The 144,179-nt window shown below is 41.8% G+C and overlaps 2 protein-coding genes across 3 annotated transcripts; one reads left to right on the top strand and one right to left on the bottom strand.

The window, feature by feature from the left end:
* Positions 1–33,966: 33,966 nt before the first annotated feature.
* On the bottom strand, positions 33,967–56,170 carry LOC311492720 (olfactomedin-like protein 2A). The gene is made up of 8 exons (XM_084551087.1): positions 55,920–56,170; positions 49,091–49,354; positions 46,555–46,662; positions 46,271–46,447; positions 45,947–46,193; positions 41,317–41,619; positions 40,949–41,134; positions 33,967–38,353 (listed from the first exon to the last, which is right to left on the bottom strand). Exons 1-8 carry the CDS (start codon positions 55,986–55,988, stop codon positions 37,749–37,751), a joined length of 1,959 nt encoding a protein of 652 aa, XP_084407213.1. The 5' UTR covers positions 55,989–56,170; the 3' UTR covers positions 33,967–37,748.
* A 3,648-nt stretch (positions 56,171–59,818) lies between these two features.
* Positions 59,819–138,454, top strand: nr6a1a (nuclear receptor subfamily 6, group A, member 1a). 2 transcript variants are annotated; one of them, XM_084550663.1, is made up of 11 exons: positions 59,819–59,988; positions 77,379–77,426; positions 105,014–105,037; positions 130,878–131,108; positions 132,277–132,332; positions 133,207–133,367; positions 133,987–134,217; positions 134,355–134,609; positions 135,918–136,039; positions 136,132–136,284; positions 136,642–138,454. In XM_084550663.1, exons 1-11 carry the CDS (start codon positions 59,922–59,924, stop codon positions 136,770–136,772), a joined length of 1,479 nt encoding a protein of 492 aa, XP_084406789.1. In that variant the 5' UTR covers positions 59,819–59,921; the 3' UTR covers positions 136,773–138,454. The 2 variants fall into 2 exon arrangements, with proteins under 2 accessions (XP_084406789.1, XP_084406790.1); XM_084550664.1 differs by lacking the exon at positions 105,014–105,037.
* Positions 138,455–144,179: the final 5,725 nt, after the last annotated feature.

The raw sequence follows: 144,179 nt of genomic DNA, 5'->3' as shown, positions 1-144,179 counted from the left end.
GAACCCTGGGGGACACAGAGGGCCACAGCCTCAATGCCCCCCTCAGAAATAGGGACACCAACCGCTGGCTCCCTACGGTAGCATTGTCTATCAGGTTATGCTGCCAAGAAATCGCTGCCACGTACACCTTCAAAGTGGAAGGTGCTCGGCCGTCGTCCAGGAGAGACTGAAGAAAGTCCAGAACGGTGGCCACTGGACAAGAAGTGGGGTCCTCCCCCCTGTCAGCGCACCAGGCAGAGAATCTCCTCCACTTGCTCTCATACTGGAGACGGGTGGACGATGCACGAGCATGCGAGATGGTTCGTCGAACAGGCTCAGTGCAAGCGCTCAGCAGCGTGTCGGGCCCTGCAACAGCCAGGCCCACAACTGGAGACGGCAGGGGTCGGGGTGCCAAACCCGGCCCTCCAGCTGTGATAGGAGATCTTTCCTCCCTGGGAGACGCCATGGCGAGCTGCAGCAAAGCTCCCGCAGCAGTGGAAACCAAAGCCTCCCTGGCCAGAACGGGGCCACCAGGAGGAGGCGGTGGCCCCGATGAAGGACCCGCTGCAGCGTCGGGAGGATCAGAGGCAGCGGTGGAAAGGCGTACAGGAACACGCTGGGCCACTCGTGTCCCAAGGCATCTTGTCCCAGAGGACTGTCCTCCTCCATCCAGGAAAACCACAGGGGACAATGGGTTGACTCCCTCGAGGCAAAAAGATCCACCTCTGCCCTGCCGAAAACGCCCCAGATCAGCTCGACCACCTCTGGGTGTAGTCTCCACTCCCCCGGCGGAAGCTTGTGTCGAGAAAGGAAATCTGCCACCTGATTCCGCTCCCCCGGAAGCCCCCGCAAACTCAACAGACGGGGCGTGGCCCATGTCAGCAGGCGCTGGGACACCTGCAACAGTTGTGCCGACTTGGTGCTCCCCTGATGGTTGATCTGGGAGACCACTGCCTTGTTGTCTGACTGAACCAGCACATGTTTCCCCTGCAGGTGCTGTAGAAAGTGCCGGAGTGCCAGGTGGACAGCCCGCAGCTCCAGCACATTGATGTGCCGTGTGCAGTCCCGACGAGACCAACGTCCCTGGGCGGATCTGCCGCGCCAAACTGCACCCCATCCTATCTGGGACGCATCTGTTGCAACCGTCTCTCGGAATGAAGGAAGGACCCCCAGAGGCGCACCCCCCAGTAGGAACGCCCTGTCCTGCCATGGCTCCAGGGCGCGGACACACACCCGAGACACTCTGATGAGCTTGTGCTTGTGAAGCCTCTGGTCCAGACGGAAGCTGTTCAGCCATATTTGAAGCGGGCGGAGCAGCAACAGGCCGGAAGGTATGGCAGTCGATGCGGCCGTCAGTTTGCCCAGAAGCTGCAGGAACTGAATGTAAGGCAGCCGCCTGCCCCTCTTGAAGGAAGGAAGGAGCTGGAGGATGTCGTTCACGCGCTTCTCTGACAGGTAGGCCTTCATGGCAACTGAATCCAGAACCAGACCCAAATAGGCAGCCCGCTGAGTGGGAACCAGGCAACTTTTCGCAATGTTGACCCTGAGGCCCAGTCGGGACACATGCGACAGAAGACGGTTGGTGTCCCGAATCACCTGGGCCCGGGAAGGCGCACACACCAACCAATCGTCGAGGTAAGGCAAGATCTTCATGCCCCCCGCCTGCAGAGGTGCCAAGGCCGCTGCAACACAGCGGGTAAACACCCTTGGAGACAGGGAGAGCCCAAAGGGGAGCACCCTGAACTGGTAATGGTGACCCTGGAAGGCAAACCTCAGAAAGGCCTGATGACGAGCAGCGATTGGGACATGGAAGTATGCATCCTTCAGATCTATGGAAGTGAACCACTCGTTGGGGCTGACTACACGCTGAACAGCTGCTACAGTCAGCATGTGGAACGGCAGAACTTTTAAGTACCTGTTCAGGCCTCGCAGGTCCAGGATGGGTCGAAGTCCGCCGTCCTTCTTGCCGACCAGGAAGTACGTCGAGTAGAACCCCCCGGGATGAAGGAGGGGGTCCACCGGTACGATGGCACCCTTGTCCAGGAGGGACGACAGCTCCTGGGTTAAGGTCTGGGCCTTGGCAGGGTCGCCGATAGAGGTCATCCTCACCCGGCCAAAGGCAGGGGGCTGGTGTCGGAATTGCAATTCGTAGCCCCGGGTCAAGGTGGAAACTACCCAGGGATCTGAACAGCAGGCAGCCCAGTGGCTGAGCTGCTGCTGGGAAAAGCATCCGACGACCGGCCCCGTGGCCCTAGCGCCGCTGCCCCCGGGCCCCGAAGGAACCGGAAGAACGGCGGTCGGGCTTGGAGGCCTGCTGCTGACGAGGTGAGCGTCGCACGGTGGAGCGAAAGTCATCCGCTGGCTTCTTTGCACCCCGTCGCGACGGCTGCCGACCACCCCGGGGAGGCAGCTGTGGAGGACGTGGGGGAGCAGATGGAAAAGCCCTCGGCCCGCTGGAGGTAGGCGTCCAGTGCATCCAACGCTGCAGAGCCAAACAGCTCACCAGGTGTCGCCGGCACCCTGCGAAGGGCCCTACGAGTCACCTCCGTCAGGGGTGATTGGGCCAGCCAGACGTGGCGACGAGTGTGGACGAGCGTGGACATGAGTCGACCCAATTCTCTCGTCTGGCAGGCAAAAGTCTGCAGTGAGGCATCGCAGATGTCACGGACGGAGTCATCCACCTGAGCCCCCTGCAGCGAAGTCGAGAGAGCCAGAAGGAAGTGGGATAGGGTGTTCCCAAGGCGGCCGATGCGCGCTGCCGTGTTGTAAGCTTTACAGACGTAATCATCCGTAACTTTACACTGGGCAGAAGGACACCGGGGATCCGACTTCATTGCCTCATCCGGAGACACGATCAGGGCAGCAATCGCAGGCTCCACCGATGGCATGTGGAGAAGGCCTACTGCCTCAGCACCCTCCATGGCGGCTAAGGCCCGCTCGTCCGACCCCGGCCTGGTGAGGGCTGACGTGTCTCCCCAGCAGGAGTGCAGCTCCTTCAAAAAATCAGGAGAGTGTGGCACCAAAGTCTTCGCCGTTGGGGGGTTGCGCCTGTAGAAAGCGCTAGGAGCCTTTTGCTCACTCGGAGGATCAAGCTGCAGGCGCGCCAGGGCAGCTCGGATGATTGCCTCCATGGAAGAGTCCTCAGAGCCCCGCCGGGAACCCGAGGCTGAAGAATGTGAGGAGCCTGCCGCAGTCGGAGTCGCCAACTCAGCCTGGGAATCATTAAACTGGCTGGACGAAGCTGCAATGGAGATGGCATCGTCCACTGGCAGCGGTGACCCCTGAACAGCTGCACCAGCAGCATGTGGCATCCTACCAGCAGGCTGCAGGCCAAGAAGAAGTGCCTTCATCTCCTCCATATCAGCTGCCAGACGGTCAACCTTAGAGGAGAGCTGATCGTCTGTCTTCCTCCGTCGTTTTCCTGCGGGGACACTATCCACACCCCATGAGGCAGACCTCTTGTGTGCATCCCGACAAGAATCCGCCCCCCCAGACTGGAATGAAGGCAGGCAAGATAGTGGGTCCAGTTGGGCCAGCCTGGCCAGCCTTACTGATCTTGGCATGATGGCACAATTTATGCAGGCTTCATCTGTGATGGCCTCCCGCAGGTGATCCATGCCAAGACAGGACACACACCGATCATGGCCATCCTCAGGCTCCAGGGACACCATACAGTTGCTACAAGCATGCTCCATCCGGGACCGGATGGAGAGGTAGCCAAGAAAAAATCAAAAAGACACAAAAAGAGAAGACAAAGTGTCGCGTCGCCGGGACGGAAACGCCAACACCTTGAAACGCCAAGCCGAGTTGGGAGAGGGGGCGGGTGCGCAACCTTCACCAACAAGGTCAGTAGTTTAACTAGTTTTTTTTTTTTTTTTTACACCCAACTGAGCTCGAAGAGGGGCTGAACCCTACCTCAAGAACACAGTTGAATCCTTCAATAATACTGTGAACACTAAAGAGAGAACACAAAACAAGCAGAGATTAGCACAAAACAGCATCATCCTGCTAGTAAAGTTGTATGCAATGCTGGAAGGTGAGGTGCGGAAACACCACCAAACCAGCCAGCCACCTTTACAGAGCAGGTAACATACAGCGTGCAATTTGCTGGCGACAGCCTCTGGGAGGACGAGCGTCTGCCCGTTACTCCCGCTACAGAGGCACGAGACTGCACAAGCCAGCAGCACGGCAGTGATAACCATACCAGTACAATTGAATGGCTATACTCTACTTACGTACACCTCTACGCGCGGTCACGAGAAGAATGAAGGGAGCCGATCACCTGCTGACACCGGAAGATATAGCCTCCCGGGGGTCATGCAGGGGTCACAGGTGACGTTGTTGTTATTCGTACTCGACATGCGCTAGCGCGAGCGGAGTTATCCAGTGCTTAAAGCACCGCCTCTGGCGGTCAGGAGGGACGAAATAGAACTGTGGTGCATGCTGCAGATTGTAAGTGTACCGACACCTGCAGCATACTCACCTAACATTTAGAGGCTATGCTAAATGCTCATAACACTTAGTTGTTGCTTTTCTTTATTTGCATTACTGTTGGTACAGGTAATGATAGGATTGATCAGCTATGATTTTCTGGAGGTTTTGGGCAGCCAAAGTTACCATTTGGCAGCCCAAGGTAGAAATTTAATTTTAATTCCACGTTCATTTGGGCTGACCCAATACAGTATCCTGATCCTTGCACCTTCGTAGTAAACTTAGACTTGTTACCTTTATTATTAGACCAAAAAAATAAAAGTTAACCCTGTATTTGCTGAGATATGCACAATTTATTTTGGGTGTTTCATTTTCAAGCACAAGTCTGAAAATCTGAGTTTGTTTATTCGTATACATTTTGTCTATGGAAAAATTTCCCAATCAGTTTTCTTTGCTAAACTGTCAGGTGACTCAGTGATTTATATGACAGGTATCACAGGCTCAACCAATACACCAGTCACTACATCAACTATGGAAGACATGAAGGAAATGAATTCCACTATAACGACACTCTGAAGACGCTGTCTGTCTCATACTTTGGTGAGCTGAACAGAAAACATCTTATTCATGCCACTGATCATATATGTATGACCTTACAGTGAATCTCTTTCTTCTCATCCTGTCCCAGCTCAAGATGAGCAGCCGCTGACCGTAGTGCATTACCACTGTAATCCAAACCAGTCAGTGTCCATCATCCGAGAGCAGAGGTTCAAGACAGAGGAGCCCCTCCAGATCTGGGTGGAGAGCCCCTGTGCTTGTCCAAATGCCTGTGCTGTGGGGGATCTGGGTCTGGGCACCATCTTCCTCATCATCCTCTCCGTCAGTGCTGCTGCATACTTCATCCTCGGTAATGTTTTGTGTTGTACAGAACCAAGATATGACCAAGAAAACAAAGCATCAAAATGAAGGAAACAAGAATACTTTATTTTTTCTTCAGGCACCTGCGAAGAAGTTTAGTCCCAGATTCCAGGTTATTTACCGATAACTTTACATTTAAAGATAAAAGAAAGTCATTATGAAAATAATTTTGCATTTAGGTATGAGTGCAAATAAGATTATTTGGTACACAAGTGTTTACAAAAAGAGGAGTTTACAATTAGACCAAAAAAAGACAAGGACCCTCTGGACAACTTAAAAGTATCCAGTAAATTGCATGGCACTTGCTCATTACATTATGATATATTACATTCAAGTGGGAATGTTGATCTTGTAGCATCAGAGGAAACTTGCAACCTTACAGTCTTACCTTACTTTTCCATTCTGTACTGTGTTCAGGTCGGGTGCAGACTAAAAGAGGAAGGGGAAACAAATGTCTGCAGAAAATGTCTGCATCCCCGAATTACAGTTCCCCAAAGTTTATCTCATAACTCGGACTGATTCTAACATTTTGAACTTTTAGAGAAACTGGCTTACAGATATGCCTGAAAAAAAAACCTAGCACAGTGCTTTCTGCTGACAGGCTCCTGTGCGCTGAGGCCTTTTCGGAGCAGCAGTGGAGTCCAAATCTCTCCGGAGCACAGTGTGTGGTGCATGATCTGCTACCTCTGTACTGAAAGAAGGCCAGCAAGAAGACACTACACAGATGTGACCCGCTGAGCAGTGAGCTCTGGAACACTGCAAGATGTCTCAGCCTGTGAAGTTTTTTGAACTCAAGCTGTGAGGCAGTATGGAGAGCTGGGGCTCTGTTCTACAGTATGCATAATGAGAATTGAACTTTTTTCTTTAAACCAGAAAAATGACATGTTTTGGCCACTTGGAGGCAGCAGAGACAAGTAGTGAGTGCAGCAACAAGCGATCATCACCTTCTGTGAAACTGATTTTGCCACACAATCTCTAGTCAGGCTTTCAATGCATTGAGAAAGTGAACGGCGATAAGCAAGGTGGCATAAGAAGTTTAATTGTTATTATTTATCCTTAATACTAAATGTTGAAATTACTGTTTTGAAATTAACTTTCTTTTCTTGTTCTTATGGTTGCTGTGATCTATAATATTGATCATAGCAGCTTTAGATAACTTGGCATTTGTTACGTACAGTGCAACAAAGCCTTTAAAAGATCCACACATCTTTAATGAAGCAATTTCCTCATTGGCTCTTTTTATTTTTTCAGCAATTGTAACACAGATACAGATATCCATTAAAAGTAAGTAATAATAAAACAGATCATCCTGAAATGGACTGAATTAACAGAAATATTGTTGAGAACTTGTAAAAGCACCTTTGGTCTTACCACTTATTGATCCCGAAGGTCAAAAATGAATAAACGAGAAATGAGCTACAATCATAAAAATACCTTTGGGTGGTTTTATAGAGATTTTTCTTTCTTTCTTTCTTTCTTTCTTTCTTTCTTTCTTGTTACCTGTGAGTGCATGGAAGAAAGCCGATGGTAAACCATATGTCACAGATACTTATTCATTCATTTTCTGTAACCGCTTGTCCTCTGGAGGGTCGCGGGGGCGTAGGGGGGCTGGAGCCCATCCCAGCTGTCATTGGGCGAGAGGCGGGGTACATCACAGATATCAATTTCAAATATCAAAATCACACCACATGTGTTACAGATTCAAGCAAATCTAAATACTGATGTATGTCCATGGTATTGTGTGCGTGGGTGTCATGTCACGCTGGAGACATCCACTGACTCTGAACAAAAACATATTGATAGGCGTTGCGCCTCGTGTGATCCCATCGTAAGTCCTTCTCTGGTTATGTTTAGGTCTAATTAATGATTTCATAGTTCTGCAATGTTATATTTTTCTTTTCTCTCCTGTGTGGCCTCATCTTGTCTCTACAGCTGTCCTTTATCCCAGTTTTGTTTTGAAACAAATACACCTGTTCCACTAAAAGTCCTTTGTGGTGCATCAGTTACCCACTGGTATCCTGTTGCTGGACATATTATCAAGTGGCCCTGTGGTACATAAACACTTATTCTCCTGTGGTCTTTAGGTCCCTCACACCAGAGACTTGATAGATATCTCTTGGACAGTCTCTACAGCATAACATTATGTTCTTAGCATGTGTGTGTGTGTGTGTGTGTGTGTGTGTGTGAGGAAGGTCTCTGTAGACAGCTGCAGACCTGTTTGGTCATTGTTGTTTTCTGTCCTGCCCATGTGGAGGTTCTTTAGGGGTTAATCGACTCAGTCTGTTTTTTGGCTCTGAACTCTGCCGTCTCCAGTGTGATGTCATCGGAGAATGGCTGTGGTGTGCTGGTCTCCACTGCTTTGTCAAGGGTTCAAGTCGAGTCAGTTTGATCTCACGTTCCTGAGTTCTAGTCTGCTGAAATCCTGCAAGGAACACAGAAACATAATAAGCAGAGAATAGTCAAGTCACTAAACACATTCTATTGTTTGACAACAGCGACTATTTCCTCCCAGCATCCACTAGTAATGTTAACGCAGCTTTGATACGTCCATGACTTCTTCAGGAGTTGAGGTGAGTTGGTGGTGCCGAGGCAGACAGCTCACCACCAGTGACGGTATCCACCTTTCACTCAAAGCAACCTTGCCATTACAGTTTTTCCCTGTTTTATACATGGAAGAATTATCATCCTAAATCACAGTTTCCAAACACAAATTACATAATTTAGTACACCTAGAAACACTGCCCCTCAAAACACAACTCTCCGATCGCTTATGCAACGACTGTGTAGTCTCGGACATGGACAACACCATCCTAAAGTTTGAGGACGACACCATGGTGATATGATGCATCACTGGCGGGTATGTAGCAGCCAGTCTGGTTGCATGGTGTGCGGACAACAACCTCACAGTCAACAAGGACACGACCAAGGAGATGACATGAGGAAGGAGAGGAGCCCTCATCAAATACTGTTTATCCGGGAGCTTGAAGGAGAGGGGAGGAGAGGATGAGCAGCTTTAAGTACCTGGGTGCTCACATCAGTGAGGACCTCACCTGGGCACTAAACACCACACAGCTGGTTAAGAAGGCTCAACAGCAGCTGTACTTCCTGAGGAGGTTGAGGAAGTTCGGCATGTCGCAGAAGATCCTCAGCAACTTTTACAGCTGCATTGTTGAGAGCATCTTTACCAGCTGCATCGCCGTCTGGTACAGCAGCACTACAGTCATGGACCTCAAACGCCTGCAGAGAGTGGTGAAGACTCCACTGCCCTCTCTGCAGACCATCTACCTGTGTAGAGTCCACTGGAGAGCTCCCTCCATCATCAAGGACCCCACCCACCTCCAACACGGACTGTTCACACTTCTTTCCGGAGGTACAGGAGTGTGAAATGCAGGACAACAAGACTAAAGACTTTTCCTCACTGCCATGTGCATATACTCCACTGTTCACTTTTCAGTTTCTGTTCACACCTTCAGTTCATTATTGACATTTCAGTCCATTGGTCACATTTTCAATTGCAAATGTACAGTTGTACGACTTATTTTATATTTTGTAATATCTGTACATATGTTCTACTTTTAAGATTTTATATTGCTAGACATTTTAGTGGATAGCATAGAACAATTTCATTGCACAGGGAGACATGTTTCTATGCTGTGCATGGCAATAAACTCTCTGAATCTTGAATCTCATGTTGCAACTATGAACACTCAACTGAAAAAATACTTTAGTCATGTTTCAGTTCAGCAGAAAAAATTGTAGTAATGAATTAATATCAAATTTTTTTTACAGAGTTTTGCTACATGTTACTTTAAAAATTAAAATTTTCCAACAGTTTTTGGAAATGTGTAGGGAAAATTGTAATATTACATAACTTAAAGCCTTAATAAAATGTAATCCAAATCCCAGATTGTCTAATGTGGATATATGTTGCATGCATTTTAATGTGCATTCATTAAAGTTGAAACCTGTATGAACTGTATTGCATAAAATGCTTCTGTCCACCTTGAGATTACGAATAGAATATTCTCTCTTTCCTTCCAGTTCTGTCTTGGTCTCCACCATCTCCTGAGAACAAATCTTTAGCCTCTAAATGCTCTACTCTGTTCAGCAGCTAGTCACTGCTTGCCATTTAGTGGTGGGGAGGAAGTGTACAGTGGTTTTATCAGACCACAGAGTGTTAATGAGAGCAATGAGACTGAACTATAACAGTAGCTGTGGTCCTGAAAACCAATGTACTTATAGGCAAGTCTTACCACTTTGCAGCCATATTGGCAATGCTCCAGAGAAGTTATTTCAGAATCAGAAGACTGGATCCCTATCGAAATAAACAATGTATACAATCCCCAGTCAAATATGATAAAAACTGTCTAAAGGTTTTGATGACATTGTCTCTAGCTAAAGTTTAAAAAGCCTTTTTGTGTCTTTATGGTTCAATCCAGAGTGGTGTGACATGACCAACATCTCTGATGTGGCATGAGGAACATCTCTGGATCATGCCAGCAGGCCATTTGAGCAAATGCCAAAAATTTCATGTTATGGATACAGTAATGAGCACACAATGATGAGCACACATACACTTACTTAGAAGTCTGTCTGCACCTGTTTCCACCACCAGATCTTTGAAACAGTTTTAAACCTCAACCATGTGCTTGTGTCAGTGCAACAACCTGATTGGCTTGACGTTTCTAAGTTCAGCTGTTTGAATACAGATGTTTCGACTGTACAGCAACTTTGCCATAGCATTTTATTTAGGATTCTTTGAGTTCACTATATCAGAGGCCTTAAAAATCTCAAAAGACGTCAATAAAAACTGTAAAATATGTTTACTTATTGACTGTTTATTTACGTATTTTATATTTATAGTCACTTTATGATCTCCTGTTTGATTTATCGACTGAATATTTGACTTTTATTGACTGAAATACGTTTTTAATTGTAGCACTCTAAATCCAGTTATGTGTTCATGTGCAATGATAATAGAGGCATATCTATCTTATCTTAAAACACTCCATAAACTTAAAAGAAATTGCAGGGGGAGTACTCACAGTGATAAACCCCAGAGAACCCATATATTCCACATTATAGCCGTTCTTATTGAAGTGCAGCTTTAAATACCCAAAACATCCCTGTATCTCCATCTGTCATTACTCTGACGTTTCACAGATTGTATTTTTTTATTTTTTATTTTTACAGAACATAATATAACTTCATCCTCTTTGACATTTTTGCAGCACTGAATTCCTCCGTGAATATAACAGATCCTATTTAGACCCAGCGGTCATGACTTTATATGCACTGCAGTTGTTCTAATTGCTTGGGAAAATAGTTTTTGTTTCCCCACCCTGTAACTGACATTACTTCTGAGACCTATTTTGAGGCCTGCTTTAGTTTTTGGAAAGGAGGGTGAAACCCACAAATTTTATTCAAGGAATGTTTCATGAAAGTGATGCAACCTCTACAGCCACCAAGAGCTCATACCTTGTCTCCTCAGTCTCAGAGTCACGCTCCTCATCTTCACAAAGCGATGAAGGCAGATACAGATGGAGTTCTGGAACTTGCGTGGAGCCGGGCTGTCCGTGGCGAGCCTGATTCTTATTGTCACAGGAGGTTGTGGGTGTTTCTGGGAGGAGAATGTTTTTCCAAAGAGTCAATCACTCTCAAAGATGCTACTTTAAATTCAGTTACATCCACTCTGCAGATGTCATTTAGAGCTTTGCAACAATCCAAACACTATGATCTGACTGAACTGGATGATAGATCGAGCATAACTACATCTGAACAACTGTGTCTACTTATCACTAGAGGATATCCAAAAGGCAATTACCCAAACTGCAATAAAAAACACCCACCAATCCAAATAATATCGATGCCAATGTGAATTATACATAAAACAATGCGAAACAGAGCAACTTTCATGTCAATTGGCAAGAAATTGGATTACTCGTTTGAGTCACCACGAATGAGCACAGCTGTTCCTGCCCACGGCCAGGAGAAAACTTCATATATGCATGTTGTCTGGATGTGATTATAGAAATGTGCAGGCAGATGGAAGCTGTTGTGCGTGTGTGTTGATTAAAAAGGTTTTTCAAGTGGGTTCAAGTGTGAATAAACAGCAGATTTAAGAAACCCGTTAGTTAGACTTACACAGTGAGATAATCTAGTCTTTCTTTCATGTTCTTGTCAGTGGAAGACCTCCCTCAGGCTGGTTTGATGCAAAAACATTCTAATATTAAACTATCTGTTCTTCAGTGCAGCATTGTCCCCTCAATTATATATTTTACTTGTCTTGCAGTCCCATTATTATACTGATGGGCATACTTGCAAGTATCCAGGGTCAAGAAGATGTATAATAAGATTATTAGAAGGAGTTAGAAAACTAAAAATTTGTGTATAGATTTGTGAGTCTTTGTCGAGACTGAATGATGTAAACATAACCTTAATACTATGTGATTCATTCACCTGTGACTGGTTTTCTGCAGTAGCTTACAGTGGGAGCTACACCATGTGGGGTCATCTCAGATCTGCTCCCAGTCCTGGACCTTGTCCTTGATGCTGGTTTTGCCCTGTTCTCCCGCCTTACATTGAGACTGCTTAGCAGTGTCGGCCTCCCATCTCCTTCCACCTTGTTCTGCTGTGCCACCCTTTGTGTCACCCTCCCACTGCTGGGCCTCTGCTGGAGGGTGCAACAGAACCCCTGTACTATGACAGCAATTGATCATATTAATAATTTCTTCGTATAATACGAACAACAGTCATTACCACCACAATCAGATATGGCATCTTTACATTTTAAGCTTAAAATGAAATAATGAAGTTAAAACAGAATACCAGGAGAACAAAGAAATAATGATCAGCTGAAATAATGACAGAAGCTAAAGGACACAACAAGAGACGATTACATGGCAAAAAAAAGTTTAAAAGAAAGGAAGGCCATGCTATTTCTGTTTCCTCATCTTTTCCTCTTTCCAGCCTGTCAATATCACTGTGATATCTACTGAACGTCACCATTCTTGTCCAATGCTCGCCTTCTCAATTCCCTGTCCCCATGCTGTTCCACCACCATCAGCATCTAGACTCTCCTGTCGCTATCGTCTTTCATGGCCTGGGGCTCAACTCAGTCGCTCTTTGGAGTCAAAACTCTTTGATTGCTCATGTTTCCACAATAAATGTTCATTCTGCACTCCCTTTTGATCTGTTTCTATTGAAATTACCATTAGGGACTAGCGTTTCCATCGAGCAGTGTACCGGGTTGGGCTGGGCTTTAATGTAGAATCACAGTATCAGACAGATGAATGCTTCAGCCCAGGGTTTCTTAGAGACCATCACACCTCCTCCACCACCACCCTATCTTCTTTTCATTGTTCATCACAATTCCATCATTTCCCTTGGTGAAGAGCGCACATGTACCAGGCTGTCTACATAATGTTAAAGAAATAATTAACCTTCCTCCATTGCTCCAACATCCACTCCTGATAAGTGTCAGAGAAGCCCCTTTTTCAGAGGAGCCTATGGTGAGGTAAGGTTTGTCCCCTCTTGGACAAGTACTAATAGGTGCTCAGTGCTGCTGACAGGGAGCTCCCCAGCCTTGCAGCCTTGAGATTTTTTGAGATTTCTTTTTCATCTGATTGGCTGGACATCACCATTTGGCCACTGTCAAAGTCTCTCAGGTCTTTACACCTATTCATTTCTTCCACATTCAACACGTTGGCAATGAGAAGCTACTCATTGCATCAGTTGGGGTTAAATAACTTGTTGCCAGATGAAAGACAATCACCCATGCAGTAATTATCCAATAGGAGGTTCGTACCTATTTGCTTAGTTAAATCCAGGTAGTGACTTTTTTTTTTGGCCAGGCAGTGTATCTCAGACCTGGCCTTGCACAATTTAACAAGATAATTAACATAAATTGTGAGTGGTCATACATTTTTGGTTTGTAACATAAAACAACACACATTAATAAAACCTCCCTTTACATTTCACAACACAAACATAAATGACATGACCTAACCCAAGACAAAAGTAGCACAACACAACAAAAAAACATTATATAAATGAGAGGAGAGATGGTGTGACACAAAGAAAGTATGACGCAAATAACTTGATACCAAGAAATTCAGTTACACAGCACACACAAGAAAGGCAACATTAAACAAGTTTGAAATGTTCTGTCTAGTCCTGGGTTGGCGTACCATAACACTTTTCTTTTTAAGGTCCTACAGTGTTGTGGAATTAATCCGATGTTTAACTGACTGACAGCCAACATGTAGTCACCTTGTAGACCCAGACGTTCAGAGCCTGTGGAGAACAGCCTTGTGTTGCCTGAGGTCCCAGGTCTTGGTGGAAGCAGGGTGAACGGTGTGCTGTCATGAAAGTGTTTGGATGGAATGCTCCTTCCCTGATAGCTGTGGACATACATCCTTTCATCTGCACCCCACTCTCCTCGATGCTTCGTCCTGTCATTCATCACACGGCCAACATGTTTATCTGCAAATACAGATGGTGCACAGTCAGTGGAAAGCCATTGAACAACACTGTCAGAGTCACACAATGAGTTTATTTGTCTCTTAAAGTTAAAAGTCAAATTCATAGGCCTTTATATGGATTTCAAAACTTGAGATGATGACATTTTATAAATGGGCGTTCCCTGTGTTTTTGGATTTTGCAATAAGGAATGAATGTAATACATAAAGATAAAAAAAATACTTCAAAGCATGTTGTAAATCTGGACTGAATTTATTGTTACGGAGCTGAAACATTCCTAAAAAAAACTGCCACCTCTAAGTGAAACCAGGATTTACACTGGATTCATTATGTTACAACATAACGTGTCAACCACATGGTCTGGCCTGAAAATTTCTTACTCTGCAAACAGGAAGCTTTTCCTTTTTTTAATATCTCTTTATTTTGGTAGATCTACTACAGATGGATGACAAACAAAAGAACATATTGTGTCTCAGTGATGTGTTGTTCCATCATGACCGTGAGGATGAATGAATAAAGAGTGCTGCCTCACAGATACTGTAGGTCCAAAATCTCTCATAAACAAGTGTTTAATGACATTATTAGGGATGGGATGATAATTCCGAGTACTGTCGCTTTGGGTTAATTCATTTTCAGTCTCATCAAACCCCTCACTAGTGTGCCTTATCAATAGAGAGGTTGCCTACCCACCTTTCTTCCTTAGACTTTGTCTGCTATGGGAACTCCTAAAGGCATACCAATGCACTAAAACACCATTCAATTATAAATGTCAGCATAATTGTCTGTGGAAACCCACTGTGTTTTCAAAACGCATAGACCTCATCTAAAAAATTAAAACTGAACACAGATGGTTGGTTTTTCCTTGTGCAATGACAGCAAATTTGTTGTGTTTTTGCCACTCTGGCTAGCTTCGACGACTACCGCACCTTTATGGTGAATAAAGTTTACAGTGTATGTGGCTGAGGGAAGGTCATTCAGTGCTATGTAAGGAGTTTATACGATACACCGTATAGCGTAGCTGCACACTAAGAAAAAGAAAGTTACTGACGTATCTGATAAAGTTAATGCCAAACCACATAATTCGCAGGTCCGTGAAAACAATTATGATAGGAGAGAGGGGCAATTAAGGCCTTCAGACAGAGACATTTTTATAATATTTTATAAAATGTTTTTCTTTAACGCTTCTCTGTCAGCAAAAACAATGCATTCTACTGAAAAACTTTCTACTGAAAAACTGAAAAACTACTGAAAAAACACTTTTAAGTGCGTCAAAAGTACACAGCCTATCTGATGGTAATGTCAGATACAAAACATGCAGTTGTGCTGTAATGTTAACCATGTGTTTTCCTTAAAGCTAATTTTCAAAAGCCAGCACAGACACCGCTGCTGGGACTCGCTGGATTTTGTTATTTATATGCTTACTGACAAAGACACACATTATTGAAGGGGAAAAAAGCAACAAAATACTCACGAACAACTGGCACAGCAGGTCTAAGAGGGTACAGCTTTGCAGTACACACAATAGAATGCACATGACTTTTGCAATGCCATGGGAAAAATACCAATAGTTTCACAGTGACAATGCTTTTACTGGGTATTATTGTACTCACACTCCCAGTGTTGCAATAACGGACACCGAACAAAAAGTACAGAGAATGTCGACTCTGAGGATACTCATTTTGGTGGATTGATGAGATTATCAGTATGCTCACGATCATTACTGATTATTTTCATAGTTGAAATTAAATGAGGCGACTTGGATTTACTAAATAATCCATACTATAACATTTCCACCACTGTGCTTTACAAACGGTGTAAGGTTTGTTATTTCCAGAAAAGCTGCCTTTTTCCAAAATGAATGATCTTTCCATCTGTGTTATATTGGCAGTTAGCTCTAATCTGCAGTCTCTTTCTGATCTGATTGTGATTGTATAGTATACTTTAACCTTTTCACGTGACTGTATTACTGTATGTTATGTACACTTTTTTGGTGAGTATTGAATCAATGTGCAATTTAGAACTGAAGGAAAATTACTTTTGGGCAGGAAGTTTTAGCTTCATAAAAATTAAATGTGAAAATTCCAATAAAGAGATGAGCTATAAACCATAAGAATTTCAATTTGTGTAGAATACACCTGACCCTAAAAGTGAGGGTAAATTCCAAATGTTTCTTTGGTCTTCAGCATTGACTGTTTTCAGACTTCCTATATAAATCTGGTCCAGTAAGGACCTTAAAGAACAAACCCAGAGATGGACTTAACTATATATTTCTACCTATTATCGAGGGTCACACTGTCAGCACAATATTGAATTGATTTATTCTTTGGGGAATAGCTCTGTGTAAAATCTAAGAGGATCTGGCAGATGTTTCCTTCTATCCTGGGACAATTCTGCACAACAGTTCACACAGGTTTTACAAGCCCATTTTAACCGCCTGACACATTTTAAAGAAAAACAGAAGGCACACACCTCTGGAACGGATTCAGCCGTTTGGTTTCAGTGACTTGGACAAGCAGGGTTATCAACTGCATTTTAACAAGAAGCATGTGTGTGTCATTAGGGCTTGGGTTACACTTCATTACACTGCCTTTCAGCAAGACTCTTGCTCTGATAATAATTCTCTGACAGCTCTTACCTGCCCTCATTCAGGTCTTTCAGCAGTTGTCTCTGAGGAATCATATAGTGCAGAGTTGAATGAAATCCCATTCTGTAATATTCCTCTGAGTACAGATCCACACCCAAACTCTGATTTTACAAGCAGGCCTGTTACTGTAGATCCACTCCACTGTTGCTAAGGGACCGTGAGCTCACTCTCTGGGTTTGTTTGGGGTTGGTAGGGGTGTTGGGGGGAGGGAGTGTCATAGTTTTCTCCTGTCATAGTAACAAACCTGGTGTGTGTGACACAATGGCTTGCGGTTGATATTTTATCAAGGTTTTGTTGCTCTCTGGTTACCATGATGAACATCTGCAGCTCCAGTTCAACAATGTGCTAAAAACAGCTGATGGAGTTAATCAGCGTGCATTCACTGCCAGACTCGGCATTTTATTTGACCTCTGGTTTCCTCTTTCTCCTTAGGTCATTTGGTGGGAAAAGTGCCGCAGGAACATGGCAGAAACGCTGAAATGCTTGTCAGTCCTGTGCCAAGGTAGTTGTGGGAAAAGTCATTAATGAGTAAAAATGAGATCCAAACCAACTGAAGTAAACTATCCATTAAGTGCAGAGTTTATGAAGATGCTCATGCAAGCCAGACATATTAACATAAAATGTATATGGATGCTCATTTTGTGATGTTATGACATAAACAGCAGAGAAATATAGGAATGAAATCAGACTAGATCTGTCTAAAATCTGGAAATGTTACAGAAATATATTTTAAAAATGATTTCTTTGAAAAACAAAACAAAACACCAGAGCATAAAAGTTCTGTAATGCAATTAAACTCTTCATGCCTCTTAAATACCCATGTGATCCAGTTGTATTGCACCTAGTTCACTCAATGCAGGCTTTATGTGATAAACGAGTCATTTCTAATCTTAAGAAGAGGTGACCATTTTTTTTAACACACACATTTTATTTTTTTCGTTGACATGACATGACATGACATGACATGACATGTCTGTCTGTCTCTCTTTGGTTGTCTTCTCACAGTATTAGGCCACTATCCTATTTCTGAATACCAAATCTTCAGTGCACCGTCAGGCTCCACAGTGGCTCCAGCTGTTGCAAGGACATGTGTGAAGCAACTGCAAAGTCTTTAGAATGAGTGGAATCCAAATACCCATCGGTCCACATGGACTCGTTTCCACCGCAGACAGCGGGTGTTTCATGAACCCAAGCCTTCATCAGCCAGGGTAGTAATTCAAAAAGGTGAGTGACTAAATGTAAAAGGTCATGCGTGAGGAGCCAGCTTAATATTTCTCAGTGGATTTAGGGTGCTTATATCACCACATCATATTGTTATAACTTAAAAGGAGGACAGGTGCAGAAGGAATTTATACAGTCTGCACTACGCCTGTCTTCACTTTTACTTTCACTTGGGACTGAATCCAACAGAGAAGCATTTCTTGGCTTTCGGGGGCTGTTGTCTGTTTTCATTTACACATCAATTACATCAGCAGGACAGAGCTCGCTTTTTGATGACATCCAGGTGAGATCTGGCAAAGAGCACAGAAGCTGAGCTGACAGTACAGACACCAAAATCACCGGGCTGGGTTTATTCTTTGAATGCAACAATTGATGAATACAGGTCACTGAGCTGTAGTCTGCCTGTTAGACATGTGCATCTACTGTATAACCTGCTTTATGTTGGTCCCTTTCACCTCAGTTTTTGTCCCACTACAGACAAAGGGGTCGTAGATGATAATGCTGGCTTGTCTGGTCAGTCCCTCTTCAGTCTCAAACAAGATATCCGGGGCAGGCGCCCACTATTGCTGGTGGTTAGTCACGGTCCACATTCATAGCTTCAGCTACTTTCTGCTACGGCCTCACAATGTCTTGTTGTCCAAAGAAAGCTACAAAGACATTCATTCACTTATCCAGTAGCTATAGGTCTACATGGTAGATGTTGGATACAGTCTATAGTTGGAACATGCTGTCTGGCTGACTGTGTTCTTTGAATTTTCTCTGCATGTGTTGTCTTGCAAAAAACGTATGGTGGGCTTATTTATCCATCTCTTTGTGGTCTATCTAAGTGGCATAATTACAGTATAAGAGTTGTTAAATGCAAAACAAGTTGATCTCAAAACATTTAATGCATTTTTATCAATGAAACTGTACATGTGTTGACCGGGACCAGCTGCAACAATAAGGGTTTTCAACAGGAATCCTATGATAGTTCCTCATATTCAGTGCATTTGATACTCTCCTAATAATTATTCCGTTTCATTTAAAAATGCGTAAAGGAAGACTTACAGTAATCTTACATAAAACTAGTCCACGGCAAAACATTTAACATTAACAATTCCACCTTTGTACTGCCAAATGTACTATACACTGTAGCCTCATAGTGGTGATAGCACATCTCTAGACTAACCTTACCACAGAAAGAGGGCTTGCAGGTTTGGAACTGATTCAGAAGGATGTTTATGTTTAGCACATTAGAAAGTCAGCCTCATCTGCAGCATTATAGTAGAAACCATGTGTGTCTGCCTTCCACAAGCCTTTGGGGATAATACTTCACACAACCTTTCACCACTGCTGCCGCAAGCACAAAGCTCCGAAATGTTTCTCACCTGCTATTAACTAGCCCGGACAGTTGAATATTGAGCAGAGTCTACTGTGCTGAAGGACAGCTCAATAACATTTATTCAGGGAAAAAATGTCATCAGTCTTCTGCTCCTTTCTGGAACTGCAGTTTTTATGTATTGTTGGAAGAAGAAACTAATTATCCCTGTGGGGAAATCGGGTTTCAGCAATAATAAACAGTAACAATAAATACTATAGTTTTCCCTCATTATTCTCTCTCCCTCCAGACTCTTTGACCCATTATACCTCAAACAGCCACAATTCGCTGTATTCATTTCATCATTTTTTCCACTTAAAAATGAAATACATATCATCCCTGCTCAGTTTGTCAACCTTTAAGAAACCCTATCTCCTCCTCCTGAAGCCCCTCTCAAATGCCATTAGTATAAACACAATGTATGAGCTTCATCACTGTGTATCCATTTTGAAGTGTCACTCTAAAGGTAAAGAATAGTTTATTGGCTTAGTCAAAAGTATCCCTTTACCACTGCATGCTAGAATATAGTATATATATTATATATTCTGAGGGGACATCATATCAGATTAGCCAGGGGCTTTATTACGTACCCCCATAAATTACTCAGTACCATGTCATGTTCAAAAACATCATAGCTACAGCCATGTACTCAGCTCTGAAGTGCACTGAGCCTTAATGCTCACAATGACATGCCAACATGTTCTGGTAGATTATGTGGACTATGTCAAGTTTAGTTCAGTAAAATAGAAGTTACAGCTGCGATTGATGATACTGATTTGCGGGTTGCTAATGAAATTGTGAATGAGAAGCCAGTAGATTATTTATTATGACTCAACCTGAGGTAAAACTGAATATCAGAAACAAATGTCATGTGTAGATATTTGACTAAAAAAATAAAAAAATAAAGTCAACCTGACAGTGATGCTCAAGAAAAGCCATAAGATAACTAAAGTTGTAAGGAACACTTTTTGGGGACCATGTACAAAATTTCATGGCAGTGTGTTTATTGACAAGTAACTTAAATTGTCAACTATGGAGCCATGCAAAATAAATTCAACAATTATTGATACACTTCCTACAGGAGACAGCATAAAGCATGCATGAGCATTTTGATGGAAAAGCATTAGATCAGAGATGCTTTAAAAAGAAATCTGAAACAATAAGTTACTTCATCTTGGTGTTTGTTGTTACTGTTAGCAATCAAAGAATAAATACTGTATGGAAAATGAACGTGCAGTGAATATAAATTGTATACACAGAGTAAGTAAGTAGTATTTCTTTGGCGTGAGGATTTAGATGAAATGTTACCCATGGTTACATCCAGTGACGTCCCAAAACAGCAATGTGCTGCAACACCCTGATTGTTAATATGGGTGGATACTTAATGAGGGGGATCAGTGTCCTCTGTCAACACAGAAAAATGAGGCATCAGCATTTCCATTTGTACACTGGGATGAAAGTTTGTGGTTGTATGATAGCTACTGTACTTAGCAGTACAAAACAAAATCAACACGAAACCACTGGGTTGGTTTAGTTAGTTAATGAATGACCTAAATAAAATAAATGACACTTCCTCAGCTAAATGTATATCCACGCTGCCTGCTTCAGAACACAACTTTCTGATGAAAAGACCTCCCAGTATTGCTCTCATCTTCTTGTCAATAATTCCATTCAGAGACAAAGTCTCAGCACTTTTGGTTTTATTGCTGGTGCAGCCAACTACTCAGCAACTCTTAGGCAAAGTGTTTATTAATTTAAACTGGGTGTGTAAATGGCTGCCGTCCATGGAGTGCACAGGACTGTTTCCCCTGAAAAACGGGTGTGGTAATGAGACCTACTCCGGATGACGTATTGTCGGTTTGATGTACTGTCAGTTTTCAGGGAATCCGATGGTTAATGTGAATGGAAATGCTGTGAAGCGGAAATTTATGTTGTTAAAAAAAAGGACCTCTGGTAACACCTAGCTTATTGGTGTGCTTATGTGGTATCATCAAAACACTGTGAACATGTGTGTGGCCTGAACATGAAAAGCCCTTTTAAAAAGACAAGAAAAAGCCAACAAGACTATTAATGCACACCCACACCACTGGCTCTGTCAGTATTCAGGCCCAGTGGTGCTTAGATAAGTGCTAACATCAACATGTCTTCATACTTACACTGATTTGGAAATGCATTTGACACGGCACCTTTAAATCCTGGAGTACCTGAGGATGGCATGGTAGAAACAGTCTGGCTATTTAGAGATGCCAGTGGGTAGATTACGTTCCCACGGACACAGTTAGCCAGTTGGCTTGCTGCAGGCAGTTCATAAAAATGCAGTATAGTGTGTACACTGAGAGGTCATCAATAGAAGATGATGAATGTGGACTTTCTCTGAGTGTTAGTGTAGTCTTTGGAAATGTCACCAATTTCCCACTGACACAAAGATTCTTGGCAACCAGATTTTCTCCAAAACAGATACAGTATTTGATGCTGTGAAGTCAGCTGCAATGCTGGAAAAAGACATTTCCACTCAACAACATTTTTCCCCCCAACTGTTTCAAATTTGAGTAATGTTGGACAAAGCTCATTCTGAAATCATCATCTTTCACAGCACTTTGCATGATCAGTTATGCAATTCTTGCATTTGTTGCACAAATGAAACAGTTTATGTCTGGAAAATCCAAGTGAGTCCTCAATTATCACAGTTGCAGTACAGGCCCTTTTGACTTTTTTTCTCCCAAACATCCCCTCTTCCCAAGAAATCCCCTCTGTGAAAAGAATCCCAGTGTGGGCTGAAGAGAGAAAATGTGGAAATATTTCATCACACTGTTGCACTTGTCTAAATGATCTCCATGCTTTGTCCTTCCCAATATAATTTCAGGGGGTTTCCTGGTCTGAACCATGATGTCATTGTGATTTCTCTCACTCTCAGCATGTTGGATGTGTTGTGCTCTGTGGGTGGGAGGGGGTCGAGGGTGTGTGGGGGGGTGTGTGTGTGTGTGGGGGGCTTTACTGGGTCAGGACTCCCACCCACTCCTCTTGGATCCCCACAGTACTGATGAGGTGTTTCATTACACCTTGTGTACACTTGTGTGACTTCAGCTGCGAGAAACATTATATTGTTTCACCATTTCAGTTGCCGCAGGTTTTGGGTAAAGGGAGCACTGTGAAAGGTGCTGTTAGTCTGAAGCAGTGTTTGCAATGAGAGAGTGTTTAAACAAACTGAAAGAAGTACAGGACAGATGAATATGGTCTGCTATAGGCATGGAAGATTTGTCTCTTTGGTCCAAGCACAACAAACACTAAAAGCAAAACAATCCATGATGAGGCAGGGGGGATCGGACAGTAATGAAAGTATTAAAAGAGGAGGTACAAGGTTAGGAGAGTCGGCAGTGTGCCGATACAATATGGCAATGTGAATCATACAACAACAACAAAAAGAAGAATCTCAGCATATCGGTAAAACATGATAATGATTGGGATTTTAAATTAAGTTTGTCCTTGTTATGTGTTTATTTTGGGTCAATTATACTTAAGATTTATGCAGATTAGATTATTTCATATGTCAGGTTTGGACCACTCATACATTTCAGAGAAAAATCTATATACACCAAAGTTTTGTCTTTAATTGCATGATTTTACACTGTAATACTGAAGATATATAACAGCTGGTACTTGACTGGATGACAATCAGAGAGGCCTTTGAGTTTCTTTTAAAAGTTCACTCAAGTCTGTGCAGATATACTGGCAATGGCTTTGGTTCCCGGAGCAAAATAACATAAAAGTTGTTCTCACATAAATTAAAAATGACTTCACTGCGTGAAATTATTAAAAACACTTTGCACAGGGAAAAGTCCTACTATGGAATGCAGAAGCATAATAACAGTTAATTAGATGACAATGTGTTATGTGAAAACATTTATCTACAAAATTTAATAATGCATTTCTGCAGAACCGAAAATGTCGTACGTTTGATTCATTAGCCAGACTGAAAGACGATTTCAGTGTGATAATAGTGTTGTTAGAGGAGGAAATTGTCTGCCTACTGCCAAACATATCATCTTGGGTGTTCTTGACTCAAAATTAATTTTTATTTTGAATCGTATGTTGGAAGTACAGAGGGATGAACAGCACAGTTATGATGAAGATTTTACCTGCGGCATATTTTTGTGTGCAGCACACGATCATCATGTTCTTCTAATTTTTTTGGCATTATATAAATATTATACATGTGTAAAAATCCTACTACTCTATATAAAACCTGCACTGTCTTCCCACTGGAAATACAAAACATATCATTCTGGAGTGCTCAGTAAAGTAGTAGTCGCGGCAGTAACTAGTTGCGGTAGTAGTGCTGGTCTTTCTGACCTGAGCAAAGCCGTGCCTGTTTGTGAGCCCTCGTCATGGGTTGTATTTTTCCCAGCCGATGCGGTCACTTCAGGTTATTTTTAGGATTTCATTTTCTACTAATCCGTACAGATAAAATAAACTAAAAAGCTTCTTTGCTGTCATCTTCCCATAGTCCACTCAGACTTGTAAGCCTTTGGTCTCCGAGGCTGGAGACCACCGATGAAGTTAAAGAAGTTTACTTAACCTTTAGTTAAACATCTGTTATTCAACATTTAGTGGCTCATCTCATTACATGTGTCAAAGCTCCAAGTTAGAGTTAAATGATTTCATAATCCCACGAATGTAGCTGGTTGGTACATGTTGTTACTCGTCTCCTGATCTTTACATGGAGCAGTGTAGATGCATGTGGTGTGAATGTGGGATTGTTCAAGCCTCTCTTTGCTACCTGCACTTATTGAGGACAGATTGAAGTTTTTATCGTGGAGAAAGACATTTCTCCTGGGAGGAACAGAACAGGCAAGGATTTCCACGCATTCTTGCCAGTGTGGACCGTATATCATGTCTGTTATAAAACCCCTGTGCTTCTGGTGTTGAATTGTGGTGCTTTTCAAAACGGAAGCAATGAATGCTTTTGCCCATGATTTGGGAGCTCTGAGAAAATAACCTTCAGCAGAATCCAACAGCAATCTCACAGTCTTGATTTATTTCTCATTGTGAGGTCTGGTCTTTAGGGAGAGTTGGGTCGCAATTTCTGACAATGAGCCAAGTGATTACCGCAGCAGTGTGTGTATGTGTCTGAGACTGCACTGCAATCCAAAGTAAACTTCTCCTGTCCCACTGAACCACTCCTGTGGGCTTGCACACACACATACAGTACATACATACACACTTATAAATATTATTAAATGCTAGGAAATTTTTTACATGGATCAAATTATGCATTGGTGTAATGACAGGTGTTAAGTGAAAATGATTTGCCAGCTCTACATAGGATCTTTTCATTCCTTTAGTTTCACGGCCTGCAGATTTACTGCCACAGATAAAGACTCTATGCACAGCCTACCCTAAAGAAAAGGGAATGTTGGGCTTGGATGTATTGTAAGTTTTGATTAGATGGTCAGAGTCGGATATCACGTGTTGATAGTACCACCACAACACTAATTTGATTAATTGTACGTGATCAAGTCAAATCAAATTCTGTACAATCGATTTTATAAAGGTTAAACAAGGTTAAAGTGTCGACAGTGTTGTGAGCCCAGATGGCCAAAAAGGTTGAAGGCCCACTTATGCCAGTTACCGCGACAAGTTAACAAGTAGCCATAGGGAGGAATATTAATACTATTAATATGTTAAAAAACCTCAGTTACAAGGTCTGCAGGCCAATGGGAAGAAACTAGGGTCACCTTTGTTAAAAATGGGAATGAATCACGATAGCTGCTGATCACTTTCCTCAAGTGTCCATGATTGTTTTTACTTCCTGTCTTTACCACCTTCTTGCCCCTGCCCTTCTTAGTGTTCCCTGTGTCTTGTTACCTGTCAGTTTATTGTCTATTTTTGGTCCAGGAGTTTCCCTTTCCAGCAGCTGGTCTGTCTGTGTATTTTAACCATGTGCTCCTAGTGGCATGCCTTCCTTTCTGCATTCCTCCTCGGCTAAGCGTGTTCCCTGTGCCTTTCAGTTGCTTTCCTGGATTTTTGCAAGTGTCTGCTTGTGTCTTCTAGTGTTTGTGTTTCCCCACTTGGGCTTTTGTTTTCTTGCACCAGCTATTAGTAGTATTTCAATTCAGACGTCTTGGACTTCCCTCTTTTTGAATTTTCTAAATTGTTTTTTGTGGGCATTTTTCAACTATTCAACACAATATATGTGATGCCATTGCAACATATACAGGGTGTCTTTAGCTCTGTACTTGAGAGCAATTGATTTTAATATTTTTGTTGTTACATGATTAATATATTCCTTTCAGCATAGTTTGTTTTAGCATTCAGTTTCCAAAGACTGTGTTTTTACAAGATTCATTCATTTATGTCAAGCTTTTTCTTCCTGCTCATTTCATCTTTGCCGAAACACACACTTTAAAATTCTTCATGTATCATAACAGCTTCCTTTCTGCCATGGAAATATGTCCAAATTTATACTTTTTGAGGCTTTTGTTTGGGTGTTTTATGCTTTATTAGTAGAGCAGATAAATTAAAGGATAGATTATAGATGACATGCAGCAAAGCTCCCACATCTGACCTGACCAGCTAAACATGGATGTAATTGTTTTACATTTGAATGGGTCTTGAATGGGTTTTGTTTACTTTTTAACATTGTCTCTTTACAGTCTGGTATGTTCCTGCAGAGAGGGGTAACTCAAATTAAATTTTTTTCTAGTACTAATTTCCTGCAACTGTTCTTTCTTCACTATTTATTTTCAAGGCAAACATACTCACCCACACAACTAGATCTTAATAATAATAATAACAGTTAAATCCCTTGTCATAATGATGACTTGGCGGTGAATGCAATAATTTTTTCTAGGGTCTGTTGCAAACGGAACATGAGGTGCAAAAAAAAGCTGCAAGGCCTCTGACTCCTAATGAAAACCATCCAAAATCTGAACGTTCATAATAAACCATTTAATCCAGTAATCTGGTTATTTCCCATCGTCTGATGAAAGTATGGACATCTTTGTTGCACATGTCCATAGGGTGGGTCTCATGTACAGATCTAATAGTCTTTTTTTGAAATCAAAAAGCTTATCTTGATTGTTTCAAAATGTGGTATTTCTTTGGTTCTTCTACTGATAATGATCTTTTACGTATATCGCTGAATCGTCCATCACTTGATTTACAGATCCTTTCAAATCCTGGCGATACATTAAAATACAATGTATTGTTCTAATGATATTGTTTGTAATTCCTGATGTTCCTGATAAGCTGCAATCTTAAAAAAATCATGGCTTTACCAAAAACTGTATTAGTGTGTATAGCTGCAGTATAATTCACCAAGGCAGAAGAAACCTATAGACAAAAATGTGCTAAATGTCAAGAACAGACAAAAACAGTAATGAACACAATATGAAAAAGACATCCAAAAGACATCCACTTACAATTTAACAGCTGCTTGTTATCCAAAACTATCAGGTTTGTATCATACAAAACTCTATCGGTGTTTTCAAAATTATCAGACAGTTCCACGCTACATATATGTGACATTAGAAATGTAAGCACTACTGATATTTTGTGACTTATTAAAGTTCCTTAAATGTGTATTTATCCCCATTTATTATATTACAGCTGTGTGCACGTTATGTCAATTAAATACAATTTAAAGGCACAATGTGATAGCAGCAGAAGATACAGAAGAAAATGCATTAATCTGCATATATACATGCTCAGTTATTTTATAATGATTTCAATAATGTATGTGAACACACAATACATACTGTAGATCTAATGCACATGTGCAAGCTAATTTGTTAGTGTGTCTTTCCTATATTTATTTTGTTTTGCTGACAAATGACCGAAGTAGTTCATACCTGTACGTTTAGTGTCTTCTTAAACTCCAGCCATCATCATTGTCTCTTTGCCGTAGCAAAACTCTTACATTCCCTTGTTTCCCTTCCTACAATGATGTTCCTGCAGCCATATTTCCTCATCTCTTCTGCTTTCCTGTTCTGTCAAAATGACTTTATTTTCAATTTCTACATCATCATTGTGTTCCAATGATCTATGTGCTCACCCTCTTTGGGCCAATCAATCCCAAGTCCCTGTGCTTTAAATTCACTGTATATCTGTCACTCTGCTTTCAGGTCATCTATTGTGCAACCCTCCTCCTCATCCCAGGAGTCTTAATCAAAGGTCTACTTCATCCACCTACCAACTACATCTGCGGCTCCACCGCCACCATCACTCTTTGGAGTTTAACTGCCAAAATACTTTCCTTGTCTTCATTCAGCATTCCCGCTTGATCTCTCCTCTGTGAAATGTTTACATGAGAGTTTTTTGGTCAGATTGTTTTATCATTATAAACACCAGGGAAATCAGGAAAGAGGGCGACTGTCTGTAAACATGCATGTAAATGGCCGGCTTTGGAAGTGTTTTATGAGGAAAGAAGCGCATTTATAATGTTTATATCGTGTATTTTGGTAAGTAACACTGAACTTTACTTTATGTACAAGAAAACCTCATAGGATGTTTTTACAAACGGCTTATTAGTTGTGCCAGATGTCAGTGACCCCACTGTTATCCCAATTTTCATAAACATCCTGCTTAAAAAGCAAATATTCCCCATTTGATACTTAAATAAAAGTAGCCATGCTACAATGTAGAAATACTCCTCCATCATAGCATATTATATCATTATTGGAATATAATTATAAATGTATTAGTGGATGTGTCACTTGATGTTTCAGATGACTTGATGTAGCACTGCAGTGACTATGAATGACATCCAGCATCAATGGAATTTGATCTCAATCTATGCAACACATCAAAATTTTTTGATGATTATATTTTGTTGTTTTAATCTTCAGCCTGAATCTGCAAAGTAAATAAGTTAGCAAATAAATGTATTGGAATACAAAATGGGCCTCTGGAGTAGGAGATTAAAGTAGCATATAATGAAAACAGAACTTTTTACTGCTGCACACGAGTAACGTTTAACATATTTCCAGAAGAAAAAAAAATTGGCTCTGCAAACCCAACAAAAACACATCACTTCCTGTGAACCTTCCTTCCTGTGAGCCGAAGATCAGACATACAGCATGCCGACTACAGGCTCAAGGACTGTTCTTCTTCATGTTATTTAATGTTTGGTAGGTATTGTGAAAGTCATAAAGTGATCTGAGGCTGTAGATTATTTCTTTGGTTCATTATCTCTGCAGAAGCACAAATTTTCAATTTTCTGAATCCTGCAGGGTTCTCTGTATCCTCTCCATTTCCTGCATAAGACATAACTCAGACAATTCCTCAGGAAAAAAGAAGTCGTGGAATTATTCAAGCTTTCATTCTCACCGTCTTTGTTTTGCAAGTGAAATGAAGCATGCTCTGCCAACATCTGGCAGTAAATCTGCTTTCATATTTGACTCTTTATCATTCAGCGTGCAGGGATCCGCCACATGATCCCTGCCTCTGAGGACGGCAGGATGCAGAAACTAGATTCTTCTCACTGATATGCTTGGCAGAGCCAACCTGGTGGGTGAAATCACTGCTAAGAAGGAAGTCTGAGCTTGTCTGTTCTCGTCTCCAGAGGAAGAATTACAGCACACTTTTATCCCTAGAACTGGGGCTTTGCATGTGAGACGACTTCAGAAATATCTGCTGAGATGTGTAAGCCTTTAGAAGGCTGTGAGACCTCTGCGTGTACATGACCACAGGCTGCTTTCTTTTACTCTGAATGCTTGTACTCTGAGGTCAATGCATAAGTCCACATGTTAAAGGGGAGAGATATGATTCCCTTTTGTTTTTCTTCTGTCCATATGTGTTTTCAGGGTGTCATATACTGTATATTCTCCACTAATTTAATGAATCACACATTTAACACAGATGATAACAAATGTAAGCAGTATTTCATTTTAGAACATGTTTTAGAACATGTTTTGAGATGCACTGGCTGATGCATCTCAAAACACGAGAATGGTTTTGAGATGCATCAGCCAACATGACCCATTAAGCAAGTTAAACAAAGCACAAGTCACCTTGGAGGTAATGCATCTCTTTGTAGTTCCAATCATGGTCACTTGTCCGAGCTGGTAATTTGACATCTGTTAGAGGCCCCATTAGGTGTTGAATATTTGGCAGGTCCCCATGGATCTGGAGGCATTAAGTGGATTAAAAATGCCAAACCTCGACACATCCAGTGGTGAAACTGATCTGCACCGCTGGATGGGTGTCGATGTGAACTAGCCAGAGGGGATTACACAGGGTTTCCCCACTACTGACACCAGAGCGGAATTGATTTAGGCAGCAGTTGGCCTCAATGCATCATGTCTGCTGTCAAGAGTATGCCACGTTCTTACAGAGTAGTGGCACTCTTCATAAGTGGGTCATTTACAGCCCTATAAAAGTGACCCGGCGACAAGGCAGTTACCATTAGCTGGATGGGCTCTGTCTTAAAAGCTTTTCTATCGGCATGGTTCAATTAACCTCCAAGCAAGCAAAATTAGTTGTTGGGGCTCCTGCTGGCCCCCATTATACACACTGGTTTTGTTATTTTCTCAATCTGTCAGAATCCAGTTTGCAGTCTAAAGCTGACATCACAGGAGTTGTTAGGAGACAGTCAATTGCAAGTTTTAAGATGAAACCCCCAAAACAATTATAATTTTGGAGAAAGAACAAATAATATTCTCTGCCTGCTTGTCTTGTCTGTGTTATCTTTATTCCGTTTATCAGCAGTCCAGATTCAACTCAGACTTTCCTCATTTGCCACATGGTCTAATTTCTCTCCATCTGGTTTGTGACTTTTCGATTAGATATTTGTCACTTTTTATGGTGTATGCACCACATGTTAGCTAGCATGAGATCCAGAATAGCTGCACTAATAATGCCACTATTTGAGGAGCAGTGTTTCCATATCTCTGAGAGTGTGGTCCAAATGTCTGAGCTTGAGATGTTCAGTGGAGCTGAGGTTGGGGCCAAGACAGTCAGCACTCCTTGGTCTTCTCTGGTCTTCAAATTCTTCAAGGCTTTGAGGTGTTTGGACTCATTGTGCTGCTGGTGTATGAATCATTCTCCACAAAGACGTAAACCAGAGGGTGTAGCATGTCTCTGAAGAATGGAGGGAAGAATGGAGCACCTCTTCTCCTTGGTCAGGGTGGAGTCGATTCATTGCAGATGTCCAACTCCAAAACGCCGCCAGACTTAAATGTTTCCACCGCTGTGAGTTTGATATACTGTGGCATAACTGCCTCTCCTGTTTGTCTCCATGCAAACATTTACTTCTGACACAGATGTCAAACTTGGATTCATCAGTAAATGAGTCCTTTTTCCATCATCCAATGTGAAATACTGGTATGTTTTTACAGCCCAAGTGGTTGACCTTGTTTCCCCTCCTGAAGAGTCGTCTAAGGTCGCTACTAGACAGCCTTTTTCTGTTGATTAACTTCGACAAACCCCTAAAGGGTAGATTCAATCCAACTGAGTTTGCAAGCTTATAGAACAGTATAGTGTATGTATCCGTTAGCCCACTATTTACATGCAATCATACCTCACCAAAAGGTAGCCAGAAATAGCAACACTGCTGTAACTTGGAGGATCCTGTGTTCCTACCTTATATTGCCATTTTGTGTATGCAGTGTAGTATTTTGGAGCTTTTCTTTATTATTATATTTCTTTATCATCAATTATTAGCTTCAATCTTAGACCACATTTATACCTTAGTGACCTGTGAAATTAGTAACACTGCCCTCAACAGCTGAAAATAGAATTTGACAATCCAGAGGACAAAGCAATGTTACCATTCAGTCCAGTTTCAGTCCAGCTGATGGATTCAAGCCCATTATTCACTATCCTTTTAGCTTTCATAATGCTGAACTGTTGACTAGACAGTAGCTACATTTGTCGTTGTGCTGTAAGCAGGCCATTTGCATGATTTGTAGTCGTTTGAGCCATTAAAATGTCAAGCTTTAAGTAAATGATCCAACACAACTGCGGTGGAAACTATTATTAGCTGCTCTCTGAAAGCACCATCATGGACTGAATGAGAAGACTGCAGTACAAGTTCTTGAGGACAAAAGGGAAGGAAATCTAAGATTGGTTTACAGAGCACTATTTGTCAAATGTGCTCTTGATTGGTTAAGTCATGGCACGCTTTAATTTAAAAAGTGTTTTGTTTTTGATGGGATTGACTCAGTGCTGAAGCAGACCCATGACTTTCATCCTGCTGATTCTTCTCAGACAGCAGACATGATAATAGCACCCCTTCTCTCACCCTCCACTTTGATGAGGAGTCTTTCACCCTCCAAGATTTGTCATCGTTTTTAATGATGATTCAAAAACTGCCCAGATCATTTCCAGAAGTCCCCTCCTGTACTGTCTGATTAATGCAGCCTTTGTGAGTGGGCGCACGCACACAGGAGAAATATGTGTCGTAGCCTTTAGCCTCCAGACAACAGCTGTCTGTGGTGCATGCAGTGGTGGCGCTGGACAAAAAAAGGAGTATCTGATCATCACTACAATGGTCTCATTCTTTATTAGCTTAGAATCAGGCTTCTGTGACCCAGCCAGCATTCCTCAAGGCAGAGAGACTGGCTTTGTGCTGAATGTCAAATATGTCTGGGATTGCAAAAAATAAAAATAAAAAATCAAAGCTTTGATTTTTTATTTTTTTTTATTTTGACAAAGCGAAGGTATACAAATGCATTAAAACCTTTAGAAGAACATAATTAGGAATTAAAGTGTCATATAGACAGGGGGTGGGTATGAATCTTTTTTTTTGTTTGTTTAAAAGTAGCACAGAACACATTCTCTTTTATTGATTGCTTTGTGGAGAAATTGTTTCTCTACATTTAACCCAACAATTCATTAACACAGCAGTGTGTAGCACCTGGGACTTGCTCAAGGTACCTCAGCATCATCAACCTGTGAACCTGTGTTCCCAAAGCTGCTTAACTAACTACTACTCCTGCCGAAACACACAACGTCACTTGACATTATGAGATAAACATGGCAGTGGTGGGATTGGAACACAAGCCTCCATAGAGGCTTAATCCAGCGCCTTACACCACTTGGCCACACCATCATAGAAACAGGAGGGGAGGTGTGTGTCAAGCTGTAATGTAGAGCATGTAACTACAACATACCTACACTGTAGTTTGGGCACATATGTATAGTCTGGCCTTTTGGTTTGGTCTGAAGTCGTGCAATCTTGATTCTTTTACAACAGATCCGCATTAGACTGATTGTGTTTGCTCTATCAGCCAAAAGAATTTCCTGACGTTGAGAACAAGTCAGTTTAGTGTCAGATGAGACAACACCTAAACACGTCTTCACACCCCCAACAGCTGCAAAGTCCTATTGATATCTGCCTTCACTGGAGCTGGCAACAAGTGTTGGGTGTGGCAGTGTGACGGATGGCAGGGCTGATTGAGGTTGAAGTCGCTATGGTGTTATAGCTCTGTGTACCAGCCATGGGCAGCTGTTGGGATGGACTGAGTGACTGTGTGGGTTGCATTAGTCCTCATGTTGACTGAACCCTGCAGTACATTGTTGTTGGCCTTAAACCAACTTCAGGTCACTCCTGAACCCTCCGCTACAGCCATCGTCATGTTTTCCGTCCCGACACGTTCCGGTTCTCTTTTCCATCTCATGCTGAGCCATCATAACATCAATATAGTTTTCTATATATTTGTTATTTTGGTTCTCAAAAATAAGCAGATAAGATGTTGCCAGTGTTAACGTGGTCTGGAAGTCATTTGTAGATTATTTTTTTTCAAGGGGATTTCTCTGTCAGGGTCTGGCTTGTAAAACAGTCATCAGTGTTGTTCAGAGAAGAGAAGAAACGTCCTGGTAGAGTCACATGATGTGATCCCACTGATAGATACCAATTTGTTCGCTCTGAGCACCAGTGTGTGTAAGTGTGTTTAGCACAGTAACTGAGACACTGATAAAGATAACATTTAGACTTGGAGATGACCTGGAGTTTATGATGGGGTATGTGCAATGAAACTTGAATCCTTGCTCTGGGGAGCATGGGCCACTGCGAGAGCAGAACAAAAAACAAAACATTAAGTGCAGATGGGGGTGGGATGGTGGGGGGTATTAAACATACAACAAACCGCAATTCAAACATGTAAGGGAACACACTAACTTTGCATAAGTGTACAGAAAAACATACAAAGGAGAAGTACATGAATACATACAAGTATTTTGGAAAAACATTCAAAAGTGTATGCACACTGGTGTAGGCTTTTTTCAGTTCGCCCATGGTCAAAGTGGCTCAGGTCGTTACCCCTGCCTATTTCTCCTACATCCAACACACTATCCCACTTGTCACCTTTGTAAGTATGCTGTTAATTCTGTCATTTCTGTGCTCCTTTTTTAGTATTATACTGTTGTTTTGTTTTTGCTCTTACTATTTATGGCTGGACTGACCAGTTATCTCATCCACAACACTTCATTGCACTATTAACCCTGTTAATAGTGTTAATCCTGCAATTGACAAATAAACCTGAATCTGAATCTATCCATGAGAAGGTATTGTCCACTTATCATCTGTCATCCTGATACATACCATTGTTATGAGATAATTATATCTATAATGAACTACACAAAAACAATTTTTTATCTACCAGGTATCGTTGCCATGACTAAATATATGAACAAAATAAAAACTTTGACAAAATAATCTTACTCAGACTTTATTATTAGAGTATACTTGGACTCAGTCTTGAGCTTCTGACTTCTGGAAAGCAATAAAGGAATACTGTATGTCTGACTGGAAAAATGTGGAAGACAAATGCCTTCATCTCCACCTGCAGCAGTAAATCAGGATCTGGTGCTACACTGACAGTGTATACAGCTTGGTTCGAATGCATTTGAAAGAATGCATTCTCAGTTCAGCTCAGTTTATCTTCTCATTTATGAATCTATTACTTTAATAACTTATAATGTAAATAAAGCAATACAAAGCATTCATCCAGATGCACAGTTCTATTGTTCTTGATTGTTGGCAGATGTACTTCCCTGTCACCAGAGTGGGACAGCTGGAGCTTGCTTCCTTGCCAAAACATTAAAAAGGTCTCTTTTATCTATTTTGGAAGAGTATCTTAGGTTCTTCTTGGTGTTTTATGCAAGGCTCTTTATATTTGCCAGAGTACCTCTTATAATCTAATCTGAAAGCCTCTATTGTGTTCACAACAAACTGCAGCATGGGCAAGAGTTCAACACTTTATCTCTCATGGATGTATTTGGAAGAATATTTGAATTGCAGAGATAATCCTTGTTCAGATTTGTTTATGCCCCGCAGTGTTTTGCCTCAATCACATGCCAAAATCAGTGGGTGTTTAGGGGCATAATCGTCTGCGCCTCTGCTGCAAAATGTTGATGTGAGGTCTTGCTACAACCACTCCTCCTCCATAATTTCCAAAGGCCTCCATTGTATTTCATACAATGGCCTTCTTTAGTGTATTCCTCAGTCACTAGCCTAAACTTCAGGAAAGCCCCCTCTACAAAAGAACATGGGGCCTTACTGAGTGTGTGCCAGCTTACATAGACAAGCTCAGAGAAAAGCACTTCATAATTGGATTGTTATTGAGTATTAGACCCTCGGGGGATTATTTTACACATGAGATTTCATGAAGCTTAGGAGGTTGACAGAAGGTTGACCAAGCATACATTTCTATGCAGCTTTGAAAGGGTGGCTTGCATGTTCACTGTCCTTGATCTGCTCCTACATCCTGTTCAGCCAACCCTTTGTCTTAGCTGACTGCTACAGGAAATAACCCAAAAGGCTTTTAATTAAAGTCACATTGAAGTTTAGCACAACACTAGAGCTGTCACGAGCCCCATTTCCATGTACACATACTTCATGGGGAGCACTGGTGTTTGCAATATGGTTATGCAGAGAGCTCTAAATTTAAACCTTACTGGATCTCAATAGTTTCAGTGATGTCCATGACAAAAATGTGCAGTGCTCCACAAAGTTCATGCATTTCGCACATCCTGAGTCAGGATAAAGTACCAACTTAAAACTCAAGTCCGAAACATTGTGGATGAGTCCTACGGCCTGTGCTCATCTCATCAATGTAATGCCAGGTGAGTGTTTAGATACAGAGTTTGAAAATTTACAGAATTGTCTGTTATGATTTTATCAGGTCGACTCATCAGATTCACAGTGACTCTAGTAATGTCGCACACTTCAGCATTATGGATCCTTGTTTATAATGAGATTAATACTCAGAGGCCCTGATGAATTATTGCAGGGCTGGGTGTGTGTTCGGGAATGTGGTTGGATCATGCAATGGAAGGTCCCCATAATGGGAGACCTCGGCATAGCAGAGGCCCGTGAGGGGGTGTGCGATGAGAGCAACTTCCTACGTTAGCCCATTTACTTATTAAACATAAAAAGATATGGCTCAATAGCGCAGATTCTGGCTCTGCAGTGGCACGTAAAATGGGAACAAAAGCTTTACATCGGGGGTACTGCAAGGGCATGATGGTACATGATGAGTATGTGATGGTGGTAAACAGGAGGCCCTGCTAATGTGCACAGGATTAGGCCAAGTCTTGATTAGGCCTCAGGAGAGCTTTTGTGTTGGCAATTAGGCCCTGGGACCAAAGTAGCATAGGTCATGTGAATTGTCAGTGCTCATCACCACAGCTAGCATAAACATTATTGTTCCATTACACCATGTCAACATTTTGTGACAGAGTTCAGGATTAGACACACCATTAGCGCTTCACTCATCAACATTTGCCCTACAGCTATTAATGAACTTCAGTGTCTGAGTGAAAAACTCTGAACTGAGATCTTCTTTAAATAGACTTGGGGAGTTGATTTTGTCAAATGAGGACCACATGCATGGAAGTACCACACCCACCAGTGGGCTTTTGGTTTATTTCTGTGTCTCCCTCCAGGATTGCATGACTTTGAGCTGAAGTTGAAGATTTTCATCCCAGCCAAGAATGCAGGCCTTATTACGATGACCCAGGGCGGCTCATTGTGTATTTTGGGACTGAGATCAAGCAAAGCATGGCAACCTTTACCCCAGAACTGAACACAGCTCATGAGAGTTCTGTTGCCCAGAAATCAGTCACTGGTCATCATTACTTGAACACGAGGTGGTCAAGGCGGGTCCTGCTATCCCATGGCATTTAATGGACACTGTGGACTGATTTACGAGGCTTACAACACACTTTTATAATGGAAGTTTTATTTCATGGCACAGACACACACACAACTGGTTTCAAGTGCCGTGTTGCATTTCATGACATTATTATTTCTGTACAAAGACCTGAAAAATGACTTCTGTCACAAATGAACTAAAAATAAGCCCTCCTGATAATTCAAGAATGGATTATGAATAAAGTTACCTCATGTGTCTTAAAGCTTTAAAACATTAAAGTGAGGACACTAATGGTGCGCTGCACCTTCTGGCATGATTGATCTTACTTGTTAATGTGCATTGTGGTAAAAATACTAAAATACTTAACAATTACAATAAATGTAGTGGTTATGCAAATGTTATTAAAATGGCAAAAGCTGTATACAGATATTTAACAAAATGGTTGTATGATACTGTCAAATTAATTCATGTATATATACAAACCTTTAAAAAGCTTAGAAATGTGTGTGCATTAGTTTTTGGAGTTCATAATATAATCAACACACCTCTCAAAACATTGTCAATGGTATAGAGACAGATAGCATTATTAGGCCGGAAGAATAATCAAAGCAGATTCATCAAAGTGCTTGGTGACAGGATGGAGTAGATGGGCATCAGTTAAGTTTTCCAAACATTACCAGGAAGCAGAACTGCTCAAGTGGCAGATGTAATCTCACAGGTTGACTTACATGCAATGGGATACCAGATAACACTTAGATACAACTGTAATTACTTAAGATTAGGAGGCCAAATGATGGTTGCTTAATGTAGCCACACTACGCTAGCAGGAAAGTAAGCTCCCATCACACCAACAAAGAAAGCAAGCAAAAAAGAAAACACAGCAAAACAAAGTTTATCAAAATGATACATCCAAAATGCAAACTTCAACAAGTTCAAACAGAAACAAATAGTTGGTGTCAAAAATGCTCTTTCTAGAAAAGGCCAATTCATGGTTTCGGCATGTAGACTTTGAATGCAGGCTGTGGACATTGTTATTACAATTTAGGGTTATTAATTAACATACTGGTTATTAATTGTATTATTCTGTAGGTCATTGCTACTCATATCAGAGCCTGTAACCTTTAGCTGGAGTAAGTTGCCTTCCCATCAAAAACACAACCTTGCATATTCTTGCTGCAGAATGACTTCCCACCAGGAGTTGTACGCGACTTGTGTGCCCTTGTGCAGTTTTAGTAATGAATTTTAGGTCATACTAAGCCTTCCTGACATGCAGGTGAGGAAAGCATGAATTGGTCTTAAACCAACCTGTGGACATGTCATAAATGACAGTGGAGAAATTTTGATGCTTCTAAATGCACTCAACCTGTGAGATAACATACACTGTTTCCTCTCCATTCTATCAACATATTGTACAGTCGCATCATGTGTGTCAGGTACACAGTGAGGTCAGGTGTTTGAGGAGCATGCATTGGTATTGGAAGGCTGGTATAGGTTCATCCTCTGCCCTGCTGAGTCCAATATGGCTGCTTCTAGGCTGTCAAATACTGAGATTCCTCTTTCTATTTATGTGCCAAACTGGCAGGCCTACTTTGAGCTTATCTGTAGTACAAATTTACTGAGCTCACTGGTCCAAAAAGTTTACCCGATATGTGAGCTGATGGCCATTGTCCCAGGCATACAAAACCTTTTCCTTGGGGTTGTAGTCAATCTGGGTGGTGAAGGAGTACTCATTGGTGAAGGGGAGGCGTGGAATGGCTTCAGTGTTAGTGTGGGTGTCATAAGCATAGTTCACTTCGCCGTCTTTCTGATTGTACACATTGACAGCATACAAGACGCCACAGATGATGAAGCAGTTTCCGTAAGAGTTCCTCTTAAGACCTGTCCTGTAGGTGGTTTCCTTTTTCAAGGATAGGTCTCCAGGATCCAGTTTACTGATGACAATCACCTCCTGCTGGCTGTAGTCATAGTCCATGGAAGGGTAGATCACCCACAAGCCACTTTCGTCCACTGCAAAGTCAATGTCTGAGTGGCCCCTCCACTTCCAGGGGGTGGTGTCCTCGTAAACCACGTCATGCAGCAGTGTCCAGGCTGCCACGTACCGCATCCTCAGATCATACTTGATGATGTTCTTGGTGAAGGCTCTGTTGTAGTAGAAAGCTCCGTTGTAAACCACATGGCCTGTGCCTATCCAGTTGTAAGGCAATTTGTAAAGGTTGCCCCAACGCCCTAGAAGGAAAAAGGAAATTTTGAACTTTATGTTAGCTTGCTTGTTACGTACAATGGTTGAATACACAATTCTCATTTGCCAAGAAACACATTCTGTTGCGAAATCGCATAGCATTGTGTCTCGTCTGATGCAATCTGCCTCCTTCAAGGCCAGAACCTGTCATTGTGGAAGGATCTGTTATGCCAGTTATGCCCTGAGCTCCAGACACCCTCTTTATATCAGGACATAGAGCATAAACATTAGACCAAATGTCCCTTAATAAACATTTTTAGTTGACATCACAATGTCTATTCTACAGTTCACTTCAGTCGAGAAGTGAATCTGTCTGACACTTTTTATTACTTCTTCTTTCAAAATCCGGCTTTAACTTTAAAGGATGCAATAATCATGACAATCATGGTAATTATCTAGCTTCATTTTCTAGTTGGAAGATGGAGTATTTTGATTTCTTTTGACCTGGCCATCAGTTTTGCAAAGCCATACATATATGTATTATATTTGTAATTAATTACCACTAATAATGCAACTTTGAAAAGAAAATGCTCAAACATTCAAATGCTCTGGCCTGACATACATGCATTTTGCATTTATGCTACAATGACACTTGTCTTAGACTTGACTCAGACGACAGGTCTGCAAGATGGTCAAGAGGGGCCAACATGTGCTAAACATGACTTTTGAAATAGTTAGAATGACTCGTGTGTTTGATCTACTGCCAACAGGATAGTGAGCGGGTCATTATTGCAAAGTAAAATAAACCCTTTCAGGATGTTTCGGAGCAAGGGAGATACATCATGCGTTACTTATTATGAATTGGATACATGGAGTTGTTCGTGCTAAGCTGATATTATGGCCTTCATAAATCCAATGACACTGTTTTTACAATGTCAGACTGTATACACACTGGCTTCACGTGACAATGCCACAGTTTGTTTAGGAGTTCACTCCTGAACAAACACACTCTGTACTATTGGTGTCATTTTCTAATCACATCCTATATGCTGTCCTAACTTTCTAAGCTCAGGAAGTCTGATTTAGATAATGATGATAACTGAAAGCCAGTAAAGGACAAAAACAATGTGCAGTAGAACACCCCCCATATGCTCCTTCCCACACACCAGCCCCATCCCTAAGGACAACCCACACTTTTAATCCCTCTCTGCTGTGCCTAGTTCAAAGGAAAGGCCAGAGCACATGTCAGAGAACAGCAGGCGTCACCGCCACTCACTGAGATACCTAGTCATCCGCACACAGCTGTGAGCTCACTTCACTGCAGGACACCTCACATGTAAGTGCATTAAGAAAGCCCATTGTCCAAACACATCTAGATCAACAAGCCAAGTCCTACGAGGGGAGATCATCTTAACTCTCTTAAAGAGTGTAATCCGGTTCCTGAGTTGATTTGGATTTGGACGCAGTGGATTTTCCCACCCACCAGAGCCGTGAAACAAACAAGACCTGCATTCCACAGATCTCATCAATCTCTGATAACTCATTGGATAATCAACATGAATCAATGTCACAGATGTTGTTAAAGAAAACATAGCTATGCACTAAAACAAGGTGATATGAGAGCTGGGCCAATACGTTGGGAAGATTATGAAACTTTAAGTTGCCTGTATGCAACAAAAATAGTGTGAACATATTAAAATCAATCCTACCTTACAACAACATTAAGTCACCTTAAACATTAATAAAAATGGCTGGCTTTATATATTTCAAATCTGAGAAATTAGTTGCATTATGGCATGCAAACATTTAAATGAGTGGTTTGGATGTGGTTAGACAGTGCTTTGCTGTATATTAATGTTCTCTCGGTGTTTGAGTTTTTACAGTCTTAGTTTTGGTGATCGAGCAAAACAGTCAAATTTTATTTTGTCTGACAAAGTCTCTGTAAGGTTCATGCTGATAGGAGACAGGTACCGACTGAAACTGGTAAAGAGTGTTAACATTCGGGTTGCATACCTTCGATCATCAGTTTGTGGATCAAGGAAATGTTGTACTAACAACATGTTTTTTCAGGCGTAATAAAAATATTTAAGGGTTAAGAAAACTGAAGGAAGACCATAGTCTTTTCCTTTCCAGTAAGACCAGTAACATTGTAACAACGACATCGAGTGCCAAGGTCTTTGTCTGGAAATATTAGTCGGTAAGTGAACAGTCAGTTCTTGCTGAAATTGTGTTGGATGTGGGACAAATGAGTGTGCAAAGACTTGAACAAGGGCCAGACAACAGTGTCGGACTGCCTCCAAAATGATAAGCCTTGTGGGACAAACCATAAACTTGAGACAGGGCGTTGATGGATACGTTGGAATACGTTTAAATCTATGGCAACCTCAATTTCAGCTTTCAGGACATAGTGTGTCTAATTTCTTGGTGCCAAATACTTCAGGGCACCTTCATCATGTTTTGGTCCTTCAGTATATAATTCAAACCTGATCTTTTAGGATACAGTCTGTTGATATATGTAGGAAGCTGAACTAAAAATCTGAGATTGCTAAATAATAGGTAATCCTAGTTTGTTGAGTATTTACGCTTGAGGCACAAAGTCTCAAGCTTAAACACAGCGATAGTCCAGATCTTTTGCAGCATACCTTGCTTAAAGTTGTCCAAATTGCGGAACTCCACAAGGTTGTTGCCGTAATAATAGTTGGTGACGTAGATCTTGGAGTCCTTAGCCAGGGGATCCTTCATCCAAGCTCCTTCATTGCGCCCATAACTGTGCTGCTTCTCTGGCTGCTCAATGGACGCAAGAGTCCCTTCACAGTTGAGGATCTTTCCTAGAAGTAACAAGCACAACACTCAACATGTACGCCTGGGAAAGAAGGACTTGCATTAACATGGGCTTAAATCAATTTCACACTCAAACATGTCCTGGCAGAGTGAAACGACACGCTCATTTGCCCCTAAACCACTGCAGTCACGGCCTGCAACAAAATACTGTGAGGTATTCAGCACATACCTGCTCTGTGGAGAGTGGGTCGACTGTTGTTGTTGGAGTTGTCCAGCACCAGAACAATTGTCGGAGCTGGTCTTTCAGTTGCTGGTGTACTTTGGGTGGTCGTAGTAGTAGGAGGCATTGTAGCGGTGGAGGTTGCGGCGCTAGTGGTTGTGGTGGTGGCTGTAGTTGTAGTAGTGGGAGATTCAGTGGGGTCATTGGGCTCAGGTACTGTAGCCTCCACTGCTTCCAGGACCATTTCAGCCCCTCCATCCTCAGACTGCTTTTCTGTGACGTGATGGACCGTGTACGTTTTGGCAGAGTGGTCTGAGATGGAAGAGAGGGGATAGAAGAATTAGATATCTATAACTCTTCATTACAAACACACCAGATTTCCAAACAAGATCAGGAAGCCCTGATGCTGAGTGGTGAGGTAGGAAAGTAACACTGTTAGCTTTTTATAGCTGCACACAAACAGCCTCTTGTTCTTGTTAGTGATGGGTACTGGAATGACGCAGGAATGGGTAGAGATAATTTCTCTAAAATTTAACTAGACTGCCTTTTGACTCTCTTTTGCTCCCTGTGTATTCAGTGTGCAGCTCCCCAAAGGGCAGACATTTAATAGCCTGCTGTGTTGCAGAATCTCTCATTAGCAATGCAACGCCCACATAAAACCAACTTCTCTCCTCTCCATTTCTTTCTCCTCATTCCTTCCTAATCTTCCCCGTTCAGCTGCCTAACAGCTTATTTCTTAATCAAGTTTATTCAAGCAGCACGTTGCTGTCAACAGAAATGTGTGCCAAATGCTTTTCAGAATGTTTTTACAGCTCCCACCACAGTTTTCAGCTGATAGTGTTCAAGTCTGCGTGCTTGAATTTAGAAGGCGTTCACATTGTCTAGCAGCCAGTGTACACTTGTCTCTATAAAAATATAAGCATAAATGTTCACTCATTTTTTCTTCTTCTTCTTTTTATTTATTTATTTCGCAATGAAATGTCTGTCCGGAACAACAACTATTAAAGTTTTATTTCATTAATAAAACCAAGTGGAAATGTGTTAGTGTTTAGCAATGAACTGCAACTATCTGTGGAATCACACACGGGCTGTGAAAAGCTATTCTGCTGCCCTCCTACTACTTCTTCTTTAGAAGCTGGTCAAACAGTGGCAAACAGCATCATGTCGCATTTTGTAACACTATAAATTAGTGTCAGTTTTACAAAAGGAAAGGGTAGCAGAGTGGCAACAAAACAGGACTCCTACTGAGATAGTGAGAGGCCAGTGTATTGTAAGTTCTCTGAGCTCTGAGCAGAGAGTGTTGTAAACCCCATTTGTAATATGAAGAACAAAAAAAGACAAAGAAATGTACAGCTAACTACATGATGAAATGAAATTCTACTGATGGAAAAATGTCTCTAATTTATATTGGTTTATTTCTATATTTGCATGCATCGCTTTTTAATTTGTTTTATTTCATGTTATTTTTTTCAACATTTGTTTTATTTTTATTTATATATTTATACCTTTCTTCATCAAGGCAACTGCACTGGAGGTTTCTTTAACGTTTTTTGGTTATACCAAAACCTGGATGACTGAGGACCTTAACAGACAAAAGTGATGTAGATCATTATTGTTGAAATAAATTCAAAAGATTAATTTAAGTGTCTTTGCTTTAAGAGGACAGCACATTGTACACCTAATTTCTCTGAAGTGTACTCAGGCCTTTGATTGTCTAAAATCTTGCCTGAGACGGATTGGATACATTTTACTGGATCCTTATTTTATTTTTTAATAATATGTGCTTCTTTCTTTGTAGATCCAGTGTTCTGTAGGTACTCGAGGTCCCACGGTAAAATAACTCTGTATCAGACTGTCTCAAAGGCCGTCTCCTTCTGGTCCTCATCTGTCTGGCAGCACAGATGTCAGACAGATGTGGAAGAGACTGCAGCAGTGCTACATAAGTGAGCATCTTCTTTACCCTCATACTTTAAACACATGGACCTGATATGGGCTTGTAGAAAGAAGAATAGTATGAGAAGGTTTTATACAGTTGACAGCTCTTGGTTTTTAGAAAGCCATTAATCATTTTAAGAAGTTGTTCCTGGAATTTGATGTGGCTGAAATTCCCAAACCAATCTAGAAAAACATACTGGTTCAAAACATTGTGTTGCTGAGTGGAGGGCACATGAAAGAGGACATCAGCTAATTGTCACCAGTTGGGGAACCCAACCAGGTTTTGTAAAGCAGATGGGACACAGACTGTACTACTTTTAGCCTACACAGATCAAAGACATGCTTGAAGCATTTTGATTACATGATGAAGATTTTCAAGTCATGTTAAAGGGCCTTGGCACTTTTTAGTATGTTTTAACCCATATGTCCCCTCTTTAATGCTCGATATGACTGCTGGCAGTTTTGCAGGTCAAATTTTCGATCTTCGCAAAAAGAACATTGTACTGCATTTGGTTCAGATCAGTCTGCTCTTACTGCTGTACGATAGTTCCTTCCCTGATTGTGGAATGCTCAGCTCTTTTGGGCTTTGGTTTTCTTTGTTTCATTTAAATTCTGTGACTAATTGCTAGAGACAGATTTGCATTTAAAGGTACAGTTCAGAATGCTTGTCTGCTGTATGTCTGGAGTCCCTCAGTCCCTTCACTTTTTCAGCACTCTTTAACAAGGAAAAGTCCCAGCAGTCCACCTTTGTCCTGGCTGTCAGAGGCTTTCGTGTTTAAATCACAATCATTATTGTTAATGCTGAGTTTATTTTTTTTTAATCTGGAGCACACACACGAACGAAGGTGGTCAATCAAATCGTTGGGCATGTTTTATGTTGTAATGGACAGAAGAGTTCCAGCAACATAGTCATCTGAGCATCATCTGAGTGTGATGAAATTAAAGGGAAAAGCCACCAGCTAGTCAGGTTGCAGTTCCCATTTTTGTCTGTCAAGAGTGACATGACCAACAACAAATGTCATCACATTTGATCCTATTTGCGTAGAATTTAGAAATAATTACCACATGACTTCTAGTGTTGTAGGCAAAAATTTGTTTTAAAAATTAACAGTGACCTTCCTGAAATCCAAGATAACATTTGTGCCAAATTTGAAGAAATCTACTCAAGAAGGGATTAAGATATATTGTTCACAAGGATAGGGTGAATGGACAACCACATCTGTCAGTACATGGGCACAGTTAAGATGAATTCTAAAGGAGATGGAAATGCAGGCCTCCATGTTAAATACAGTACATAAATACACTCATGTAGGGGGTGAATGGCCAAGCCCCCCCCCCCCCCCCCCCGTTTGATTTTATTCCTTTTGGAGGCTACTGTTTCTGCCTATTTTTCCAGTTCACCTAATGTTGTGCAATGTTTTTTTCCTCCACATGCTTCACAGTGGTACCTTGCACTTCACCTGGGAACACTGCATTAGCATGGTACTTGAAAGTTTTCCACTTGTTATCACTGCCTTATGGCAAAGTTACAGTTTCTGCATTTCTGAAATGGTTCAAAGAGTCTGCCCGAAGGAAATTCCATCATTTTTTGACTCTCTGCTGACGTCTGTGTGTGGCTCAAGATTTGAGAACTTCTGCACAGCAAGAGTGTCATCTGTGCATGTGCCAGTTGAATGCAATAAGAGTAAGTAGTTGCACACAAAGTTTTGCTTTGTTTTGATTGTTCATACAAGCACAGAGTTCACTGTGATGTTTTTATACCTCTGATTATAGCATGTCAGTGCAGTTTATCCATATGCGTTCTAGATTTTCGCAGCTGATCCACATTTGAGTGCCACAAAGCATGCAGGTGCACCCACCTCTCCTGGTCCCGGGATCAAATCTTTGCTAGAGATTATGGAAATGCAGCCAGACAGTTTCAGTGACTTGACAGGGGTGGCTGGGCTCTCAGATTCACATACATGGCAGAACACATGGTCTGACAGCGTTATGTGCGCGTGCCCTGTGCAAACGCAGCATACCTATTCACTCAACTAGATTTAAAGAGGATTGGAATGAGTCAGGAAATGTTTTCTCTGCATTGGTGAGGGTCCCCACTCTTTATTGTGAGGAGTGAAGCTGAGGCATGTCATGGACATGGCAGCGTTGCATTGAGACAGCATTCCATCAGCTCCATGTAATTTGTCAATAAAAGATTTGGGTTTCCTGCTCGTTGAATGCACCAGCAATCCAATTGTGTGCTCACTAGACCAGCTTTGCCAAAAACAACACCAGAATCAATCTTGTATTGTGTGCCACACAGCAATGGATTCCCTGTTTTATTGCCTTGCACTTAAGTGTAAAGTTTGCAATACAATCACAGCCTTATCTCACACTTGTGTAAAACAACGTCTCCGGAAAACTTAATAATGTCCTCTACTGGAAACTAAATCCACTTTATAAAGACTCTGCTTCCGCGCTGATGGTTGATCCTGATCCCGCAAAGAGCCATGTGGGGTCAGACTAGATTGAGGAAGAAACTAATTTGGATCATTTTCAACACCCACAATGGATGAAACACAGATGATCGCACACAGATGGGAGTGCAAACTCAGTTAAAGTGTGAGCATATTGTTTGCTTTAGGTCATGGAGAGTGGTCATCTATGAACACACCACTATGCTGGGAAAATATGCAGAATGTCCAAGCCAAGCTGAAACTCTCACCTCCTCTGTGTTCATCATCGTTGGTTTTGGAAGCCTTGTAGTATGTGATGCCCCTCACCACACCAGGCTGGTGGCCAACTACCCTGGGTCTGGCCGTAGCGTCAGGCTTGACCGGTTTACCAGGTTTAATGACCTCTTTCTTGGGCTTGACGATCTTTTCTTTGGGTGATTTAGGAGGGGGTTTGGCAGCAGGGGTCTTTTTGTTGGGTATTTTTCCAGCCTCCTTAGTTTTCTCGTCATTTGTGTCCTGTGAATGCATTCAGGTTATGTCAGGACACTTGCATTATCAGACTTGAGTTCTATATGTGCTGGTGTGCTCTTGACCTGTGCTTTGTTCTCAGATGAGTCTTTCTGTAGCAGCTGCAGACTGAGGCTGGAGATCTCCTTCTTGATGCTCATCATAATGTTGGAGTAGTTCTCATATCTCTTAAACTGGTTGGTGAGGCTCACCATGCTGTCACGGACAAACTCATTTTCCCTTGTAAGGTTTGTCTTGATTGTCTACAACAGATAAAATAACATAATCAAATAAATCTCTTCCCAGTAGCTCATCTCCTAGCAAACCTTTCTTTATAATTATATATGAGGTGAGTGTGGCTTTTTCCTACCTCCTCAAGGGTGTTCATCTGAGACACCACCTTGTTGATGTAGGAATGGACTTTCATTAGATCCATGCTGTAAAGTGTTCCCTCGAGGAGGTCCACCATAGATTGGAGCTGGTCATTCATGCCATAAAAGGAGAAAAACTAACATTATTCACCATCTCCTGAAGAGAAACCGACAGTTTTATGTGCCTCTGTTCAATTGCAGTAATACCTTGAGTGCCCTCCCCAAACATTTACTCTGATTGCCGTTATTGACATCCACACTCAGCCCAATAGACAGGCAAATGCATTGAGTTTAAGGTTCATTCTGAGAGCATCTCAGCCATTTTGGACCTTTCGTTTACAGTGTAATCACTGCCTTCAGCCTTGATTTACTGGGTTAATCTATAGGTTAAAGCGAAGTCTGATCAAACGTCTGGAACTACCTTTTGTTTCATATTGTACGTCGCATGCTCCACCCTTCTGAAAAATGTACGTGTGCTTTTAGTATGTGTGGTAGGCATGTGCATGCCAATGTGACATGTTAAAGAGAATTAAAGAATGACGAAGACCTAGAAAACGGAAAGGCCTCTTTGATCAGCTGAATGATTTTCTTGTTGTTTTGTAAGTGCCAGTACTACTTAACTCCTGCAGTATTCAGTCCATTTTATTTGATTTCAATTAAATGCCACAAAATAGTGAAAAAACTTAAAACTTAAGTAAATGTTTACAAATTGATCGTACTGTCCAACTATCAGTCCAAAACCGCAGATATTTAGTCTACTGTTTAAAAGACAGCCGAACCAGCCGTGTATTTGGAGTTGTGTTTTGGGCCAAGTGGGATAATTTACAAGTTGGCCCAAAATACAACTCCAAATACACGGCTGGTTCAGTCCGATATTCACTCTCTTTTAGCTCTGTTTTTGGTCTCTAGGCAAGGCAAGGCAAGGCATTTTTATTTATATAGCGCATTTCATACCAAGAGGCAACTCAATGTGCTTTACATAAAAACAGAACAAATTAGAACACACAGTTAAAAGCAAGAACAAAGAAAAAGAAAAAAGAAAAAAGAAAAAGAAAAGTGTATTATATTATACATATATTAAAACGATTAAGAGGACTTACAGTGTAAATCCAAGATTACGATTTAAAATGATTTAAAAGGGCTCAGCCATATGCACATGAAAAAAGAAATGTTTTTAACCTGGATTTAAAAGTGCTTACAGTTGGGGCTGATTTCAGCTCTGCTGGTAGTTTGTTCCATTTGTGTGCAGCGTAACAGCTAAATGCTGCTTCACCGTGTTTGGTTTTAACTCTGTGCTCCACTATCTGACCTGAGTCAGTCGATCTCAGAGCTCGACTGGGTTTATACATTGCTAACATGTCATTCATGTATTCTGGACCTAAACCATTCAGTGATTTGTAAACCAGTAGCAGAACTTTAAAATCTATTCTGTAGCTGACTGGGAGCCAATGTAAAGACTTAAGAACTGGGGTGATATGCTCTGATTTCTTTGTTCTGGTTAAAACTCGAGCTGCAGCGTTCTGGATGAGCTGCAGCTGTTTGATACTTTTTTGGGGGAGTCCAGTCAGAAGACCGTTACAGTAGTCAAGTCTATTGGAAATGAAAGCATGAATCAGCTTCTCCTGATCTGTTTGCGACATGAAGCCCTTAATTCTGGATATGTTCTTAAGTTGATAAAAGGCTGTTTTGGTGATTGATTTGATATGACTGTTAAAGGTCAGATCTGAGTCTATCAGCACACCAAGGTTTCGGACCTGGTCTTTAGTTTCTAGAGACAGTGACTCAAGGTGTTTACTGACAGTAACCCTCTTCTCTTTATTGCCAAAAACAATGACCTCAGTTTTTTCTTGATTTAACTGCAGGAAGTTTTGGTTCATCCAATTTTTGACTTTCTCTAAACAGTGACACAATGACTCTATTTGACTGCAGTCATCTGGAGACAATGCAAGATATATCTGTGTGTCATCTGCATAACTATGATAGTTGACATTTGAATTCTGGATAATTTGACCCAAAGGCAACATATATAGGCTGAACAGAAGGGGTCCAAGAACTGACCCCTGAGGAACTCCATATGTCATAGCCACTGGATCGGATTTATAGCTTCCAATGGTCACAAAATAACTCCGCTCCTCCAAGTAGGACCTGAACCAATCTAGTACTGTTCCGCTGAGTCCTGCCCAGGTTTCCAACCTGTTCAGCAGTATACTGTGGTCTACAGTGTCGAAAGCAGCACTGAGATCCAACAGGACCAGAACTGACACCTTGCCTGAGTCAGTGTTCAACCTTATATCATTCAACACTCTAATGAGAGCTGTTTCTGTACTGTGGTGAGGTCGAAAGCCTGATTGAAATTTATCAAAGTAGTAAAGGAAATATCTGGGTCTTTACCAGCTGAGTGCTCCACTGTGTTAACTAGCTAGTTAGTAAATGTGTCTGTCTGTTGTCTGGTGTTCAGCAAGTAGTGTACAGGATTGTTTCTTAAATGAATGACTCCTACCAGGCAAATGTGTAAAAAAGCATCCATCTCCTCACCTTTAGTAACTCAGGGGCCTGTTTCTTCAGCTTCTCCATCTTCCACTCATTCTCACAGGGGTTAAGGGAGGACGGCGGGGCCGTGCAGGAGCACTTACAGTCCGATCCAGAGCTGACCGTCTCCACTGTGTAGAAGTCCTCCACACGTACACTGCCACTCCGCAGCCGCAGGCAGGCGTCCTTGCTCAGAGGCCGCATGATGCACTTACAGCGGCAGTCAGAGCCTTCTGAAGTCATCCGGACAGGCTCAGTCTCCCCAAAGATCTGGAAGACAGAATGTGTGCCTTTTTCAAATCAAAAGAAAATGCTCCGTATAATAATTTGTTTTGGACCACTTAGAAATGGGTCTTCATTATGGTCTGATTGAAAAGCAGCAGTTAAGGGCTTCAAAAATTTAAGACATAAGACAAAAGTGAATTTCAATGACCTTATATGCACTATGTTTTTATCCCAAAACAAACAATGTTACAGTTTTTTTAGGGTGCGTGTTGAGCTCCACTGTTTCTTCCTCCACCACTAAATCCTGAGGTCTTTGCTGTCATCGATTCCATTAGTCTAATCCCTACTGGACTTCTATAAATACTGAATCCATTTTTTATTGCAATGAAACAAAAGCAAGGGAAGGAAAGCGATCTTGAAAAATAACCACATGCTTCCCTTCCTTTTGAATGTCAGTTGGTGTGACTCAGAAGAAAGCCTCAGAGACAAACATTACTCATTCAGCTGAGCAGCTGGCTTTTGGCTGCAATGTATGATGACAGGGGCTTACTTAATAAACAAGAGGCAATGCATGGCAGCTTCAGCATACATTCCTTGCTTTTCCCTTGCGACACAAGTGCAACCTGACATAAGGCGAGGATAACTTTCACACCAAAATTCAAAGATGTATGACGCATTTGATGAAATGTTCAAGAGCTTATGGTGAGTTGGCAGACTCAGCTCTGCTCCTCCATTCTATCAATTAAAGTCCAACATACCTTATCTAACAGTAAAATGTGTTCTTGTTAAAGAGAAATGACCTCTCACGCCTGCCCCATTGTTAGCCGACTGTAACAAAAGTGCGTTCAGATTGAATGCAATATTTATGAAATACGCAGTATGATGCCAAAGTCCACATACAGATGCAATTAGATGTAAAAAGCTAAAGCTCTTAAATGTAAAAGGCAAGAGGAAAAAAAAAGAGAAAGACACAGGGACATAGAGGAGAGAACTGCAGTTGTGTCTGCTAGACTTGGAGATCAGTCAGAGCTGCCACGCAAACAGCACAGGAACACCTTGCAAACAGACAGTCTATCCCAAGTGTGTTATGTTCCTAAAACAAATAAAGTGGCATCATTTGCGCAAATAACGCAGCATTAATATTAGCTCTGAGCCCAGTCTTAATAGCTCTGCATCCTGTCACCCTTAGCTACTGATGGGAACACCAAATTAATAAACAGCATGATACAAGTTTGACCATGAAGGTTAGTCCTTCATCCCCCCCTCCTTCTAATACCATGGCGATACCTTTACCTGCATGTTTTTGTCTCTTGGTGTAAACCCTGACTGTTGGATCATGGCTGTTGGATCATGTGTTAGAGGAAGTTTGGGCTGTCATCTCTCTGTGGTGAGATTTAGGGACGTCTATAAACCGCAGGACAGGCGCACATGTGGTATCACTTCACAGAGATTCTTCATTAATGAGCTGTGATCCTGTCCTCATGTGACTGAAGTTCAGAGGTAGGATTCTACGAACCAGTCTGTCTTTGCAGTTTAGTGATTTCAGACCAAACAGACATCCTGACACAGATTTACTAACTTATATGACCTCATCTGTATGAGACAGCACACGGACATACCCATTCTGATTGGCAAACCAAAATATTAGTCTTCTTACAAAATGACAATTTTTCAACTATTAATGGAGAATTCTTTACAGTATAACAATGGTTATTGCTGTGTCACTTAAATGGGCTTTAAGGTGCTTCGCATTGCATTGCCTAGCCTCAAATTTAAGGGGTCAGTTTATTAGTTATGTGGAGTACTAGTCATACAATGGCAAAAACGTTTGTATAATGTCACATGCAGCTCTGGTGTATCTTTGACGAGTCTGGTGAAATGACAGCCATATTAATTACATGTCAAGTCTTGTCCTATCCAGGTTTGGAAATGTATAACACAAGTCTTAACAAACTTGGCCCATGCAGTTACAAACATAAGGCTGTTTGAAAAGATCCTACCTCTACCTCTGCTGCTTCTGTTTTGAGCATCCCTTTTTAAATTTGCCTGCTATGACAGGTAACACTAACCTGCTCCACTATCGACTTTAAACGTGTTGAGCTAACTGGCATTCGTGATTCAGAATAGAGGGAATGCTTACATATAGAGTAACTTATAGTACATACGGCAGAGAACAAAGTACAGCAGGTACTTAGTGGCCATGTGCATGTTAGAGCTGATGTTATTGGTTTCCATAGTTATGATTTTGCCTTTGTCAGTGCAGCTGTGGGCTTAGTGAAGGTAAGGGGGCAGCATTGGTGGAGGTGGTGGTGGTGGTGGGAGCTCATTAGTGAAGGAATGCAGTCTGAGTGATGGGGAAGGCTTGGAGGTGGGGAGAGTGCTTTCCCCTCCATTACAGCAGATATACAGGGAGGGGGTCTGATACAGGGCAGGACTCCTGTGTGCGGAGCTAAGCCAATCCTGAGCGATGTCAAGTGAAAAGGCAGCAGGTTGACAAATGCTACAGCCACATGAAAACAGGGTGGATTAGCAGATTAAACTTCTTTAGCAGGGGCTATGCCTACGGGCCTGCTGAGCCTTATTGTTCAGCCCCAGTCAAACACCAACCACTGCAAAGCAAAATCAGCTTAGGCTGCTGTAAGTTGGAGAAGTCAGAGGAATTCCAGCCAGATTTACTTTGGTACTTCATATGCAGTCAAGAAGAACTACGCCGTAACAGTTCAAGGCCTTTCTGCAGGAGAAAGATTTGGCAGTAGCTTATCATGAAATATCTGAATCTTTCTGCCAGTCAGAGCAGCTGCTTCCTCCTCCTGTCAAATCCTATGTGCTGGTATGCCTAACTGACCATCCAGCATCTCATGCCAAGCTGACCTATCAGCATGATAACAGGCAACACAATTAAGACTGCAAATAATTAAGAGTACTGGGTATTTAACGCATGCTTTGAGTCTTGAGTCTTTGGCATTGACCTCTCAAGTGCAGTCAAGTTTCGGGTCAAAAAGAACACAGCTCAAATGTGAACTCATGTCTGCACAATGAAAGGAAAAGAGCCTGCACGCCGCCGAGAGCTCTATTAGATCAACTGCTGCAGTCTTTAACAGCTAACACACCCTGACAGTGATGAAGTGAAACCCTGGTTGTTAAAAACACATGATGTGCCACATTAAAGGCTGCATTCACAAGCCACAGAATTAAAGCCAGGGTTTTATTAGCACCGGCCTGTTCTATCTGCAGCTGCATCCATATAAACAAGGATATCCTCAACTTTTTCTGCTTTGCAGCTGGTAATATCTGCTTGTACTATCACAACTCTATAGTGAAGAAGGCAGGTACGGAATGCTCGGGTGCATGTCCTTACCTTCCTCAAACAAAACCTTAATTCTGACCTGCAGTTAATTTTCTTTGTTTTGAGCTGTTGACATTAAAGGCCCCATTGATTCTAATCAGTCTAAAGCCTGTGAAGCTTGTGATTTAAAGGATGGACTATCCCTTTAAAATTCACATCATCTCCTGTCGAGGGCACTCAAGACCAAAAGCGGGGCCCGCATTCCAGTCCAAAGAGTCCGCCTGATTCTTAATCTAATTAGAGGTGCTTATGATAAACAGGCTTACCGTGCCACTGTAAAGATAAGCTTGGCGGAATTTTATTAAAGCTTTTGGTCTGGAGATGAACCACAGGGTCAGCGGCTCGGACAAAACCACCGGCATTAACGCGGGGATGTTAATTAGCTGAGGACAAAGTATTATCAAGCACTCGCTGCTTTTGGGGGTACACATCGACATTCCAGCTGGGTCTGCTTATGTGTCTAGATACCCTCTGAACTTTCAGTCCTGGATGGCTCAAAAATAAGAGAAAGACTGACACATGAGAATCTTTATTTTTATACCGAGTGACTTAATGAATGAATCCTGCAAAAGATCATCCGTTGCAATAGTAAAATTAAACAGGAAAACATTTTACAGGATTTTTACACATTTCCAAACATGGTTGTTTTCCAAGTCTCCCAGTTAAATCATAAGTATGTTTAAGGGTGAAATCCCTCTGTAAACACAGATACAAATCAAGCTGTCGTTGTGGCTCCCTAATGAAACCCACACACTATAATTCATTAGCACAAAGAGATACTCCCCTAATTATTAGTGTGTGTGTTTTGTTACTTCAGCAATGACTGGAATGATCAATGTCTTGCCAATGCCTTTTCCCCAGATGATTTCTTACAACAGATGTGTAAGAGCTGATAAAAAGCTGCAGATTTTTATCACCGCTCCTTGATACAGACAGTGAACTCCATGGTGAACACATTTATTATTTAGGGCAAAGAAAAAGGGACCAAAAGAGATGACTTGGATGACTGAATTCAAGATGATACATTTATGCAGTATATATGCACAAAAATGTTAAATGTACCAAGAAAGATGATGCAGACAGAGATGACATGAGGTTTGAAACTATGTGAAGTCATGTACCATTTGCAACAGATCCTGTAGCATAGCTGATGGTTCAAGCAATGTCAGACCTTGATAAATACCCAACACTGTGCAATCCTCACCCTCACACAGTGGGCTAAGAACAGGTCTTTCCTCTGGTCAGTGCCTCGGTGTGAAATAGTTATTAGTCTTTCTAATTTCCAACAGCTTGCCACTTTGTTTTAACCACAAACACAGAGACTTGATTCTCTGCAGACCGACACTGTTGACTGTTCATCAAGCCCCATGTGACACCCCCAATTAAAGTCTTGTTGGCACAACATAACATGACAAAATGTCATTTCATGCACACTCAACTGCTATAAGGCCCCATGTAGCACCTGCAAGTCCATACATATTTAATTAGACCTAGTCTCTGCCACCACCTGAGTGCCATGCCGTCTCTCCGAGGCAGACTGAGCGTCCCAGTCGGCTGTCTCCTTCTCCCTACCCCCTAGCTGACCTTGCACTGATTGTCCTCGGGTTTGTTGACAACCAAAACATAAAGCAGGTGCACGCGCTGGTTCCCACGCCACCCTCTGGTGCCCTCTGCGCCCTCCTCTGAGCAGGCTTTGTCTTTCATTAATGCCAGTGTCACCAGTCTGGCTACAGTAACAGTAACAGGGCGTCTGTGGCCACGAGACTGACGTCGTGACATTGTTGCTGCACTGTGAGGAATGGAGACGTGAGGATAGACGTGACATAGTAACACTGATGCAGAGCCAAAAAAACAGCGGGTGGTATCTAACCCTGAGACGTTGTAACAAAGTCTATCACCTTCTTGGACTGATCTTTGGAAAATCAGTGTTTGGTCTGTCTGAATCAGTAAAGGGATATTCATATCAATTATGACTTCTGTAAAAACCCCAAGGAGACAAGACCACTATTACAATACTGGTGAATCAAGTAAGACACTGCATCTCCAAAACTAAAGCATGGTCTTGTTGCAGCTTTCTCACTCACTTGAAGAAATTAGTTGGCTTTAAGAATCACGCTTTTGATGAAATACATTTAAATATATTGCCTAAAGTCAAGTCAATCAGTGTATTCAGTCACTAGTTAGCATTTACTGACACTAGTTCATCTGGTTTTACTTTATTTTTTTTTTTATTTACAATCATATTCCACTGATGTAGTAAACACAATCACTTAGATGTTGGGCATCGAAATATATTTTTCCAAATGGCTCTCACAGCCAGCTGTTTGGTTTTCACATTTATTTACTCTTTTTTTTTCTTGAAATTACATTACATTTTTACATTATAATGTCGATATGGGTGAGAATATTGCCAAATAATAATACTAATAATAATAAAAGAAAGAAATATCCATGTCTGCCTTTTATCACATTTTTTGTGTTTTGGCATTTTGGCCTAAGTATTCAGTTTATACTACATGACAAACGTATGTAGAAACCTGATCATTCCAGCCATATGTGCTGTATAGCTCCCACTCTTCTGGTGACACAAAGTTAGTGGCACAGACTGTTGCATTAAGATTTTCACTTGTGGGATATTTTAACAGCACTACCACAGCCAATGTTTTACACTAGTGATAATACTGCCACCACTAACTGAGGGGCTTTACCTTTCACTGACCTACAGTGCAACTGATCTGGCCTCCCTGACTGTATCCAGACCAGACAGTTGTTAACAGTCACACACCATACATGGCAAAACGTTGACGCAATAGTACCTCTGGTCTTCATGTAATGTGCACCATACATGACTGAGGGAGAGTGAAGGGTTACTGTAGTCCAGCAGCTGTACAAACACGGGCAGCCAGATATTAGCGTAACCCCACTGAGTGCCATCTCTCCCACACTCTGCTGGCACCGGTCCTGCGCACACTGGAGGTGTAATTACGTGCACCTATGGTTACTCGTGTCACACACACACACAAGCCTTCATTGGGAGGATTACCTCGAATCACGAGAAATGACACATAACCCGAACCATCTGCCAATCTTAGACAGCAAATTTAAAGGTAGGGCCGGAGGGAAATGCTGGGTATTGGTCCAGTGGCTTATTTGTCTGAAGCAGAGGGACACGGTCAGGGAACATGGTGCAGGTTGTCATGAAACATTTCTGGCTCTGATCAAAAGAGCGTGCACATGTTTGCGTTTGTGCGTTTTGCGTCTTACCTTGCTGTGCGAGGACGCGTCCTTACACAAAACCAGCAGACAGGCCAACAAGTTCGTGTATCTCCACATTTTCTCCTCAAAGTGTGTCTGGGCGTGAAGTTCAGAAATCCAAAGCAACAGTCACTGCGATCGGTCCATTAAGTGAAGTGGCGCGCTTATTTAAACCCCATTAGCACTTCACACAGAGGATGATCCTACACTATGTGTCCGTCTGTACGTAGCCTATACAGTATGGATGAATGCGCTGTGTCGTTCGCCCTGTCTGCACCGCGCGCTCTGACTTTTGCCAGGCGCACATTGCGCATCATCCATCATCCGCTGTCCTCCGGATGGGAGGGGTTTGCATACAAACATCCAGTCCCCCAGCATGGACAGGGAAACCATGTTTGGCATTAAAAATATAAGATCGCTTTAATTAAAAACATTGAAGGCCGACTATAAAATTTGATTTTATTCATATAAGCGTCATTTTAATTCAGTTCAAATGATATCCCACATTAATGTCTCTTTCGGATGTGGTCAGTAATGAACAGAGCGCAGTTTCCGAAGAACACCGCACTGATTAGAAATTTGAAGGGCCTTTGGCGCCACCTTCTGGCAAAATGATAGCTTGCAACTCCTACATATTTGAGGAACTTCTGAGCGGTAATGTAAAATAAGCTACGGGAGCCCAATGTGTTTTCTAAATGCCTCTGTAGTGTGCACATATTTCCCATGCTGGAATACTTCAAAGATTTTAATTTAGTGGTCGATTTATTTTGTGCATAATTTAAGCACAATCTGAACTGATTTTGCTCTAACGTTAAATTGACACTTGACCCCCATGCAGGACCCCGAGACATAAAGCAAGTATTGCCTGTATGAAATCCTTTTGTATTCTGCTAAAACTAATTGTTTACAGTTTACAGCATAACATTCATAATGCTTAGTGCTAAGAAAACATGTTTGGTGCAGATACGTATATTGTCTGATGAAACGTGTGGAGCAGCATGAGAAGCAGAATTTGTCCAAAAGTCAATCCCTGTATGGACTACTGTGATCAGGTCACCATCAGCTGTAGAAACAGATAAGTCTGCTGGTTTGAATTAAAAACTGTGTTTGCCGTGTGCTTGAGTTTCTGGTGAGTTCTTCTTGGTGAATGTTTCTTAAGAACCTGAGCTGTGATTTAGTTGGGGAAACGTCAATGAAATTAGAACTAAACAGTTTACACGCAGTAACCCAGGGGCTTCAGGGTCCCAGGGCTGTTAGCCCACATTTCCTGGTTGGCCCTCAAACATGTGGGAAAGAGCTATGATACAGAGCAGATAGTGGAGACATCTGCAGGAGATTAAGAGACAACACTTTAAATTTAATATTCATGTCAAGATTGTAGATGGATGGATTACATGTTCCAAAATGAATGTGTTTATATGCAGACTAGTATCCTGCTTATGATATGATTTGTGAACTTTGTTGCTTTTGTGTTGCATATGCAGACATCTTATTCTGGTTTTATGAAATCCAGAAATTCTACCTGGAACACTCCAATAGAAGCCAATGGCGTGTAAACATGTTATTTAGATTTCTGAACAGTCTCTCCCTGGACTTCATTGCAATGCAAAAAGTGAGAAATTAGGCACAACTGTAGATATTTGATCAGAAAAATCAATAATGTAAGGACCAGAGGAATATAAAATATAAGGTTTCTCAAGTTCTGTGGAATCTGCAAATCCTGGAGAAGATTAAAACCAGGAAAATAAATTATTTTTTTATGACACAAAAATAAAGATAATTTCTAGACTATTCGTAGGCTACTAAGGACTTGATTGATGAGGCTGGCATCAAAGGATGGCACGCAGCCATATTCCTGATCGATGTAGACTGTCGAGGTTTCCCCGCAACATCAGTGCGCTATTTCCTAAAAAAGATCAATCCTAAACCAGTGTGGAAGGCCGCTGGGGAGATAGCCACAGTAGCCGAGACCAGCTCCAGGTGGTTGTGGCTGACAAGGAACCGCAGCTGGAACCCCTCTGCAGGTGAAGGCTAACTCAGCCTTCGCTGCCCCACTCAGGAGAGGTGTACAGGTGAAGGGGCGAAACACATGTGACCCTGAGATACCTGCTGAAGATGCAGGAGGGGTATGCTGACCGCTCTTCCAGAGTTCCATCATGGGAGAGATGTTCATTTGCCACGTCCTAAGTTGCTCCTGCAGTCTCTGCTTGTAGCAAAGCGTCTGTGATGTTTATTTCATCTCTCACTAACATAATTGTGAACTTCCTAAAAGAAGGAATTAAAGCCCCCATTCAGTCAGTCCACTAGACATTTCAATTGACTCTTATCCTAATTGTATTTCATATGTATTTAAACTAAAAAAAAAATCAGTAAACTTTTTAAAATCACATAATTTCATTTTGAAAGTTCAACTGCATAAACACCCTGCCATTAAGTACAAGCTCAGAGAAACTTATGTAACTTAAAATATATGTTATGTCAGAAGAGGCACTCTTGTACACTTAAACTGTGTTGATCTCAGATAACAACAAATCTTCCTTCAGCAGATGGTTGTGCTTTGGTCTCAACATACATTAAGCTGACCAGAAAACTGTGAAATTATATAAGGTAAACAAATGTGTGAGTGGAAGGGATACCATAGCATGCCATGTGACATTAAACACACACTTTCATTGTTCATAGAGGAAAAATAATTGTAAATCAGTTGATAAAAGTAAAAATATTTCCTTGTTCTTTTGAGTGCTAAAAAATAATAGACTAAAAGAAGACTAACGGAGCAAACTGATGGGACAAACAAACACTAATGCAAAGTATAACAACAGTGATGTAGGTATAAAGGTGAATTTCTGTCAAAAAATAACAAAACAAAAACACATCATTTTAAAAGTGATTTGGAGTTTGAGAGATTGCAGCATCAGCATTGCAACATGTTTCAGAGGGAATTCGGTGCAAATCACAAGTTGTCCACCAGATGGCGCTACGCCCTCCAAACTATTTAAGTTACTGAAAAACATTCTCACAAAAATCAAATGTCTCTTTCTGAAAACAAGTAAAACGAGTAGCTTTTCAGTTGGTTGCTAGCTTTTTGTTGACAAGTACCACAATCAATGCTGTTATTAGCGTTTGGGTACTAATAACCAGGAAACTCCATGTCCCATAATGCCCTCTGAGTGAAGTCCCTTCAAATTGCGTAATCTCTGTTGTGTGCTGGTGCTGCTTTCAATGGTGTGGGACTGACCAAAATTAACAATATTAGCTTAATTATCGCCTCTATATTATATAGATTTTTATATGTTAACGACGAAAAGCAAAATATTGTAAATACTGTTTTAAAATACATATAGATAAAGATAAAATAAATAAAGGAGACTTCTTTTTAATTCAAAAAGAGTGTGCAAATTGCCCTAAAAACGCTAGCTAAACCACACATGCGCATACGGTTGAAAATTTACTTGTGGACGTAGGCAGTAACGAAAAAAGTTAACTGTAAATACTTAACAACAAATATTCTCATTTATTTTGTTTCAGGTATTTAATTGGCCCCCTAACTTCGTTTATAGGGTAAATTGCTTAGGGTGCAACTTTTTGTTGTAAAGTGTGACATTTCCTTAACATTTCAATATTATTCGGAAGGAGGCATGGATTGTAGCTTATAAAGTATGCTAAAGTAACCTTCCTAATTGGATATAGTTGAGAAGCTGCTGTCTTCCTTCCTACTCTCAGACCTTGAACGCACCATCCCTGGGGGGTGTGGATCCAGTTATTCCTCGCTGACTGAAAGCCGAAGGCTAAAGTATGGGACGACGGTCCGAGCGGTGAGCCAGTCAAGCAGAGGACAGGGACAAAAGCAGCGGCAGCTCGAGTCACCTCAGACCGCACCACCACCACCACCACCACCACCACCATCATCACTGCCATCCCACCTTCATCAACGTCCACAGTGTGCGTGGGTTTTTTTCGTGGAGGTAAGGGGCGACATCGGGCTGATTCCGGATCAGCCCATGCAGGAGGATGGAGATAGAGAAGAGGACGAATGGGTTCGACTTCCCGGAGAGAAACACCGCCAAGTCTGTAAACGGTAGGCAAACACGACCCCACGCACAAAACACACGCGTGTCCACGTCTTTACTGTGCTGTCCGGGACGCGTCCCCTCACCTCCACACAGGAGAGCATGGCAGCGTTATTTTGGATCAACCCCTCATCACCACTGCTGCATGAGCATTTTAGCCAGCTCTCTGAGCACCTTCTGCTGCAAGTGGGAATTTATTCAGGAAAGAAAAGCGCAGCAGAGTTTGTAATATTTTTATTTCTAACAAACAAAATTTAAGACTGCGAATGCGTTGTGGAGCGAAATGGCTGTAGATAAGTAATAGAGTGCATTTTGTCATGGTGGAAATGAGTTGTTTATGATCCTGGTGTGTTTGCCTGCCTCCTGAGTTGTGTGTTTGTGTGTGTGTGATAGCTGTGTGGAGCAGGGCTCGCTGGGAACAGAGGTCGGAATGTTTTTATTTGGAGGTGGTCAGTCAGGCTCGGGGAAATCGTAAAAGGTGAACTTTTGAACTTGGAGAGCGCCCTGAAGCCATTATCTTTTTTTAGTCCCCAAAATCCGGTGTTGCATGTGCTGCACATGATGGAAAAGATGAAGGCGAAGGGGGAGGGAGACGCTGCGATAAGACAAGATGGGTTCATCAGCTGGTTGAGTTTAACAGGCCTCTGGACACGTTCTACAGCGTTTCTTTTTTTTTTTTTTTTTTTTTTATTACTTATTTTTTTTGGCATGACACCTACTTCTGCAGGGAAAAAGTTCTCCCTGAGCTTCTCACTCTCTTTGCCAAAAATGTATTACCTGTAATCCATGATAGTGACCAGCTCCAGGCCCAGGTTAAGCCCCACAGTGCCTTGCAGCAGTCTGTCCCAGGCGCCAGTCCCATATCGTGCCCCCATGCGGGTGACTGAAGATTTATTGACATTTCCAAGATTAAAATTCCTTTAACCCTGCCGGCCCTGAGCACACTCTGTGACTGATGTGGACACTGACGTGGACTGCGTGTTATGATTCACCTAATAAGCCTCATCATGAAGATATAAGAAGGCCTTGAAGGAAAATGGGAAAGATTTGTCTTTTTGTCTCCGTGAGAGGACACGAAATGTGCAACTTGATCAAAATAAATAAACAAATAAAGAAAAAATAAAATAAAATAAAGAAAAAGGAAAAAAAATACACAAATTTATACATCATTGACTTGTTTTGGGCCATTTCACCTAAAATAATTAGTTGGATAAGTGATAAGTAAGTCCACAGAAAATCGTCACCAGTTTTGTTAATTTATAATTTAAAGTATATTTTAAAATAGATTATCTCATAAAATATTGTTTGTATCGTAGAGATCTTGCTGAAGATTTTTGTACATTTTGTTTCTATTTTCTGACATTTTACAAATTCATTGATGACTTCAAATAACCTACAGATTCATCACTAATGAAAATAATTATTTGCCTTTTTGCTAATCTTAAATGGGATATTATTTAGTTTTTTTTTATGGCAGACTATAAAACATAGTTAAGAAATGCATAAATAACAGCTCACATAAATAGGCACAGAAAGTAATACACCAAAGAAAGCTGAATATTTTATCTTGAAATATTGATTTCAAAATTAATTTCTGTTGATTTCAAATCACCAAATCAAGACCCTTTTTTAAACTGTACTTCTACTAACACAATCAATGGAAAATGATACCTTGTAGATATGTATTTGACTGGGTTCAATGTTTTCTAAGTCAAATAATATACGATGTGATAACTCAACGACAATAGTTTCTTAAAGACGGATGCATGCAGTGATTTTTCCGCTTTTCTTTATCTTATCATATCTTGTTTTATATATTGAATGTATATCTATATATTAAAATCACTTTATTTACGGAACAGTCAAGAGCATTTTTAGATCTTAAACTGTTGAAAGAAGCAAGACATTGGATGACATCACCTTCAGAAACTAATTTTTCACTTCAATATTTTCCTGCCTGTAATGTCAGGGACAATTAATTATAATGAGGATAACTGTGCCAACAAAGACGGACGCTCCAGATGTTGGAAGTCCAGCTGCTGACTGGAGAAAAGTGCACAAGATTGGACTGTTGAAGCCTTTTGATCAGCTCACATTTGTTGCATAGAGACAAATCAGCCTGAAGCTCCATGCACCTTCTCTACATAAACACATTACACACATTTGCGGAAGAAATTCAATTTCCATTGATCTTTGATTTGACCAGGAATTTGGCATTTTCTCCCCTCCCGCTCCCTGCTTGACGAAGTGTGCTTTTTTTTTTAAATGTAATTGAACTCTGTGGAAGGAGAAGGGGCAAGAAAGAAAGGAGGAACCCAGGTTGGGTGGAGGGGTTAAATAGTTGTGTGGGCCAGTGTTTTGGTCTTGGGGGTTTCTGCATGCTGGCATGATAAGGCAGATAGGCTGAAAGAAAGTGCTTTGTCAGCCCCTGCTCCGGCTCCAATGGTGGTGGGGTCGTCCTCTCCCTCAGGGCAGGGTGAAGGGGACGGCTGGCAGTGGGTGGGGCAGGGACAGGATGTGACCCCCACTCGTCCCCTCCTGCTGTGACGTTTGAATGATGAGCCAGGAGGAGTACAGTAGAGGAGGAGTGTCTGCTGTTGCTCCTGCTGGTGGGTGGAGTGAGGAGGTAGGGGGCTCGCAGGCAGATGTAATTCATCATGTTCTGTTTTCTTGGGCTCCTTCTTAACTCGACTCCTTCTGCTATCAAGAGATCTGTCACCGGCACAATGAGAAGAGCACCAAAACATTTCTGCTTCAAACAGTACCTGAAAAAGTATCTGTTTGATCTGTTAATCTTTGCAGCTCCATAATGAATAGTTTTCCCAAATTAAGCATCTTATTCTGATTTTTGACAGGTTGTTTTCCAAAATACACTATAAGGATTTTTAATAACAGTAAATGTAATAGTTGAATCCACAGTTCATTTTAACTGAATTATTCAAGCCTGAAGGAAAAGTCTGGCAGGGGTAATCAATCAGATGTCTCCTTTGTGTTCTGTCACCGTCGGGGCCCAAATCACATCCAACAAGATACAACATTGAAACTGATGGATGGATGGTTCTGTGAAACTAAAATCTGCAAGATAATTTCAAGGGATTCAGGAAGACGTCTTCACACAGGCAGATTAGCATATCAAACAAAGTGATACATTTGACAGCTCCACGGCAGACGGTTTTGCAGATTTACTGATTTTTAAATTTTTTTTTATTTTAGGGTGTGTCATCATGAAAAAAAAAAATAGATTTAATGATGAAAGAAGACTTAAACTTGATAATTTGACCCCATTATGGATCTATTTATTGCGTCAGCAGTAACGTGAACGGGCCAAACTAATTATGCACAATCAAATTTAAACTTTAAGATCTAAACCAAGACACGTCTGCTCACAGTTGGATTTTTTTACTTGCTGTGCATATGCAGAATAAAAAGAGGATAAAATATATTAGATTTTTTTGTTGTTGCTTGATTTAACTTTAGATATTTAAGTTGGAATAAATATATATATATATATATATATATATATATATATATATATATATATATATAAAAATGAAAACATTAAAAATAAACTATCCATATAATACACTGAAAATTATTGCTATCGGCTTCATGTATATGTATTAATTCACTAAATCTACGTCTCCAAAAAATGTAAATATATGTACTGGAATGAAATTTGTTTGTGTATATAGTAGAATATTACAAAATGAGAGAGAAAAGAATCATTAGTGATAGTTAAATAGTTAAAGGTAAAAACGTCCTTGTGATAAATTTTAGGAATTATTTTAAGATGCAAACTTTTTATTTTACTGCATAATATCAAATAGTATGCGTGAAAGGACAGCTTCGTGATATTTATGATATATAAAGCCATATACCAATAAGACTTTATTAATCCGGGTCGCAATCAGGATTAGGATTTTAGCAGGAAGAGAGAAAATCACTAAAAGACTAAATGAAAACAATAAGTTAGTTAGAGGCTGGTGTTGTAGAGGAAGGTCCTCATCTGTTCAAGAGGTCCGGAGGTTTACCAACCTTCATCCTGATGCTGCTGTTTCCAGGCAACACATGTGTGTCAGGTCAGAATGATAAGGGTCACATGGTGATGTAACGGCAGCAGCAGAGCCAGGCAATGCCACCGCTGACCCCAGTGCAGGTTTTAGAGATAATCATTCAAGTCCTTCTTCTCTCTTATCTTATCAATGCAGCATTCACACTGCAGTGTTGGTACGTTTGCATTACCACACAATCTCCAGTGTTTTTCTTAGCGTTTAGCCTACAGTCCAAGGCTGTTGATCAGAAAGCTTGCTTTACTGACCAATTTGGCGCAGCTACTTCAGTCTTATGCTTTTGAAACAATGAAAAACATGACATAAATCTCGTTTTCAGTTTAATTTTCATTTCATTTAAAAAACAGGATTACAAAAGAAATAAATGAACTAAATGAAATAACGAACTTTCTTCTGTTTTAACTCTTATTTGCACAGTTCTGGCTGCATATGTCACTGTTAAAAAAGCAAAGATATAAAGTTAGAAACATATGAGTGGCAAATCTGTTTCAGTGTGAAAGAAAGATTAGTTACAGTAAAGTACCTTTCTGCAGCCAGAAAGACTTTGGAAACGATGGAAGGATTGTGTTGCCTCTACTGTTTCTGCTGTTTGACTTTATGTCCACTTTTATAAAAATCTATTTTGTAATGTTAATTCTGAATAATATTTAAACAAGCTTAGTCATTTAGTCAATTAACCGATAAAAAGAATATTGTTTTGACAACTGGTTAAGGCTTTTCTTCCAGCAAAAAATGCTCTCAAAATGCCAGGTGAATGGTTTGTCAATATAACATGTACTGATGTTTTTTTTTTTGTTTTGTTTTTTTTACTTGAATGGCATTTTTATGGTTTTCAGATGTTTCATAAATAGTCATCAGGTGACTTCCTAAGTTGTTTCCATTTGCCTTCGCATCACCTGTGACTGATTGAAAGTTTAAAGGGAATATTATTCACCGTTCACTTTGACATCCTAAGCGCTTTTCCATTTAAATGTCCAAAACATTTCCATCACTTCATTTTTGCTGACCCACGGCGGGCTCACAACTCTCCTCCCGAGGCTTTGCTTGTGTTTGTGTTGTTGTGTGAGCACTGTGATGGACACGTGGGGGATGTGGTAGGTTAGTGCTATGGGAACGGTGACCAGGGTCAGTGGGATGTTGCTCTTGAAGCATTAATGGCCCTGCTCTCCGCTGACCTCGGCGTAACCCAGGAAAGTATTTACAGCCTCCACTTGATCCATGAGCTACAGGGCTTGGGACAGCACCGAGGCTGCTCTGAGAGGTTTGTTGGGCTGATCCTGGCACAGGCTGAGACTCTAACAGCTGCTAATGAGCTGCAAGGGGAGGATGATGAGGGAGGAAGCGGCACGCTGCTATATTTTAAACGGGAAAGGTATTACAGTAAGTAAATGGGGAGGGGGGGGGCACATGTTACAGCAATGTTGAATCTGTGGCCCATGCTTTTGTCAGGCCTCTGTGATATTCAACACGTAGCCTAGCCAGAGGCCATAAATGTCTTCAATTTGAGTTTGAATTTGGGTGGAGGATGAGTTTACAGGCAGCTGTAAAGCTCTGAACTTGGTATGCAGAGTAGGGATGGCTTTCCTGTGAAGCTGCAGCGCTGTAGGATGCAGTTGTTAGGGGGTTATAAAAGAGCAGCTGAGGAGTTAGGATATTTCCATGTTGGAGGGGAAAACACGGGCCCCCTGTTAGCAGTCACAACAGATAGGTGACGCTTTGAATTCGAGAATCACTATAGCACGCAAAGGGATTTGTCTGTTGTGTGTGAGGCAAAAGTCTAAGTGCCCAGAGCAGTGGACACTTCTGTTTGTGCCTGACTGTGAAGCTGATCACCAGGCACTGGAGTCATTTCACAGTCAACAGATAAAACACACAGAACTGTGCACATGGACTGTTTTGACAAGAATCTGCTAAACGGTTACTGTTCTCATTACCTCAGCACACACACAAATATGCCGATAGATGTTAGTAAACTCTGCCTGATCATCTGATCATTTAGGGTTGGATGGGTATGAAAGGACCACTTTTTTTTTTTTTTAAACAGAATAAATATAAAAATGTCCTGAATTCAATAAAATACCTGTGGAGATCCTGTGAAATAGTTATTTGATTGCTTTAAGTGTAGTGGAAGTTTTTAGGTAGCAGTGCAATGAAACTGGTGACCAAGACCCCCAGAGTGTGATTTGTTAAGTTTGTAAAATGTTAGAAATAATGAAAAATACCATTCACAGTTTTAAATGTGTTTTAAATTTTAACTTGAAAAATTATTACTTTTCAGTGTATATATAAAACCTTTCAGACTTCTGAGAACATGAACTACTGATAAATTGTCTTTGTTAAATTAATTGATTGTCACAACTCTTTATGATTCTGATGATGACTTTCCACCGGATCATTTCTTTACATTAGAAAAATAATTTTTTTTTTAGAGGGCAATTTGGAGATTTAAATGGATCAGTTTCTGAGCTGTGCGATGTTGAAGTGGAACCAGAGAGCTCCAGCAAGACATTATTGTTTCCTAACTTGAAGATTTGACTGGTTTCCGTCAACATACGTTTGGTATACACATTAGTACATTGTGCATACTGTTTTTTATTTATATTTTTTGTCACGTTTTTATTGTATTACAGAGCAAGTTATCGTAACTTCTGTAAAAAAATTGAAAAAGTTGCCAGATCTGTTTGGAAAATCTTGAAATTTAATAGTAATGATCTGATTTTATACACATGATGATGATACACTATCTATGCAGGATTATTATCTTCGCCAATAATTTTCTTTAGCAATGAAATAATTAAAAAAAAAAATGCAGTCAAAAAAGTTTCTCACAACTGACTCACGATTTTGACTGACTGCGTCTGTATAAAAAATGTGCCTTATAATTGATAGGATATTCCATTGTTTTATTTGGACAGGAGCCTCGTATATCATTAGATGTAGTTGGAAAGGTCATAAGAATATCACAAAAGGCGACCTGTACATTAAAATAATTGTTTTTATTTTAGATGATAAAATACCCTCATTTTAAAAACGATCCTCCATATTGCAGTCAGGAATTCATTCTGTAATTTAAGTATATGGAACACTTGCAGCTCTACTAGCAGATCCGACTGGTCAGGAGTGTTTTTGCTCTGTCTTGTGAGATGATTATTATCAGATGGCTGCTATAGGCCTGAGTTTGCACAGTGCAGTACGCTCGCTGGCTCTGCGAGGCAGTAAAACTCTGACCCCTGGTATGATGAAAGGGAAGTTGCTCCTTTGAGCGTGTCAAGCAGCGGTGACAGAGTCAGCCTTCCTCCCACCCCTCTGACCACGGGGTGACCCTCAGCCCGGCCGCCCATCGGGATTAGCGCAGATAAAGACGTACGTTGATTAGCTTTGTAAAACGTACACTGATGACTGCGCTATTGAGAAGTCACCTTGTTGTTTGAAGGCTTATTACATGAAGTGGGTGATCAAATTAACTCATATCTATGAAATATTAATAATATTATCAAAAAAGGTAAATGAATGGCACTTAATAAGAAGAATGTGTCTTTTGCATGTTAGAGTATTCATTTCCAAAGTGCTTAATCTGTTTTACTAGTAGTTATTCTAAATTAATTTCTGCAAGTGTCTCTTCTTTTATATTTTAATGTTGTATTCAATCTCGACATAAAAGTGTAATAAAAAATTAAAGACCTTCCAGATTTATAGAGAAGCCTGGCAATTCCACCTCGAGCGCTGAGTGGCTCCCTTGAGACAGAAAGAAACATCTGACAAAACCAGACTGAGGATGAGTTGGCAGTCTGCCTCGACTGGCTGCGGCAGTTTAATTGGTACGTCATCATTGCTAGTAAAACAATAACCCCAGTTTGACTTGTCTTTTTGGCGCTGTGCTGTGCTGAGCTGTGCAGGAGTGTTGGTTTCCAGATACAGTTTTGGAATGGAACTCTTCAAGGGAACAGTGGTAGTAAGCTTACCTGGCAACCTGTGCTTAAAGGCTTAGACAATGTACATTAATGTACATTAATAGTCTTATGCATGTCATTGCATTATTTCAGCTTAAAATGTTTACTTGTATCTGTTCCGAGTGTCTACAAGTGGACTGTGGACGAAATATTTAAAGCCCAACATAAAACTTAAAGTGTCCTGATTATGTTTAATTTCCGTATTTTTACGATGTTTCTGGCATCACAAATAGTAGTAATAAAAAAAACCACTCACTCAAACATCTGAGAACCTGGCCTCTGTCACTTCCCGATGAGCGGACCCGTGTGAAGCGCTCCGTGAACTTGAGTGGCAGTGAGAGGCCAGCACCACGGGGCCGTGCGCTTTCTCAGCCAGAAGCAGCGGGGAGGACGGGGTAGACGCTGTGCTGCGCTGTGTTACACAGTGAGGTCAAGGGTCAGGTGTAAGGGGCCAAAGGGATGACCGCCGAGCAGCCTGTGAATCCGGCGCTGGAGTTCCTTCACAATCTGTCAAATGTAATATCCACAGTGGAGCGCTGAGTGGCTCTAAGCCCGACTAGAACTGCAAATTAGGACCCAGACTTTGCTGAAGAGACCGCACATATCCTTGATATGGAATGGCTGTAGGCAGCTATTTTATTTAGCGTTTACTTGTGAGACCAAGAACACACGTAGGCAAAAGTTGTTGGTTTTTTTTTAATTATTATTATGGAAGAATTTGCAGAATGAGAGCTGTCTAAATCATTACTCAGGAACACTCTCCTCTTTGGTGGACACAGCTTCTGGAGACATTATGTATTAACAGCCTGCTCTTAACTGCTGAATTTTCAGCAACTCCTCCATGTAGAACACTTGAGGTTTGAAAGTGTTTTGAGGCCGTCTTGCATACACAGCATGTTTCTGATCCCTCCACAAATGATGTTTAGGTCAGCGGACTGTGAGGGCCATGTCACAGCAGTTGATGGTGGATTTTGATGATTGTTTTGTTGTAGTAGCTAGCATCTTTCACTTTTGCGTGCACCGGATATTTAGCTCGATAACATGTTCTTTTCCCTCAAAGGGATCAAATTGACCTCTATCTGTCCACAAAATTCCCGCTTATCCAGATGTTACTCTGACCATCCTGCAGCTCCTCTGCAGTCATATGTCCAGCAGACATATAGATTCATATTATTCTGTTCTAGGTCTTGTTTTGACTTCCACAGTTCCCCTTGACTGCCATTCCTTGATCGCAACCGTGGACATGGCGAAGCTGGATGATTTGAGCATCTCAAAATGAAGCGGATGCCTTCAAAGCATTGGAAGCCTATCAGTGTGTTGCTTGCCACAAGGTTTGAAGAGAGAGAATTTATAAGCTTGGGGATATGGCGATTTTTGACCTGCCTCTGAAGCCGTAACACAAGTCAACACACAACATACAACTTGTCAAAGAAGTACTGAGACTTTCTAAGGTGGTCAAAGTGTGAAATACAACTGAAAAAGCAGAAATGCCCCTTTTAATGTCTGTTTGCAACGGAGATATATTTACTTAAAACGACACAAACTCTTGCACATAAAGATATAATGTTATACAACTCTAGGATTCAACAGTATATTCACTGACCCTATACAGTTGAGCTTTGCTAGCAGCCAGCTGGGTACAGTGATCGAGGAGCAGTAGCAGTCCAGCTACAACCAGGTGGCCACACAACAGTGGCAACGTCTCCCCTCTCCACTTGGTTATAACCCCATCTGCTCCTTCAAGGCTGTCTGAGGCAAACTGAAACTCCTTACTGTCATGCATGGGCGTCTCTGCTGCAGCGGGGGTTGGGGATCAAGTGGTGCCCAAGGGGTAAAGCAACCCTCTCTGCTCTGACCTCTCGGCAAGCACAGGATTCATTATGTCCTGCTGCTGCAGAGTGAAAACAATGATCTATCTGTGGCCACTGCTTCCTCTCATTCATCTTGTAGTCGTGAGAGGTGATGGATTGATTGATTGATTGATTGATTGATTGATTGGTGGATTGACTGAGCAAGAAGAGAGCTGACGTCACACGACCCACAGCTGTATTGTTCAAGTGTAATTTCCCATCTGTGTTGTCCGCACTAGACCAGACCATCACTAGCTGTTTCCATACTATACACAGGTGGGTAATACGCTGTGGTGGATATTTGGGCTGATTTTGATGTCGTTACATTTCTGAAGGTAGTGCATTTTCCTTTCAGTAAACTTAACTTTAAAAAAAAAAAAAGGCTGAGGCTCTTAAGCCGGGCATACACTGTGCGATTGTCGGCTATTTGCCACTCGTGTGACTATTTTTTGAATCGGGCTGAATTTCGGCTCAGTCGCGTGTCGTGCTTCATGCAGTATACGTGGGGAAACGAGGAGAGATTAACACCTCACGACGAGCTCCCGATCACAAATCGTGTGCTCGCAAGTCAGTCTTGCGTCAGCCGCGTCGGAGCATCGGGCCGTATAGTGTGAGAACATGATTCGTGGGCTGCGAACTTTTGAACTCAGCGATCTAGTCGTGCAGTTTGAGATGGAGCTGAATCAAAGAATTTAAAATATCGCACAGGGTATGCCTGACTTTAGTTCACAGATACAAAGACAAATCTACCCAATACTAAAACCTTTCACAAGCTGATGATAGGTTTAATCAGTCCCAACTACTATTCATTACTTGGTGAGCTATTTATTATTTATGTGTTCAAGATGACACACATGTAAGTTTTTAAATTTTCTTCATCACTTTAATGATCGTCAAAACATTTTGTCAAGGACCTTCAGCTGAGAGTTAGACCCCTAGCTAATACTGGCACAATTACAGAAATGTTGATTGATTCGGGTTTTTCCTCAATGTGAATGAATCAATGAAAGTTAAAAAAAAAGAACATATTAAAGTTATGGTCATGATGGTTGACAACTAACATTTTATTTAAAGTAGTAAAATATTGCATAATACGGTAGTTCAGCCAGCTGGGGGAAAACATTCTCACTCTAGTACGGAGAAGCTAATATTAAACTATTTCAGTAACTGATAGTTGACCATATTAACAATCAGAAGTCGATTAATCATTGAAATTAAAGAAAAATATATTTTTCATATACTGCTTTTAACTAACTAACTAAATATTTGCATCAAAACCATGCATAAAATAAATGATGCCTCAGTTTAATTTTAAGTTAACTAGCAACAACAGATAAGGGCTTTATTTTAATTACAATGTTGATCGCGATTTTAAGCAGCAAAGCTTTAGTAAATAACATTTTAACATTTTAATCTCTTCACAGCAGATTTATATGATAGTGGTTTTATGTAAAATAACATTCAAACCTGATGGATTGACTTGCTCACTGTAGTTAGTCCAGCGGCTGGATACAGCTGCTCAGCTCCAACAGATGTCTATAAATACTGAGTACCAACTTTATCAGTTCAGGAAAAATATCAGGGTGTACTTCCACAACAAATATGCATGTACACTCAAAGCAGATGTACTTCATCACTGTAGACTCAATGGGTCGTATCAGAGGAGTCCTTTGAAGAATTTGCTTTAAAATAGTAATCATGCAAATATATTTTGTGAGCCATTTTGATAAATAACAAATTATTAGTGGTTCATATAGACCAATAAAACCTCTGGAAGTTAAAAATTAATAGATAAAATCAATGAAAATGAATGGTTTGATCAGCTAAAACATCAGTGATATGCTCTGATATTCTGGTTTTAGTCAAAAGACAGGCTGCCAATTTCTGAAAAGTTGCTAAATTTAACAAAATGTGATTTAAACATGAAAGTTGGCTTGTTTTTAGGCAAAAAATGTTCAGCTCTTGTGTCTGAGTTATCAGGAGGCTGCAGCTCAGTCAAAGAGGGACAGGGAATATCCTGTTAATGGGCTTATTCATGGTAACAGGGAGGCTCTGCGGGGGTATCAGAGGTTCAAAGAAACACTCAGAACGCACTCAGACCTGACTTCTATGGTGTTTGGCCCAATAACTAGGTCGCTGTGGCATCAAATTCTGTCTTTAAACCAGCTCACTGACTCTTTTCACTATGTTTCTGTCATCCCTCGTCTGTCTGCTCTGTTTGGTGTTTTAAAGCATGCCTTCCCATTGTCACAAGCGATAAATGGTGATCGTGCGGGTTGCAGCACTGAGTTTGGACTGGCCCAGGGCCGGCAGGCTGGCAGGTAGGGGCCAGCCTACTCGGATAACAGACTGGCGATGCCCTCCGCTGGCCATGCGGAACCCCAGCCATCTGGGACAGAAGAGCCGGGACAGTGATGGACTGATACAGGGGCTGCTGAATATCGGGGAGGGATTCCTGGGCAGTAGCTAATGGCTTCAGGTTGAGGATCTGTTGCATGTACATCATAGTTGAAGCCTCAACATTGTGGCCTCATGCACAAACAAGTCCAGCCATATGGTACATCCTAGTAAGGAATGTGGCTGGTGTTTGGTATTATTAAGTACAGCATTGGGGTGAGTTTTATTGACCCTAATGTTGTGCCAGATGTTTTTTTTTTGTGGATTTGCTGTTAGAAGTGCTAACGGCATGCTATTTTTATTTAAGTGAGCAAGAAAGAGTAGAGAGGTGTGTGTGTCTCTTTATCACTGATAGAGCTTGTTCCTTCTTGTTTGCGGCGTCAGGCTGATTTAGAGACATTTACCCTGAAGTTCTTTTTTATACAGTGTATTTATAATTCTTTTTGCATACCTGCTAATACAGGCTAATACATGACATTTTACAAACTTTTTTAAAAAATGTAATATTCATATTTTGATTTAAAAAAAAAAAAAAAAAAAACTGAAATCCTCTTGCCATTTATATTGCTGCCTACTTTGAGCCGGCACATTTCAAACAAAAGGCAGTGTTGCATGTGTCGCCTGTAACATCTGGGCACATCTGAAGCTTTTGTGTACTGCTTGCCACCATTAAGGTAACAACGTAACTGTTCCTGATTTCGCTAAATGCTGAAATCTAAAAATATTTGTTTGGCTATTTAAAATGTAAAATATATCCCACGAAATGATCTCTGCATTCTTACACTTGCACCTGCCAACTTACCTTCAGTCTCCTTGTAGGAGCCCAGAGCTGCCTGTGATGGCTGCCTGATACAGTATTGAGTCATTTTTGTAAAACGCCACATTGAGCATGCATAGCATCCATAAGGAGGGAGACGGAGGGGACAAGAGGCAGTATGTTATTTTGATGAGGAGCTGATTGCGCCGGAGGTTGCAGAGGTTTTAAAGGTGAAAGGTTAAAGATGCAGCCTTTCTTTGTCAACACACAATGGGCCACAGCGGTGCAGGCTCCGGCTGTATTGGCTGCTGCTGGAAGCCTTCCCAGCCTCAGGCTATAATGGTCAATAAGCTGTCATGAGGATTAGCAACAGAGACCACACACTGGAGAGCTGCATTCTTCTCTACTGCTGGTCTATTATCAGGGAAAACTGCAGCATTGGAGTATGGACTGAAACAAGGCTTAATCCTGATCCTAGCAATGCAGCTCTTAAGAGCTGACCAGAGAGTCGCTAACAGAAAATTGGAAAATGATGCGTGGGAGGACTGATTGACCACTAGCTTCTCAGTGTGTCCTTGAACAGACATTGGCCTTCTGTTGCAAGATCATTTTGACAGAAGTCTGTAGCACGTGCTTGTGTGTTTTTTTATTTTTTTTTATTATTTTTTTACCTCTTCAAGCCTGCCAACATTTCCAATCATTCGACTGAACATCGTCTTGCAAACAAACTTGAAACAGCTTGTGCTGTGTGATCCATCTGTGTCTGCTTCTATTTTAGGCATTACAGTTTTGAAGACAAGGTGATTTGACATGCTTCGCCTCATAAGTTTGACAAAAATAAGAGCAGATATTAGACTGACTGTGATGTGATCACTGATGTCAAGCTAGTTTTACGTCTCCGTCTGACCATATGGGCACACATTGAAACTGTTGTGTCATCGTCTTGTGTTTTTAAAATACTATTTTCAGGTATTGGTTCTTTGAGCTTCCCCGCCAGTGCCAAGCAAATAAGTCTTTTGTTGTAGCATTCACTGCATTGAAAAGTGTCATTTAAAAATTCAACGGCAGTCTCTCTTTTCAGAAACAATGTCTCCGTTACTCTGGATGAGCCACGGGACACATCTATTAGCATTGTGCTAGCATTGTTGCAGTCTCACAGGGCTACTAGTATGGCGGCAGTCCTCTTAATTGCTGTGAGCAGCACAAATGAGATTCCATTCATCTCCATTGCTGTGTGTGTGTATGTGTGTATGTGTGTGTGTGTGTGTGTGTGTGTCTGTGTGATGTGAGCCTTGGAACCAAGCTAGGGTATCCATGCCTTCCAGATAGTTTTGGTTTTAATCACCCTGTAAAGTTTGTGCTGCCACCTAAACACATAATGTGTGGAGAAAAAGAATAGTTTCTTGATAGACAAATGTCTGAACTGGTATTTTAAAAGACAATCCACATTCACCTGCATTGTCTTTGAGTGAAGGCAGATCTCAGAGTTCCTGTAATGTCGCGGTGGGGGGTGGTCACAGACATTTGTCCTTGTTGCGTGTGGGTTGCACATCAATATAAGCGTATGTCTGTTCAGTGGGAGGCTGACTGAGGCACGTGTGTGTTGGTGTATGCTCCAGGGAGAACATATGCCAGTGTTGACTGTGGGGCTGGGGTGAAGTAAGGAGGGGGGGGGCAGCTGGCGTGTGTCGGGTCAGGGGTCTACAGCTGTTGATAGCAGGGTGGTACACTGACACAGATCGGGGGAGTCGGGGGTGGGGGGGTTGATCTGATGCAACGACAGCCCACACTCTGCACCAGTCTGGATGTGAGTGATGGAGCTCGCCGGGTGCTGTGTAAGTGAGAAGTGGTCACTCAGTGACCGCACAGATGGCCGGCCTGCTGACGGAGGCGAGATGGGGAAAAAAGTGGGTATAAAATAAAGCTCAGACAGCAAGAGGGTAACCAATATGAAGCAAACAGATTGTTCAGGGTTATGGGTGTCAGATGATATATCAGGACAGTGTGGTCCACCTCTCTTGTACACTCACTTATCAGTTCATTAGGTACATTAGTGAAAATGAATGCGCTTTAATGTAACAGTCCTGCTTCAGAAGATTCTGTGATATTTAGCATTTATTTAAAATGACTGAAAGAGCTTTTGATTAAACTGTATTTTCATTTTGGAGGCTGTGGTTTGTAGAACTATTGAACTGTACTGTGTTGTACCGACACATGTTCCTATTATTCTGACAGCCCCAAACTCTTAAGTGTTTCATTCAGTCCAGTTTAACAGCACCGCAAACTACATCCTCCAAAGTGATCATCCAGTTGAACTACCACCTTTCTGATGCCGTTTCAATGTGAACTGAACATTAGAAGGAGGATTCTTTCATTCAGTTTAGTCCCTTTCACTAGTGCACCTAATGTTTTGGCAGGTGATTATAATATGCAGTTAGATTGTTTACTGCCTAGTTGAGAAATATGATCCTCTTTTGGGAATTATTGTCCTCTTGGTACCTCACATTAGATGGCCAGGTAATGCAAAGGTTCTCTAAGTGGAGATTTTACCAGGATGGTTTGCTTCACTTTGATGAAAATGAGGCTAAATTAGTGCTTCAGATAAATTGACGCGGGGTTGTGAATACATTTTTTTTTAATGATTTACACAGGGCCACCACTTTCTCAGTAGAGAGAGTGAAATAATGATTCCCTTGTACAAGTTGCTCGAGCACAACTCCTATAGTCTGTGATGTGATTCTTCATTGGAGGGTAATCCAGATTTGACCTAAATCTTTATGGTTTTAATTCTTCAAAGCTGATTTTAAATGTATCTGCAACAAGAGCAACAATTCCTTCAATCTAGACACACGTGATAAAACAGAAAACAGAGTAAAGCTTAAATCCAGTGTTAAAAGAGAAGTGGAGCCACAATACACCGTGTGGTATTTGATTTGAAATTGAAATGGACTTAAATTGAACTTAAACCTAATTGCCTATTTAAAAAGTTAAAGCTTGATTTAAAAAAAAGCTTTTTTTTTCTTATAGAAGCCTGTGACTCTCACACTTGCAGGTATATTGGGGTAGGCCCCAGCATTCGTGCATCGGCAACGCTTAAAGTGGAGCTGTATTCCCTGTTGATATCTAACTTAACAGTGATGTTCGTGTGCAATCATTGTAGGTTGCAGCATAGAAGAAATGACACCTGTATCAATGCAGTAATATATATACAGTGAATTCATCTTTTTGGATGCATGCATGTATGCTGGCCTGGATAAGTGAAGCTGTATTTGATGAACAGAAAGGGGACTGCTTAAATTTGAATAATACTTAGACATCTGCGTGCATTTATTTAACGGTGTGTGAAAATAATCTGTCATGGGTCTAGGTTGTGTTCAGGTGTGGTGGAAACGTAAAAAGGAATCCACAAAGGGAACTTTTGTTCCTTTTTATTTCCTTTAGTTCCTGGAACTGTTTGGCTGGATTTGTAGGAACGGGTTAATGGTCCTGCTGCATTGTTTCTTGACATGTTTCTGATCCAATGTTACAAAGAAAAATACAAAAGAAAAGTTTTCTATAAGTATTACATAAATAATGGGGAAAAAAACTTTCTCATTTGAATGCAGTAGCCATATTGGAAAATATAATGAAACAAATACACCATTTGGAATATTTATTGCAGTGATGGCCTTGCATCCTGAAAAACTCTTTTCCAGTGGGGGTTTCATCTTTGAAAAACATTTTATGTTATTATTGCCTTTTTGAAAGAGTACGAGCGAAATGATTTTCAGAGACACAGTTGGGGGCTTTTGAATGCTCCCTAAACTATGTCAATGGCATTTGTTGGCACGTTCTGTAGTATTTTTCTTAATGGCAATAGACCTGGAAGAAGCTTATAGAATCAGATAGTGAAGAATATAACCTTAAAGCTACTGGACATAAATGAATTCTTAACATTAAAGGGGTTAAAACACACTTACAGATTTGTGAAACACTGAGTTATAAAAACAGCAGACAATTCTGATTTAACGTCATTTGCTCACAAGCGGAATACAAGTTTCATAAATGTATGTGTAGTGGCTTTAGATTTTAGGCCTAGTCGTCTGTGGTCTGCATTATATAACGGCTTCTAGATACAGTGTGTAATTACAGAACCTCAGAAACTTGCGCACACAGGAAGGTGTTGTCCTGAATATGACTCCATCCAACCTTAGATCACTTGAAAGATCATGAAGAATTACTTCTTGAAAATAGTCGGAACTTTGATTGTAATAAAATAAAACGTCGTTTTAAAATGAGCCTTAAGCTCACTCTCAGTTTGAGTATTGTCCATCTCTTTCTCTGTGAATAGTATCTAAAAGCTAACCTTTGTATTTCTGTGTGCCTTCTCTCCAGGTTTTTACAGTGACCATCCGCTGGAGTCCGAACACAACGACAGCATGGGTGAGTTCACAAACATTTCCTCAGACTCAGAATCTCAATTGACTTTACTTGCTCTGTAGCTTTCCTTCTCCATTCTTTAAGGAATTGCCATGCAGCATTGGCTGGCTTTTCACTACATTATCGTGGAAAATGTGGAAAACTTCTCTGGTCATACCAGAGACTGCCTCCTTTTTACGTTCTGCCATTAAATAATTTCATCAGATAAAGAGCTCTATCTAGTGGTTAAGTTGAGGGTTGTGCGTTTAAGAAATGGGCTATAGTTCCCAGTCAAATCCACAAGAGGGGAGTATAAACTCACCAATAATCACAGCCTCTTCCATGATCAGCTGCCAGCTTCCATGATCTGTCACAGAGAGGGTGAATTAAAATTCAGCAGATGAAAATGAAATGTGTGAAAACGGCTTCAGATTATGACTGGGTAAAAGGTCTGTCACCGTCTGTGTTGATTTGTCTCGGCCAAGAGATCACAGAGGATGGCTGGCAAATAAAAGTCCATCATTTTAATGCTATCAACAGAGGCGTCTCTACACGGTGGAAGATGCGCAGCGCTAAAATGTGATGTGTAAAAATGTCAGAAATGTGTGACTCTTGGCCTCAGAGGAAACTGGCAGCAGAGGGGCCAGGGGTGAGGCAGTGGTCCAATGTTAAGGTCCAGGTTCAGGCGAAGTTCACTCAGGGCTCCCCTGGCTGCCATCGCAGCGCCAGGTGGCACCGAGGAGGGGGTCAGAGGTCGGACACAGTTCAGAAACTGGTGACCTCACCGTGACTCTGCGCTGACCTGATTGTGTGCAGCTCTCCTCGTCCTCCCTCATCGACCCTTTATAAACCTGTGAGCGGGGAAAGGAAGGGGGTTGTTGCTAAGAAGTGGAAGGAAGCTGGAGAGGAACTATTAAACCTGCACACACACTGAATGGGTGGTATTGTTAGCTTGCTGCGGGAAGAGGCATGGATTTATGAGGCAGAGCCTGATTGGGTTGTAAACTTGACGAGGTTGGGCCCACTGCCTCGGCCACTCACTCTCTCTCTGCTGGCCCTATTCTCCTCCCAAGATGCCTTGGTGCATGCACTGGGCAAGGGTGATGCTGAGGTCAAGGGGGGCTGATGCAGGGCTCCTCAGGCTTGTAAACGCTCTGACAGGGGTGGGAATTCAGAGACCCCCATTCAGTGACCAAAAATCCCAGGTCAGGGGCCAAATAGCTGAGTTAGCAACAGCTGTTTTCAACATAGCCCAGTACATCAACTCCTAATTTCTCCTAAACTCAGATTTCTCAGTTGCGGAATTTATTTATTCATTTGTGTCATCTGAACCCTACATCAGAATTCTTCTCCCTGAACTTGCATCACCATGCTCATGAAGCTGCAGATGGTCATTTATTGGGGATTGATTTGTGGTTCACAGGGTTATAAACCTATGACAGTGTGATGTCTTGGGCACAGATGTAGCTCTTTAGGGGTCCATTAAAAGCCAGAGCTACTCACTTCATCACTAACGCATCCATTTCCATTAATTATCCCTCTCTCTTCCTCATCTCCTGGATGTAAAATGTGTTCTTTCTCGCCTAAAAGTTAATTCCGGTCTCTTGAACTCATATCTTTCACATTAAAATTTGTTTTGCTCCTTTGCTCGTCCTCTCTGGTCACCTCTGGACTGACCCAGCTATTTCCCCTACTTCTAACTCATCCCCCCCCCCTCCTCCAGTGACCGAGGGCTGCAGTGGGGTTATCAGGGTTGTTTGGTGACAACCTCTGTTCCGTGGTTAATCATTACCAGCTGGGGATGGGACTTTCTCTTCTCAACTTTGCCCCTGAGTTTCTGGACTGACTAAATCATTATTTGTTGTTTCTAATTTAGTCCAGTAAACTGAAACTGTTTTCTTGCTTTGGGAAACGGAGGTTAAGTAATGTTAAATATAGATTTTGTTGTATTCCCTTTCCTAGATGATCAATGTGGTTTATAGTACCGACTTAAAACAACCTTTGATTTGTAGAAAGGTATTTTCTTCAGTGTAGTTATATTTAGTTTAGTTGCATTGGTCATTCATTGATTTTAACCCACCTCGTGAGGGCAGCCAGGCCTCCTGCAGCACTGCACAGCACAGACCATAAGGGGGCAGTAGATCCATGTCAGACCTCCATGTGATGTATGCTCCCACGTGCCACCTGGACCCAATGAACTCAACACCCATATGGAACTACTTGGCTGGAGCCCAGCACATGCCTTTCCTTTGTCCTCACATAACTGGACTAACTTCTTGTGCCTGTGTCCAAAAGTCATTCAAGATCACCAGGTTTTCATTTTCCTATGTGCTACATAGCAGAGCAGTCAAACACTTGACGCTGCTTCACATCGCCTTTGTTCTTTTGTGGTGTTTTTTTCCTCCTTTAAAGTGGAATTCAGTGTTAGCCCGAGGGCAGTGTTTGACTGAAGTGAATGTATAGATAAGCAGACGAAGAATAAAGAGGAAAAAAAGGCGACTAGTAGCCATTTTCTTTCACTTGATTTTTTTTTTCTCTTCTCCCATGGGTGCGCCAGCCTTTTGCACTCCCAACATGGCGTGAGTGCCGCAGAGTGTTTTTAAGGAGTTGCTGCTGCCGCTGCTGCTGCTGACCTGTGTGCTTTCTTATCATTTTAGCCTTTAATAATTCATGATTAGCCTAGATTTGATTCACTGTCTCTTTTTCGCTCGCTTGATGCAACTCGCGTTGGCGTTAGACTCGGGGTCAGCCTGCGGAGTGTTTCCAGGTCAGGGAGAAGTGGGTCACGCTGTTCCCAGTGTCAGTGCCTATAACTTCACAGTGTGTGATGACAAAGCCCAACTCCACAGGGATAAACAAGCGGACTTTTGTGTGGCCCTAATATATGTAGCAAACAGCATCCAAACTCGCCGCATCCAGGCCTCTGTAGATATACTACTTTACTCAAAGCTACACCGCTGACGTTACATTTACGCATTCTCTTGTAGATTAATCCCCGCATTTCAAGTCAATAATGTATCACAATTTCCAGAGAGCTTTCAAATAAAGCTGCGGGAGCTTCATTTCATAGAAGGCTAGGTTGTTTGAAGGTGGCTCTAAACACTCGGTAAGAGGATTTATTTAAAAAGAAGGAGACATTTTAAATGTATGCCTTAAAATATTGGCATCTATTTTAGTCTCCAGCTGTTTTGTGCAAAAATGTGCGCTTTTCTAATAATGAATTTCCAAAATCTACCAAAGAAAGTATCGAAATATTTATTTTATACATATATTTTACTCAAGGCTTCCTGTCTGTGTCCGTAATGGTGGACAAATAGCTTTTGCGCCTTATAATAGCAGCTGAGAGAAGTGACCCGGGCTGCTACTCATTGTTCCCTTCGACACTTTTCCACTGTAAATAAATTAAACCAGCACACGTTTGGTCTGGCTGGAAGACGTCAGTGTGTTTGAAATTTCCCAGCATGTTAATGTAACCTTACAGGGCAATTACAGCGAGATTATTCCCATATGTCTATATCTCCTCCAGTTACATACTGAAATAGGGTTACGAGGCTGATTAACTTTCCAAGAACTGCGGGCACAGATTGTTTCACTTTTAAAAAGTATACATGTTTGAGATGTTTGGCTTGGATTAAAGCAGGGTTGAGTATGTTTCTCTGTTTCTCCTCACAGCTAGATTTTAGCTACAGTATATTTAGATGACTGTCCTGTAATTACCAAATCCCCATTCAACCCCCTCAGCAGCCATGTCTGTCTTTAAAAATGCCCTTGACAAGGTTTCCTCTGGCCTTGGAGTTCCTTGAATATCGGAGAGGTGGCAATTGTAGGTTAGGAGTTCTCAGAATACAGAAAGGACAGCAGCTGACAAGATTTTCTAGCTTGTTTCCTGCTTTTGTGGCGATATGTGATTTTAAAAACGGGAAAGCACAGAGCATTGACTAACAGGAACCACGTTGAGGGTTGCACTTAGTAATGGAAAATCAGAGGAAAAAGTTGTGAAATTTAACATCTGGGTCATTGTGGGAAGCCTGCTTTCGGCAACATGCTGAGCCCCCTACCTGCTTTGTCCGCTCTGACTGCCAGCTAAAACGCCTACACCGAGGCTACAACAGAACATAAAATAAAATAAAATGAATGCCCATAATACAAGTTTCAGTCCTCATTTACTGTACAACACCAGTATTATTATTACACCAGTAATACATCATGTCATTGTTTTAAAGTGATCTACATTATGAAAGGCAATTTAAGTGCCACTCCTTAATATCTGTCCAATAAGAATTTGTCTTCCAGGAGGCTTGCATGGACATTGTATTAAACCTATGAGGTGTGAAGGTACTTTAGATGTGTTTCTCCTTTACATCACAGTGATGCATATTACATTTAGAGCATATATTACCAACTAGATTAAAAAACAGCAAAGTAATCCAAGATGTCATTGAATGTCTCATCATATTTGTCTCTTTTTATTTATTTAATTCATCAAAACAGTATCATTTTGACGATGTCCGTACCAAAGCTGAGTTATCTTACCAGCACCAACATTGGTCATTTCAGCATCAACGTCACCCAGCTTCTTACATGAGTGCCGTCAGTTTTCCTAAGTCTTAAGAATACCACAGTCTTGATGGTTTTTACATGCATTTTTCTTTTGACCACATTTTTCGCTGCTGTTGATTTTCGTCCAGAGTGGAAATCACAGAGGCCTGAAAACTGCAAGATTACCAGAACTCATCACAGTGAGCCTGTTTGTTGTGAGACAGACAGTATATGTTATTGCTTTGTGGCAGCTGGGCGCAGACGTTTCAGGTCAATCTGCACCGACAGCTGTGCAACCACAATGCATAAAATAACTGTTATTAAAAATTCAAACAAAAACAGACATTCACTGTGGTTGATGGCCGCACGCACACTGTAAATGAGGTGTGACTGCTCATTGTATGGAAGGTAGAATATTCTCACACATAAACATTATTCTGTGGTGTAGTATGATGGAAATATCAGATACTGTTGTTACTATGTTAATATAACCTTATATTTAGAGCATATGTAATACCATAAACTGAAGCATTAGAGAAGTCCAGCGGTATTTTGTTAACCATTTTGATGTGGGATTGTAGTGCTCCAAAACGCAAAAAAAACAAACAAAAAAAAAAGGCTTAATTTAGCCAATTTATAAATAAAATAATAATTTCTAATTTGCCAATTCTGGGGTCTAGTAGGATGAGAATAGTTTGGGTTTTTATTTGTCCAATTCAGAGGTACCAGCCTCTGAAATTTCTACCTCCGTCCTTACACAGTACTGAAATGGAATCATGCAACGACAGACAGCATCCTTGTACCTCTTGATAATCCACCACACTGCAGTGTGCAGTTAGTACTTTCTACTGAAAGAAAAGTATTAGTACAGTTCTCCTTGAATTTTCAACGTCTTTATTTCTGGGGAGATTTTTTTCTTGAATTTTTTAAGAATCTGAATATTTCACAAGTGTAAAATGCTATTCATTGGCAGTATGTTGAAATTCTCAGAGAGAGAAAATCTCAAAATGCGTATGAATGAAACTAGTTAAGTGTCTATGTAGCCCCATAAATGAGTGAGAAAATACAGTATTTAAAACCAATATTAAAGCCACCGTAAGACTGTATGATACAATGAACACTGATTTCGGTAAAACCCATACTATATGTTTGTATTGCCTTCTTAGGTCAGCCCATACAGGTGTGTCAAAGTTTACCTTTATTTCCACATGTAGCATCAGGTCTTTGTGTGCACATCAGGTGCCTCTTGGCCTCCTAAGCGTATTGGTTACCGGGGTGTTTGAACCGCAGTCTGCATTCATTGATCAGTGAGTTATTCTTGTGTAAACCCACCGACAGCAATGAATGTTTATTGCAGCCTTAAGACTGAACTGTGTCGCAGCTGATCTGGTGCCTGATGAAATGTGTCCCAGAGTATCCCACCGACTGACCGCCACAGGTTTCAGTCCATGTGCGGATTGTGGTTCTGCATTGTGATTTGAATAAATTCAGAATTGCACTGCAACACGGTTGACGGCTTCCGGAAGATGTGCTGTGGTGTGCCTCAGGGTACAGTCAACGGTCGATGGTTTTGGTCAGAGCTCAAACTCACCGACAGCGTTGAATGTTCCCCATGGTCACCAGGAATTAGTTTCTTTTGACTGATGGCAGCAATTTGACCAGTCAGAGAAAAAAAGAATCAATATAGGTTAGATATAAGTAAAAACAAAAAGGTAGGCTATTGGGTTTGTTTTTGTTCATTTTCAGGCTCTCTTTGTCGCTGCAGTTTGACTCAGAAGAATGGAAAATCACAGGAACACTTGCCTGTCCCTTGCTTACTGGTTTCTCTCCAGACCACATATATTTAAATGTCTGCAGTTCGAATCAAATGAGATATTTTGGTTTTGCAAGCCTGCCATGATGTCAGACTTGCCAGTATTTTATAATGTCCACCTCAGCTGTCAGCAGGTGGTTACAACAGTGGAAAATAGTCACTTTGTAAGGCTAATCATCACCAAGAAAGACAAGCTAGATATAGTTGCGTGCTGTGTGTATCACAATCCCTTGTGTGTCAGTGTGTGTGTTCTTCTGTGTTTCTTGGCCTGTGTGGAGCAATTTCATGCCAAGATGTGTTACCACCCATGTCGGCATCGAGGCTCGAATGACGTTGACGAGGAGCCAGCAGGAGCGAGCTAGGAGAGGTGGTGATGCAAAGGTTTGGGTTTCCTTAAATAGCCCTGCAGACGTAGTGAACTCCATCATCGTTGTCATCATCCGCACCTTCTGCAAGACTAGTAACAAAACTCTCATCTGTCTCCGTCGAGACTACGATTCCTTCACCTTCAGCCTGCAGCAAGAAGAACAAAAAAGGCGTAAAAAAAAATTAGAAAAGGAATGAATAAAAATAACAAAGGACAACGTCAGTCAGGCTCATGGAAGGAGGCGAATTGGTACTAGTGTGATCAGAGGACGCCGCTGTGCCCCACAGCTTAAACTGGTGCACCGCAGTGTCGAGCTAGTTAGAGATTACTGTTCCCTTTACCCTGTGCTGAACCTCAGCTACTGCTCTGGGAGTGTGCCTTCCTGTGTTCGCCTCTTTGAGGTTGGAAAATCGTGCAGTCATGTTTTATTAATGCTCCCTCTGTCTGTCTGCTCCTTTTTTGTGTCTTTCTCTCCCCCATTTTGCTGCCTGCTTCCTTCAACACTGAAGCAGAGATTTGGAACACTGTATTTTGTTTGCTCTGCATCCTCTTTTCATGTCGAATTGAGACATTTTATGTAGGTTGGGGTTTTGATTTGAAACGGTACTGAAACCTGTTAGGGAGGTAGTGAATATATGATGCAACTCATTGTAGAGAGATTTGTTGCAGTTCTGCAGGATTTGTGATTTCTGTTAGAAAAATCTGATGGAAAATGGGAGAATTGGATCTGCAGATTTTCTGAGTGTTCTAAACACACCGCAGGCTTTCAGAAAGGAGCCACACTCTACTGCTTTCTGCATAATGAATGATCACTTTAGGAAGAGAGTGGCACATTTTATTCTCTCCCACTTTGACATAGTTCACTGACCATGGAGGAGACATCACTGTAACCACAAAATAATACTGAAACATTTCTCAATTTCCTGTGTTCCATGAATTATTTTCATCATTGTCAGAGTTCCCACTTTACGTCCAAAAAAAAGCCCGAAACTCTCCAAATGAATTCACCTTGAAAATTATTTTCACCTTGAGTTTAGATAACCAGCATGGTGCTGGACAAAGGCTCTTGAATAAATGGATTAATAATTCTTAAACTCTATTTTTTTTGGACAGTACATTTGTGGCACATTGATATTCCCACTTCAGTGTGCAAGCCAGAGTCAGGTATCACTCTCATTTCCTCAGTTTTTCTTATCTCAATGAGGCTCTCACTAGCTAGCAGTCGCCCTTTCGTTTCAAAGAATAAATTCTCCCACGTTTTCCTAATTTCCCTCTGTGTTTTCACTCACAGACAAGGTGGGAAGTAATAGTTTTTCAGTCCCCCTGGCTCAGACTACAATGGCTTCCCTCCTTGGCACTTATGCTGTTTTGGCTGCATGCCCGAGACACACAGAGGCTTTTTTCATTCTTAAATATCTCTCCCTCCTTCCACGGCCTTTTTTTCCTCCTGACTTGACTTCCGCTCCCCCAGAAATTGGGAGAACTTACGGTTAACGGATGTTAACTTGCTACATGAACACTGACTTAATCATCAGTTTGAGGCGTGGCTGTACTTCCGCGTCAGTTTTTTTTTTCTTTTTTTGATAATACCACAGCTGGCGGGGTCCCTAGAAATTTTGCATAACTGACAAACTTGCAAAAGTCTAGCATGTAAAAATAGCAGGGCAAACATGAGAGCTTGACAGGGCCAGAGTGAAGAGTGCAACGCTGTGACTGAACCAGTGTGAACCCTGCGTCGTCAGCACATTCCAGGGGTTGGACAATGAGAAGCACACTGTGTACTCGCTGTCGTGTTGCTTGCATAGCTGGCTGGTCTGCAGCCACGACTCTGCTGCCTGAAACATGGCCAATTCAGCACAGATGCACAAATTCTGCAAAATGAGCTTAAATTTTTAAAGTCACAGGGTTTAGCGTGTCTTTATTTGAAAAGGTGAATTTGAGGTTAAGAATTAGATAAGGTCCCGCTCTTTAGTCAGCTCTTGTGTGCAGGCTTAGCGATGTAACCCTGCTTTTGTGATTTATTTCCTCTGGTAGAATAAAGCTTGTGAAAACGTTCTAGGACCTTAACACTGAAAACTGAAGTTGTGGTTTGTGTGGGAATACTTTCTCAGACTAGAAGCCCTGGGGAATTGAGTTTGTCCACGGGGAAGAGGAACTCATACTGTTTCTCTTTGTTACATTTGAGGTTAGTCAGATAGGAGTCACATAAAATCTGAGCTAGCTAGAAACCAAACTCTTGAGTCAGTATGTGATGTGGGAGTCCCTGGTCTGGAAGGTGAATGGATTCATCCATTCAAGTCATCCCAAAACTCCACACCCTGACATTCCACTGCACTGTTACAGTATAAACCCTCCTACAGTTTCCTATCATGGTCCAACTGTTTTCAGGAGAAAGCTGATTTCTTTTACTTTTTATTTCCGACGTGTAGGATCAGTTCCCGTAACTCAACATTAAAAAATTGCTTAATAGCTTGTCCATTTTCTCTGACCGTACAAATGTTATGCACATAACATAACTGGCCGCAGTTAACCTGACACTCCCAGCATAGCTCAGATGCTTGGTCTAAAATACTTAGCCTGGGAGGCTGCCAGCATATGCTCTCACACACTTTCCCATCTCATCATGCCCCTTGACAATTATTATTATTATTATTATACAATCCGCCGGCACTGTGAGACATCTCGTAATGGAAGCGCACGAAGAGATTAAATCGCTAGAATCAGTTGCGTCATGAGTGATCCTCTTCATGGGCAAACTCAATCAAATTCAACAAATATGCCTTAATTGCTGTGTCAGTTGCAAAATAGGCTTTAAGTCAGATTGGACATTTTAATATCTGCTCAAATTAAGAAGTTTATAATGAGATTTAGCGGTGCAGTCTGGTCGCTCAGTATCCTATTTAAGTGTCGCACTGCTGCGTTTGTTGTCATACATTTGTAAAGTGGAACAGTTTAAATGTGAATGTCAATAAATTAGGGTAAGATAAATAGTGTTAGGAGACCAGTAATTGGCTTGTCAGTAACTAATATTTGCCACATACGGTGCATAAAGTTGGACTTGCTTACAGATCTTGAATTAACTAATTCACCCCTTTTCATGGTTTCTTTCTTATACAGAACTCTGATGCTGTCCTGTGTATTTATAAATGAATAGGCTGAATAATGTCATAATTAATCTAATTGTTAACACTGGAGGTAATGATTATTCCCAGAAATTCAAAGAGGAAAATTGCGAGTGATCATTTTTTCTGACCTGTTTTGCTTTGCTTGCGACAGTAGAGACTAAAGGAATCATGGTTAGATAAAAGAAGAGGACATGAGACAAAGGTTGTTGCACTCTGATGTTGTGGTGGTATTGCGTGTGCTGAATTCACCCTCATCATCATCTTTTAGAAAAGTACAAAATGGTGGCAGAAAATACAGCTCTCACTTTTAAAAGATATTAAAAATCCTTCCTGATGACGAAACTTCAGAATATTACAGAACACTTCGGTGAAGCATTGTTTGACAAGCCTCTGTGTATTTCTTTGAGTCTTTGAGTGTGAAAAGCTATTTAAAAGCTATTTAAAAGCCCCACTGACTGAACCTGCAGTGGCCAGCCCGTCCATGCTGCAGCGTAGGGACTCCTTCAGGCGGAGTGCCAAGCCTTTCCAGAAACACCCTGCCTCCACGTGCCATGGATCATCATGCCAACGCTCCAGGGATTTCATTTGCAACCTTAACCACGGCCGAGCCAGCGCCTATCTCTGCTGCCAGCTCCTTCGAAAGAATTAACCCGTGGCTCTGTCTTGACGGTGACATACTGTTTTCTCTAGCGTACCGCCCCGCTCCTTGCGACTTACCTTTCTCCCCCTTCCTCTCATCAGTTCCTCCTCGCAGAAGCCTGTATTCTCGGCCTTTCCGCGGGTGATTGACGTGCTTGTCTCCCTGCTCTGTTTTTCTCCCGTTTCTCTCTTTCCTGTGCACCTTTGAACCCCGTGTTGATGCACTTGATCACATCCCGTCAGTCTGGCTGTAGTTGACTTATCCACTCCCGCAGCATGCCTGCGAGAAGTGCACTGTATGTCACCCTCCTCTCTCTTCTCCAAAGCTTTGTCGGCTCATTTCAGTCTTGAGCGCTGAGGCTGATGAATATGTATCCCGGGCTCTTTTCGCAGCAGTTTTGAGGATCTCTAACAAAGCGGGATGAGAGAGCCCTTTGTGGTTGTCTTCTGGATTTAACCGTGACATTTCTCTGGAGCCTGCTGCCACTTTTTATCTTTAACAGACTTTATCCCCAGGTCAGACTCGCGGGCCCTTTCCAACTCAAAGCTCACACCCACAATCCGAGCTGCATCAACCATATCTTGTTATTTGGGAACGCGTAGTCTGTTTGACTCGTAGGGCCTTAATTGAGTCATTACAGCAGTGTCGAAATATCTTGCCGAACACAAACGAAGACCTAAATGTATCCTCAAGGAAGCCTAAACAAAAGGGTTATACAACGCTCACTTATGGCGCGTAATCCATGTGTTTAATCTGTCGAGTCGCCGCAGTGCAGTGGTGGGATCGTCGACGAGCGTGGGGATCAGCGCTTTCTTCGTCTCGCCAGCACTCGATCTTGCTGCAATCCCGGACTGCAGCAGTAAACGACAAGGAGCCGAGAACCGGGCCATCGCCATCGCCATCTCAAAACACCCTACCCACAACGTAGGGGAGCCGCACACTGAGAGATTTGAAAATGGCACAGAGCAGGGGAGCAGAGGACTGAAAATCAGAGGCGGCAATTCTGATTTCATATTTCTGTTATCAGTGGGAGCCAGCAGGGTGAGCCAGCATGGGAATGACCTGGATACAGATCGACCTTTATTCTGCCAAGATGCTGCCTGTGCCACAATACGGCCAAGTCGATTGAAATCCCGTTGCTTATGTGCTTATTAAAAATATAACTAAGGAGAAGGAATATGATTAGGTTGTTGGATGATGCAAAGTATTTTATTTCAGTCTGAGGTGCACCCACAAAAATAATTCTGTAGCAGCTACCAATGCAGAACACGAAAGATTGTGATTAACCCTAATACTTTCCCACACCACACTGTCCTCCATTTTTTGCTTCAGTTAAAACCAGAGTCGATTACGCTGCCATTGTTAGCGCCTTGCTACACCTACTGGACTAAACAAGGCTGTTGTCCTCCTCTGTGTTTTGTCTACAGTGCCATTTTATTCCTGTAAAGCCGCGTTACCCGCTTTTTTTTTATTATTATTATTATTATTTTGTATGACAAACATTACAAAGAATTGTGCCCCGTCCCAGTAGGGGAGCGTGTCGCCGCGTCGCACCAACAGGGACACTGTGTCCTTAATGCGCTACACTGTGCTTTGTGCTCTGTTGACCTGATCAACTCTGCCTAAGCCAAAGTTAAGCCCATCTTTTTGTCCTACTGTATTTGTGAAAGACGGGCGACGGTTCGCTCTGCTGTGGATGAAACACACAGAGCGCATGCATGATATTTTTAGAGATGCATTAAAGCGCGAGCCTCCGCGGTAGATGAACACTGCGGCACAAGTCGGAGATGTTCGAGTTGAATATTGCGGCGCTTTGAATTGGCTGATCCTCTGCATAGCAGTTTGACGACTGTGCAGCAGAGTTGTTGAGGCCAGTGCTTTGGAGAGTTGCTCAAAGACTTAACCCTCCTCCCCGGCACCTTCCCCCTCTCTAGCAGAGGAAAATCTCTGCTGAATTCATGTCTCCTTTCAGATTTCTAAGAGGCGTTAAACCTTTCTGGATTAAAGAAGGTAATCTGACAGGCAGAAGATTGTATTAGCCGGAGTGTTGGCAGAGCTTTTAATTTCTCCTCTCTTTTCATTTCCCCCTCTCAGCCTGCGTCTCCTGCTGACCTGCTAGATGGTATTATTGTGTTTTTCTTTTGAATTACAGCAAAAACATCCACATCTTCCCCGGTATTCACTCTCTTCTCTCCCTCTCACATGCTCTCTATCCCACTCTTTCCGTATCTCTGCTTCCTACCTCTCTCTCCGGCTCTTCCAGCAGTGACAGCATACTTGTGTGAACCCATGATTTATCATTTGCTAATCCGTGCTGATTATGGAGCTTTCCACACGGCCCTTATCTGTTGCTGAGCCCGCTTTTCACTCCATAGCTGCCAATTATCTTTCAGGCAGCCTGCAAACAGACCTGTCTCTGTCAGCCAGCTGCAGAACCGCCACCGAGGCCTCTTACTCTTTATATACACAAGTATGCATCCACAGACGTACCAGTGACAGGCTGGCTGGGTACATGTATTTTTGGTCCAAGTACTTGTTGAAATGTCAGATTGAGAGATCAAATTCAATATTGACAATGTTCTGCACTTTCACCTCAAGCTTAACTCCCATTCAGCGTCACCTGCAGAGGGCAGGGATGTGTGAATTGGTAGTTGAAGATGAGAGCTGGGAACTGTCACTGAAAAGCGGCCTTCATCTTAGGCACTTAAACTGCTTCACAAACTGGGGCCAGTCACAACCTTTCTTCACTTCTCAGGTGGCAAGGATAAATAACTAGCTGAAATTAAAATGCTGTTCAGTATTTGTTGTAATCTCTTGGTCTGAATAATTGCCTTGGGAAGCCCTTAATGCAGAACACTGATATGAATTTAGTTGCATGCGTTTTACTTATTTGACGTGACATGCTGAAGCTTATATATTTGTATTTTGGCATCAAGGTCAACATTTTGCTAGCGTGCCCAGTCTGCCACCCGCTTAGTCAGGATGGAGAGCCGGGACGGCGATGCCTCGCAGTGACTCATCCAACACTTCCTGTAGCCAAGCGGTGGGACAGCCAAGGTTGGCGTAAGGCAGCATGAGGTTACAGGGAGCGAGGGCTCGCCCGCGGGGAGGGTATGCAGATCGCGGTGTGCTCAGCTGATGTGGCGTCCAATCGTCAGCATAATGGGAAGTGACGTGCACATCAGAGCAATGTGGGTCAGAGCGCCAGACGACCAGCCCGCGGCCTGTATCTGCTCCGCCTGTCTAATCTGCTGTAGCCCGACCAGGCGAGACTCTCTAATCGACCCTGATATTCACTGAACACACATTACCATCTCCCCTCACGCTCCGGAACGCAAACACACACGCAGCAGTTCTCTATCTGAGACATGTAAGAGATTCAAATGTAGTGGGTGTTCAAGGAATGCAATTCTCTTGGAAGACGCTAAATCATAATTAATAGTGAAGGAGGTAGGGAATAACCTCGTAAAAAAGAGACACACTCCTGGTTTGAGTCAAACATGCTTGCTTGAGTAAAACACGGCTTCAGGCCCCGGCAACAATCTTTTTTGTGCAGACTGGCAGACCAATTTCTTTTTTTTTTTTTTGTTCTTAACCAAGACAAATTTGAATTTACTGCAAGCATAAGTCATTCATATTTCACACTTTCCTTTATCTTCCCATCTCTGCTCATCTTTCTTTTATGTAACAACCAGCATATTTACGCTATTCTGTGCGGTTTTTGAAATATTTATGTGGAGCGCTATATATAAATCCCAAGGTCTGTGGTTCCTCTGCAGTGTGATACGGGCTGAGCTGTGATTTTTCAGCGGGTGAAAATGGGTCGGATGGACATAGAGCTTAACAGGATTCCCATGACATGGTCAGAGGCTGGCGTCTAAAGAGAGGAAGAGGAAGGGAAAGGCTGGGGAGGGGGCAGCACGGAGCGATGGTAAAGGGGGAAACAGAACAGACTTTTGCGAGTGTTTGCTTAGCACCTGTGTACGGACTTAACAACTCCATCGTAGCCAGAGGGAAGTGACACATGGGGGCCTTGAAGTGTTTTGACATTTTCTGCTCAAACAGGTTTTTTTACGGCTGGGGGAAGAGGCCCAGAGGAGTTCAGCCTGTGCGAATCTGCCTCTGCCTCATCAAAGGCAGTAATTTCCTGTTCATTTCAGACCCCCATCCCCCAACCCAGAGCTCTTGTCTGCTAATCCCACCCCTGCAAACTGCTCCCACTCCCATACCCCCACCCCCACATCGGGCCCCCCTGCTGGTGTCCTGCCCGCCTGTACTTCAGCTTGCTACACTCCAGGGCTGGGGACTGGGAGGCTATATGCTTTGTGTCAGCAGGCTCGCGGCTGAGCGCTAACAAATCCTCATTGTCCCGCGCGGGAGTGGTGACAGAAGAGGAGGAGGGGGGCATCGCTGTCTGGTTTCTATTCAAATCCAGGTACACACACACAGGCCTGGGAGGGAACAAGGGGTGCAGAGGGGCTTACACCGCTCCAAGCCTGGGACCAAAGTCCATCCAGGCCTCAGTTCACGCCAGGCTGAGGTGCGGGGGTCACAGGAGCCGCTTACACAACTGCTGCCTTCTCTGAACAGACCGTCTGATCAACAAGTGATTCTGGACTTCATAAAACCACCAACGTGTCGCCATTTTAGAAACAAAATAAATCAAAATTCTCAAGTTCACCTCCACAGAGACCACGTTTTATCAATGTGTCAACAACGGACTTTGGCTACCTGTCCTATCGGTATCAATCGGTTACCAAGTCTGTGCGCTCGCTAATTTTGTAAAAACACTGTGTTTTTTCCTCATTTGGAGACAGAACACTTCTGTATTAGCAGCTGCATGTAGGCTGAAGTCCATAGTTCAGCAGCCAGCGTTACAGTGACGGCCTCACTGAAAGGCTCTGTTGATTGCAGTTCTGGAGTGTATGACTTCAGTTGCCAGCCACTGCCGGTGGTGAGGGCTGAGATGTGTATCTGGGAAACAAGACTCTACATGTACAGACATTTCGGGGAATGACTTGTACTTTGCTTTCATCCTGAAAGTCTCAGATGCGCAACATGTACACACAAACACTTTTTTTTTTTTTTTTTTTTTTTCAGACCGTAGCCTGGGCTGTTGTTGTTTTTTTTGTTTTTTTTTTTTCTTCCTAAAGCAGTGACACTTGTTTTTCACTTCCTACAGCAGCTGTTTAGAGCTTCAGAAAGCTACTTTTACTAATCATCACTAAGCAGTCAAATATCAGCCCAGACTTATTTACGCGTGTGTTGTTTGTTCGTCCTGGTGTTAAGCCTGTGTGATGGCCGTTGATGTGTTTTTAGTTTTTTTTTTTCCTGAAGCACCAGCCGTTGTGTACATCTGTGATCCGGCGAGATGTTTTTGTCAGTTGTTGCTACTCCCTCACGCACGCAGCTTTTTTGCAGTGGATTAAGAGCTTTGGGCGAAAGCAGACCGGGACAAAAAAAAAAATATAGGGACGGCCAGAATTTCCTGTCACTAAATACATTCCATACTCAGCGACCCCCACGCAAAGCCAGCGGGGAAAACCAGCAAAAAAAGGGAATAGAAAAAAACAACCTCTGTGAAAATTACAGTTTCTCCTATTCTTCCTCTTTTGTCGCTGTCTATATTTAACCTCCTCCTACGTTTACACTTCCTTTGCTGCGTTTTCTTCCCTTCACCTCAGTCGCTCATGTTAAGTTGAGCAAGTTGTCTTACATTTGAGTTTGAATTCTGAACCTTTAAGTAAAGGCACTGGACAAAATTTCTAAGTAACCTGGCCCCGAAAGATTTTCACAATGATGCAAGGGAAATTATTTTTAGCTCATTCAAGCGTTGCCTCAGCTGCCTGATTTTAGACCTGCAAAGCATGCTGGGGGTTTTCAAAGTGGGAGAGTTGCAAGGTGAGCACTTTGAGAGGCGGCCATGAAGTGAAGCATGGTCACCCCCTAACCCTAACCGCAACTCTAACCCTCACCCTAATACTAAAGGCGGGGTGCCCCCCCTACCGCCCCCCTCCCCTCGTGGAGCGGAGCAGCAGCTGGCTGACCTGTCCCTCCGCTGCAGCCTCTAATGGCTGACCTGCCCTGTCTGGACGGCCCTGCTCGCTTTTGTCTACTGTCTGGCTCAGTTCCTCTCCAGTCAAACATCGCTACTGGCTACCGCAGTCCGCATTCCCACAGAGCAAGCTTTAGAAAAAATAACACACTTACTTACGCAGACAGACACACAAGCACACACACTTTTCACACTTGGCACACTTTGTCCGGCGTGCACAATCTCTCTGTGTCCCTCTACTCTCGCACATACATCCTTTTCAAAACTCTCCCACACACACACGGAGGCTCTGTCTGGTTTCACACACAGTTTTAGACAAACTGTACCGAGCACAAATTCTCACGCGCGCATCATCACCAAAAGAAAATGCATGATATCACTGAAAAACATTTTTTAACTTTTGTAGGAATTGTATTTTTTTTTTTTTTTCAATGAAACAGTTTGCAGAATAAGAATAAGTTTAAAAGTGGATAAAGGCAAGTGGTTTAATCAGTGAAGCTGGAAATGAAAAGCCAGAGAAGGACAAGCATCTCAAATACTTACCTAAATCATGGCCAGAAGTTCAGCAGTTCAGAAGACTGTGGTGACTGGACGGCAGGAAAAAAAAAGAAAATCAAACACGACAGTGAAAAAGCTTCCATATTCGTGTAGACGGGCTAAAAAGTTGCCGCTGAAATGGGTTGAACGGGTTCCTCTCTGTCTGCCTGTCTCTCTCTGTCTCTCTCCCAGACACACACACACACACACAAACACTTGCGGATACACACTTCTGACACACAGTTTTTGAGTCTGATCTCCCTGCCTCCAGTGGGAACTCAGCCAGTAGTTTGCAAATACAAGTGCCTTACTAATCTCTTTCTCTTTCTCTCTCTCTCGCCCTTCCTACCTCCCGTTCCTTCCGTGCTTCTACATAAATAAACAAGCACACACATTCCCACATCCATGACCCCCCCCCCCCCCCCCCTTTCTCACCACCATCACACACACACGCACACACACACACGCACACACAAGAAGCCTGGCTACAACGCAAGTTATTGAACTGCTCCACATTTTCTTGCATGCACTATATATGAGGCAGTTGATGGACAGCAGCACATAGTCATGTGTGGAGCGAGGGGTGCTGTGATTGGCTGAAGGCCTGGGAGCCAAGGGGGGGCAGGGGCTGCTGTGATTGGCCCGAGCTCAGACCATTGAATGCAGAGGGCTTCTCTATTGAATGGCTGCAGCTCTGGGTGGAGCTTGAATGACACTACTGGGGAGGGAAAAAAAAAACAACATCCTGAGAGATTTTGTGCTTTTATTGGAGCGTTACTGTTGTGGTTGGACTGCATGGAGGTTCATATATATATATACTTCAGTTGAGAAGCTGAAACCGTGTCTTTTTTTGCAAAGAAAACAAATGGCTTAAATAGTTTTCAGCAGCAAAACTTGTGTTGGTCATATCAGATATGCCAGCCTCTCACTGGTTCCAGTGAATGTGAGAACTTGCTGCTTTTCCTTGTTTTATATCGTCATAATTTGAACCTTGGAAGAAATGGTTTCTGGGAGTTTAGTTATTGGCTTTTTATTACTGTTTTCTGACATTTTTCAAACCAATAACTGAATTGTATTATCTGAAATATGACTAGCAAATTGATTGATTGGCAATGGTGAGAGAAGTCATTAGTTCACTAACGTAGGAAGCTTATCTGCAACTCACTGAGGATAATGAATTATTTCCACTCTCTTTAGATCATTTCACAAAAATGGGATATACATTTCAGTTATATAAGAGCCTGAAAAAAACTTGAAAGGAGGTCATGGCGCAGGATATTAACGAGCCTCGGTAATCCACCGTCTCCCTCAGATCGCCCAAATCTCACCAACCTGACTGAAGCTTGTGGCAGTGTGCAACGTTATTCTATAGCAGTAGTGTAGCGGTAGAGTGGACAGTCGCGTGTAATGACCCTGCGCTCTGGTGCGGCACTTATCAAATTGGAGGCTGCAGACTTATCAACATGTTTGTCCTGCTGCCTTCTAATGGCTGCAGGGATTTCATGAACTGAGGAAGCATTTCATGCACTATAAAGCAGCTGTTCACAACAGATAGACCAAGAATCGCACATATTCATTTGTGGACGAATTCATACCGCTTTAACAGTGTTGCTGCTCTGAACATGAGAATCAAATGCTCATGTACATCTCAAAGACCGTTCCGTTATTTATGCGCCCTTGTATCTTGTACAATCGTCAGAAAGCAGAGTGACGTCGTGTCAGAAACAGATGCGCTTCTAGGACGCTTTAATGCAACTTCTGTTTCCCACAAACACCAAGAACCCGGTTTGCACTGTCTCTGCCTCCACCTGTGCATCGTGCTCAAGTGCCACAATAACGCAGTGACTGAGGTAAAGGCAGTTTCAGGGAAACACTAAACTGTCAGAGCAGTGCTAAACACTGGCACACGAGTGCACCTGCCAATACTTTGTCCCGGGTCTCTCCAGTATTTCAAATTTATCTTGCATTGACTCTTTTGTTGTTCCTCTTTGGAAATCTAATAATTTGCTTAAAGTTATTTTGAATGATCCTAGATTTGTTTGTCTGGCCTTACATAAGTTGGCAGATTGTCTATGAAATGCCTATTTTGGGCATGATGTCGTCCACCAAAAAAAAATAAAATAAAAATGAACACATTCACTTGCAAATTTAAGGATGGAAAAATCCTTTTATTTTGATACCTTATGATACCTATTTGAGATTAAGTAAACAAGATATACTGATCTTTGAACCAAAAAATACAGAAACTACATTGGATCATTTGGTTACAATTTTGTGACTTGTCTGACCTTTAATTAAACAATCAACTCTGATGCTCCAACATTTAAACTGAATTTGTTTTACCACAAATATAAGGTAATAGCTAATCTTAAGCGTTGTTTATACCTCTGCGGGGACATAGATGCTGTGTCTTTTTTGCCAATCTGTTTCATTTTTGTTTCTACTTCACCTCCTTCACTTTCTACTTCCTGCTTCACTTTCAACAACGGCGACTGAAACCTTCACCAAAATTTCACTGAAGACTAGTCCTACAAATGTTTGTATCTCCAAACCTCCACAGTTAACCTTTCCTCGATGTGTTCCATCTTTATCGATCCAAAACAGTCGATTCGAAAATTGCGGAGATGGACAAGCAGACGGAAATACTACTGCGGAAACACGCTGCTACCAAGCAGTCAATCACAGCTCTTGCGATCTGCGTCGCTCCTATGTGTAGTTCCATTTCTGGGGAGGTGCACATCAGGCTACGGCTCTAGGGTCTGTGTAGGGTCTGGGCTGTTGTCAAATTGACGCATAAATTAATCACAAAAATACATAGGTAGTCCAGCTCAAGGCTAACAAGCCAGGCTAAAATACCCTTTAGACTGTCCAAACATAGTATCTGATTTGAACTAACTACTGTCCATTTCTATTTATGGAATAATAATCCTAAAACTCCTTCAGTTACAGTTTTTCAGCTTAGAGCTCTATACCCTTCCATTTAGCTAACTAGTGTCCAAACCTTGCTCTCAGCTTCACAGTTTCTGCTGCGTATGCTTTTAAGGTAGTGCTTTGGATTTCTTACGTGTGTGTATTCATCTTTTGTTCACGAAGACTGTCATTATCTTAAATGCCGGAGTAGCTCTACTTGCTGGTTGTATTTATCACAGTTTTTGAGCAATGACACTTTGTTTACTGGTCAATAAATCTTTTCCTGCTCTAAACCATGCTGGTTGTTGCATATAAATAACAAAAAGTCCAGTCCAGTCCAGTAATTGACATAATTCACCATCAATCTTTATGTCCCTTACCCAGCTTAAAGATTTTGCTGCTGAATACCACATAAATAAATTTTGGTTAAAACATGATTTAAGCTTTTCACACTGAAGTGTCCTAACAAGTGTAGTAACACGAATATGTCTGATTTCCTTCCCTGTGAGTGATGACGGCATAGCAAGGCCTGGAGCGCGGCCAAGTGCTTTCATTCACACCTGATTAGATCACTCTGACCTGGATAACATGAAGCGCTCCACGCTTGGCAACACGCTGCCGCACAAGCCCTTTGTTTGGCATTAACAAAATACTGCTGCGGCACCGCTTGCCTCCCAGTCACACTGAGATGATATTAAAGCAGATACCTCTGCGAATGTCAGGGCGGCGAAGTCGCTCCACCTGTCCACTTGCCTCCCCATCATGCCTCGCATGTCGTTTACTCACCTGAATCCCACCCTCGCTCGCTGGGTGCAGACTCATACAGATGTGCCGTCGCCAGATATGTCTGAAAAGTTAAGGTCTCACTTGCAGGTTGCATGTGATTGAAATGAGAAAAACTAGAGCTTTGTTGGCAGTCACGTGTCCTCCTGTTTCTGCTGTCAAACCTAATGCACGACATGTCCGGATTATGAAAGAGATTATACCACTGTCCTAGAAGTATTGGGAGACGACTTCCTCAGAAAACATTAAAGGATGCAGGATTGTAAAAGCTGCATATGTGGTGCCTCGTCGTTTCTAACATTTTGGGTCTATTATTGAAAAGACTGTTTGCAGAATGCCTGTTATATGGTTGCTTTGTGTATTCCTCTGTTTTCTGAAGGAGACATTTTACTTTGCAGAAAGAGACAGCCTCTATTGGCTTGTTCCCCAATATTTATTACAAATAGCTTCTTTAAACTTATGCTTTAAAAGTTGAGTATTATGCATGCTGACGTTGCCTAGTGGGTTGCAATGTCTGTATTCCTGGTAAGAAATGCTTAAAGAGCCGTTCTTCCTCTGGTATGAGATTATTTTATTTTTCTGTGCCTGATCATTGCAGATAAGAAAAATGCACTTCTAACAACTGTGGAACTGTCTTGTTGATACATTAGCTAAAAGTGTAGTCATCAATTAATCCAAGATTCACGTGGATGTTGTGGAATAAGAGCATTTTCGATTGCTACATGATGAAGGAATTAGTTGTATGGTTAGACCCTGCACAAAATGTAGTATTTCCTGCAGTACAGAGGTAAAATATGTTTCACACTTTACATTATTAATACATTTATAAGCAGCACTCTCTGTTTCTGAAATAATTCATAAGGATAGCAGGTTCTGATTTGTGATTCAAAGAACATTTTCTGCACAAGGTTTTCCAGCCAATTTTGATAATTACTTGCTTTGCCTGCTAGTATTTAGCCCAAAATGTTAAGAATGCTGTGACAAATGTAGCTATATTGAAGGTGGACATTGATTTTTCATGCACGCGTTCAAACTGTTTTCATTGCTGTTGCCTTTCAGACAAGTCTGCTGTTGTTATGCTTTGTTTACCCTGGTTGACAGTCTTTGTGCTAAGCTAGGCTAAAATATCCTGGAGCTGTGCTGGACAGTCTAGAAGATGAAACTGGTATCTGTAGACTGTTCTTTTAAGGCATAAAAGTTTTAAAGTTATGCTAATGAGTTGCTCGATGAAAGCCACAATTTCACAGTGATGTTGGGGTGTTTTTTTTTTAGACCGTGGCTCAAATTGCAACTCCTCCTTTAACACTCAACGCTATGTCTTCACATTAGCATGTTGTTCTCTGTCGAACACGGCATCTTGGTAAGGGATCAGCTAATTTTCCTGGCGGGCCTGTCTCTAAAACACCTCTTTGTTGTGCTAATGCGCTCTCTGTGATAGCATCTCCATCCATAACCTTCTCCATGTGTACAGATAACCTGGAGGGGGTGGAGTGGTGTATATAGGGTGCTGGGAGTTGGGTAGTGGGGGTCGGAGGGGGTGTTGTTGCTGCATGTCCTGCAGCTGTGCCTACGATGACAAGCCTGTCCTCAACCTGCCCTTTGCCAGACTAAACACAACACACAACTTTACCTGCAGGGCTTCCTGCCTGCCTTCCCGTTTGCAGTTCCACTTGTCTTGCAACTTTAGCAAGAATGTTTCAGGACCTCAGCAGCACATCTTGATATTGCAAGCTGTAGTTGAAGCAGCTGTGGCTGTGTGATTGGTAGGTTGGCTGCCTGCAATGTGCACTGGCCTGACTGAATGCACTGAACCAGGTTTTTGTGCCAATAGCAGTTCTAAGGGAGTCATGCTTGATCTTTCTGGGCCACATGGAAACTAGGTCACTGTGCTGTGCTGTCAGTTGTGTCTCTCTTGTTGTGTGTGTGTGTGTTTGAAATAGCACTGCGAAATATGGCTTTTACATAAGGATGGGATGGGTTCCACAGATATGCAGTATTGCTGTTGCGCAGATTCTCTCAAACTGCAGCACAGCCCCACCGCCACCTCCTTGCAATGCCACACTGGGAGAGAGCGAGATAGAAAGAAACAGGGGCAGAGAGAGAGATGAAATTCTCATCCTTGATTCAGATCCCTAAGAACGCTTGGGAAGGCAGGATCTTATTATCACAGCAAATTTGCAATGTGCAGAATGGAAGAGATTAGATGCGTCTTGCCTTTGAAGTGTATTTTCCAACCATTGTGCGATGGCAAATTCCATCAAGTGTTGGAGGGAGCTGTGATAAGAGGCACGGGTTATGAATGCTGGCGCATTAAAAGCCGTCATTTGAGCAATAAGATGAAACACTCCCAAACTCCTGCTAAATGAAAAAGTATTTCCCCTCATTTCAGCACTGTCATTCAGAACCGTGTTGTGGAAAAGCCAAAGATACTGAAATAACAAGGTGCATTGCATGGCCTGGATAAATATGTCAGAATATCTGGACTGTGGATTATACTGCTGTTGATGATGGGGTATTGACTAGTGGAAAGGAGACTCCCATTTGGTTTGGTCCTTTTTCATATTCTATCTCCCACTTTGGCCAGAAAGATCTGAGACCTGAGCTGAAAACAACAAGAATGGCTCAGATTTCTTGAGGTTCTGCAAGGCTTTGATCAGACCACCTTGACACGTCCTCCTCAGCTCTTTGGCCTTCACTTTGAATACCGTGGTTTCTGAGGGTTCGGATGTCAAGATGGGACCAGCAGGGATAATGCAAGGGTGAGCAGAAACGTCACCAAAGTGACTCCACTACTCCCACACCCTCCTTTTTTCCTCAGGCGCTAGTGAACTGAAGGGTGAAAGGTCGTCCCAGGGGACCCAGCTGAGGAGTGACATCCCCGGCCTGTGCCTCAGATACAGTTGCAGCTTCAGACCAAACACAAACAGTGCAGAGCTCAGGGAAGTGTCTCAACACGACGGGACTCACACTGCTTTACATTTGGTCTACTTTGTCTTGTTCCTGTCCTCTTCGAGATCAAAGAGCGTTGCGGTTTAGGTTTGCAATGCCAAAATTGTTCAATGAGTCATTTATTAAATGGTAATCATCTAAATTTCCATTTTTTTCCTTTTAATATTCATTCTGTCTTTGATCCTGAGTGCACATGGGCGTGAAGCTTTAGCTGCGTCTAGAAGCTAAAGGCTAAGACTGTGAGTTAGCTCATCAGTTTGCTGTGCATGTACTATTGCAGGAAAAAAAAAAAAGGTAGAGAGACTCACTACATTTACATGCAGGTTATTGTTGGCTTTTTGTAATAATCTGTGTAAACCTTGTTTCTATTATCATGGATAGGGATTACAGAAACAAAACAGCTACAACAGGATACTTTAGATTCCAGCTTGTGATTCACACATTACATCATAAATGTATTTTTGCCGCAGCGCTCCAAAAAAATTTGTCATGTTTTTGAAGCCTTGTGCGGATAGTGTGTGTTGTGTTTTTGCAGACAAACTTTTTGGAAAGTGTTTGGAAAGCTTTTGGAAATTCTGACTCTCCGGCAGAGGTTGCAAGCATGGCAACTGCATTACACGGAATTATAGTCTTCATCTAACATCTAAAGTTACTTCAATAAAAAGATTGGATCTAATATTGGTCTTACTTACATGGCATGAACCGAAGCCTCAGACAAGAGTCGGATGCTCCCCACATGCTGCTGGTGAAATATTGAGTTGGTTTTTGGGGAAGCCTTCCCACTGAGCTTGGCGGGGGTATTTTTAGACTGCAGTCACTAAGTTGAGGTCTGAGAAAAGCTTATGATCCCCCACCCTTTTCCGTTCCCAATTTCTCTTTTCTGTATGCTCCACGTGTCTCCGAATTGACCTGTCTCATCCCTTTAAGGATTGCTGGAAGTTTATCTGAGAGGATAAATGTAAGGATGATGTTTAGTGTTTCCTCAGTCGTGTGATGTAAATACAGTGTCTGCATCATTAAAGGCTTCATGAACTGTTTTATATATGAAGGCTTAATGTCTCCATGCTGACAGCTAACTGATTCCTCCCAGGTGTTTCTATCTCTGCTTCCATATGTGTGCATATGGAAGCGTCGCACTTTCCTTCTGTTTTCTTGTTGAAGTGGAACAGTGGCAGTGCTGTGCGCACATTCGCAAGGGCCTCCATGCACGGAATAATTCATTTGATGCTTTGATAAGTGATAATGGACCCAGTAAGGTATAATTCATATGCCCCAGATCTCTTTAGAGACTATGGCTTCCACAAAGTGTCCCACTACCTCCCTGAGTACCCCCCTCTTTCAGGACTCTCTCTTCTGGTTGAAGAGGCCCCATTTATTATTTAAATCCCTCCATAATTCATCCATTCACCACCAATACACCCTCCGTTGCTCATTCTTCATTCCTCATCTAGTGCAAATTAGCATGAGCGCCGTATGTGTGGAAAACGGAACAGAGAAAGTAAGCAAGCAGAAAGAGATAGCAGCAGCTCAGTCCAATGGAGACGGCTCGGTGCTTATTCCTTCAGTCCTCCCCGTGATGTGATGCCATGTGACATATTGAGTCTAATTTGTTGCCTAAAGAACCAAACAGCTGTGGCCTATTTTGTTTAGCTGTTGTTCGGGTGATGTCACCATTTCTGCCTCGTAAGGCTGCCTCGCTCTCGGCGCTCGGTGTGAGGATGTCAGGAGCATTTCGCTAAGCTGCTGATGAGGAGGGCAGGGGTTGTGTAGCCTTTAGATTAATCTGATAAGTCAACTGGGGCAGTTATGTGCACTTTTTAAGACATCTATTAACCAGCATTAGATATTCACACATGTCCCGTTGCTATAATTGACATGACTTCCTTTTTATATAATGAAGAAGGACTTAAGAAGGCATTCTGTTATGATGCTTTGGGATGTGGGGGTGGTATTACATTGTCTTAACTGTACAAGAATATGACTGTTACTATTGTTATCTTCCACCATTGTTCTCACAACATGTCGTCACCGTTTCATAATTTATTGTTTTTAAGGAAACCATTTCAAAAAAACATTTTCTGACACTTCCAACACCCTGCAGACCTTTTGGTTTGGCTAACTAGATAAACAGGGACTTTGCTTTTAGAAAAATATCCGAGTTGCACAAGGAATGCAACTACATTTGGATTATTTTATTATTCTACAGACGCAGGTTGGTTTTAGTAATGGTAAAGCTTGCATGTACGCGCACATACATACAACTTTGTTGCCGTACGCAGTATGCAGCCAAACTGCGATGTGGAAATGCCAATAATCTTATTTTCACCACTACCATTCTTTTTAGAAGAGCTACAAGTACTTAGATTTAGGCACTTCCCAGTGCCAAGTACCATATAAACAGAGTTAATAATATTTAAGCTGCTATCTGACAAAGTCAGTATAGAATACTCCAAAGGAGCGTGGGTATTGCCTTCATAAAATAAACTTACATAATTTTTCCTATTTTTCATATGCTCGGCTAACATACTGACGGACATAAACAGGCATATATGATATATTTATGTATGTTTTTTTTCTTTCTTTGTAAGTAAAGCATTTTTGAAGAAGTCTCTGAAGCACTGTCACAGCAGGAATTGCATCTGATCCCAGAGCATCTTTGGAGCTCCCTTTTCTAGTTAAACTCCTGAAACGGAACCAAAATAGGCACGAGTGTCCACTGGTGAGCAGCAAGATAGTTGGGGATCTCATAATCAGAAACGCCCAAATAATCAGAGAGCCCGCTGCATCATGGGACACCCTACTAGCATGCAGTCGGTGCTCTTAAAGTGGATCGGCACTTCTTGCTTAATCTTATTATTGGCTGTTTCAGCTACATCTGAATGTCATCCAAGAGGGAATCGGTCGAGTACAGCGGAATGTTTAAAATGTCCCAACTTTTTTTGTGTCACTGTCATTTCTTTCAGCTTTAAGACCATCATTAATAGCAAACTAACCTTCACTGACTTTTTTGTTCTTCTTCTTTTGGGTGTATTGTAGGTTGGCCAACCAGAAGTGGTTTACCAACATTGAAAGTGCATTATCATATACTACATGAACAGAATAGAATAAAATAGAATCCAGACTTCACTGCCATTTGCACAGGTATAAGAAAGTACAGATACATTGGAATTCTTGTGTGACGTTCCTTAAGTCAGCTTTTTTATAAAAAACTAAAAACAAAGGTAAATATATTAAGTAGTAGCGGAAAAATATACACACTATTATCACTGAAATATACACACTCTGTAAAACTATCAACATATAAAAATACACAGATTATTGCACATTGCACTGAAAATATTGCTCATTGTAGTGTACAATGCAGTATGGAAGAACTTCTATGATAAGGTTAATTTGTCAGTTTACATTTGAACATCTGAAAATAGGGGACTGTGACAAAATGGTTTTAATCCCTAATGTTTCGTATGAAACAAGATGTCAGTACAAGGAAAAACGGCTCTTTAATCAGGACAAATGTTCCAGCTATAACATGACAGTTTGATCATCTGGTGTGCGTACATCATTGTCACTAATCAAATGGTATCTACTGTACCAGAAGGTGCAGCTGAGAACTCCAGTATATATCATGAGAACTGCTGTTTTAGAGTTGTATAGACTCTGGGGCCTAGCTTTGCTGGCAGCCCCTACAGTGACAGCGAATAGTGCATAGTAGGTGCATACCTGTTCCTTCCTGCAGTGCAGGCCTCAGCACGTCGGGCAGAGTGTCCTGGCTTAGCACACAGACATAACATTGCCAGAGAAGACGGTTTCAGCCTCACTACTGAAATATGTCCTGACATTCCATCTCTGTTATTCGTGTGTATTGATAAGAGCTCTGTTTTCTGTTTTCACAGATGCAATCAATGAAAGTAGTCTAGGTAAGTGAAACACTTTCTCATGAAGTGCTGTTTGATTGAGATGATGACTATATTGTCAGTAGACTGAAATACTGCGGTGTGATATATATATTTTTTTCCCTTTTCCTCAACTTCCACCGCTGTTATTATCACTACTACTGCTACTACTCCTATCAGCTATGATCTAGTGGCTTATTGAAATGCACACACACACACACACACACACACACACACACACACACACACACACACACACAGTTAGGGTGGCCCTGTAGTTACCATTAAATAATATTTGTCTAAGAATGTGTAGTTTAACATTTTTGAATCATTATCTGCCCGGTGACACATTTACCAGGTTGTGCTCCGTCTCCGTTAGCTTCTCTGTGACACTTTGCTGAGTTCAGACTGCTGACTCACCCACTTGCTCTGTGGAGGTTTCACGCTCTTTCGGGGGCTCATTCTCCTGCAGTCCCCAGCATTTACTGACAAACATACCTGTTGTCCGATGCCTTATTTGTTATCTTATTTCCAGATGACACAGCTATTTTATACTGTGAATGCAATAAAATAAAGTATCCGTATCTAATAAGGTTTGGGTAGATGTTCAGAGGTATTAGCAGAAAAATGTACTAACATGATCATGAGTTACAGCAATCTTATGCTGAATGAGTGTTATATGATCACAACATGTTACAGTACTACTCATAATACTGCACTGAACTGTTTTTTCTGTCTAAGCTACCTGAACTAAATTAACTAGTTTATAATATAGTTTATATTCGAAATGTTGATGTTCAAAGCAATTGTAGAAGTATTAAGTAACAGAAAATTCTTCTATCTATCTATTACTGCAGTAGATATTTATACGAGCACTAGCACTACAGTATGGACAGGTAAAATATGCAATAAGTTAGCCAGAATCCGCCAACCCAGAGAGATGTGGTACATTATCTGACAGATGAGTAAACTCCAGGTCATTTCCCAGGGTTTTTTCCTGTATCGTTGGTACCCAGACATTTACGTAGGTATGTGCCTGCACTGATTCTAATGTGTGATTAACACGGCGAAGATACAGGTTGTGGGCTGCAGCATGGAGGCTTGTCACATTCCTGTCTTCCACCTACTGCGGAGGGGAACGTTCCTGGGTAGACCTGCCTCGGCGCTGTCTATTCATAATTCTCAGCGTTTGCTTTAATCCGCTTGAAGTGTAAGATGAGTGGGTTTAACAGCATTAGAATGTTTCACACAGTGTCAGGTATGTGGTGAAATTATGCTCATATACAGGATGTTACTGGGAGAGGTATGGGAGCTGTTCTGAGTTGTGGCTGCTCTGCACTGCAGAAAAAAAAGTACTAATGTAAGTAAATATTTAGTTTCAACTGTCTGCTTCTGTAAAACCATATTGATGTTAAATATAACCCCATATAACTAGCTCGAGAAGCTTTAATACCCAATTTGTATCATAGGATTTTCCGTAAGTGTGAGTGAAATGGAAAAAAGGGTTTCTGTCATTATCCCAGCTGTAATTACAAGTAGGAAATGAGGGGTCCATGGCTACAAATCCACGATGCTCAGCAGCTCAAATCCATAAAACATAAACCGTAATATATATGACGTATGGCAGGCTGGGTTGAGTGGGGGGACCTTTAAGAGCAGCAGGAACAGTTGAAGTGTCTTATCACATCTTAAGAGGGGTCGCCTTCGGCCTCTTCTGTGCAAATACATAGCTCAGTAGTAAATTGAAGCTAGCACCAACGTTAACGCAAAACAGCCACGAAGATGATGCGCAGTTGTATGTATACTTCAGCGTCAATAAGAGAGTGCAAGACGATGTTGAATTTGCACCACCTGCAGCAGTCCGTTCATTTTTAGTCAGTGTTTGATCTGTGACTGAGTGTTGACCTTTTTTTTTTTTTTTTTGCTTTCATGCCAAACTTTTGAATCTTCTTAAAATGTGACAGGAGTTTGGGCAGTTAGTGACTTCGCAGTGTACTCTGGGAAGTTGTGTCGGCTCTTTCCGCACTTCTCTGAGGTTTTATGTGCTTAACAATTAAATTAAGACAGTGAAACTTTTACTGAAGCCAAGCGTCGCTTATGGAACAAATGCTCACAGACTTTCCATGATTCTCTGAGAGTGTAACAGTAGCACAAGTGGAGAAAAGGCAGACTCTGTGTCAAGTAAGGCCTCTGCAGCAGAACCTTTGAGTGTATAGAATTACTCATTTGTAATGCCAGATTTAGTTATTTCTTCCTGTCAACATTCATATCTGGATTTAACTAGCAGATTATTGTTAATTCATTGTTAAATTGATTGCAGTCATAATTTGTAAATGTTGTGTGCACCGATCGCTTGGAGAGGAAATTAGACAAATTTTACATTTAAGAATTGGTTACAGCCATGCTCATTGAAGGAACTACTACAAACAGGCATTTTGTTGCTGTTTGGCTCATGAAAACAGCACGGTTTTCATCCAGTACAATTTCTCGGCATGTCGTCTGACACTCACATCTCAGCCTCACAGCCCTAAAGTTTGAAGTAAAGCAGACCCAGTCCATTGCCTCATTGTCTCCACATTGAATCCTGTATGAGTGGCCTCTCCTAGTGTCCCTGCCTCCCTGATTAGAGGTCTCCTCAGGGCGTAATGACAGAATTGTGTTACTGTCAGTTCCTGCAGCTCACAGTGGGCTAATAGTCACGTTAGCCCACGCAGCATGTCATTAGCTCTCCACCCGTAGCCCAATGAGGGGCAAGTCTGTCATTTTGAGGCTAAATCACAGGGCAGGCAGGCCGGAGATCACAGTCACACCGGTGCTCTGAAGCTCCAGCGTTTCCGCCCACCCTTCCTCGCCGCACTTAATATGCACCGACTTACACATACTGTATTAACATGGAGGAATTACTGCGACATGGGCTAGAGGAAGGCAAATGGAAGTCAAAGAGAGGCGCTCTGATGGGCCGCTGATACCGAGATCATTCCATCAAAATCGTAATTTGAAACACACTGCTCATTTCTGACTGTGATTGGATGATTCATGGTTATCACTCGGATGATTAGCAGGCTTGCGTAGCATCTATCAGAGCTTGGGCTAATCTGCTTTGATTATTAGCCTCTAAGCCTTCCTTCCATGCTGGGCTTGTCGAGCACAGAGTGATGAGAAATTACACTCCCCTCATATTTGTATTAATCTATCTCTGCTTACTTGTCAGACTGATAATTGCATCGCCCGTAGTCCGGATCGCCCCCTCAAAAATGTATTTGCGGTTTTCCTCCAGCCTCGCACGCACAAACATTCCTTCACACTTGTGTTTAATGTTACCGTGTATTAATTAATTGTTGCAGTGTAAATACTATTAGATGAAATGTGCAGATAATTGGTGCAGACACGGTGACAACAGCTACAAATAGAAATCTCCTCCCGAACTGCGTGAGATCAGTTTCAGGTGTTCAGTTTTTCCACCCTAAGGGAGGCTGGCTCAATCTGGCCTTCTTCTTTGTGGTATTCTACCCGACGTTGGTAGCCATGCACACCATTAAACCTGAAATGCGGCTGTTTGTGATTACATTACATGTGTCGATGCTGAAAGTACAAGGCTCTTAAAGATAGCGAAAGCTCTTCATGAGGGGAATACATTAACCACTGGACAGGCTTTGGCATGAAAATCAGCCGCCTGTATTGAGCATCTGTTACATGTATGCATGCCATATCAGAATCATTTTACCCTGTTTCTCCACACAATAAAAACTTCTGCGCATTTTACAGCTTATTGGTCACAGTGGGCTTTTAATACCAACCACAACTTGCCCTGCGGCTAAAACTTCATGGGAAATAAGCTGAGCACGATATATTTAACAAATTTTTCAGGCCTGTGGCTCCATAAGTAGATAAGAAGTGGATCGGTTTTTGATCCACGTGAGCCAGATCTTAGCAAAGCTGTGGGTCGATCCTTGAGTCGGGGGGGACGAGCTGGTAATTATGAGCGAGCGTGACCGTGTTATACAATACGCGCGCATCTTTACTCAGCGCCATGACCTTCTCTGCTGAGATTTGCGTCTGCCTAACTTTGCCCTTTACCGGGGCATGTTGTGTAAGTGAAGGGGCACAACGTGAATAACATTGGTATTTGCGCAACAGCCTGTGCTGAGTGGAGAGCTAACTGGAGCAGGAGAATGGCGCTGTTCGGCGAGGTTCACGGCTGTTATTCCTACAGGCCATGAGCGTGAAAGGAGCTAATGCCATCTGACAGTTCTGGAGCAAGAAGAGGAGGGCTGGACAGAAAAGGAGGAGAGAGAGAGAAGAGCAGGGGGTAGGGGGGGTGTTAAGAGATAGAGGGGGTGGTGGTGAGAGTATATGGGGGGGGGGGTGTTGGATGAGAGAGAAATAGGGGATGAGCTAGATATGGACAAAGCAGGGATGAGGGATATGGGAGGGGAAGGGCTAAAGAGGCGATACTGTAGAGACCTCTATTGTTACCCGCTGCAGAAAATGGCCTCAGAGCCACTGCTATTTTTTATTTATTTTTTTTTTAATCAGAGTGACATATTAAAAGTCCAAATATCCCAACATGTTCTCCAAATATTCAGACAAAGTCCAGACCTCAAAGCTGGCGCTGAAGGTGGGCTCCACCTTTTAGTCATAGATATTCAATCAAACACTTATCAGAGAGCAGCACATCCAGGCTCCCCCTGTGTGTTCACGCAGTGGGACAGATTCACCAACGGCTGCCATTTTGAAAATCTGCCTTTGAGGGAATTCCAGAAAATCTCTCAAAGCATCGCGGACATTTTGGTACGGTGCGTGTCCAAGGTTTGTGGGAGCACAGACACCGGCCGGCCGCGTTGATATGAGAACCGTTTTTTTTTTTTTTTCTTTTTCTTTTCTTTTCCCGAATCCTTAAATAAGTTGTACTTAAGCCCTGACAGACCGACAAAAGATGGGAAAAGGAGGAGTGGCAGTGAGGAGATAGACGGCAGACAGATGGAGGGAAGAGGGAGTGGGAAGTGAGGTGGGATCCCACTGTAATTTGACAGGCTCCAGTCCCGCTCGGGCTTCAGCGGCAGTTCTTTTGAAGGAGGCGTAGCAGACACCCTGCTGCCAACCTAACCTGTCATTAGCGACATGGCAGAAAGACACAGAGATGCTGCGTCTTGTTGTCTTTTAAGATGTGTTAAGAGGTGCTAGATTTTACGTCCAGTTGTGGCTTCATGGCTTGTGGAGAGGGAAAAAAAAAAGTCTTCATATGTGTGCTTACATGGATACGCCTCACTCTCCATCCTTCAGCACTCATATTACACACAGGATCAGCATTTTATTTTTACAGCCATGTGTGTCATGGAGTGTTTCACAGTTATATTGTTTGTATGTTGGTTATAATAACACTAACACAACAAAGGGCCATAAACTGAGGTTGTTATATGCCCTTTAATGTAACCACTAATAAATCCAAGCACATTTTATTATGACTGTGTTCATTCAAGCACGATAAATGAGAATGAGAGTGGGAAACCTTTCCAGAGGCTCTTCCCCCAGCAGCACTGATAAACCTCCATCAACCACAGAGTAGAGGCTTCGTGTCAGTCGGGTTCATGAGGTTTGGGGTGGGGTCTCGGCTGCGAAGCTACCTCTAAAACCTGATACTATTGGTTTGTGTTTGGGCTTGTCTGAATTTGTGATGTGTGTGAGGACTTTAAATCACTTTTTCTTTCTCAATAACTGTGCAGCTAGTCTGAGAAATACTTACCATGCACAGCCATGAAAAAAAAAAAAACCTCTTCCCAAAATGGACATATAATGTACTTTATCTTTTGAGAGCTAGATCCAGATCTGTAAGATGGATTCACCGGTCCAACAGTCAGCCACCGCTGGGCGAAAAACCACCTCTGTTAACAGAAACCAAAAGAACATCAAAGGTGGTGTTGGTTGTTTGGCAGCAGATAAGACGATTCGGAGGCAGAGCGCGCCCCTCAGCACCCTCCATCATTAAAGCGGCTGGCCCACATCTATAGATTATAATGCCTGCCGCGCTGCCTCTCAGGTCGCACAGCGCTCCGCTTTGATCAGCCTGTTGGTATTTGTGAGTGAACAAGTCAGCTCATGCTGCTGACTTATCTGGCTCTTTGTCTGGTGTAGGGGAGAGCTCATGGGGCTTTGTGTTTGTGTGATACTGCCCTCTGGTGGAGAAGTGTGGCACAGCTTTATCCCCATCAAGCACCCACTTTCTTTTGATGGGATGGTGCTGCATTAAGGTCATGGCATATGTGAAGATGATCGTTCTCCATATGATTTGTGTTCTTTACCATCTAAAAGCCAGGGAGGCAACATTTTCTCACATAACACAATTATTCAAATTCATGTCTTCCTTGTTTCCCAACTAAACTTGAATACAGTGTAACATATTAATCCAATATATTTATCCTGTTTAAAAATATAATGCATCTAAAATACCACATACAAGTCTTTCTTTGAGACTTTTTAACAGAGGGGACTGTAAGCACTCAGGTCCTTAGGCTCCAGGTTCATTGTGTGGACCCATATGAATAAGAGTTAACATTGAAGAGTTAACTTGTAGCTCAAACAGCATAACCTCTGGTTTACTGGAGAACATTCTTAATGTACGTTATATTCTAATGTACCCACAATGCACAGAGAGTCAGAGTAGAGATTATTTTATTTTGGAACTCACCTCTACTTTTGTCCCATTAAATTTATGACTTTTCTCTAGCTTTTGTATCTTAAAGCGGCATTAAATCCGTGTGTATGTTTTTATGATTCTAAATATCTGAGTAAGAACAAATACTGAGCGGCTCGGTTTCAGGGCATTGGTTAGACAGTATGTTTCTGCTGAAACAGTGAGGTCAGTTATTAAGACAAGGGGATTCCCTCCTCCTCTCCTCAGTCTTGTGACAAAGGCGTGGTTTCACCTTTGACCTCCATTCGTGCTGACTCACCTTGGTCAGTTCCAGGAAAATGATATTTATTTCAGTTCAGCCGAAGAGACCTGGGCCCGTATTCCTAAAGATTCTGAGAATCCTCTCAGAGAGCTCCTAACCCTCAACTGGTCAATGAGAATATAAGTGTTTTGAGAGGTAGATTTGGCCCCAATGTCACACTGCAAGCCAAGAACCAGGCATGGGAAAATATAGTACAACAGATAAATGCCTCCGTTCTGCCATTTTCTCCTCTGCTTAAGAATCTTCTAAGCCTCTTAAAAGTCCTCCTCCTTGCTCTTAACAGATCTCACCTTAGGAGCTCTCTTAAGAGCTAAGATTATTTAGGAATACCTTTTATCTTTACCAGGATCTACTCTTAACTTTGAGGGGAAATTCTTAGAAAACATCATGATTCTAAGAATTTTCTTAGAATTTGGCACCTAGGAGCAAGTCTTTGCACTAAGAATCTTTAGGAATATGGCACCTGGTCTATAGCATGGTGGTAACAGAGATACTGTGAGGTACAATAGACACACAGACACTGACCACTCCAGAAATATTTGAATCCACCTTGCATGAATGATGATGCCATATTTGTCTCGCTGTTGTGGATAACTGACCCAAATGTCACCCTGATCTTTGATATTTTGAGTGGTTACAGTAGTTTGGCGTGATCATCAGGGATTTGTCTCTCACAATCGAACATCTTTGTTTAGAGCTGCTAGTTCGTACTTCAGTTCAACACAGTGAGTGATCTGTTGAAAGACGAATGTGGGTTATTGGTGTTTTCCAGTAGTGGTGAAAAGAATTCTGGGAGATCAGTGGCTGAAGAGGCAGTGGATGAATCAGGCTGAGGGAGAGTGGGTATTAAAAAAAAAAAAAAAAAAAAATGTAAATAAGAACGCTTCATGCTTCATGACTGGAGTGTAGTGAACATCAGGCTGGTGAGATGTCAGAGGGATGCTTCTTTTTACACCTACATTGTAGAAAATACTACAGCAGACAGTTAGGCCTGTCGTAGTTAAACATTGTTAGTGATATTAATAATAATAATGGCTCCATTCTGTGTCCTATGTGACATCAATACATTTACAAAAAACATGCATTTCATTTTTAAATGGCAACCAAAACCCCCTGTGATACTATATATAGAATGGCATATTTTTTTAGTTTTGTAATACATGCTGTGGTTTATTCAGATGGCTCCAAACTAGATTTTTGTTGTGCAAAATCCTTAACAATATCCTTTAAATTCTGTCACTTTACTTGTCACAGTGGCTTTATTGTCAAACAACTGCAATGCTACCCAATCCTCTGTAGATCTCTATTTAGATTTCAGGGTTTCTCTTGTGTCCCAGAAACCTATATCAATCATCATGTGGAGTCTGGTAACTGTCCTCCCATATAAAACTAAGCCATAGAACGTTTATGTAAGTAGCTCATCAGGACCCATAGTTTTATTTTATTTTGAGCAACCTCTATGTGAAACGGCATCTACAATCAGCAGCGCCTTCTAGTGGCCATTGTAACTATGACTGGCTCAAATCAGAAAGTCTGAGAACACTCTACTTTAGACAATGCATGCACCTTCATTTAAAAGATATCCAGGTCTTTTAATTATCAGGCTGAATTATTTTGGCGGTACGTGAGTGAAAGATATGGAAAACTCCTCCCCGCTGAATAAGTTAAACGCTTAATGAATGGCTATTGATAATGACTCATGTGGCAGGCTGTTTTAGTGGTCATTAACTGTGAGATGGTAGCCAGGTCACCTCAGTTTTATATGACCTTTGGAAGTTCAGGAAGGGAACGGCTGCATTGATCTTCTGCTCATCAGGCCTTCCAAAACGCAAATGCATCCGGGGAATGTAGCGCAGATCATTGTAAACCTAATCTGCAAGAGTGGACACGACCCGGACACGCCGAGGTCAGCTCCCGTGCAGCCGCAGCCTACCCGTACAAACAGAGCCAGCAGCCTCTGGCTTGACGCAGAGAGTCCCAACAGCAGAGCAGTCATATCTTCGTGTGTGAAGAATGTCCATTTAGCGCTGAGTATTGTAATGTTGTAATGTACTTTATTTGTATAGCACTTTACAACAACCCACAGGTGAACCAAAGTGCTTTGCAAGAAATCAAACAACGATTAAAAAACACATCGGAAAAGTAGGCACCAAGGAGGCAGTTAATTGAGTGGTTCTGAACTTTGATAGACAAAAATATCTAAACAAATATAAAAATATGTCTCGGAAATCTTTTTCATCATCTTTTCACTCATCAGATGTGACTTTGGACCACTCCTGGGTCTCATCCCCCATGTTGGTAAGCACCGAATTAATCAATCACCTAATCAATCAGCTGGTAAATATTTAGAGAATTGATTTATTATATAAGTTCAGAAAAGAAAAAGAAAAGCTGTAGTTGCAACTGAGCAATTATACATAGAATGCCGGTTATATAATAATTAAAATTTGAATAAAACAAGTCGATATCAGCAACTCTTCCATCCACTTGTTTTTCCTCTGGAACTGTATTGACCCATTTCCACAAAAAACTTGAGATGAATAAAATAACCGTTTCTTTAGAATTTTTTTTTCAAACATTTGCAATAAATACTTGTCAAAAAAGCAAAGCAATTAATTGATTAGCAGCTCGGTCCCACAGTTCTAACCCCAGTTCTTTTTTTTTTTTTTTTTTTTTCTTTTACTGTAATAATACATTGTCGCTTTTGACAAAGAAAATGTTATGTTACTCAGGTTTATTGAATACATCTAGGAGAACACAAAGCACTGTTATTTGGTCTTTCTGTTCGGTGCGTGGGTACAAAATAAAACTGCACGCAAGTCTCAAAAAATGAATCAAGTTTTCCCACACTTAATGCGGCCTTATTCATCCGTAACAGAATTACAGATCTGCAAAGAAGAGAATCATTTGAGAGGAACTTTTTTCGTCTCCTCTTACTTAGCTTTCTAAGGACTCGTCATTGAGAGCAACTTTTCCATTAAGAGACATTCTTGACGGTGGTCTTACTGGCCTTCAGGCAAGGTGAGGCAGCTTATTTTGGGTTTCAGGCTATAGGCAGACACTCCCAAAGCTCTGGAAGGAAAAGAAACAAGAATCGAATTAGATTGTGGTGCTATAATGTAATTGTGGGAAAATATCTAAAGCTGAAAGCGAGGATCATCCATCTCGCCGGTTCTCTTCAAATGCACTATGGTCCTTCTCTTTTTGAATCAGTCGTTCACTGATACTCAGTAGAAGAAATAGAAACTGCAGATGCTTTGGGGAATGAATGTTGTTGAATGTATATTTGTAAGAAAACAAGAGCAGTGTGGCCTATTCCTGTTTTTCTTGAAGCTCTTTGTCTGAACAGTGGAGAGGTTTGTGACAGTGTGTGGAGGGGGGAGGGGCGCAAACAAAAGAGATGCCCTTTGTTACTCTAGTGTTCAGGGAAATGCAGAAAACAAGCCACAAAACAGCTCATTCGAACTGACATTGAATCAAATTAGCATTTCAACTAACAACTTTGGCTTGTTTTAAAGAGCACTTTTAAAGAAAGTCCAGTGCACACAAACAAGCATAAGGTGTCAGAAATGCTCAGATCACGTTTTCGCTTTTCTTGAGAGTGACAACAAAATACTTTTAGCAGTTTGTTACGTCTTTTAATGTCAGAGGCAAATGTCAAACATGACTAACTGGAGAGGATGGAGGTAGGATAGTTTACTAGTGCAGTTTGATGCAGTTTGATGTTACCTAAACACAGTATATCTGTAATGGAGCAGGCTACCATTTATTATGAGATGCATAAAACTAATAAATTCTAACTAAAAAGTTAGAAATATGCCCATATGCTTTGATCAGTTTGATAATCCTACACATATGCCAGACTCTGTTTGATAAATCTCAATCATTATGGGAACGAGTGCATGTGCACATGGTTAATTTCTACTACCAAAATCATAATTTAATGAACGTAGATAGGGATCTTACATTACTCACAGCAGTTCTGGTTATTGTTCCTGTAACACAAATTCATTACATGTAACTTTAAACCATCATCTTACAGATATTTTGTTTATCATTATCGATAAATATCAGAAGGATGATTAATGATTAATCTGTAGGAATCATATAGAAACAGATTGTACAAAGTCCTGCGCAATTCAGGATCATGTCCAAACAAGTATGTTTGTGACTGTGAATAACAAGTCTGATAAAATGAATGATTAAGCTTATTAAAGACTGTAAAGTCAAATTATATGTTGACACAGTTTGGTCAGTTGTGTGTTTGTTAATTTGAATTTTTAACTGGAAACTTAAAGGGGAAGGTTCATTTGCTTTAAGGACAACTGTGCCCTGGTAGCATTTGCTTGTTACACATCATAGCCTCTGTGTTTTCAGTTGAAAACAAACATCTCCGTTCTCTCTCCAGAACAAACGCAAAATGACTTCAAATTAGGGTTGTGATGTTTGCGAATGAACTAGATCTGTTGACTGGCTCCTTAAAACGAACGATGGGAACCGAGTCGCATTTGCGAGATATTCTATTTATTTTTATTTTTATTTTTTTTTGCTGTGTTAGCTCTTTGAAAGGAACACATCCACAATATCCGGCTCCTTTCAAAGAGCCTTACATCCTATCTCTACTAAAAATACATCTCTGCATTCATATTTTGCCCTTTTCAAAATGTTCAACAAAGCGTTGAACAAAGCGTATATATGTGCATATATATATAACATCTGTATATTTAATCATATACCATCCTATCCTTTTTATCTAACCTGGTATCGAATGTATACGTTTGTCATTTTTTGCAGAATCCCTTTGCATTTAACAAAAGAAGCCATGGTCTTCAAATGTTTTTTGCATTTATGTATTTATTAGATGGCAAAAGCAGAAGTACAACAAAGGCGCTGTCCTGATTCAAACAGAATGTTGTGGTTCAGAGTATGATATAGTATATAAGATGAGAAGGGAACAGTCAAAAGATTGGCATGCATCAAGCAGAGAAAACATCTAAGGAGATTGTAGAAACTACTGAAATTGGGTTAAGAACTGTCCAACGCATTATTAAAAACTGGAAGGATAGTGGGGAACCATCGTCTTCAAGGAAGAAATATGGTCGGAAAAAAATCCTGATTGATCGGCAATCACTTAAACGTTTGGTGAAATCAAATAGAAGAAAAACAACAGTAGAACTCAGGGCTATGTTTAATAGTGAAAGTAAGAACATTTCCACACGTACAGTACAAAGGGAACTCAAGGGATTGGGACTGAACAGCTGGATGGAAATAAATCTTATGTCATTCTTTGACAGTGGTTAATCATTCCATGGGACAATATACTGCACACTAAACTAGATGAAGACTTAGGGACTTGGTAGTCACCGTACAGACAGGGAATCCTGCTTGACCACACATTACCTGGAAGCCCAACATGGCAGTGACTCGTCTGTGTGAATGGTGCCACTCTCCTTTAGATATTATCTTAACGTTTTGGCTAATTAATTATTAATTAATTATTAGATATTATTACATTGTCAGCTGCTTCATAATTTATGTTGAATCTATCGTGGGTTGTTCACGATTTAGTCCCTTTTAACACAAATTAAGCTTTTTCCGCTGTATTTTTGCATGCACCAACATATTTCTCTATCAAATTATAGATAGTTTGAAGTCACATAACCTTTCCATTCAAACAGTGCAAACCATTTTAAGATCTCAACACCACAGTATCAATGACAGCAGCAGTATTTTCTTACATTTTAATAAGAGTACACACCAGCTGAATTTTTCCTTTTAGAGGTATAGATGTAGAATGTGCTGCACACTGTCCAGATAACAAAATATGTTCATTTGTTGCTTTTATTTTATATAGTTTCAAAATCATGCAGGAATTTTAATTTAAAAAACACATGCAATATGCAGTTGCGGTAGTACCAGTATTTGTTTTCTTATTCTTTAATTCATAGTCAAGAAATGGATTCACTTGGTCGTAAAATCGTGGAATTTGTATCTGTGGTTGTACCCCAAAGAACCCCATATCAAATTAAGATGTGATTAAAAGGAAATCTGAACTCCCAAATGCCAAAAAAATCTATCATTTTAATATTAAATTAAAAATAATTTCTTGCTTATCATATCTTAAGTTGTTATTTATGAGGAGCCCTTAATCAGTGAGTGTGACCTGTGGTAGAATTAAACATGTTTGTTATTTAGTGAAAAAAATGTACTAACCAGAGAAGAAGTGAACATTGATGTTGGATGGGTGTACCAGCAGGACATCCTGCATGTTGCAGGCCGTTGGGAGTGGCACCCCAGCCTCAGGTAGTGCCTCTCGCCACATGACAGCAGGTAACCAGCAGAGCGTCGGCCCTGCCCTGCGTCCAGTTGACTTCAAGGTTAAAGGCAACATGGCTGATTCGTCTTCGCCGCACGGGAGGAAAGGTGCTAAGGTCAAGGGTGACATATGGCGCTCCCACCCGTCCCTCCCCCACTACACGGGTCATGTTTGATTTCCTATTAGTATCGACAAGCAAGGTTATTCAATTCGGAGTGAAAATATGTTATCAGAGCCTGTGTCTGACTGAAAAAATATATATATATGTTTGCCAAGAAAACGGTATCCCCTACTGGGCTTCCTACCAATGTGTAACCTTTGAAAAGGTCTGTGAACCAGGAGTGTAATGGTAAATAAAAGAGTATTAAAGGTTTATGTCAGCTTGAAGACTGTCTTTGGAAGTCTGCATATATAAATTAGGTTTAGTTTGGTTTCCTCTCCCATATTCTCCAACTCTTAACTGGTGAACTATGTAACACTCAAATCTACATGTAAAGACATATCCAATTACAACACCTTGGCCAGGTCCTTCCCATAAGCCTTGCCTTTGACACGGTGACATATGGTAGCAGACTATTATGGTATTAGTGTAAAGTGGGAGACGGTGAGACTGACTTTGATCACACCAGCAGGTTCCACGTGTCTTCATATTTCTACCTTATTACCAAACTACGCAGCTTGACAGCTCCACTGGTGTTTCAGTGAACCCCCCTGATCCCAGTGCGCGTCTCAGTTTTCTTTCTTCCTGAATGCATTCACATGAACCATCTTTCAGTGTTGCGTTTAAATGTGAAAAGCTTCTTATATGTGACTTAGTACGGCCAGGGTCATTAGCATTCACATGGGGGGTAGGGCCCGTGGGGGTGGGGGGTTGTGGGTGACCACCGCTGCTGTGAGAGTGAACAAGTGGTATTAGGCAGGGTGGAGCTGTGAAGAGGGTGGGCTGGGAGGCTGACTGGCTGATCAGGACAGGCTTGTCCAGTGTAGTGAGGTTGGGATCAGGAACAGAGGAGGCTGCTGGGTGTGTAGGCAGGATCAGGTTGGGAAGTAGAGTTTAGGGTGTGGGCCACTGGTGAAACACTGGATGCTTCTCATTATGGTCCCCTAGCCAGATCACTGGAGGGGATGAAGGAAGAGAACCCACTGGATGGTAAGATAACTCTGTAGCTCTTGGAGGGTTTAAGGCTGGTTAACCAGGATATGAGCTGAATCATGCTGACAAACATATATGTAAGAAGATTTGAGCTCCACCATTAGTGCAACATCAATTTGAACAGGGTGGCCATTCATATCAGAAAGGTTTCTAGAGCCTTGTCGTGTTGTGTTGGAAGGTCTGGGTTTAGTTTTCAAGGATTAAGCCCAATACCAGTTTTGCCTTAATAGGGACAATACATACACACAAGAAGAGAATATAGAATAAAATTATACAAAAAAAAATTAGTCAATTAAATTGGAATTGAAAAGTCAATGAAAAGTCAGTCAACACCGTTTATCTCTTGGTAGCTTTTGGTGTGTGATTTTTGGTGCTGCAGTACCACAATATCACAATTATTTGGGGTCCAACTATTCAACCTTTTCAATTCATAGTAAGTGTAAGATGCAAATACCATTTTCTTCGACGTTTGGACTTGGTTAATCTCTCTGCTGTCTTGTTGAGATGAGCTGGCAACAGTAGATTTTTGTCATTGTCAAATGAACCATCAGGTTTTTTTCGGTCTACTATGTTACATATTCTGCTGGATACATAAAATGAGAAATGAGCATTGGAATAAGGGGGACGCATATCAAAAATACAGACAGGTTATATTGTTATATTAGAAAGTAAGGAACCAGGATGCTGAATGAATTTTCTAAAATTCATTTATCAGGATGTCTGTCTGTGGTTAATACATCCAACAAAGTACTGTCTAGTAAAAGTGTTTGCCAATATCCTGGGCAACGGGATTTTATAATCAATCATGGTGTCCTGGAAATACCTGACTTGTAACTTTGTAATTTAATGCCGCATTAGTCCGATATAGAGGAATATGAACTGGAGGTGTCTCCTTCAAAGAGATCCACCCAAACATTTCTCATGTTCTTCACCTTTTTAGCCCTCAGTTTCTTTGGCTTTCCAATGTCCTCAGTATGTAACCAAGCAAGCTGTGAAACTTCAGCTTTAACCTTCTTCCCCTGTTCCACTAAGTGCTTCAATTAGTTAATGTCTGTGTGTTTTGTCAGCTTGAACTAGTGTTTATGCTTGGGCATGCACTTTGGTCCTCCTCAGAAGAGCCAGAGGCATGGTTGAAGGGAAGGCTAATTTGGGTGAGGGCAGAGAGGAGGAGGAGGAGGGCGGGGGTGGGGGGGATTGTTGAACGCTAGCGAAAATAGGACTATCAGTTCCACTCAGATAACCCCTAGCTGTCATTGGACCTCAAGCCAAGCGGTGACCCCAGGGGCTTGAACTCTGCTGGTCATGTGACCAGGCAGTAAAGTGACCAGTGGTGTTGCTGGGCTCCGGCTGCGGTCAGAGAAGGGCAGGCTGTCGAAGAAAGAGGTTGCTGGGAGAGAGAACAGGGAGAAAGGGCAAGGAAGTCATGAGGCAACCAGGCCGGGTGGCTTTTCTTTAGCCGAGTCCGTGCTTGAATGGGGTCCAGGCACACTGGGAGAAGCATGAAATGGATACATGGGAAGGTAAGGAAGGCTAGCTGAGAAAGCTATTACTTTCTTTTCCTTGGCCACACTGACCATAATTACATGAATGAATGGGAGAGGAGATCTGTGTGTCATTAATAAGGTAATGTGGTTGTACTGCTTTCTGGTGACTTTATATTTTCTTGTTTACTTTAGCTGCTGGGTTGAGGAGGCTTTTTTTATTTGATACAAGTTAGACCTATTGTGTTGCTGATTCCCCCAACATAGCTTCATATCCAACTAATATATGCTATAGGATATTTGAGAAAACATTAAATTCTTACCAATGAATCAAATGAAAATAATGCAAGACCTGTTAGTTGTAGGTATATCATCCTCAGATGTACGCTTCGGTTGCTAGGATTAGCCCTTTAAATTGTGGATAGTTAATGATTTTCAGGCCGGGATAATGAGCAGAGAGAAATTCCTGCATTTCACAGTGATCAATGCTTTCAAGTGCTTTGATTACGTGTGTGTGTTATGACATATCGCGGCGTGATGGTGAATTGCACAGCGCACATCCATATGTATTGATCTTTGGTATGTGGCTGTGGGTTTGTTCACAGTCAGCAGTGTTGATATTATGGAGAATCACCCCGTTGGCCATTCACCGCTAACCTGAACCTGAAAGCACATTCACATATTGTTCATTTCTTTGTCTTTTTCTATTTTTAACTCTCATGTTGTCATTTCACAATGAGGACTTTTTTTTTACTCTATTTGAACTTTGTTGATAGTGCTCCTCTCAAATTGCTTTTGGGTTTGAGGCTTTTCGTAGTTACGTTTGGCTGTTACCTCAATTTGTTCCAACTGCTGGAATAATAAGTAAGATAAAAAAATGAGTAACCTTCACGTTGCAGTTTCCATACTACATTCCCACTCACTAAACTGCCCTTCCCTCCCTATATCCCTCCCCTTGTATTGCAGGAATTTGGAATGTGATCCTTCTCACTCTTAAGATACCCCTCATGGTAAAGCAAGTGAATCACTAATGTATCCCAGCCTTCTTATTATTGCTAAGTGTGTTCAACTTGCAATTTTTATTTGTTGTACATATTTATATTTAGGTAATGCCCTTAAATTACCCAAGAGTTTAAGGACACTAAAAGCATGTATTTTCTGGTAGGGTGTCCTTCATTTGATATTTCCCTCTAAGGACTTTGGTGTAGCATGTGAAGGAAACATGTTACTGTATTCAACCCCTCCCCCTTCATGTTAATCCTTCAGCTTGGAACCTTGTTGGTTTGTGCTCTAGCTGAGGGAGCGTTAACGGCACGATATTACGGCTACACCTTCTGATTTTATTTTGTTCTGTGTTGTGAGAAGCAATGTATAAAGGCAAAAATAAGAATAAGCGCGAGAGAAAGGGAGCTTGTTTGGTCATTCATGTGGACATCGATGCAGGGAACAGAGGCTGTGTGAAGATCAATAGTAACAGTGGGGGAAGGTCAGGGACTCCTGTGACTCTGTAATGCTTGCCTATAAATAGCCAATGACAAGAGGCAGCTTTTCCCTTAATTTCACTGAAACATATCCTTCTGACCGGGCCCAGCTGTGTCAAACCAAACCATCGGGTCCATCATGTAGAGAACCTTTGTCTTTCAATGGTGTGTTATTTCAACTGCCCCAGCACCCTTCCCCCAGCACAAACATCCACATACACACTCACACAGGACTGAACTTATCTGATGCATTGCAAATGTGCTTTTTGTCATTATGCTTATTTGTTTTTGCAGACAGGAGAAGTTTTACATAAGATGGTCAGCTCAGACGAAACAAGCTCCTCGCTATTTTTTTAATTTTTTAGGGTATTCATGTTATATCGGTTTATTCCTCAGGCCCTGCTGGCTCTGGGAAGTCCCTCCCCCTTCCACGGAAGAGACTCAACATTCATTAACAGTGTTTTTATATGTATCACAAAGCATGGGCTGTAAAACTCACACATGGTTCATATCAGTGCGCACTGGCTGTTTAGACCTGACATTTAAGAGAAGTAGCTCAGGGCCTAAACAAGTTTCAGCTGTCTTTTAAAGCGGGGGTTTCATGCTCTGCAAAGGAAATGGAAAGAGGAACGAGTCACAGGCCTCAACAGTGATGTTTAACATGCCTCATTTCCGCTAAGTCTAAACAGCACGTGTCCCACGAATTCTGCCGCAGTAAAAATAACACGTTTCTCACTTTTACCCTGTTTACATTTCTCTGTTCTCTGTAAATAAGAAAACAAAATCAGTGGCACGCAATGGAATCACTCTTCAGCAATGTAAAATGGAACAGTCTCTTAAAGAAACTATTTTAATGTGGATCTCATCTAGATTGTGACCTAGAAGAACCACTTTTCTAAAAGGTGTGATTTTGATCTTGTCTTTGATTAAAAAATGAAGCAACCAGCTAAATAACAAAGTTTGGATACTGAACAGTAATCCTTGGTGTTGAACTAAATGTGAAATCCCAAACCGTGTGTTCTGTGTGTGACATGAGAATCCATTTCTTTAGACTAATACACATGCACCAAAGCCCCCCCCCCCCCCCCCCCCCATGCAAACAAAAATTCTTATTTGTGATTTACATTGACTTGAAAAAGAAACATTTCAATGACCTTTTCAGATGCTAACAAAGCCGAGACAGTGAGACAGACTCCTACTGCCTAGGCCCTTTCCCACATTATTTAACAAAGTAGCCTCACATGTGGCTCACATTAGCATCACATTAATATGTAGCCTATCTTCAGTGCAGTATTACTCAATGCTAATGATTTAGCCTCTAAGCCTGGTTGTATATTATAATGACAGCGATGTCAACAGGTCGCCGTGTTCTCGTGGATGAGCCCGCTCTGCAACTGCATGTAACTTTAAAGATTAGCATCACAGTGTGGGCTACCAGGAATGCTAGATCAGAGTCCCAGAGGCTCTTCAGATGTCTTTAACCTCTGTGATTGTGTTGATGTGTGTGTGTCCATGTACATACCAGTCATAGTCTTGGGTGGGGTGAGAATGGAGGGGGGTGCTCCCCCAGGTAGGACAGATAAGTTTCAGAGGAGAAGAAGAGATATGAGGAGGAGTAAAGGGGAAGAAGAAAGGCAGAGAGATGAGAAGGGAGGGAGGGAGGGTGTCAGCAGCGGAAAAGTACAGCAGATTCCTGCAACCCCCGCTCCCTGTCTCAGCTGGGCACGATTGTAATGGAAAGCCCAAGACAAAACCCAAAGAGAAAACCCCTTCAGTGGCAGGCCATGCTCTGTCAGCCACTCTAAAGGCTGCTTTACACTATACACTGGCCTTTGTGTGTGTGTGGAGCGTGGACAATAGGGAGATTTGGCCACGATACATCTCTGTTCTCAGCATGAGACAGCTCAGAGAAGGTGGGCACCTTTCTGTAGGGAAGCATGAAAAGTCAGCAGCATGCTGTGTTTTTGGGACGGCACTGAAAATCGTGTCGCTCCTGCACTTAAAATCCATTTCCCCCAGTGTGAGATGTAAAGAGCATTTGTTTTATAACTCCATACGACCAGTGATTGACATCTCACTCAGTCAGCCGGTTTACAGTGAACAATTGCCAGGACATGTTGGGAGCAGTGGGGGAAACAAGAGTCCCGTTTGTCTTTGCCACTGACAGGGGCTTAAAATGCTTGACTTGCATCTCCTGTTTTGCGTTAGAGTTTGGAATGAAACCCAGGCTGACCTCTAGGAAACAATGCAGCCTTTAATGAGTCTCGGGGGTGGGGATGACTGTGTGTGTGGAGGGGTGACACAGAACATCGGGGGTTCCGGCACCAGAGCTGGAGAGAGGGAGAGAGAAGGTTATATAATAGAGGGAGTTCAAGACTCTTTATTATCACCTCTGGGGAATTCATCATCACGTCTTGTTTTATGACCTTGTGAAAGAGTCACACCGTTTGATTTGAACAAAAAGAGCCTTCATACGACAAATATTGTTCCAAAACTGTGAAATTCTTCAGTCTCATGTAAAATGATCAATATGGAAACATTTGGCCAGATCCCTCCACTAATTCTGAATGCCTACATTCAGACAGAGTTCATTTATAGTGCTTAAATAATGAGCACATTTAAGAGATATTTGAGCGGTTAAATTGTGTGCTTCCAGGCACTTAGAGGTGGGAGTGCAGATTAAAAATGGAGGCAGAGATTTCCTGACATTAAGTCCTTAACAGATATCCAGTGTATTCCGCATTTTACACAAGACCCTCCACTTCCCCAGCTTGTGACCCAGGCTGTTGAAAATGTGTAATCCACTGGTACAAGTTGAGATAAGCCAGGTGATATCCTTAGGCACGATGTCATTGGGGTTATTGTGTCAGACTAGACAAGGAACCACACAAGGCTTTTTTATATCTGTTTCTACATGCGTAGCAAAATGATCTTTAGCCAAGGTGTCATCAAATACTGTCATCAGAGCAGAAGAGAATTCAACACAGTGCATCAACTGCTAATTTAAAGCCCTTACACTGGCTGCCCATCGGTTTCCAAATTGATTTTAAAAGAATCTTTGTGCTTCCAGACTACAATCCATAACAGACTCTCAGGTCCCTCTTCTCACGTTTCAGTTGTTCCAAAGTGCAAAGATTATTGTATTTACACTTTAAAGTGCTCTAGTTCCATTTATTAGTTTCCCACTGTTTGCTTCTTTTGTGCATTAGTCTCAGATTGTTATGTTTGCATTTGCACTCATTCTCTGCAATGAAGCATTTTGAATTGCACTATTTTGTGCATTCAAGATTGTTAACGGCTGAGGTTATCCTGTCCATGCACTGTGGGACCTCCAAATACAAACAGAAATACCATATTTTATGGATCTATGAAATATAATATGACATTTGTTGAATGCCTCTTTTGCACAGTGAAAGAAGTATAGAAAACATGTTTTCAATCATTTAAATGAAATGTGCCTTTTCTGAAAAAGTTGTCATCATTACAGAATATTTCTCACTGAATTCCTACTTTTTTCAGATGCTTTTAAATGGAAGACAGATTTTCTTTTTGTATCCATAACTATTAATTTTGCACTGAGTTCAGACTCGTGGGAAAAGTTCCATTAGATGTTCAATATGTCACCAGACTGGCACAGAGTCAGGGCCAGACATGCAGGCGGAACCTTTAGGAAGTCAAATCCTGATGAAACTGCCATGAATATTTAACTATCATCTTCAGGTGGAAGAAGGAGGAGTCATAGGACGTGACACGCTGAGATCAAGTGTGAGTGGAGGTGTGAATCGGCCCGTTTATAGTGTGGCCATGCACTTGAAAGACAGGGTGATAGATTTGGCAAATAAGCTTGAGTAAAGGCAGCTAGTGGCTATTGTGTTTTTGAGCTCATTGAAGGAAGTCAGGCGTTTCACATGGGGTGGCCAGTGAAATATATGGTTTTAATGTATTCTCTGAATGAGCATGTGGGCTGCCAAATGGCCAGCTGAGGAGGTGAGGGACGCATGTCCTGCATTTGATCTACCACATGGTTTATGATGCTAGGCGGAGGTGCTCAATATACAGTAAAGGCATAGTTTCTTGTAGGTGTGCTTCTGCTGAGTTCCCAGAAGTACAGAAGTTTGTTGAGTCTTTTTTTCTCTGACTTCATGACGGTGTCGCTCTGCTTTATTCTAAAGCTTATGAGCTGAAAAGCTCTTTATATTCAGACTGCAGCTGAAGCTCTGTTGAACTGCCCTTCAACTCAAATTTCAGAATGTTCTGTCCCCCTTCTGCTTGCATCCTCCCTTACCACAGAGCCACGTTAACAACATTAACAGGAAACATGCCAATTTGAAATAAACCAGAATTTTCAGCTGATTCTGATCATATCTGTTTGATCATTTGTCCTGCAATCTGTATTATTCAACTTATTTTATAGTGCTGGCAGACCATGTACATTAGATGGTAAAAAAAGACAAAAACCACTGATATCAGAAAGATAATTATGTTTGTCAGACAACGGCAATGTTAACTGTGTAAACACAGGTGTAGAATGGTGCTGTGTTTCGCCGCAGAAACTATGTGACCCCAAAAACATCTGCTAGTTTGAAGGGTTTGAAAACTTAGTAGCAAAATAAAGCCTTACGTTATTAAGAGTTAGGGTTAAGATGTATGTATACAATATTTTCTGACATTTTATGGTTTTAACAAATGATCAAGTACATATCCCGAGGTCTCACTACTTGCTCACTGAAAATAAATTTTTTTTTATGAACGACTAAACAGCAGTGGGGGGCGTCTCTGTGCCTGGTAGCGCTTCTTCTCCTCTGAGTCGATTTAACCTCTGCGCAGTATAGAGTTAATCACCAAAATAGTTAAATTCTAATCCCAGGACGGGCTCACCGTGTGACGCCCCATTGTCTCTGTACAGTATGGCTGCCCCTGCGGTCTTCTTTAAGCAGCAAAGTTAAAACCTCGCACCATTTAAATGGTAATCTGCCTCTCGGCTTTAGAAGTCCTCTATTCACCATTCATTATCTGGGAGAGGCTTTATGCCATGGGCCCCCACCACCCCATTCCACCTCCTTCTAATTACCTTTAGTACATGAACCCTGCAGCCCGCTATGAAAACCCCCTCTCTCTGGGAGGCTTAGCTCTGAGCTCAGTCACATGCCTCTGATGAGCTGCCCCTTAAAATTATATACACATACAAAAGCTTAATCCCGCTCATTTGAATATTAAAGATTATGTTACTACGACATGTTTATTGTCAAAACATTGCGCCATCTAATCAGGGAAGGGTTACTGGGTCAACCATTTAGAACAGTCCTAATATCGAGTTTCCACAAACCACGTCCCTCGAGGTAAACAGCATCATCTGTGTGTCTGTGTTGGGTACTTCTGCCTCTTCATCCACACACACAGTAGGTTCAGTGGTAGTATTGTTTAACATGACGACAGTTTTTATATTTTATATTTGCAAGTTACATTTTTGTCTGGGACATTTTGAAACTTAGTTTTTCTACTCTTTGACTTTTCTAGAAGTTATTGTTGCCAGAGAGTCCAGGATGAATAAGTAAATATTGGTCTGTCAGTCAAATAGTGCTGAAATGATTAGTTGCCTTTTAATCATTTTAATCATTTATCACAAGCACGTTACTAAAAACCTGTTTGCAGCTCAAATATGGGAATTAGCAAACAACATCCTGACTCTACCTTTGACTTTAGCAAACTGTACTTATAAATCAGTTAATTGAAATATCAGAGCTCCAGTTTTAGAATAAAAAATAACCATTTATAGCTTTATTTGGAACCTAATGGCACATTAAATAGACCAACTAGGAGTCTGCGAATTTTCTAGGAGAAACTAGGAGAAAATGCTTGCAGGATGTGATTATTTGTCTGCATCCGTGCACCAATACCCGAGCAGTCCTGTAGTGTGACCAAGGCTTAAGATGGATAGTGCAAACAGCACATAAAGTAAACAACGATGCAGCAGCGACCTGCGTCTGCCTTTATTATTGGCTTTCCCACCACAGAATCCCATAGGAGGGTAAAGGTATCCCGCTTGTGTGCAGAGCAGTTTGGTGAATTACACAAGAGTCTTACATTAATCAGATGACCAGGTTAATCTCCAGCCTCAGCAGGCAGCATTAACCTGCTGGACAGCAGCCTCAGACCTATTATGCCTCCTTCTGCTCATCGTGAAAGCACACGGGCTGCTGTCCACTGTTCTTGTTTATCTGGACCACAGACATTCTTTTGTTGGACATCACATCAGTTTGGGATCAAATATCTGCATCTGCATTTGAGTTCATCTCCAGCTCAAACATGGCCAGGCTGTGAGTGTACTCAAGATTCAGGAGCTCAAATGGCACAAAGAGGGCTTCACGGTCCTAGTTGCTATGCAACAAAAAATGAACAATTTACAGGCAGTATAGAAGGCTAACTAGCTCACCTAAAGTAAAGGGGGAAATGTGGAAAACGAAGAGGGAATTTGAGCGATTGCTGGGCTGACTGTTAAAAAGTAGTATGCTCTGTATCATGTCTTCACAGGAAGTCATTTTAACGTTCTCTGCTGCGGTGGCACCCAAAGTTGGACATCATCCAAAACAGCCGCAGTAGGGTTCTCATAGAATTCTAAGCATGGCCTCAACAGAGAGGAAAACTGAAGCTTTAATTAGTTTGGCCTGTTCAACCAACTTTTCCTTTTTTAATTTAAACAATTTATGGATGTCAAAACTTTGAAGGGAAGCTATGCTTTTATTTGTTTCAGCCCTCTCTGAATACTTGGTTTCCAATGACGTCAGCTAGTTACATATTTCTTTATACTGCATCTTCTCTGGGCACAGAGTCACGAAGTCAAACTGCTGTCTTCATGGTAACCTTAAAGAACCAGACTAATGCAGCCAGTTTTCAGCCAGAGGACAAACAAAGAGTATGAGACTAAATGCTCTCATGTCTGAGAAACTCTGGTATCAAAATCTGTAGCGGTATTTCCTGTTTTACAGTATGTCAACCTCAGGAATGGTTGTACTGTGTGCTCCCATTACTTTCTTAACATCCATTCAAAGCCCCCCGCTCCACCCTGTCCATCAGTTACGAGCAATTCCAGATGTAGTTGTCAACTGACCATCAGCAACACTGCCTAAGAATGAGCCTCCACCAAAACAGCAATGTGTTATCAGTCTAATCGCTTACCTGGTCTTGATAGGTTAAAACCTGCTGATCCCTGATACAGATCAGCTGCAAGCCACGTTCCTGCTGCCGCAAGCTTTGCCATTTGCTCTCTGTTGCCATAGAGTCCAACCCATCTGCTCTGTGCTTTTGGTAGCGAGGGGGCGATGAGGGGTGCTGGAGGGCTTCTTGGTGTGACAATCAAGTGTGTGTGTGCACTCTTGATGAGGCTCAGCACTGTGGACAGCAGAGAATATGCGCTCCAACATAATTCTCAGCTTCCTCTGTGATTTCGATTATGTACGTATGTGGCCCGGAGGTAGACGGGGGATTAAGAGAAGATTTTCAACAGCTTTCCCAGATTGCTGTCTTAACAGTTTGAGAGCACCTTTGTGATTAGCAAAGTCGCTTCACCAGGATGGTCCTATGTAGCCGTCTTTCTTTGATCCTCTCCCACCCGTCACATGCGATACTTTCTCCGTACATCCATATGTCTTTTTGAGTCAGTGTAAGACTTGGGACCATTTCTTTTCTTGCCGTCTTAATGCCTCGGTCAGCAAGCTGTCAAGGCTGCTTTACAAACCCCGTCAGCGTCACTTTTACTGCTATTTTTAATGTACTTTGTTCACGACATCCTGTTCTGCGTAACTTCCTTGCTGTGAGCCCATTCCTCATTCGATATCCCCCCACATGTGTTCCAAATTACCACCCTCACTTATTCCTGTCCTAACAACTTTTCACAGTTTGGAGTGATCAGCAAAATGTGTGTGCTTGACAAAACAAGGTTAATGGTTAATGACTGAGAGGGTGCCTGGCTGAAACATCTGTGCAAAGAGAGGACTTATGACCTTTAAGGGATACTACAGGTGGTGGGTGGAATTATATGTCTCATACCAATTCAGTGGAGAAAATGTAGTAGTGTACGTTTAGATGCGCTCAAATGGTTTCCTAGAAAGATGCCTCTTCATGTGATACTGCTATTGTCAAGAAAGAAAGGAGAGCCTGTAAACAAATCAGTGGTGTCGTTTTAGCTCATCAGAGCTGCTGAATAAAACATACCTAAGACATCTCCTCTCTCCGTCCTGCTGCCTGTTACACCTCCACTTTCACAAAATGAGAGTCAGAGCTTAAGAATCCTTTGGATTAGCCAGCGCCTGGCTAGCACTTAAGCCCCAGCCGCCCCCATGATCTCAATTAAAAACTTGTGCCTTCAGCGAGGTTTTCTGCACCCACATTTTTTTTAAAAAAAACGATGTGGAGGAATTAGTGCAAAGACGTGGCTGGAAATGGTTCTAAATCCCTTTTTCCTTTTCTCCTCCCCTCTCCAGATGATCCAGCTGACCAGCGTACTTGCCTTATCTGTGGAGATCGTGCAACAGGCCTGCACTATGGCATTATATCTTGCGAAGGCTGCAAGGGCTTCTTCAAGCGCAGTATCTGCAATAAGCGGGTGTACCGCTGCAGCCGTGACAAGAACTGCGAGATGTCACGCAAGCAGCGCAACCGCTGCCAGTACTGCCGCCTGCTCAAGTGTCTGCAGATGGGGATGAACCGCAAAGGTAAAGTGTGGCCACCTCTGTCGTTTCAGGTCACGCGAATGTGACAGAATGTCAGTTTATGCTGATGGTCAAACATCTGCACGATTTCCTCCCTATTTTAGTGAAATGAAAATTATTTTTAGTTACTCATCTTTTTTATTGACATGACCAATATGCACAAGCCAAGAAATACAGAATTAATCTTTTGGTTGAAACTTTGGTCAGCCTTTACTGAGTTGTATTCTTTATTATGTGCTTCAGTTTAACTGATTAACATATGTGCTGTCATTCCAAATATTAATATAATGCTTTCAGCATATATATCATCCTGATGGTAGTTTACAATCAGAATCTGTAAAGATTAAATCTGGAGCATGAAATAATAAATGCATAAAGTCATTGTAATGATATGCAGCAATGAACAGTTTAACACGGTGCAGGGCTTTACCGGTCTGTTGTGGCCTCTGAGCTGAGGATGGCTGATCTACGGAGGCTCCTTCACCTTTACTCCAGTTTATAATCAGGCTTTGTATTCCAGGCCAATTGTCAGCAATACTACCAGTATGATAAATGAACACTTCAGTCAGTGGGTAGAGTGTGTAATCGAGAATTAATTCATCTGACCTTTTTGGTCCTAATCATTTATATTTAAAAAATTCTCCAATACCAAACATACGATATTTTACTTTTGGAAACTTCAAACACACTTGCAAAGAGCAATTCGACTGCTCAGTTCGGCTAAACTGTATCAGTTCTACCAATAAATCTTTTGTTAAACATATGTCTGGAATACTCTGTGACGGGCCTTAGGTTTAGCATTAACAAAGCAGACTGGAGCTGCAGTTTGTTCTCATCCACCGCCTCAGATTTTTATTTCCGTGAGCATAGGCTGCCCCCTAATGGGGAAAAGATGTAAGTGACCTGTTGTAAGTGAGCTGTCTCATTATTCTCCAAATAATTTGATTAAGGGAAGCTTCCCTCAACCCATGAAATAAATTTACTCAACTGCAAACAAACCGTTCCAGACAGAAACAGGAAAATATATAGTTGGGCGTTTCTAGGGAGAAATCACCACACAAAAAAAGGAAGAACAGTGTAATTAGTTTCATCCACTAGGTAGAGCTGCGATGCCAATCGTGTTCGGTTAAAGGACTAAATGTTAAAATCTTTATTCTGTTTTGTCGTGCAGCAATCAGGGAGGATGGCATGCCAGGAGGGAGGAACAAAAGCATTGGACCTGTACAGGTAAATCGTCAGAAATGTTGTTTTTGTGACACGCACTGACCTTCTCCCATCATACAAGTCCAAACATTATTCTGGCTCAGTCGCAGAGGTAGCTTACTTACCATGAACGCATTCATAGCACAAGCCATTCTCCTAAATAACAGAGGTGGAGTACTCTAATGCTACTCATTATGGTGTAATGATAGTCGTGAAGCATGTAATGAGAGTGAGCCCTGACCTTGTTATATCATCAGTATAATCACGTATTCGTGGATTATTCCCCATTCAGTTCAGCTTCATTGTTAACACCGGTGAGAGAACAAATGGTCAGGAAAATGTGTGACATGAGGAGAAGTGCCACTGAGTCACTATTCAGGAGGTATGTGGTCAATTCATTCCGATTCAATTCAGCAAGTCAAAACACAGAAATGTCCGCCTCCATTAAGACACTGCTTTATTTCTAAACCCCAATGAAAGGAGGACCTCTCTGTCATTAATATGAAATGAATTGCCTGTTTCAGTATATGTGCTGAATTGATAGAAATGAAAGTGAATTGAACCCAGCCACAGATACAAGACTCCACATTTTCTGGCATGCTAAAGCCATTCAAAATTGCTTTTGTCTGTGTTTTCTCCCTACACTGACCTGTACGGATTCTATTATTTTAGGTGTGTGCATCACTCACTCCAACACACGCTCACACACATACCTCCATTATTTCTTTCTTTCTCTGGCTCCCTACTTCATTGTGTGATTGCGTCCTTGCTCCTCAACATTTTAGTGAAAAGCAGCGTCGTGCTAGTCAATGCTAATCAATGGAACAGAGACGCGCACAGATTTTTGTTGCGAGAGGAAGGGCTGCAAGCTTAAAAAACAAATCCATTTTCGTTTCAGATCACAGAGGAGGAGATTGAGCGGATCATGTCGGGGCAGGAGTTCAAAGAGGACGCCCCTGAGCACACCTGGGGCAACAATGGCGACAGTGACCACAGCTCTCCCAGCAACGGAGCATCAGAGGGCAACCAGCCATCACCCGCCTCTACTCTGTCATCCAAGTGAGTTGTTCATCTCATCCACTCAGCCACGCAGCGTAGGCACTTGCCCCATCACTGAGATAATGAGCTGGCCCTGACAGTCTAACACCTCGTTCCCATCTCACCCAGACTTTAGTTAAGGTATTCATCAGCCGAAGAATGCTTGAATATGCAGCTCCTCAGGCTTGGTTATCATAGCAAACACAAAGAACTCTCTGCACTATCTGCTGTTCTTGCTATGGAGACAAGTGCATTGTCTATCTGCACTCATCAAGGACAAATATTGTCTAGGTGCTTGCATGATGGCATTTCTTTTAGTCTCAGTTTGTGTAAACATTAGGTTTATCTCAGCAGCCACACCGCCTGATAGCTATTCAGAGGAGGAGATGTTTTATCAAATTAAATCTTAGCAGAAATGAACAGCAATCAGACAAAGCCCGTGTAGCGTACGCTGCGGTATGCAAGTACAAACAGCAGAGTTTCGTCTACAAGTTTAGAAAAAATGCAAAGATTTTGAATGGAAAAAAACCTTGGATGAAGATTAAAGGTTGGGAGGTTAAAGGAACGGTGTGTAGGTCCATATATAAACGTCTCTTTAAAGCCGATACATATCTAACCTTTGACCTTTGTGTGCACCCAGTCGCTCTGTAGAAATGAACGGCTACACGGCAGCCCTCAGGGACCAGTACATCAACACCTCCATGTCCACACACTACCAGCTCCTGCCTCACCTCTTCAGCTATGCTGCCCAGTCTGGCCTGCTGGCCCCTCAGCCCCGCAGCCTGTACCCACAGTCCCACCCTCTGGTGCTGCAGCTGGTGGCTGCTGAAGACCTGGCCCCCCTGGCCACTCCCATGCTCATAGAAGACGGGTGAGTCATGCAGAATATATATGTAAACATAATGTAGAGACTTAATGATGCATTGTCATGGTCACTATAGTATTGCAGCTGGTTAATGTGTAGCATTTAGTTCTCATCCTAACTGTTTGGCATCGTGTGTATCCCAGGTACAAGGTGACACAGGTGGAGCTGTTCGCCCTGCTGTGTCGCCTGGCGGACGAGCTGCTCTTCCGCCAGATCTCCTGGATCAAGAAGCTGCCCTTCTTCTGCGAGCTCTCCATTGAAGACTACACCTGCCTGCTCAGCTCCACCTGGCAGGAGCTCATCCTGCTCTCCTGCCTCACCATCTACAGCGCCCAGATATTCGGGGACCTGGCTGACGTCACTGCCAAGTACACGCCGTCTGACGACGAGCTGCAGGGGTGAGTAGCAAATATTTGGGATCGGAAACTTTGTTTTTAACTGGCTACATTTATTGTAAGGTGGCTTTTATTTATTAGATTTGGAAAGGAACTGCGGAAAATCCCATAGTTTTCCTTTTAATATTATTTGCATGTAGTGCTGCAACCCTACCCTAAGACTTAGCCTCTATATTTAATTTGTAACCATTAAAAAAGCACCTTTAATTATTTAAATCTCCAACATTTATACGTAAACACTGGGTTAAGTAGCTATGTGTGATGTGAAATGTGAAATGTGTCATTTGTTAGCATCTTTTATTCAATGGGTAACTATTGGCTAACATGGTTATGTTTCACATCAGTATTTACAATAAAGAATGACCCTGTGTGTGTTGATAATATTTCACCTACAGTAGCTATAAATTCTCCCTGGTTCTCTTTTGTGCGGGCTATCTCTCCATTAGCATAGATACCATATTAAATGTTAGATTTATCCTCCTGAAGCTGTGCCAAATTCAGTATTTCACTAAAAAGGATGGTGTGTATCAGGAATTAAATGTTCCCCGCTGCAACAACTAACCTCTAAGTGGTGAGATGTTCCACTCAGTGAGCTCATTATCTCTGGAAGAGGTTGAATTTCCCTCTATCCCACCAGGGGAAGTATTGTTGTTGGGTGAGGGCCAGTGAAGTGGTCCGTGAACAGGACCACTCCCCTGGACAGAGCTGTGGCTAGCACCGTCTGGCATGTGAAAATATATACATGTCCCACGCTAGGCAGAACATGATGCATTGAGGGGGCAAATCAGACTCAAATTATCTAACCTTGTGACACATAAACTCCTAATATACTGTGTTGGCTTTCTGCTTTGGTCAGTTTGGGGGTTTTAGTAGTGGGTATTTGATTTACAGTAGCAGTGCTAAAGTTTGTTGGCGAGATTATAAAGTAGTCAGAGGCTGAAAGGCAGGGAATTGTGGTTTGATGAGTAGAATTAAACTTTTTGGATCTTTCTACCTCCTTCAAAAAGCTGTGGGATGAGCAAGATGTTTCTAAGCACTTTCCTTACATCTGACACATTCCCTCCCTAATTTGTGGCATTTTCACTGAAGCATGGAAGCTTAAGATAATGGCGCTGGGGGGATTTTTCCCATTTGTTTTTGACATGCTGCTCCATTTCACAGTGGATTTTAATGTGGACAGTAAACCTATTAAACCCAGTCTCTTTTGTTTTGTTTCAAGTTATAGACTCAAATAGAACTAAGCCTAACCACCCAGGGATAGTTATTCACTGCCGCAGTTTTACAGCTTTATTGACAAATCTTGTTCCTCAGCTTCAGCGAGGACGGGATGGAAGTGATGGAGAGGTTGATATATCTGTTTCGCAAGTTCCACCAGCTGAAGATCAGCAATGAGGAGTATGCCTGCATGAAAGCCATCAACTTCCTCAACCAAGGTAATAATGAAAGCTCTGGTGTCTCTGGGATCCAAGATCATATTGCCGCATTTCCCCCGCATGACTCTGTCGTACCTTTCCTCCATCTGTAGATATCAGGGGACTGTCCAACATCTCCCAGCTTGAGCAGCTGAACAAGCGCTACTGGTATGTGTGCCAGGACTACGCTGAGTATAAGTACCCGCACCAGCCCAAACGCTTCCCTGAGATCATGATGTGTCTGCCGGAGATCCGCTGCATTGCCGGTAAGGCGTCCAACTGCTGTGTGGGCTATTATCTAACTTAAGTCTTTTTAAGTTTTACCAACAATAATGCACATTTTCACACAATTTTCCTCAAAAAACACCTTTTATTTATTTCTCTGAGAACAATGTTATTTTAGATTGGTGGTGCAATATGATCACTTCCCCTACATTTACCTGTTACCTGGAATTTCAGCTTGGATTTCACAGCCTTGCACTTTTCTAACTCTTTCAGCTTTGGTGTTTAAGCAAATGGCAAAATAGTAGCTAATGAATGCATGTAATGTCTAATGTCTAATGTCCATTACCCTAAGATCATCTGGTGTTTAAGAGCTGTGTGTCCTGTTTTTTTCCCCACAGGGAAGCTTGTGAATGTACCCCTAGAGCAGCTCCCTCTCTTGTTCAAAGCAGTATTGCACTCCTGCAAATCCAGCCTGACCAGCTACAGGACCGGCCCATCGCCCTGCGTGACCGCCTCATCCGGAAACTAAACCCTCCCCGGCCGCCCGAGTCGAGGGACTGGTCTCCCCTCTTGTGAATGTGACAAGCAGCTAGTTTGTTTTTTTGTAACTTTTTTCCTTTATATATTTATTACACGACAGAGCTGAATGTATGCTGATTTACACTGTGCACATGCTTCTGTACAAAACAAATGCTCGTAGATGCATTGGTCTTTGGAGTTTACAAGTGTGTATCCAGTTTGCTCAATGTGTCAGTGTTGCCATTGTTAGAGCTAGACTTTAAAAGAGTTTATTTTATTCAGACGGGGCGGCTAGACACACGTGACGAGTGTTTTGAGACTACCTCAGGAAGATGTTGTTGCTATTTTCAGGTACCTTTTCTTGCTGTTAAATGAAGAGTTGCCCAGTCTAAAACCAAATCCCTGTGGATGCTTTGCCACCTCAATCAGAGACTGAATGTCGGAAGGAGCTGCATAAATCAGGTTTTGAAAAACTGTGTTTTGTTACACTGAAAATGCAAAATTTATTACGGAAATTGAGCTACTTTATCTGCATAGACTCTCAGACATCCTGCTTATGGGAGGCGGTCTTGTCAATTTAACATTCCATGAGTTAAGGTGACATTTGTTGGATCTTTGGGATTATTGAAAAAGGAGCATACGGGTATTTTCTACAATCATAGACTGGGGATGTATGGCTTTATTGCAGGGGAAGGGGAGGATAGCTAGGTTTGCTGTTTTTTGTTTTATTGTTTTTCTTTCTTGACCAAAGTGTTATGCAATGCTTTTCTCAAATACCCATGGATGGGTAGGGAGCTGATAGCTCAGCAAAAAAAAAAAAATGAAAAAAAAAAATCTTTCTTATCAATGAAGGATCAGGATGAGAAATGAATCACTCTGTCAGAGGGGGGATCCTCTGCTGAACAGACAAGTATGTCGCCGGATTTCATTCTAAATGCTGCTAAACATGCGTCCATTCTTGTGCACACACATATATGCATAGAGCAGACGTGATGCTTCTCATCAGTGCTGGCTGCGTGAGGGTAAAGTGGCAGTCCGTGAAATTTTCAGTTTTTGTCAAGCGAGCCAAAAATAGAAAAGGCACAAGCTTCACGGGTCAAAGCAACATATGCTCTACCTACTAGAACCAAACTGAAGCAAGGTATGGTTCATTGCCCCAGTTCAATTAAATCTGATGTGCTAGTTTCTGTTGACTTGCTTAGCTTCAAACCGATCAGTTTTGGAGAAAGTTGGACTGGTTTTGGGTCTTGGAAAGTTCAATCAAAATGTTGCACAAACCCAAGGCCAGTCTCAGTTTAAATCAGACTTCATCTGGATATGCATCCCATGGACACTAGAAAGTGTGGATTTAATACTTGGTTCAGGTCTGGTCCTCAGGGTTTTAGTGGGCGAGCTTAGCCCAAAGACCAGCAAGTTAAATTTCTTTCTAAAGAAGTGGTTTCATTTTCCTCCTCTTGCGGACTATCACTTTACCCTGGCTACGGATGGACTCTGGCCATGTCTCAATGTATTCAGGCGAGTTTTAGAGGATTTAGGTGATCTGGCTTACATACCCTCTGTGATAGATATGCACATGTTTTAAAAAGAATAACCATAGAGAATGGTCTTTATTTTTGAAGTATGAAATGATAATTACGGGCCGCTTGAAGTGTCTTCTCCGATCCCTCAAGTTTTTATCCGTTTCACGATGTACAAACAAGTTGAAATGCAGACAAAATGCAGTCCTCGCAACGACTCTCTTTTTTGCACACGACGGTGAGGTTTGGAGACCTTGACCCTTGACCGTGGCCACTGCCCACCCAGTGTGTTCCTCTCAGGTCCCTGCCGACCTGGATCTAAACAGGGTAAAGTGAGTGTTATGTATTGCATTCAGGAGTTCCTCAGTGACCATACTGATGTACTTGTAGTATTAGTAGATGTAGGTTCCAGGACATTGTAGGTCCTCATGTAGAAAAGTGTTTTTTTTTTCTTTTCCACTTTATTTCCCTGAAGGTCCCCACCCACATCTTCATTCAGTGAAAGTGGATGTAGTTTGAAGGTGAGGCACACAGGGCGGATTTTTTTTTCTCTCTCTTGGCATTGGGGATGGGCGAATCGAGAGGCAGTGGCATCTTGAGAATGTCATGGCTTGCCTCTCTTTGTTCCCATCCATCTCTCTGTGTGCAGCCTTAACAACACCACCAGTCTAATGCAGCGTTCCTCTTTCAAATGCTTCAGTTAGCCTTTTTTTTTTTCATCTTTTGATTTTTATACATTTTCATGTACCTTTGTAGTTATCGTGAATGTTTTGGGTTTTTATTGTTTTTCGCATATTCACTGTCCTTTTTTTGGGGGGGTGAAGACAACCCCTATCATTTTCTAAACTTTGAATTTTTAACTTTTATTTTTTGGGCATAAACTCATTCCCTTGTCAACTGCTTGTGATCTGTCAAAGAAAGTATTACTCAGGCTATGTCAGCCATGTTTTAAATGGGCAATACTGACATCTTGGAGCTTTTCGTGTATTCGCTGAATTGTTTTTTCATTTCAAGTGTGTAGCCATCGTTGGGTCTAAATTACAGTACATGTTGACTTCATCTGCTCTTTCTCTTGAGATATCTTTGTTTTTCATCCCAAACAATGGAGTTAAATGGAATTTCATTTATCACGCTCACATTATTAAAAAATATTTTCGTGTCCAGGCCATTAGGTAGGACACACATTGGAAGTGCATTCTACCAAAATGTGAAAACTGTACACAGTGTACTAGCTGAAGATTTTTCACTTCCATTGTGTGCAGAGAAATGTCCCGACACACAAAATCAAAAAGTCTAATCTCCATAGCCACATACCAGTAGACCCCATAATCTCAGGGACAGATAACAATTGTATGAGCTTTTTTTTTTTTTTTTTGAATGAAAAAAAATCCCCTTCGATTTGTTGCTCTACCGCTGCTATGAAACCACCGCAAGAAACACGTTGGCTGTCAGGTTCTGGTGCCTGATGTTTAACAGTCCTCCTGTACGGAAACACTGTGGAAAATGTAGGCTACTAGAGAAATGTTCAAGGGTGGCCGACAACAAAGTCACATCAGGAATGCATTGAACATCACACACTGTGGAGATCTGACAGTGGAAGAGGATCTGAAGGGGGATTTAGATTTTTTTCCCTTTAATGTTGCAGAAAATAATATCTGCTAATCAACAACAAATAAAACCTCACTATGGCCTGCTTACTCCCATGCTCACACTTCCTGTCATTTTTTTTTTTTACATACACACACGCGGAAGAAAGTGCTTTTCATTTTATTTCCTGTATTTGTATTTTATTTTTGCAGACAAGGGATATGTCATATGCAATTTCTGTACTGAAACTACCTCTTTATTTGTCATCATGTTGCTTACTTACAAAAAAATTGTCTTATTTATTGGTTGCATTGCACCAATGTTCTGTTATTTTGTGTCTCTTGTTTCACTCAGATTTATATGAAGCGCTGATACCTGTTTTTCTTTCTTTTTTTAAATGCATAAACATGTTGCCTCATATTGCTCTCTACCTCAGACACTCCTGCTCGCAGTCAGCAACTTGCATTTTCCCTGAACTCCACACCAAACACTATCTCTTGTTTCAGGGAGTTCTTCCTTTTTCTTTCTTCTTTTTGTTTTATCATTTCCTTCATTTCTTGTTACGTTAGCGTCATCTTATATTTCACTTCTGCCCTGTTATCATGACTCCAATACCAAAGATGAAAGAATGTCAATGGCAATGTCAGCGTACTGATTAAGCATTCACGTGATGTATTCTCATTGCAGTTACCCAGTGCTTTATTTTTCCAGTGTTGACTTATCAGAAAATGTCTTCTTATCTTGTGAATGGCTGTTTGCTGTGTACACTGTACTCACCACCATCATGATACGCCAGTGTGTGTTTATGTGTGTGTGTGTGTGTGTTTTCTCATTGTGCTCCGTGATTCCTGTTCATTACTTGAGGCAGTTCGAGGTGACGTGGGGTGGAAACAGTGGGGACTCTATTATATCTGACTCTGTCAATGCTGCTTGTGATCGATTGATAATCGAAGAATGTAACAGTGGTCAAACTGACATCTGCCCCGTGTTTGCATGCTTTCGCTCGCGCGTGTGACCCTGACACTGTGGCACGCGACCACAGACAGACTGCTGCTGTGTTATCACTGGGGTTGGACTCATGATACAGAACGTGATGACACCCAACAACTGGGTGCTCTTAAGAATGATTCTGCCCACTTACATCCTGGGTTTATGCTGCATTCCACTTAGGATACCTTTAACACTCTTTGCAGAATTCTAGAGGATGTAGCGTACACTTATTTGGAAGGGAAAGTAAATGAATCTAAAATGTTCCCTTTTTAATCCTACTTTGCCGTTTTACTCCTTGGACTCCTGTTGCAGTCCTTTCCCATATTTCATTAATGAAATGTGTGGAAATCATTAGGAATAACGATATTCCAGAAAAAGTAGTGAAGTGGGAAAACGCTGAAGTTGAAGGTTTTGCACAGTTTATTGCAGCGGTAGTAAGAGAGAAACCACCAAACACTAATTTGTTAGAACAGGCCAGTATAGGGAAACCATCATGTGTCCAACTGTAGTGCTGTAACACTGTCAGAACCCTGTTGTGCAGGAGCACAAAATGAGAGGAGTTTGGAGGATGCAGGAGTAGAAAAAATGGTGACATATCTCAGGGACGAAATAGATTTACACACTGTCATCAGACAACTGAAATGCCTTTATGTTTTTTTTTTTTCTTCAGAAATCTCTTGTCTGCTCTTGTTTACTTTACTACCTGTGAAGAATGTGATCCATTACGTGTTAAAAGCATGTTTAGAATGTGTTAGGACTTGAAACCAAATAAATGTGAACGTTATGCAAGTGTACACGGATTGTGCTCCAGTTTCTGTCTTTGGCTTTTATGTGCAAGGGATTCTAGGTGATGGGCAGAGGGGGGTCATTAAGATCAACACAAAAAAATTAGTTTCAGCCCATTTGGTTTAAACATGCCAAGTCTGCTCATTTACTGCAAGTCATGGCAACACAGTAGAGATGGGTTTTACGGCTCTTTAAAGGGAGCTAGATCTTGTGGATCAAAGACTGGCTCATTTTGATATTTATGTATTTTTAAGATGCCAGCCTGGGTTTTTTTTTTCTGGAAAAGAGTCACTGGATTTGGATCAGAACAATTCAAATCCCACCAATATATACTCTATGCCAGGGGTTCCCAAACTTTTCCATGCCAAGGCCCCCCAACAGCATTAGCTTCTGGCTGTGGACCCCCTTTGCAAACCTACAGACAATGCTACAAAATATGTGAAGATCTTTTAGAATGTTTTTTCTTACTTTTATTCACTATTCAATAACTATTACATTTGTTAAGAATAAGTGCTGCCTCATATTTTCTGATTTTAGTTGGCCAGGAGTTCTTATGTTTTTTTTTTTTTGCAGCAGTGTCCTCCACGACAGGGCTGTTGGTCTGTTCCTTCGGTCTCTTTCTTGTCAAATACCAGTCCATTTTGTGCTAGCTACATGCTAGCTTGAGGAGCAAAGCAGCTTGATAAATGGTGCCACCGCCAGGTCTACACAGATCATGAGGTCATGAGCGGTGTTTTGACTGGCAGGGTATCAGAAAGATGAGCATGGCAAATAACATTTAGATATGATATATTATTAATAATTATGTTTTATGATAATGATTTTAAAAATAATTAGATTATATTTTTTATTTTTGTATTTTTTTTCCTTATCTTCCCTCCAATTGTCTGAGGCCCCCCCTAGCGCCCCCTGGCGGCTGCAGCCCCCACTTTGAAAACCACTGCTCTATGCTATGCTCACCACTACCACCAAAGCTATAATATTCTGGCTAATATTACACTTTGCTTTACCGTCTTTGCCGCTGCGTCTTTGGCTCATTTTTTTCTTTGTGAGTCGCCAGCCACTCGCTTCAAATGAGACGCATCCTTCCCCTTTTTGAGACGCTGCGCACAGGGACACTCACATGGAGGCAGCATAGACAACTCAGATGACGCCATGCGATATTTGCACATCAAATAATCACCTTGTGTCTGTTCTCCATCTCACAACTGCGACTCCCTTCCCATTGTTTGTTTTAAAGAGCCGGTAAATAGATTCAGTTCGTTTGTGAACGTTACAACTACAACACAGGCTCTCAGAACACGGATTTGACTGCTATTGGCTACTGTACAATTGCAAGATTGCCACTAATCCCCAATATGAAAATGAATCTAAATTTGTTACATCACTTTTTAATTTGCCACATTTCGTCCTATTTATGTTCCTATTCCAAAAGGATGCAAAATAATAATGAAAATAGTTTTTCAGATACTTTCTCTACTCTATCAGCAAAAGAGGTGCATCTCCAAGAATTACATCTATAAGAAATGAGCCACAGTGTTATTGTTTCATTACCACAAATTCACACAAACTAAATTATTTTGACTCAATACACTAGTATTCTGAATATGCAGCAGATACAGGCAGCATATAAGAAGTGGTGGGAAATGACCCACTCCTGTGCCAAATCTGTCCCGCCGGCAAAAGCATCTGTCCGCCTGACATAAGCCTTAATCTTCACTCACTTGTGGCGTAATTCTATTTTCACAGATATGCCTTTGATAGAAATGTACAAGACTTGTAAATGTAATACTGCTTAAACTCTACACTTGTAGAGTACCACAGCAAACACATGCAGTATATGAGTGATTTTTTTTTGCAAAAATCTGCTGTTGCAACTCCGTAAGCCATCAGTTAGACATGACACCTGTTCTCAGAGACAAGCCAAGAACTAGTGTGTCATTCGCAAACGAGCCGGCGAGAGACAAAGAGGCGATTTTTTTGTTGCGAACAAGTAGAGAGGATTCCCGTCAGGGAGAGACGACACTCCAAAGACGGGGAGTGTAGTGGTACAGGCCAGGTACACACAGAATGACAGATAGATGGGGGAGCTGGATTTAAAAGCAAGGGCGTCGGGGAAAAAGTGAAGAAATGAGCGAAAACTGGACATCCAAGCTGAGGCATCTGGTATTTCTGAATGCCAACCCGCACTTAAGACTTTTATCTTAAGTGTCATAATGTTAAGACTGTGACCTGTATTTATTTGATTAGTTAGCTGTGGTTCAGTTGTTCATTTAAAGCTTTGATTAAAATGTTAAACAACAGCTGTACTTTTGTGTGATGAAAACAAATTCAGAAAATAGGGTTTTTATAAAAACAGCAAATTAAAAAGTGCCTACCAACACCCAAACCATTCATAATCACTAAATTAAAATACAATAAAATAGAAGGCTCCCAGACTAAATGAAGAGCCGTTCGGGAGTCAAAACAGCCAGCTCTTCTAAGGGAGTCAAGCTGAAACAGTTGAATCTTCGAAAAGAGCTGAACTTCTCATACCA

Source organism: Chelon labrosus (genome assembly GCF_963514085.1).
Source record: "Chelon labrosus genome assembly, chromosome: 9".
In the NCBI taxonomy this organism is placed as follows: Eukaryota; Metazoa; Chordata; class Actinopteri; order Mugiliformes; family Mugilidae; genus Chelon; species Chelon labrosus.
The sequence above is the reverse complement of the archived record's forward strand: the minus strand, read 5'-3'. Positions and strand labels throughout refer to the sequence as shown.

What these genes read in the sequence shown, in the direction of transcription:
- nr6a1a (XM_084550663.1), top strand. Translation starts at nt 59,922, where the DNA reads ATGGAGATAGAGAAGAGGACGAATGGGTTCGACTTCCCGGAGAGAAAC. An exon ending in CACCGCCAAGTCTGTAAACG is followed by an intron (nt 59,989 to 77,378) that starts GTAGGCAAACAC and finishes CCTTCTCTCCAG; the next exon opens with GTTTTTACAGTGACCATCCG. An exon ending in GATGGGGATGAACCGCAAAG is followed by an intron (nt 131,109 to 132,276) that starts GTAAAGTGTGGC and finishes TTTGTCGTGCAG; the next exon opens with CAATCAGGGAGGATGGCATG.
- LOC311492720 (XM_084551087.1), bottom strand. Translation starts at nt 55,988, where the DNA reads ATGTGGAGATACACGAACTTGTTGGCCTGTCTGCTGGTTTTGTGTAAG. An exon ending in AGATGAACACCCTTGAGGAG is followed by an intron (nt 46,448 to 46,554) that starts GTAGGAAAAAGC and finishes TATCTGTTGTAG; the next exon opens with ACAATCAAGACAAACCTTAC. An exon ending in ACCCACTCTCCACAGAGCAG is followed by an intron (nt 41,135 to 41,316) that starts GTATGTGCTGAA and finishes TGTTACTTCTAG; the next exon opens with GAAAGATCCTCAACTGTGAA.